At 39.0% G+C, this 131,990-nt stretch overlaps 3 long non-coding RNA genes across 5 annotated transcripts; all 3 read left to right on the top strand.

Moving 5' to 3' along the window:
- Nucleotides 1–11,844: 11,844 nt before the first annotated feature.
- Nucleotides 11,845–66,437, top strand: LOC108493401. Of its 3 annotated transcripts, XR_001873461.1 has the most exons (5): nt 11,845–12,068; nt 12,146–12,311; nt 34,222–34,462; nt 54,830–55,007; nt 56,444–56,631. It is a non-coding gene; the product is annotated as an uncharacterized LOC108493401 (long non-coding RNA). The 3 variants fall into 3 exon arrangements; XR_001873462.1 differs by lacking the exons at nt 11,845–12,068; nt 54,830–55,007; nt 56,444–56,631 and adding exons at nt 64,942–65,155; nt 66,062–66,437 and having other exon boundaries at nt 12,075–12,311; XR_001873460.1 differs by lacking the exon at nt 11,845–12,068 and having other exon boundaries at nt 12,075–12,311.
- A 2,198-nt stretch (nt 66,438–68,635) lies between these two features.
- LOC108493403 lies at nt 68,636–81,683 on the top strand. The gene is made up of 3 exons (XR_001873464.1): nt 68,636–68,649; nt 70,507–70,512; nt 81,592–81,683. It is a non-coding gene; the product is annotated as an uncharacterized LOC108493403 (long non-coding RNA).
- A 30,792-nt stretch (nt 81,684–112,475) lies between these two features.
- Nucleotides 112,476–117,107, top strand: LOC108493402. The gene is made up of 3 exons (XR_001873463.1): nt 112,476–112,691; nt 114,387–114,576; nt 116,985–117,107. It is a non-coding gene; the product is annotated as an uncharacterized LOC108493402 (long non-coding RNA).
- Nucleotides 117,108–131,990: the final 14,883 nt, after the last annotated feature.

Raw genomic sequence — 131,990 nt, 5'->3', positions numbered from 1 at the left:
CTGCTTGCGAAATGCTCACAATGCATGGGTGGCTACAAATTAAGTCTTCTGATTTTTCATTACGGTATTTCACAACAAATGTATATTATGTCCTGGGGCAAATTCTGATTTATGAGATCTTAGAGATTTAAATTTTGAGATTCTTTTAGCTTACCAGAGCAGAATATAAATTTTTAGCATATTCGAGAAACAGGGACAGAAATTTAAACTTTGCTGATACGTACTTGATCATCATTGAGAAGACTGTCAGTCTATATTATTTAAAAGCAAAACTGCTGTAAAAATTACCAGTGATCCACCGTTTCATATTGTTTCAATTAAAAGTGAATATAAACAATGTAGCATTTTTGTTAAACATTTTAAAGTTCTTTACAAAGAGGCTAAGATAATAATAATAGATATTGAGGAAGATCAAGAAACTAAGAAAACAATGACTTTCACAGTGTTACTAGGTAGGTAACACAAGCAGTACATGCTCCCACTATGGGGCACAAAGGGACAGAGATGGATAGCTGTGTTGGTCTTGTCTTACAGCCCAGTGCAATGCTAAAAACTGGACAATGTAACTTTCTCCCGTGGAGGAGTGAAGCAACATGTGCACTACCCCTTTCTTCCCCTCTCATCTCAGGATGAAAACCTGGAAAAGGTGCTCTGTATGTGTTTTTTAAAGGCATGGTCTAGTCCTTAGTGTATGGTCTGAAATGAAAATACCTTGCTGAAGCTAATATTAGCTTCTCAGTTAAAGTTAGTTTACTACTTTTTCCACATCTTAACACCCCCCCGCCCCCAAATTCTTAATGTTAAATATACAGCCATTATTTACTATTAAGATTCCTGTATGCTTGAAATGGTAGTAATTTTTTAACACTTTTATGAATCTTTATTTTCACAAATTAACTGTTTTCACTATATCCTAATTTGTTCTAGATTCTCATTGCCTTAGCAGTTGTACTTTGGCTCTGATTCTGAAAAAAATGAGGAGAGCAAAGACAATTGTTTGCAAGGCAGAACTAGACAGAAGTTTTATCAGAGTAAGATGTTCGGGATTTGACCCTCTGAGTAGATTTTGTTTTCAAAGCAATTTCCCAGAAGCCATACAGAAAAAGGAAACAAAGCTAAATTGGGACAAGGTCAACTGGATATAGAAGTGACTGTAACAAACCTCAAATAGTTCTGTTATTTTTGTTTCAGCTAAAGTTCACAGAATTTTTATTAGGAATCTAACCTAGATATTTACACAGGAATCAGAAAGAACAGCTTTCTAATGACTACCCAGTGGGAAGGTTGTATTCATAACTGGTGTTAACTTCATATTTGATGCTGACAGATATTGGTTTAGATATTCAAAGACTGAGAAGTCTTTCTCTACCAAGGGTATAACATATTAGAAAGTAAAAGACTTGGAGAAATCTTTTGAGCCTATTTTGTAATTACTTCTTTCTTGGAAATATGTGTATATACATGTAAAATATACTCATGTAAATACAGAGACACACAGGTATTTTATCAGAATAACACGTGATTATTTTTCATTTTAAGGGTTTTACAACCAATGCGAGTAGGAGAAGAATCAGAAGAATCAGTTTAAATCTTATTTAAACAAAATACAAATACAGTGCAGAAATTCATGGATTCAAATCAAGTGGTAGGGCTAGTTTATCTCAATTAAAAAGAAGGACACTCTTTTAATTTTAGACACTTCTAAAAGAAACTTACTGTATTATAGGTGGAGCAAATATTTGCATACCCATGGTCTCTTCCTGTGAGAATTCACCCCATCCCCCCAAAAACTGCTGAGAAACATTAGGTATCAGATAACGTAAGGCACAGAGGTACTCAGAATTTCGTCTGTTGCTAAGAATAGAAATTACTAAGAAGGTGTCTGCAAATCAGAATTCATTTTCTGTCCAAACTAAAATAGGTTAAATTAATTGTTCTCCTACAAGGCATGTTACTTTAAAATGAGAAATGTTGCATAGCCTGAGTTGTCCTTTATTTGGAAATTTTAGATCTGGGAATATTTAATTTAGGTTATTGCTACATTTTGCTGCTGGTGTGAACATATAAAGAAAATTCTATCATTCTACTTCCATTTCTGTGATGATTTTTTATAGTCTATTTTCATTGTTGCAACATGCAGATATTGTTTTCTTTTATGTGCAATTAAGTAAATATTAAGCAAATATATAAAACATAAACAGCATATTGGGAAGATAGGTATACTCTGTATGCTTGTAGTGAAGGCTGTTGTTCATGATTCTGAAAGATGACCCTTCACAATTCATGTGACATGGAAAATACAGAGGTTTAAAAAGGGATACAGCTAAAATGCAAAACTCAGCCAAGGCCAACAATATCCCTTGCAAACTGTTTTTAATAGTCACAAACTGCCAAATCTTTTAACAACAGAATTAAGTTTAACTGATATATGAAGAAAAGTGCACCTGATATTTAGAGATAAACATGCATCATTTTCAGTGTCATAAAAAGGTAGGCTAGATCTAACCTTCAGCCTGGATTCAGAATGTCATGATACAAAGGGAAATAAAGTTTCTTTTTGTTCTATCTTGATCATTATCATGCTGACTAAGTCAGGAGCTATCTCTAAGTCTTTCTTAAAAATGGGAGCAAAAATGCAATTTAATAGCAAAAAGGAAATCTGATTGCAAAAATACTACAGTAGTCTTTACACTTTGTGACTAGTCCTAATGACCCTGAAAAGATAGGCCACATAGGGACCGTCTCAGTGGGACTACTGTTATTCTTAAAATTATGATTCTGTTAAATTTAACAAATTATGCTTCTAATTGTATAATTAGTGAAATCTCTTGATCCTCATTGCATAAAATCCCAGTAATGAGCAAAGGTGGGAAAGAAGAGATTAGTTATTTTTTTCCTGTTTTATAAAGGATAAACTTAGGTGCAAGAAGATGGAGAGTCCTGCCCAATGCTGGGCAGGGAACCCTTGGCCAAGCCCTGAACTCTAAAGTTCCACCTGAGTACATTAAACTCACAGCTGTAATTTTAGTTGAAATGAAAAAGCTGTTTATTTACTAATTTGATGTAATGACAGTTGACTGAAGGATAATCTTCAGGTAATTTGAAAAGAGAGGATTTTTCTGCTGTCCACCTTAAAAGAGCATGAGTAAATTAAACAATTAGAACTGGTTACAAAGGTAAGCTAAAAGCTAAACATAATAAGACACCGTTTTCAGCATTTCAAAAGAACCAAATACAACACATCAGCAGCTTCAAAATCCTTTTGAATAAGTGCACTCAGAAACAACTAACTAGCAAACAAAGCTATTATGAAAATGACAGTGTGGTCAGTGAACTTTTGGCATGTCAACTCTATAAAATGTAGGCCCCTAGAAATATTCCTCACATTTGAGTAAGTAGAAAAGAGCCAAATTTAGCAACAGATACTGTGGATGGAGTATGATGATTTGCTGTTTTTTGCAAAGTTTGACAGACAAGAATTTCTTTAAAAAGAGAAGTGTATTTTTTATATATTGTCGAAAGGATGTAATTTTTCTTAAGTTTTAAAGGATTGAGCATAACGAGGTGACCAGAATCTCGGAGACCAAAGAGATAATTTTATCAGATTACTTTATATTTAGATGAACACTTAGTCTTTTCAAGTAATACAGGCACTGCTTAAACAACATCCTGTATCATAGGATAGCTATTCTATATCCTACCATATATCATAAGTTCTAGGTAATAGAGCTAATTCTATTGATAGATAGATCATTTTACTCTAATAGAGTGGGTCAATTATTACAGAATCACAGAATATTCTGAGTTGGAAGAGATCCACTTGGATTGTCAAAGTCCAGCTCCTGGGCCTGCACAGGATAGCCCCAAGAATCATATCATAGGCATTACATGAAAATGAATGTCCTCTGAAAATAAAAAGTCTTCTTTTTATGTCCTCTGAAAATAAAAGTCTTCTGAAGGTTTATAGGAGGAAGAACTACTTCAACCTCAGTAATAACTAAAATTATAAGAAATAAGAAGGTATCTGTATGTCATTTTCTTTAATGAATGTCAGAGCAGAATCAGCATAGTTTCAGTAAACATATTGCTGGGGCGTTTCCTTTCCCATATCTTTCAGAAGGGCTATTTTATACACTCTCAGTAGAAAATCTTCACATTTAATGTAGGATTGTGAAACTGCTAGATGAGAATATCAATTATTAAAAAGAATAAAAGCATCAAGGTGGATTGTTTCTACTAATATGATTAAAACTACTCTGCCAACAGAATCTATTATAAATTGCACTAACAAAGTCGATTTTCTAGGTTTTAATTCAAGAAAGTGATCAAGCACATGCTTAAAGTTAACTCTCCTGAACAGGAGGCCTTTAAGGATTAATATGGGCCTCTGGAAATGGGAGCTAAGCTCCCAGATAAAATGGGGCAGAAATTATGAGCTGATGTCTAACAGTCTCTTTTGTACCGCCAGAACCGCTAAAAGAATCACAACAGCAAAGTCAAAGCCAGAGCTGCATCAATGCCTCGTTTCAGCTCATGACAAGTATGATCTTGCCTTTTTGGTTTTGGTCTTTAATAGTTCTTATTCTGCACAGAATTCGAAACAATGTTTCTTGTAGTGTCTGAATATATTAATTGTTTTAATAAATTTTGTTGTAAGTTTGAATTGTTTCAGCACTTCTATTTTAGTTTGTCTTTATAATTACATAGTTTAGAGGTACATACTCTATTTGTTTGATTTCTGAACATCTTTTTTTAGACATTGCATGGATTCCTAAAATAGGGAAGATATTATGTACACTTGTATCATTAGAACAGACCTGTTCAGCATATTGTTTTATTAAGAGTGGATATGTTGCACAATTTTTGGGGCAATTACTGCAATGGAAGCCCTTGTTTACTTTTCTCAAGTATTTTTTTGCCACTTGATTTCCTATATCTAAATTTAGATAGCTTATTTTATGATGTCATGGTTCTCCTGAAACCTTCACAGGGTTAAGATATGTTGATATGAAAGATACCATGTGATATAAAATCAAAATGAAAACTATAGGTAACATACTTTAGATCCCAACAGTTAAAAATAGAAATGTAGCAGTAAATGTGGGGAAAAGGTGGAGGAAAAGGAATTAAGATTAGAGAGCAAATCAAGGCTGATAAAATATGTTTAAAAGGACAATGCTTTTCCTCACTGGCATTTATGAATGTAACTAAAATAAGCTCAGTGTCATTTTGCTGGAGATAAACATTTAATTCAAATGACAAATGTTTTTTTTTTCTTGAGATTTATCCATAACAGATAACAGCGCCCTCCCCAAATTATCCACAATGGGATGCATGCAATGCATTTTTAAATGCTCTTTTAATTTGCTCAGGTATCATTATTAGATATCTAAACTATGACCTGGTTTGCTTAATTGAGTAAGCATAATAAATAACACATTATTCATGTTACATATTGGATAAGCATGCAAGCAGGTATTAATAAAATAATCAATGGTCTAAAGTCTATTTCTGCGAGTTCAAGCTTGCACTTTTTAAGTTCAGCAAACTTGAATGTCAGTAAATTTCAATTGCTAAATATTCCCATAGAATATGTGCTGGAGCTGTATTTATTTATTTATTTATTTATTTATTTATTTAACACGTGTGATAGAATAATTGCAGAGTTTTTGCAACAATATCCTGCCAAGCTTTTATTTGCTATATAATAGGGATTTTTTTTTCGTTGTCTTGTTTTTGTTTTTTTTGTTTCTTTTGCCTGATCACTATATTAGGCACAAGCTCCAAGTTATTTATGGGGAAAAACACCGATGATGAAACAAAAGCTAGAACACAGATGACATGAACAACTTCTGGAATTTTTCATGATACTTTGGAAAAACAAAACATATTGAATTGTTCAGACTAAGATACTGTATTTTTCTAAATCTGCAAATAAAAAAAGGACAGAGAAATTCCTCAAAAGTGAAAATTTGCTACAGCTTTGAATTCCCAGCAATCTGAAATATGTAATTAATATAAAATAAATCTGCATTTCTGTGGAATGCAAGGGCTGAAATGAATGAAAAATGTGAAAGAAAATCTGTGGTAATTTTTTTTCCTATGAAAAACGGTAATTCATGGAATATGACATTTTTCTTATCTTTTTATATAGACATTTCCTTTACTGTAAAACTATTGAAGAACAGAGAGAAATGCACAAAGCCTGGAAAACCTAGAGACTCCTAATCATCATTCAGAGCACCTACCTTTGACACCAGCTTTCACTCCCTGGTATCACTCTTTTAAAGTTGATCTAATACTGTTGCCCTGATCTAATACTGTCTTTCCCCTCTCCATCCCACCCAGAATGGATCATTTCTGCCCTCTCTATGACATCAGCTGTAGTGACCTTTTCAGGCATGGGAAGATCAGGTCAATCCACTGATGTTGCTTAAAACTTGTGATGTTCTTCCAGGGTTAACTTTAAATTTGTTTACTTTAGTAATAGAAAAGAAGCAGCTGAAATGTGTTGAAAGCTGGACCACGCATCTCGGCATCAGATTGCTTTTAGATCAGCTTAAATTCATCATGAAGCTGAACTTAACCAAGATGCCTAAAAAGGTTGAATAGACAGCCTTTGGTTTCCTCACTTCAATAGAAAATGCTGATAATGTGAAATTTCTTAGCCAACTCTGACTGGGGTTTTTATTCACTTTTCTTGCTTAATAATTTTTAATGACAAGGGATATATAGAATATTTTTTCGCTGTAGTTTCTGCTACATCTGTTGAACATAAGTTCCAGAATCATATTTACCTCCTCTTACTTCCTCAGCTATTGTCCCTGTTTTCAATCACTCACTTTACCACGGTGCTGTCTATCATTGGTAGATATTACTGTCAAGACTTATATTGATACATATATTTCCTATTTATAACAGAAATAGTAGTTCAAAGCTTAACAGAAAAGGAGATTCCACTTATCATACTCCCAAAAAAACTCTTAAAACCTTCTCATATTCAGGCTCAGATGTAATCCTCCATCCTTATCCAGAATGTTTTTCCTTTACAAGAAGTAACACCATTTTCTTCAACATCACATGTTCCTCTGATATTACTCAGGCTTCTCTGGAGCTGTGCTGTAGTGCTGTGCTTAAATCCCACAATTTTTTCCATTATAGAATCTGCAATATGCAGTTTCTTTCTACCTTGTGAAATGCCTGCTATATCTCAAAACTATGTCTTTTTTCCTCTCCAAACTTGACAAAAGGAAGGAGATTCATTGAAAATTCTGCTGGAAAGACTGATTTTCTCATTCTTGTCTTTGACAGACTCATCCCTTTCTGTGCATCAACACATGGTCTCCCTGTTCTTCAACTCCTACAGGGCAGTGTCCTGCTCTTCCCACTCAGGCTTCCTTCCACATTGTTTCTCCCACTCATCTCTGTGGATCAGGTTTAAGATCTTGCCTCCGCTTCCTGTAGCACTGAGATTCTAGCATCTATCATCCACCTGTTAGCATTTTGGAATATGGCTTTCCATGTCTGCTTTTCACATAGTGAGAAGGCCCTAGGTTCTATCTGTGAACTTATGCAAAGTTACCATACCATCTGCCTGTAAACCCTTCCTTAAAATTCTCCTGTGCAAAATTTTCTGCAAATCTCTTGAGAGCAGCTAGATTCTCTCAGTGTCTGTCAATCCATCATGTTGATCAAACTAGCTTTACTGTTTCTTGAACTTCTCAGTTTGTAACCCCTCTACTACAAGGGACTTGCTGTATGTACCCTTAAATTTAAAGGATTTGGGGTTTTTTTTCTTCCTTTTTTTCCACAGTACAGTTCTTAGTACAGCGAAATCTTAACCTATGTAAGAGTTTGCAACTGCTATGGTAAGAAGAATCAATCACTATAATAGAATAGTAATTATTAATTTAAGAGTATAAAAAATAATATACCATAACCAAACTCAAATTCTTTTATTATTATCAAATCATTACATTTACAACCAGACAACTTTTAGTGTTTTATCAAATTAAAAATCTCTTTATCTATATAAAAATCTTTTTATTCTTTCAATAAAAATATTACAACAGTACTAAAATCTCGGCAGAGTTTCTGTACTTGAATATTGCAAACAGTGGAGAATACACATTGGTATAAATGTCACTGGATGGGACATGAAGAAGACATGCTTCCTTCCACTTCCTTTGGTACAGGCCTTGGTCAGAGAAAAAGGCCATGAATGGCTATGGAAGTTGCTGCTGGTGTTATTATGGTAGGCATTCTAAAAGCATTTTACATTTATGCAAAGGAGAGATCAAGTTATCTAATCATCTAAGAATAAAGATATAACTAATTGTGAATTTTAAGTGGATGTATAAATAGAGAAGAAACACTGTTTTTCCAGATTAGACTCATGGCGAGGCTTCGCGAACGAAGATTTGGGAAGGCTCTATCCACATTTGCTACAGGCACGCTGGTGGCTTATGAGGCCAATATGAGACAGACATATCCGATTGCAAAAGGCACAGCAGAAAGACTCCTTAGGAGGTGTATTCTGCAATTTATGGTTCTTTCTGCGCTGCCTTTTTTCCTCGAGAGTGATCTTACGTGTGTTCTCGAAGGAGACAGCTGCGTTATAGATGGTGTGTCTCCAGGCCTCCCGATTTGAGGCCAGAGTAGACCAGCTGTGTTGATCAATATGGCCAAGGCTGAGATGTTGTTTCAGGGAGTCCTTGTATCTTTTCTTCGGGGCTCCTCTCATGCGGCAGCCAGTGGCAAGTTCACCATAAAGTAGTATCTTAGGGAGGCGGTGGTCCTTCATCCTTGAGACATGCCCTGCCCATCGCAGCTGTGTTCTCAGTAACATGGCCTCAATACTTGTGATTGCTGCTCGCTCTAGTACAGATGTATTGGTCACATAATCTGACCAGTGGATGTTTAAGATTGAGCGGAGGCAGCGTTGATGGAAGCGTTCTAGGAGACGCAGGTGGTGGCGGTAGATGACCCATGTTTTGGAACCATATAGGAGAGTAGACAACACTATGGCTTTGTAAACACTGATCTTGGTGCTCTTCTTCAAGTGTTTATTACGCCATACCCTTTTGTGGAGTTTTCCAAAAGCACTGTATGCCTTTGCTAACCTGTTGTCTATCTCTCCGTCGATCTTACCATCTGAGGAGATGAGGCTACCGAGGTAATTAAACTGTTGGACTGATTTGAGCTCTGACTGGCCAATGGTGATGTGGGGATGATGGGGGACTTCCTGAGGTGCAGGTTGATGGAGGACCTCTGTCTTCTTTAAGCTGACTTCCAGTCCAAAGAGCTCAGCAGCATCTGCAAAGCAGGATGTTAAACGCTGCAGGGCTGCTTCTGTGTGGGCCACAAGGGCGGCGTCATCAGCATAGAGCAGCTCCCGGACAAGATGGTTTAAGGTCTTGGTGTGGGCCTTCAGACGCCTTAGATTGAATAGGCTTCCATCAGTACGGTATCGTATGTAGATACCGTCCTGATCATCGAGGTCTACTGAGGCCCTTTGGAGCATCATGCTAAAGAAGACGGTGAATAGGGTAGGAGCGAGAACGCAGCCTTGTTTCACTCCATTCTTAATTAGAAAGGGCTCAGAAAGAGTGTTGTCATATCTGACTTGGCCGTGCTGATCCTCATGAAGTGAGATGATCATTTTAAGGAACTTGGGGGGACAACCTAAACGTTCCAAAATCTGCCACAGACCTTTTCTGCTCACAGTATCAAAAGCCTTGGTGAGGTCGACAAAGGCTCTTTAAGTTGTGCAACCCTCTGGGTCCATATAGATATTAGGCTGATGCTTTGTGTAGAAGCCCCCTTGCTCAACCTCCACCTTCCAGGATAATCTAGACACAGCAGCAGCAGTCTAACAGGATGTTCCTTCATCAGTGGTGCTGTCAGAAAGAGCCGCTGTGTGACCTCAACATTTGGGCAAAATGCCCCCATAAATAGAGTAAACAATAAAATAATTTGTGATTAATTTACTACAGTTCTAATGCTTCGCCAGTTCAGGTCAGAAATGGTGATGACTCCTCAGAGAAAGCAAACAAGGTCTGGGGAAGATGCAGACATCCCATATCTTCATTAGCCTCATTTTAGCAGATCAAAAAGATTCTGAATCTAGAGAGCAGATGAGCTAGATCTAGTAGTAATCCATGAGGACAGTCCTTATTCAGAGTAATCTAAGTTTTTAAGGTCCTTGGGCTTTTCAGTGTCATTTTAGAGGCTGGAGAAGAGACACACCGCTTTAGGGAACCTGTTCAGAGTTTCCTCAGGGCTCCAGTCCCTTCATGCTGCTCAGGTCAGGTATGGCCTATGGCAGAGCTAGGGGATGAAATGGTCAACACTTATGACTTTATATATTGAAGGGAAGCATGAAGGAATAATTTAACAGATGTATTTGTGCCTGCAGAAATTTATGGGCATGTTGATATTCTGTGCCAGGACTTTTGAGCTGCTGGCTTATATCCTTGCCAAAAGTCATGGAGCTCAGATTTACACGGAGTATATTTGTCATTAGGGTTGGTATTCATCAAATGTAACCTTGGTATCTTGTATTACTAAATGTCTCAATGCGAGTTGTTTTAATTTTTTCCAGAGATAACTCTGGAATTATCTTTAAAGCACTCAACATTCAATCCCCCTCTCCTGTTTTGCCTTTGCTCAACTCCCAGCTGTGTTGAGTGTGATTGGTGACATTTCTAAAGAAAGGAATCATGACAGAAAGTTGCCTCACTGTCGGTGTCCATACTGTTATGGTATGGAGGTGATTTTTTTTTTTTTCATTTGAAATATCACAAATGTTTTGTCTTCATCTCACACCACTATGCGATGCCTGCAACTTGAGGGGCTGGCCTCTACGAGCCCCTGGCATATGGGTTTTATGCATTACAGTCTGTAAAGGAGATACCACTTGCAAAGATTTACAGTGTGCCAGGACTGTGTGCCAGATGGTAAAAGCCATATGAGTTGCAGAGCTCTTATGAGATTTTTTTTTAGTTTGTTTTTGTTTATCATAGAGAATACACTTCTGGGTTCATAAAGTTTCAGCATGTTCTGCCTACTGCGTCATGGAGAAAAATATTAACTCCATCTCGAATCCATGCCACCGGGTGTTATAAAAATAGTATTTAAAAAAGGAGGTAGGCTGGCCATTTCCTGGGACAGAAAAAACAGTTGGTTTAAAATACATTCTTGCTATTTTGATACTAAAATGGATTGTTACTGCTGTTATTCTCTGAAATGATTTATTCAGAAGATTAACCATAGTTCTTTGAAAGAAGTATATTTAAACACTCTGCTTATCCTGATCACCCAGAACGGCGATTTTCTTGCTATAAAGAATTACTCACATTTGGGTTGGAGCGTAAGTTCACACAGTATCACGGAGGGGCTTCCCCTGTCACAAAGACAAACAACCGGTGTAATTTAGAAAAGCCCCCGCGGTTTGAGGTTGCAGGCCAGGGGGAAGCCAGTGTAACTCATGGGACGCTCCGGACTAGCAAGAACTCCCAAGAGCTCAAGACAGATCTATCGCAGTAACAAGGACACAGCTCCGAGGCGTTTAACCGGCCCCGGGGCTCGGTGGGCGCGGGCTCGGGCAGGTGCCGCGGCAGCGCCCCGAGGTGCCGCCAGGTGTCGCCCGCTCGGGCGGGCGGGGCACAGCGGCGGCGGGGGGCGCCGGGCAGCGCTGGGGCTGGGGCGGGGGCAGAGCCAGAGCCGCCGCCGCCGCCGTGTCTTCCTGTTTATTGTACTTCAAATAGCTGACCTTGGGACAGACGCGGCCCCGCTCCGAGCGGCAGCGCTCCCGGCCCGCCGCGGCGTTATCAGCCGTTTGTTTAGCTGGGTGGGAAGCCGAGCCCCGCCTGCCCGGGCCGGGATTTTTCCATCAGCCCCGCTGGATTTTTCTAGGCGCTTCGTAGCAAAGTCTCTTGACGCGCGGGGTATGCCCTGGTTATAGAATTTATATCCCCAGGGCTCCGTTAGGGAGCGCGGTGCCACGAACGCGATCGGAGCTGGCTCCGAACTACACCCAGAATGCCGCAAGTTTATATGAAAATGAGGTAATCGCAGGTTCAGCATAAACATCTATATTAAAACCCTCACTTTATGCTCTGAATCTGACTAAAAGTCTCTTCAGCTAGACTACAGCTACTGTTGACATACAGGCTATGGACGCGATCCAGGAAAACGAGATATTTTGAGACCGGTGGAGGGCATCTAAAGTTTGTGTTGCTTACTGGTAAAATTATTCATTTTTGTTGAAACCTGCAATTCTTGGCTGAACCGTGCTGTGATAAATAGAGGTAAAACATGGTTGGCTTGACTATTGATAGTAAGCTGCATACTGCTTTGTGTGAGTGAGAGATCAGTGCTGCTTGTGGAGGCGTCCCAATCTAATCCCTGCCGTAGACGAAATTGACAGCACAGCCACATGGCGTGCACGGCAGATGAGCTGCATGAATGCTTCAGATTTATACGAGTAAATTCGAAGTGTAAATCGGTAGCAGGAATTCTGTTGTAAGCACCAAAAATAACCACCCCTTGTGCCAGTTCTCTTCCATGTTTCCTGATACATCTTCGTTTTCTTTCCCTTTATGTCTGCTGCAAAACATGGAAGCTTTTAGTCAGTCTCTCAGCTGCTTCAGGGATTTTTTTTTTATTTTTTTTTTGCTAATCGAGCTGACCCAGTCTTGTTTCCAGGCATCTGGGCCTAAGACAGTTCAATGGACGTGGCCATTTATGCTCAGAATGCAGTGACAAGCCTCATTTATTTGGAACCAGTTTGCTAACTTAAATGTGCCATTTTACATACTTTAGTGATTTTTTTTCCCCCTACTTTAGTGATTTTTTTTTCCCCTTTTTCTATTCCTTTTCTATGCAGTAGTTAAAAAATTTACTTCAAACAACAAATATTACACAGGCCAAAATATTAAGTGTTGAGGAGCTTCCAGTCAGACCCAAACTTGCAGCTGCTGATAGAAAGTGTGAAGCCAATTTTTTATACAGCTCTGCATGCAGTTCGCATGTGGGACAGGCATATATGTGAATGAATTATCACACAGAAGCCCTTTACAACCAAGCAAGCAGATGTATTCCAGAAGGGAACAGATCCATAAACAGAGAAAGCAAGTTTATAGAGAATAGTCCTTACCAAACAGATCAGGTTGGGGTTTTTTTTAATAGAAAAAACTTTGGAGCTGTTTTTCAGAAGTTTGTGCAGCTGTTAGTTTAGTTGGATAAAAGGAGGTTTTGGCTTTCAGTGTAAGGTAAATATTTTCAGGGATCAAAGAGGTGGAAAATGGGGGCAAGGGGGTGTGTATGTTAAGAGCTCAGCTCTACGCAGCTCTGAGTGGGCTGTTATCTAAACAGGTATTGTGTCTATGTTTGTGTCTACCACACAACTAATACCCTACCAATGAATGAAAATATATATTAATTTATGTTTTGGATGACGTGAATAAAACATATCCAGAAAGCAAACCTTAGAAGTTTTTGTTTTCATGGTCTCCTTTCTCCCTCATGACTTCAAGAGGTATGGTGTCCAGCCTGATGCCTTGGCACACTCTTATCCACTGACAGAAATGCTTTGAACTTCATTTGGAGGGATTCTGGTTAACCACTAGGTAGAGGTTGAGAAATTCTCTATTCATGTGGAGATGAACCCTCAGTTGCACTCAGAGATTTGTCTGAAAAGCAGATAGAAGGATCTGTTGGGTGTTTTAGCTGTCTTCAGTTTTGAGAAGAGGATTTTGGGATCTAGCCACAAACATTCATAAAACAGAGACACCTCTCAAGCAACAGCCAGAAGCAAGTGCCTAAACCTGAATGCATCTTGCGAGGTGAGGGATGGAGGCCCCCATGGAGGCCTCTCACAGCTCTTTCCCAACTCTGGCCCGAAGTGACACCGCTTCACCATACTGTAGCTGTCCTTGGGTACAGGCAGCCAAGTTTCCAAGAATGGAATAGGAGGGAAGTTGTAGAACCCCTAAGTGCGTTCAGGCCCTGATCGACTTCAGCTGTCATGTCTTTACTGAACGCAAGAATCAAAATAACTGCTCTGAGATTTTTACACTGTTCCTTGATGTTCTCCTTACACACAGCTAGGAGAATGAGATGTAACTTGTCCCTGGCACAGAAGAGGAATAAAGCATGACACTCTCATGTAGACCACAAAGGCCTCACACAGCTTTAAGCCTGAAATCGATGGTACATTGACAATCAGATTGCAAGGACCGTCTCAGCTTCCTGCTTGAACTAAACACTTTGTCTGCATCCCCATGCTTTTTGTCCTTACTTTCATGAGTCCTTGAGAGTTCTTGGTTCTTCTGTCAGTCCTTGTGGCAGCCACCTTCTCTCCACCAAGAGCTTTCATTTGTTAGTCTCTGATACAGATGTCACTAAGCTTCGTCTTGTGCTGCTCTGTATTTATGGAAACCCTCTCTTGAAATTATTTGGAGAGCCACTCATGCTCTTCTCCTTCAGATCTTCTGCCTTAAGATTCCTCCTAAGGAGGATGCATTTCGAAAATCGTCCAATTACTCTAATGATGGCTAACCTGAGGGGAAGATAGGAAGAAGGTGGGGCTTTTTTAGGTATTGTAATATTTAAACGATAATTATGTGTTTCTAAAATGGTTTAAACTTTAGATTCTATTTTTTTCACCAATAACTCCATTTCATAATTTGTATTAGTTCTTTATGTGCAATCTCCATTTAATTTGGTCTTATAATAATTTTCCTTCACTAAATAAAAGAGCTGATTAAGAACATCGTACTGATGCCTCTGATTCAGAAAAATAGACAAATATGTCTTAAAAATCTTTGTTGAACTGGAACCAAAATTACTAGTGCTACTTGTAGTATAATTTTTGCTTGTATGATTTTGTTACCTTTTTCTTAATTGCAGAAGATTATTTCTTTCTCTGCCAGGGATTTGAGCAATGACGGTATATGACCCATCAGGCTAAGCTATGAGACAGTCTTTTTGCACTTTCATGGAAATTTTATTTTTCCTGTTTGCCTTAATTTAAACATCATCACTGATTTTTCATGAGGAAGAAAAAAGGTCACTGACAAAGATGACAATAGTTAGTAGGTTCTACCTAATGTTAAGACGTCCAACCTGCCAGCAGCCTAGTATTTCTTTAAACAAATATGCCAGAGGTCTTACATCCAGAACTGGAAAACTTCAAGTACTCCTAAAGAATGGATGAGAGGGCAATGAAAGAGTGTCACAGGTTAATGCGCAGAATTACTTTGAATAAGTAGGCTTTTGAAAGAGCAGTCTCAGAAAATATGCTGCTTCCTGAGAATGCAGTTTGAAGCTTTAATAATTACTCTGGGTGGAAAAGTGACGGAAAATGAATAGGATTGAAATTCTTCACGTTGTCACAGGACACATAAATGAGACAGAGACTACGTCTGGATTTTGCAGAGATTAACATTCAGTCATATACTTATCTATAGCTGGTACTTGTGCCAGCACATAGCTTTGTTGACTGGCCAGAATATCAAAAACTCATGGAATTTATTGGTTGTTTGTGGATTATCTGAAGAAACTGTTTGATAACAGTCCGCAATTGTTTTGAAACAATTTCAGACACATTCACTAAAGCATGTTAGAACTACTGCTTATCTCCTAGTATCAAATAGATAAACAAGGCTTTTGTGTATACATTTGAAAAATACTGGAGAAAATGAAGCAGAATTTTATTTGCAAATACGAACTCTGTATCAAAGTCCGCCATACTGGTAGCTTTATATGAAGTCTTTTTAGACTTTATGATTTTTTACAGATATGATTTATTTTGCACAGGAACTAGGTAAATATGGTAGAGGAAATAGAATCTGTAATATATGCCTCCCAGGCATTCTGTATCTGTCAGTAGCATGTGCCTAAAATTACAAAGGATAAAACAATTAGGACAAAGGTATTGTCAAGAAGGTATATTACTGGGAGCATGGCATAGCCGTTTTTGGGAAAAGGGGCATAATGAAGAAATATACTGACCAGCTGTTACCAGACAAAAAGGTTTAGGAAGAGCAAAGTGTGCTGAAATTAAAGCTGATGTCCATGCAGTTACTAGGGAGGAAAATGATTATGCTTTTTATTGGCCTGAAGGGGTTGTAAATGAAAATGTTACAGTAGAATGTGAATGTTTTAATACAGATGAAGGGCTGAGAAAGAACAAATGCCAATTCCCCTCCTAACAAGCTACCTTCAGCCATAGGGCAAATACAGAATCAAAGTTATGTATAAACATGTCGTGGGAACCATGTTGGGTGTATGTTACATGTGGCTCTCTTATTTGTGAATCCGTTACAATACAATGAACAATGATTAATACATATATATTATGTATGAATATATAAAACAAACTCCTGATTTAAGAAGACTTTTGGTTATGCTTAATCAAAGCATGTATTTAATTCCCACTGAAGTAAGCTGTGCTTGAATCCTTGCTTGATGTGGAACTTAGGCAGTTACTTTCCTTTTCTGGGCATCTTAACATTTCTTGAAACTCACATTTTGCAAGAAATGTTACAGAACAGTATTTTCTCATGAAGACTTTGTTATTGTTCCCATTTTCTTTCATCTAAAATAAAAATAACTCATGCTGAAAATGCAGTCTGTGTATACTGGCAATTAAAAACAAATCAGGAAATCACTCTGCTATATTAAATCACACATGCCTAGTTACAATTTAACATGCTGGGGAATGAAACCAAATTCCACCCTGAAGTATCAAGCACGGCTTTTGTAAACACTAGGTTTCTCATTCAGAGTAACTTTTTTTGTCCCCCATGCTTATACCATTAATGTATGCATCCCAAAATTCCTGTGGAGAGTGAAATTATTGGGTTGCCTACCAGTAAATACATGTGGTTCCTGTTTAAAACGATGTTCCAGGTAACTTAAAATGAGAAATCTTGGAGAGTGGCCAGTTTTGCTTTTTCACATGAAAGCAAGGTATCTTGCAATTGGCTATGCTTCTTTAGTAAAAAGGTGTCAAGAGGAGACATTAAAAAGAGAGGAAGCAGGAGAGAGAAAGAGTTTGTGGGAACCTAACACAGCACACTAGGTCCAAGTTCTGCTGAAGCAACCCTACTGAAATAACCACTGCTGGAAATAAACCTTGGTTTATAAAGATATTCAGTAAACAAAAAATAACTGATGTCACAGTACCTCAAAGTGGAGGGGATGCACCAAAGATGCTGATGTAGGACATTCAGCCAAGCTTTTTAGTTGTTCTCATCAAAACAAGTTAATTCTCTTGTTTTTCACAGATCTATTTCAACTGCTGTTTCTCTTTCTACGCAGTGAGAGAGTATACGGAGTTTATGTAAAATGTTTTCTATGAATAAACACAGAGTCATGAGGCTATAATCTAAAGAACATGTAGGCAGTTGATGAAGTCTGTTATGGAGAATTAATATTGAAAAGGATAACGATTATTATTAATACTGACTTCTGAGGGAATATTGAAACAGGCCTAAATGTAGGTAGCAAATTCATATGACTGCAATACAATATGGCAGTAAAAAAAGGACAGTGTAATTTGATGCTGCACACAGAGAAGCAGTATCAGAGAGGAAGGAGAGAGCTGCAGTAAGGTGCCAGTGTAAACAGTACCTGGAATTCCCTTTTTAGATTGCTGACCAGGATGCACTGCCAGATAGGTGACACCCAAAGAGCAGCAAAATAGCAGGGAAATGTTGAAGATAAAACTACAGTCTTGAGAACGCATTGTTTTGCTGAGGATGGCTGAAGAGAAACATGTTTTGAATACCAAAGAAATGCAAGGATAACAATTAAAGAACATGTGGAGCTTCTTAGTATGAGAATAAGAGCCTGGTGTCAGGGGCACTCAGTGACTTTGTTGATCGTACATACATTTTTCTCTGCCTCTATCATTTAGACTAGCTGCTAGATAGGATGGGACCGCAGTGAACTATCTCAGGACACTTGTCATTTGTGATACTTGCAATTAGTCCCCTCAAAATATTAGAACTATAGCCTGTGGAGGATATGCCTGCAGGCAGAGGGGAGTTACAACAGGCACCATTGGAGTCTGTCTCAGCCAGGGAAGCTGGCAAGGCAGCTTGTGAGCTGGCGCACCCTTGTTCTTTGGGTGTATCATTCAAGACAGATAGGGCCAAATTGCTGCTCAGGCAGAGTAGGCAGTAGCCAGCAGTAGCAGAGCCAACAGCTTTGCCTATGCCAAAGGGCACGAGGGCTGTTTGTAAGAGGAGAACACGCTGCATAAACAACAAATTCCTGCCTCCTTCTTCTTGTCCTCCTCTGCTCTGTGGCTGAGAAAGGGGTGAGAGTTTGCCAGAAGACAAGCAGCACTAATCCCTGTTTCACAGACACCTGAAGAGAGGTTCACTGCTCCATCTCAGTTTGACCGTCATCCCCGAGGGTCTCTCCAAATTCTCCCGACCCCACCATCTGCCCCAGTGTCTGCTAGCTGTCTTTAAGTCCTTTCACCCACTGGTGTGCTGAGCCATCTTAGTCTTTTCCCACCAACAGCTTCCTTTCAGCGCATTCCCAAACATGTATCGGTTCTCCCTGTATAGTTAAGTTGCTTTGAGGGATTTAGTTTTACCACCCAAGAGAGAGATGTTTACTCACATGAGGTTAATTTTTACTTCCCCCGAAGGGACATCCTAATTTAGGATAGATGAGTTGATATAGTAACTTTCATATGTTGATTGTGAGCCCCAGACTAGCTATTCTGCATCAGCCAGCAGAATAGCTCAGGGTGAGCAAGTCTGTAGGCCAAAGCAGTTGGAAGTCCCTCCTGTACGTGCTTCATGCATTTTGGGAGTTTGTACTAGATTTCTTCTGATACAGTCTGGAGTTTAAATAAACAGTAGCATTTGAAGTGTCACAGGTCTGCTTTAGGCCTGCATCTTCTGATTTAGCTCTGTCTAAAAGGAAACCTTTTTGTGTATTCTGAGGCAGCTCCACAATGCAACCCAAACCACATACAGTGGGGGTGAAATTAAAACACTGATGTGGATGCACTTTCAAATGATTTCCAAATATTCCTAAGAGCCACTTCTAGGAGATTTGGTTTTTAAAAGTCTTTGCAAATAACAAATTATTGTATTCATCAGTTTGTTTTTATCTATCATTGTATGAATTCTTTCTAAGAATTTTAATAGGATATAGAGACATGTTTACTATTACAGAAGCAGAATTGTTTTGTTCTTATCATTTTATATTAATCTGTGGTGTTTTTCAACTCTCTATTCAATAGTATTCTCAGCTGGTTTTTTTTGCACTGAAATAAGACCATAAACAGAGCCCACAAACATACTGTGTAAAGCATCTCATTTCAACCTATCATGAGTGGAGATTGTTTTATAAGTAGAATTTTGTGAAAGATCTCTGCGAGATTTTTCTGCCATTCAGATGTTTGTACCAGTTGGAACAGAGAACATGTTGATGAATAGATGGTGAGTAAAATCTTCCCATTCAATGAGACTAGGAGATCAGATATTAGATCAGACATCATGTCTGGAAGATTATCTTAGAGGCCTTTCTTGGTCTAAGTGTAAGGGTCTGCTGCTGAGAAATGTAATGTTTGCATGTCTCTTGTATAGGCTGAAACTAGGGAGGGAGAAGTGTCCTAGGAACTGTACTGTGAGAAAAGAAAGATCAAAATTCTGAGCAAGGACTTCTCTTGAATCTTAGGTTCACACATTCTGATCAGCTTTGCAGCTTGTTATTTTTCACCCTTTCTTTGACTCCTAGTGATCATGTTCAGGTAAACAATGCTGCTTCTCAGAAAGTTGAGAGTTCCCAGGATATCCCTTTTCAGCAGCAAGAAGCAAGGCCTTTCGGTGTGTGCATGAAAACTGCAGGTCTATGAACTCGTGCTGGGGCAGTGAATTGCCTGTCTGCCCCACTGCAGTGTGGTACCCTGACTGTAGAACAGCACAAAAGCATCTGGAAAAATGGAAATTTCAATATAAAAGAAGTTATAATTGTGAACATGAGAATAATAGGGGGAAAAAAATCTTGTCCTTTCCATATAGCGATGCTGTGCACTACAACGAAGGAGCATTGGTACTGAGTTAAATCTGAACTACTGAGCTCTCAGTAGATGTGCAGGAAAAGATAGCACACAATACTCCAGAGAAAGAAACGCAGTTAATTCAATAGCACCTTCTTACACATGCATTTTTCATGGGGACAGCTAATGAATTTTGATTTTTTTAGGTCTGGTGCAGCCAAATTGTGAAAGAAATTGGCATCATTCATACTTTCTCTCTATCAACAGAATTGTTCATCTGATAGGATATGATCTCTGTCATCTACGGTGCATGAGGGAATCTCTTGAGTAATGTTTTAAAAAATATTAGTGAAAGCATGAAGACAACTGGAAAAATTGCAAAGAGAAAGTGCCAAAACAAATAAAGTGACTTTCTTTAGAGGAATTCTGAAGCAAGGCTTCAAGTGCAATTTAGGACATCACATAGAGGAAAGAAGATACAGGACAGAAAATCTTTCTTCTGGAGCTTGAAATGAAATTGTGAATCAGCAAGGTACAGAAAAATACAGTGCAGATATTTCAGATAGGAGATGCTTCAACTAAGTCCCTATGACTATTATATAGCTAATTACTTTTATGTTTTCTGGATGAACCTAAGTTTAGGTCTTTTTTAATAGATTCACAAATAATCTTCTGGTGGCAGTATTAGTGGTTTAAAACATGTTCCATTATTAAAATTAGGAATCAATTGCTGCTTACCCAACAAGTTTTGATTTCTGAAAGGCATACCTTATTTATTTATAAAATTCTGTCTTAATTAGGATTTGATGTGGTATTTTTTTCTCAGACAAAAATGTCAGACAAGAAAAGGTAAAATAGAGATTTTTTTTTTTCTGAAGCAAAAGCCTTTGATATTTATGAGAGGTACAGGTCTGTGAGGATGCAGAATATCTCAGGTCAGAGAAGAGGCTGGAACAACGATGAAATTGGGGATTGATTGGAGGGCATTGATAAAATGTAACCAAATTCCAGGACATGGGTTTCAAATGACTTTATATTACTGATTGTTTGAAACAGGAAATATAGACAAACTAAGAAGGTGATAGAGAATGCAAACACAATAAGGCTTGCCAAAACCAAAGCAAGGTCTCACTGAATTATTCTGTTAATTTCTCAGCCTATGAAAAATATATCAGGCTTCTGGTAATACTCTTTCCAAAATACTCTATTGTCATTCTGAGAAAAACAACTCCAAACAACCTTGGAATGTCTAAAACAGTTTGAAATTATTCAGCTAGCATTCACATTTTTGAACAGTTCACAGAAATGTTGACAAGCACTGAATTCTTCTAGCAAGTTTCTGATTTGACGTAGATTGAAGCCTGTTTCTCTTTTTGCAGCAATCCAAATTGGCTGTTGCAATTGTCCCTGAAGCTCTCACATTTACAGGGAGAAGGGTACAAAATAAAAGACAGTGAATTGAGGAAAATTCAGACCAGGTACCTTCTATAGGCTGCAGAGGAGGCATCCATAGCCTGATAGCCTAAGTGTGAGTCTATTGTAATAATTCAGGCGTTATCAATACTGTGTAGAAGAATAGTTAAAATAAGATGCATGCTGTTGTGAAATGTCAATAGAGCTTTTAATAACTTGCTTTGTAGCCTGCACCAAGATAGGAGCTGAATGGCATGGTGTGCAGCAACCAGAGACTCGTGCTCAGAGTGTGTGTTTGCACCCTTCTGGGATGCTTCTTCACCATGTGCAGGCGAGGCATTAGTGGATTGTAGGGTGGATTGCAGGGGTCCTCATGATATGACAGCATCCACATCTCCCTCTGGAGGTGTCTGCAAGTATCTGGGCTCCCAGGAGAAGAGAGCTTGTAACCCCCACTTCATGTGTGTGTGCATGAATATGTACCTAGCTGTATCTATGGGGCAATAGTCCTTCCTGGGATTTCTAATATAAGGGAGTTTAGAAACTTTTGGGTATGTATGAGCATTTCATAGGTATATAATATTGTGGTTTATCTGTTTTACTATCGACATTGGTCACGAATGTATGGATTCACTCACTGCCAGTTAATTACGTCATTAAAAATGACGTACAACATTTTGATTGCAGTTTGGTTAGGCTATGTTCAATGAGCAGATTTTCCCTGTGACAGGACGAGAGAGGAAAAATCTTTTCTCTTTCAGGAATTGGAAAGGATGCAGGTTACTGAAGAGGATCAGATAGGCAGCCCTACGTTAACAATGCAAATGGAGGGGCAGAGGTGGATTCATGGGCTACACAGAAGAAAAAAATTTAACCGATATAGATCATGTTTATGGTAGGAAAATGAAGTTGAAGAGCAAGGCCTGGAGAATTTTAGGACAAGCCCTGCAGAAGTGCTTTCTCACATGTATTGAGTGGAGGTCTGAGTAACAGAAGTAAAGAAGAAAACAGACACTTTCCTGGACCAGGGAGACAGTATTAGTTGCATTTGAAGGCATTGGGAAGATGTCTTGAAGATCCTGACAAGTTTTGTGGAACAACTAAAGTTGCCAGCTGAGGTGATGAATAGATAAAAAGAACCAAGTCCTGTTCAGTAAGGAAGGGACTAAGGAAAGATGCCCTGATAAATGATAGGAAGGGCAGAGATGGAAAGGCTCATCTCAGGAGTGGAGGTGAATCTACTCTTGTTTCACATGGATTTGGAGAGAACAAATACCCCAAGTGTAGACCTAAGCAGTAAAAAGACCTAAGCTAGGTTGCTCTGAAAAGAAGGAGCATGACTGCTCCGTGTCCTTTGACATGGATCGCTGTATCTGTATCACTGCTGCAGCCTTTGTCTTTGCATGCAGACAGCAACTTATTCCAGGCAACTTGTTGCATCTCTGCCAACAAGACTAGAAACTGAACCTTGAAAGAATTTCAACAGCATGGTAATTTTTGGGAAAATTATTGAATGAGTGGTATCACTAGGATTATACCAATAAAAGAAATCCTGCCACTTTTTACAGCCATATAATATATGGAATTCTATAATATTTATGTGATGATATTGTTTATTATGCTTACACTGTAGCTACTTTGTCTTCAAAATCTCTCATTTTTAATAACTACACAGATTCTTGGCTACACTGAAATGTTACATTCTTGGGTATTTTTTAGATTTATCCATTCTTCCAGTGACAGGTAGTCTTTTTCTTTAAGTTGATGGTTTGCAATCAGAGACTAATGATTTTTCTGACCAAAAATAATTTGAAGAATATTTAGTTTTTCAGTATAAAAGTAATTGAAAATTATTTTATACATGCTGATTTGGAAGTATGAAATACTCCAAAGTATGAGACTCTCAGTGCTATTTCTTAGTATGATAGGATAAATATAATTAATAATTCTTAATCATTTTCAAGTCATTCAATAAAAGGCAAAGCCCCATTTCTTGTAGTTTAACTGATAAAGTTTTGGAGTACGAAAACATAAGCTTGAATATTGAAATTATTTCCCACCAGAATGTTGGAGGATATATAGTTTTAAGTCGTGGGGAAATTTATGTAGAAAACTTTTGAAGAAAAATATAATATTGTGATATTTTTACATAAAATGTAATTTGGAAAGTTATGATTTGATAGGTAAAATAACAAACCTTATTAAGTAAGTGGGCTCTTGCCTTCACATATTCTTAAAAATCTAATGTCAAACTGGCATAGTATTGTTAGAAGTTGGTTCAGCATGACTTTGGTACCTTTTGTCCCTTGTCTGATATTTTCTTAAGTTGAACACTTTTTTCCTTTACCAGTTTTATGAATAGTTTGTTAGCTTTTATAGCTCTTCACTTCCTACCATAAATTAGAGGGCTTAGGGAGGAGTTGCTCCCTCGAGTCACTTCTAAAGTACCGAAGGTTTTGGCAGAGGCAACTTCTTAATGCTCAATAACTTTCTAAAGAATACGAGCTTTCTGAGAGACATGCAACAGCTTCATCCTGTAACTTTGGGATTGCATTTACTGTTCCAGGGAGGAGTTGCCTTTCAATTTGGCACAAGGACAATGTGGTCTGATCAGTGTTGTTGAATGTTTGCTGCTCGCAAGTTATTGGAATGAGGAGGTAGCCAAGAAAAGTTGCTATGGTAAAGAATTGTTTTGATTTAAAAAAAAATAGGGACGAAGGCAGCACAGACCTACCACTAAGAATGACTCTGTTGTGGTGATATATTATGAATCAAAATAACATAAATAATGTGTTAGTAAACTGGCAGTTCTGAAGGCAGAGATGATGTACAGGTGAAAAAAGATTAAGGTAGAAAGAAGTGAAAGGAATTGGCTTGGGAATTAAAAATGTGATGGATGATTTTTAGATCAGAACTTTAATTAATCTTCCATTGATAGAGAGTAAGCTGTATTGTATGAATGGTAGTAGTTTAAAAGGGAGACCAAACTGAGGAAAAATCTAATGAAACTATGACTGATTATTACATAGGTTTTGAGCCCACAAAGTATTTTCTATGGGAGTTTCAAGGCCTTATCTGAGGAGAATCACCCAAGCGATTGGGGAAGATTTAAGGCCTGGAGGGACTTGTATGGGGCCTGAAAAGCCTATTAATCCATGGACTTTCATGTTATTCCCCAGTTTATTACTGGTTTTATACTATGTTCAATGTACCCCCATGTTCATTTTATGGTTCAGGACTTGTCTGGACTTGCCCTCATGTTTTCCCGCCAAAAGTTGTTTACTCCCTTGTTCTTCCCTGATTTTCCCACTCATGTCTCACTGATTGGCTGATGGATACCACAGTGCAGAGTGAGCTCACATTGGTCCTTTCCCCTGGATACTCCTAAGTTCCACCCAACTTTTCCTTGTTCCCCAATTCTGTTTCATCGTAAATTATCAATCCCGTGCTCCACCCCAGTTATTGAACCTCCCCTTACCCAAACCTTATATAAGTCCTCGTTTTCCCTAATAAACTGGCCACTGCACCCTGACCTTCTACTGTGTCAGAACCCCTTTTGTGCAGTGTCGCGTCCCTATTCCCTTTACCCTTGGGCCATGGCACTTATCCTGTGTATTATTTAAATTTGATTTTCAAATAAAACAGATTGGCTTCATCCTAAAATTGCAGGTTTTTTCACATAGTTAATGAAGCAGTCATCTTTGGGATGGCTGGTCCCTCCTTCCCCAGTCAAACTTACATAACAATGGTCAGATATACAAACCATCCTGTCATTCCCTTTAATTCAGTGATGCTTGTGAACTTTACTGCAGAGTGTTCCTTCTTTTGAAAATCTTTACTCATGGGGTGGGGAACCAAGTCTGATACAGTGACTGCTTGGACATCTGTGGAAACCAGCGTTCATCCAGTTTGCTGTCAGTGGCTTGTAGTCATACACATCCTTATCAGATGCTGTGCTTCCAGACAAGACAATACATTGATGCTTTGCTATTTTATTTTTTTGTTTTAATTTTTTTTTTTAATGCCTGGGACAAGAACATAGTTTTCCCAAATGCCAGTCTGCAACTTTGCACATGAGAGACCCTGCCTTTCTATATGTGCCTGTTCTTTGAAAAGGAGTGCTGATTTCCTGGTACTAAGAATCTGTCTCTTAATATTTCAGGATAAATAATAAAAATTCCTGCTAACCTAAGAGCTAGGATAGGCAGATTTCATGCCTGAGCATACAATTAAACTAACCATCTTCACAGTTTTTAAGAACTTGACAACAAAAGAGAAATATTGCCTTTTCATTCTGTGTATCCACGTGACTCTCTAACAACATCTGTAGAGGATCAGTGATAGCCTGTGATCTGTCATCTCACCTTTGCAGATGATTTACTGTTCTGGTTTTTTTTCCTGAATTGTTTTACTGGTGATACAGGGTTGTTGCCTTCAGTAAATTATTACTGGTGGTGTTGCAGGCTCAAAAACCTAAACCCATTCTCTTTCAATTGAACAGCAATGTTTGTGACTAACAAGTAGGTTTCAGCCTTTATTTTTCCAGCTGACTAAAACCACATCCACAAAGGCCATTCCTTCTGAAGAAGTGATTCAAAATACCTCTGGCTATATCTCCGGCCATAGAGAGTAGTATAACCTGAATTACTATGGAGCTATGCACCAAGGCAACCAAAAATAAAAGAGCTATGTAAAATTTGCAATGAAACATTCCTGCAGTCATCCTTCTGGCAGAAATTATGTGCAAGAAAGGGGCAGTTGATGTTAATAATTCATCCAACTCTAGAAAGCAATTACTACGTTTTCCTTGATTTAAATGATAGCTAAATGATGTCTGTCCAAGACTTTGTGTGCCCAGTGGGGAAGATGTAGCCTTAATCTGCATAGAACCTCTAGTAAATCCATGACTGCCTTAACACATCATTAACAGAACAGTTTAATACTTACAGTATTAAAATGATCAGATCTTTTGAAAGTCAGCCAAACAACATAGAAACTCATTTCCAGAACTGACTTCTACCTCTTTATAGTTACCCTCCTAGTCCTCTCCAAAAACTCTTGTATGTATTTGCTATATAGTGAAAGTCTCAAATTCTTACTTTTTTTTCCTGAAATCAGGAGCAAATTCCCAAGTTACTCTGCATGTCTTAATTTTAAGCTGATATAATCTGTTCTTTTTTTCTCTAGTCTAGGTGTAGTTTAGGCACATTTACACTCCTATCTATCTCGTATTGGCCTTTTTAGCCACCAACGCGCTTGTAACAAACGTAGGTAGTGCCCTTCCCAAATCCTCGTTCGCGAAGCCTGGCCATGATGATGATGACATTCCTTGTCACATATGCAGTCCAAGGTGTGGAGAAAATTCTTGCACTCTTGGGCTCTGCCTCCACTGTCATGTTTTGAGCTCTCCTTGGTCACAGGACTGATCAGTTGTTGAATATAGCACAGGGCTGAAAACGGGGAGGCCTGGAGGAAATATTCCCCAGAAGCCCTTCGTAACATGGGCATGTGGGGCATAGCCTCCTGGGGCAAGGAGAAGCACAGGTGCTGTCAGTGATGAGTTTGGGGAGCAATCCCACCGTTAGGTTTGCCAGTGATGTGGATGGATTATTGCTGCCCCAAGGGTGCTGATGGCCAGTGCTAGGCCAGGGATGGTGCTTCTGGAGCCTTCTCTCCTTCAGCATGCCTGATTCCTGCAGTCTCTTACACAGTGTCTGTAATCAACTGTGCCAACATGCATGAAGCCAGACAGGGAAGGGTCTGAATGGCACTGGTAGCAGCAGCTTCGATGGGAATAAATTATGCCTGTATGAGATGCCTGTGAGTTGCTGTCACATCAGTGGTTCTGTTTTCCTTGTCTGTCTTCATTTTGCAAAATGGTAGGTGAGGACCTGAACTGAAAAGCTATTAAGAATTGGGTTCTTTAAGCTTTTTGGCCACACATTTAGAGAGAGAGAAAACTATTTACTGAGGAATTTAATCTGAAACCTGGAAAACTGCTTGCCAAAACACAAGTGGGAAGAAAAATTGAAATGAGCACTCTATATTACAATCTTTAGGAAACACTGCATTTAGTTTTATTTTAGAAGCCACTGGTTATTGCTGTATGGTGACAAGGTAGAGAGTGGCAGTGGAGGGGTCACCCTTCCAGAGAGCCGCTTACCAATTTCTGATCTAAAGACAATCTTTAAAAATAAATGAAAAGTAAATGCAGTCTGTGTGAATTTGGAGATGACCTAGCACACATTTTAGAGCTGCTTAAAAGAGGAGAATTCAGTGTGTGTGTGTGGGATGCTGGAGAGTTGCCCTGTGTTTGGATATGCAAAATAAAGATCTGTTTTGTAAAGGAGCTGAGCACCTGGAACTTTCTTCTGGCATTAGCCTACTAGTCAGATAAAACAGATAAATGCTAATCTAATCAATCTATTAAATAATTATTTTTCAATTAAATAGAGACTAAAAAATGTCTTAGTAACAAAGCTCTCCAGTCAATACCTTTGCATAAGTAGTGTATGAGTACAGAATGCTAAATAGAGGCTACACTGATATTTGCATATATACAGAATATACACACACATATGCCTTCTCCCACTTATATCTATACTAGAAAAGACAGGATAGCTGATGTATGAGCCAAGAAAAACATTTATTTTGGATGATACATTTTTAGAACTGACTTCTCTGCAGAATTCAAAAAATGTGTTTGAAATTAGAGAGGACTGTTTATAGAGGATATAAAAAAGTAGATGGAAGAAGAAATCACTTAGAGAAATGCTAAACCCCTCCTCCACAAACTGCCCTTTGCTATGACCCTGACCTTTACTTCTGTCAGTTGAAAAGATCCTTAAATATTTGTTGTGATATTTTGGGAATAGACAGGTACAGATAAAGCTATATGCTGGCTACTCTGACTCATTCCCTCCCTATAGATGAAGGTGTAAGGAAAAATATATCTAAACATGCCTAAAGACACATTATTCCTCATGCTCTAGGGCATTAATGTTTAAATTAAAACAGTCCCTCAAAGTTATTAATTTTTATTAGTGCAATACTGAGCTCTGAAACATGAAATAAATAAGCAGTGATTTCAGTAATCATCGTACTTGCATGTTTTCTTACTGCGTAATTACTTTACTTCGATACTGTATGTGGTCACATGGATGCACACTTTGCTGAGCCCATTTGTTCTGTAACAACCTGCAGTCATCCATGCTGTAGATGTCCGGTTTGTCCACACTAAACATGATATGTTTCACACGTGGAACTGTGAGACACACAACTGTGAAAGCGATTTCTACTTTTATTAATGCTAACTGTTACCATGCCTGCAACTGCCAAGTGCTGTGTGGCACTTACAGCGAGCTACTTAATATAGTGGCCAGTGAGAGAGGGGGAAACTCTTTCTCTCTTAGGGACATAGTCAAATGCAACAGCTGTTTTAGAGATAAAAACATGAACACAGCTGGCTTCTGGGCAGTTGCTTTTGTTCCCTAAAACACTCACGTGCAGTACCATACATAAGCAAAGCATGGATTTCACATTCTTGGCATTATAGTTGAAGATCTCTTGTTGATTTTTGGAGAGCGAGTTTCTATCATGCACTCCAAGTTTTTATTATATGAACATCAAACAATGTATTGCTGATTATGATTCTTAAGCTCATAAGTTTCTGAAAGCCTTTGGAATCTGTCCCTCTTTTCTCTGTGATAATCTCAGGATGTAACCAAAACTCTTTTGAAAAAGAAAATAACTTGGAAAGGGTATATTGACCTAGTCCAATGCATACTGGCTGCTACCCCTTTGCAAATAAGGCTCCTTTCAGATGTGTTGCTGTTTGTGCACCTGAAACTGCTGCTTATCTGTGCAAAAGTAAGCCACTTTGTTTAAATGAATGACAGAAAACAAAATTAATTGGATATCCTGTACAGAACACTCTGGGGTTTTTTAGTGTTATCGAGTTTACGTCATATCAGTAATTTGAAATTACTGGTGAACCAATAACACTTATTTTAGGAAGAAAGAGCCCTACACCATTCTGTGATAATTTTTGATATTATTATTTGGTTTACTGTACAAGCACATATACTTTCTTTAACTGGTTCCTTCTTTGAGTTCAATGTTAGATTGCAGTATTTCATACCTGCTTTGTATGACCATAAATGACCCGTCACACATGTGACACGTGATAAAACAACCAAAAGCCAAGCTCATACTTACCATTTTATAAACTCTTAAGAAATCGTCATGGCCTCCTCTGCTTATTTTTTGTGTTTCTGCAGTTAAAAATCTTACTTATTATAACTAAAAGATAGCTTTCATAAGCTAATTTAAAGCTGAAGTGTGACTTGTTTTCTGCATGTCACACAGAGGAATGTGCTATCTCTTAAAAATTAATTTATCTTGCTTCTTGGAATTGCTTTGCAGCTATGCTGCAGAGATAACATAACAGTGTCAAACACACTTCTATCTCCAAAAGAAAACAAGGAAACAGCTGGGAGTGATTCCCAAAACCGTCATTCATTGTGCAATGTTCAGAAAGTCACAAGTAGAGATGCTAATACATCTCTTGCATCCAGGATTGCCCTACATATGTAGGACAATTGACTTCCTTACAATAGCAATTGGAAAACTGGAGCTTCTGCAGTTGTGTGCTTATTTGTAACCAGTTAGTGTAATACCACAATCTCAGAACAAGCCCAATAGCAAACAAATACAGCAAAAATGTGGATTTATGATGTGCATTACCAGTTTTTGTCTTTTTTCACACAGAAAATCCCTCCTTTTCCTCCATCTCTATATTCTCCTCAAGCCAAGCTGATTAACAAACAGCCTGTGCTAATATCTTGGAACACACACATACTCTCTCCCCCCTCAGGTGATAAGATCTTGGTTGGAGAGATTGACTGTTAATTAATTAGTGCTCTTGAGGTCTCATCTTTAAAGGACAAATGTTGATATTTTGAACATTTCTTGAGTAGATTCTGGTGTTTTATAAAAGCAGCTGACAATTTAAAAGTCTGAGATTCAGTAACATAAAATATTATGAAAAATCCACATACTGCAATTTTACCAGGAGTGAAAACTTCCTTTTACTCTAGAGAATACAGAGACTTCTAACAGATCAAATAATAGAAAAAAGAAAAGTGCTTTACTGGCATTTTTAGGTCATGTTTCAATACATACTGAAATATTCTCTTTTATTCCAGAGTTGTTCCAGATTGAATTATTTTCATATTTCTTCCAGCAAATTTTTTAACAGAGTTTTGAACTCTCATTAGAGTGATGATTTATTTTCTCCTTTTGGTTGTGTAAAGCCGCTGAAGCTGTGTGGCTATATTGGGAGCTAACTGGGTGACACATGTACAGAGGTATAATTAATACAAACCAAATGCACATCCAGTGCAAGAATTATATTTGCACTTAATCCAATATGTATTCATAGCAAGAGTGAGGGGATGACTTCTTACTCTTTCAACTTCAGAGTTTAAAGTAATAAAATTAACTATGCAGGAAAACGACAAAAGTGAACATAGAATGCAGTAACATAAATGAAGGAGAATCTGCTTTCTTTTCTGCATGTAAAATGTTGGGATATTTTTTCAAAAAAAAGAAGGCCAGTATTACAAGTGCTGCTGTGTGTGGCTGTAGCAGCTTTCCAAGTGAGTCATCAGCTGTGTTTGGATCCAGTCTTTCAGTTCCACTGCACAGACACCTGTGACTTGAAGGAAAGGATTTCCTACATTAGCTGGCACAAGCAGTAGGTTTTTATAGTCTAAGGATCATCTACTTGAGAAAAAGAACTAACAGTGAGTTGCAACTTTAGAAATTGCTTCACAGCTACCTTTGACAGACCCTTTCCTGAGGCGTTGTGGCTGCTTCGTCCGAGGGAGAAAGGGACGGATTGGTGTCGCCTCTCACTCTGCAGAAGGGGCAACTTATGGCTCCCCATTGCTCCTCAGTAATAAATGCTGCAAAGTGCACAGTGTCACTGCAGGGACAATATACCTCAAACAATACCTCAAACAATACAGGATCCCCTGAATCAGGTCCAGTATCAAATGCTACCTGGGCATGAAATATGGATTAAAAGGATCATTCCCCTATCTATAGAAACTATGTATCTGGATGTCATTGGATGTGTCATTAGATGCCTACCTGCATTTTCCGACATCTTTTATTTTAATGAAATCGTTATTTCAACATCTGTTTTGTCTGTGAAGAGAATCTGAAATAAAGATAAACCAAGTCTAACCATTACAGAAGAAATTTATTACTTCCGTACAGATCCTGAAAGAGAGGAAAATTTGGTTACAAGTTTCTCATGACAATTATTTTAAAGGATGATCTTTATTTAGTTAAAAAGTATTATAAAACCTGTTTCAAAAAAGAAATCTATGTGGGTTCTGGCAAGCCATTTTTTTAATTTTAATTTATACTAATTTTTGTGTGAACAATTTTCTTTACTCTATGAAAACTTAAAATGGAAAAAAAGATTGACATAAGTGAAGAATTTCAGTCTTTTCATATGAAATGTCACATGGCAAAAAAGTCCCAAGACACTTTCTGAACAATTTTAATGAGCTTGAAACTATTCTGTTAATCTCAGTGGAGGTTTAGTAATTTCATGTTAATTTTGTTCATTTTTTTTTCTCCTGTAAGAAAGGGGAGGATTGAAGATCTGCACTATTTGTTGTGATTGATATCTCATTTTGGCTGTCAGTCACCAGCAGGCTTTTGTTCCTGGTGCAGGTCAGCTGTGAGAAGGGAGAATGCCCAAGGGTACACCCTCATCCTGGGCAGAGCTCGGCTGTCATTTCCAAGCCCACAGGCACTCGAGTGTCTCCTTAGATAGCTCTAATGAAGTCTAATCCCACATATCCAGTAGATGGACTCTTAAAATGAATCATAGCAGCCAATTACATTTTGTTTTGTTCATTGGTCCTAGTTATATTCCTTGCTGATAGCCAGTGTCAATACATGTGCTCTTGCAATGGACTATGCAAACATAAAATTACAGTTAAGTAGTCGAAAGTCAGGGTGTGCAAGCAGAGCCATACCTTCACTCAAATACCATTACCCCAGAGTTTTAGCCATTTTTCCATGGTTCTTAATCATACTTGGCTCTGATTGATTAAAGCCTTAAAGGCACATTTCCCTTTGCACGGCAGTCTCATTGAGCTTCCTGTAAAACAGGCTGATTGATCTCATTTAATTTATGCCTATTTCATCTGGGGACACATATTGGTCTGTAGGAGGGGAGAGTCCATCTCTGCCTACAGGGATCAGTCGTTTGGGTGCAATTAGTTTATAATAGTTCATAGCCTCAGACCAGTTCTCTACTGCTGCTTTTCACAGCTGCCCCTGACTTGCTTGTATGAATTCAGAGTTACACAAGTTACTAAAAATTTCCTTGCAAAATATGGGTTTTAACTGCTGGACAGAAGTAAGTGTATATATGTCAGTTTCTGGTGATATTCCTCCTAAAAGGTTTGAGTGGTGACAAGAACATTTTTTCTTAACTGCAAATGCAATTGTCTTTTTAAGTACAATGCTTTTATAATCCTGGGCTAGGAACAAATTTATCAAAAAGCTAGAATTATTTTCAATTCTTATTATTACCATCTTACACATTGTAACTATGTTGATTTTTCTTTTCTTTTGAGAATCTGAAAAAATAACAAAAAGCTCACTCTTCATTTCTTAATATTTGAATGGATAGATGCTTCAGACTTTAACTGTGCTATTATTGTCATGCATCACAGACTATTTTTATTCAAAGTAAAACATTACTTACGCAAGCAGAATTTTCCCACACTATCACAGCTTTAGAAGGTGATTTGATGAATTTAAAGGGACCATTTCACACTACTAGGATAGATGAATCTGTGGTCTGACAGAGTCTGGTTATTTTGATGTCCAGTTTTAAACAACTGAAGTGACTAGGGGCACAACCTTAAAATACAGACTGTTTTCATACTCCAGACTGAAAAGTGTCAGATCTGTGGTATCAAAACACGCTGATTTATTCGCTGCATGTTCCACTCTATGTTGTCAACATACTCCGTACTGGGGAAATTACAATGTATACTAGTCCACATGTTCTGTACAATGCCCATTTACACCAGATGCTTCAAGCTTGAAGCATCTTTAATTTCTTGCATTGCAATAGATGTATTCCATGTGAGCTTGTTTTCAGAAAAAAATAAGCCATATGTCAGGCACTGATAAGAATTTCCCACATGGTTATAAATGAAAGTGCTGTTCTGCTTTCTTGTTACAGAATTTAATTACCTTACATGTCTGTGTCCATAGCACCAGATTGGCCATTCAGTCAGTTGGTCACTAGTTCAAAACCTGCTCAGAGGCTTGCAACCCAATGTAGTCTTGCTGTAAGTCAGTATCTCTACTGTGCAGAGAATCCAAGTTGTTTGAAAAAAAAATTTTTTTTCAACAAAAAAGTATCTTGCTGAGGTGAAACACTCAAAGTTATACACACCATGCAGCAATTTTATTGGAAAAAGTTCTTAGATGAGCATCATGTGGTCTGCGTGTGCTTACAAAGGGGTATGTTAATGGAAAATATATTGGCAATGCAAGCAAAATATCTGCAAACAAAATTAACGCTCAGTGGGAAAAAATAGGAAAATAAAAAAACGGAACACATCTAAAAAATTGAAGATGTCTCTTGGTGCTTCTTCGAAATAGTGAAAGAAAATTATTAAGAGAAATATAGGAAGGGTTTTTTACTGTTGTTATTATTTTTTCTTTATCAATAGGCTTCAGGAAACTGATAAACATAGGAAAAATATCCAGCTGTAGCCCTGAGTTATCCAAGACCTAAGACAAGCCAGGTGTGGGGACATTAGTGACGATGAGAAATAAGGGGCAACAGGGCTGTTGCTCCTTTGGAACCCCACTCAAGGGCTGCAAGTGAGTGTGAGATCATCTCCTCGGCTGCTCCTCCCCAAGAGAGTAGAAGTCATGGGGCTGAGAACCTCAATCTTTTTTTCAACAGAGGTAATTTTTCTTTGGCCTTTTTGTATAATGAATCAGTTATTTGAATTAATCAATAACATTCTGAAGTATCACTGGAGTGGCAAAAATTTCTTTGATTGACTTTCCTTTTGTTTTTCTCTTGAACTGCTGTCCTTTTTTGTCTCTAGAAGGCTGTGTTGGGTTACTCCTGCAAAGGGATAGAGGCTGCAACAAAGTGCTGAGGAGCATCAGTGAAAATAAATGGTGGGAAGTAAACTTTTCAGTGCGTTTTCCCTCTGCTCAGGACTTCTGGGAGGTGAGGTCCACCTCACTCCCAGCCTGGAGTGACTTCCTGTACTCTGCTTCCATTGGTGTAAAACCAATTACTCCTGGTTGCTTATATTTCTGCACGTTTGGTGCAAGATATATCGGGTCCTGAGTATTTTAAATTCAGAACAGAATATTTTACATGTCTGCAGTGAGAGATTTTCATTCATCCATATAATAGCTATATGCTTTGTCCATATAAAGATAGTTTATGATTTTTACCATTTGACAGTATTGCCACTGGGCTATGCAATTCTTAAAATGTGGTCCTTCCACAATTCCATAAAGCAGCAATTAGCTAAAAAGGAAAATAGTTATTTGTGTTTAAGCATAAAGAGGAAGAAAATATACCTGCCAAAATTGAGTATTTTAACTTCCGAGAAGTCGGAGGTTTAGAAGGGTGTTCTGGTCTTGAGGTTTAAAATCTAAAATATTGGGAAAGCATAAAAATATTATTTTGACAAAATAGTCTGCCTTTCCTATTTTCTCCCAACTATGTATTTTTACCTATTTTTAACTGAAATCTTAATTATGAAACTCATTCTATCTAACAATAGTTTTAGCAAGTAGGTCAGTCCTTTTTCACATTTTATTGCTTTCTACCATATTCTAGGCAATTGTGTAGATATTTTAGTGTGTCCAACTGGAGATAAATTATCCTAGAGGACATTCATGGTTGTTTTGGGGTATGCACTGGAGCCAAAGCAGTATTGCTATGGAAAATCATCGTGATGCCTCAAACTAGTAAGTCTCCATAGCAACTTAAAAAAATAATGACAGCTGTACCAAGAATTTTGCTAATAGAAGCCCTTAACACATTTGTCTAGACTCAGTCATACTTCATACTCATTATAACCAGTAGACGGATTGTAAGACAATAAAACAGAGAGAAATAAACAGGGAATATCTGCTTTTCCTGGTATTTCCCACTGACTTCAGTTAAGTTATCTGACCTTGTCTGTGGCCAATACAACCATAAAAGTGAAATGTAAGAATATTTAATAACAGATTAATTGCAAAATATTTGATTCTAATATGTACAGCATTTCATTTATTATATGCGATATACAAAGTGGAAATTTCTCATTAATTAGCGTAAAGATAGGTGTTCTGAAAACAAATAGGAAAATTCCCATACTGATAATGTTAAAATTATTGGCTGTAACAGTCTATGTTGAAAAGATTGAATGAAAAATGCAGCAGTATGAGAGACATCCTGTTCTAAAATGGCCTCGCTCAAGTTCAAATTACAGGCCACTGATATATAGAGAAGGATTCTGTACAATCAAATCACAAGAGAGATTGCTAGCTGTGGCCTGCTGGAAATGTGCAAACAGACTAGAGAATAAGACAATTAGCTGTGCAACTGTTGAGCTACAATATATAGCAAGAACAAAAATTTTTATGGGTTGGTATCAGTTCAAAAGAGATGTGAAAAATCAGGTTGTTGTTTTTAAGGCACCCTTTGAATTTTCTATATAAACAAAAATTGTATCTAATGGAGCAGAACTCTATATAAGACCTTAAAAAATAAAGAGTTAATCACAGAACTGAAAAAATAGTTGAAACTGATTTTATCTGATTACATTTTTATTGTGAGTTCTGCCAAGAATACATGTTCTTGGGGGGGGTTGAAAAGGACAATTTAATAAAGCTGAAAATAATTTTGAGACAATCAGCTGAAGAAAATGTAAACAGAAAGATGAGAAAGATAATTGTCCATTGTTGAATAACATTTTACTAGATTCCGAAATTGCATTTTCAGAATGATGTTGTTGCAGTGATTTAAAGAAAGAACAGTACGGGTCAAAGTAAAATGAAAAGCATCTCTAAATCATAGTGAAACACAGAAAAAGAAAGCTGGAACAGTCATAATAACAATTGTCTTGGATTTTAGAAAGTAGATAGTGGAAGCAAAATGTTAAAGACAAAAAATCTATGGTTAGCAGATCTAAAAAGGAAAAGGTAGAGAAAGGAGTTCCTGGCTGTACTGGGAATCCTGATAATATTGTTGTTCTGTGGTTGTATGATGATAGCAGAATTCATGAAAAGCAGAATCTCAGTCACTTGGTGTCTGCATTTGGGGAAAGCCAGATGGTAGTTATATGACATGATGATGCAGTCCTTTTAATTTTAACCAGTTACACAGCAGTTTGTTTAATTTAGACATTTAAAGTTTGCATGTGTACTTAACTTGCATCTGATAGTTTTAAAAGAACTAGCAAAAGACCCCCATGGGCATTTTGCTTTGGTGATTACAGTGTTGAAACATGGGAATTTTCAAGTTGGGAAAAATCTAATGTGTGCCAATATTTAAAGATGATAACAGAACTAACTCAGGAAATTAGAGGCCTATCAAGTTGAGATTGCTCAAACACAATTAATGTCCATCAACATTAGCTTCACAAAAATAATTTTTGTCAGACTAATTTGATCCCATCCTTTGATGAGATTACAAGTTCTTTTCAATCAAGATAATATTGTTGATGTCATAAACTTTTTGAAAGGACATGTATTCACACTAGAAGACATTTTGTTAAGAAAATAAAGCAACAGAAAACCCACCTAACATCTATGAATTTAATTAAAAATAAATAGGTCCTATAACCATAAATGAAGAACCATCATAGTGAGAATTTGTTCCTTGTGAGATTCATCCCCCCACACATTATCTTTCTTAATGAGATAAGAAAACATGACATTTTGTTGATGAAGTTTTCCTATACCACTAAAACTGGTAGAGGATTAAATGATAAATAAGGCTGGTGAATGACAGAGAGCAATCTGAATTTCTTTACAAAATGGAACAAGTTATTTTTTTGGAAGTCTGTGCAGAGAGAACAGTGTGAGCTACACTTGTTGGATGGAAAAGACTCCATGCTGGGAAATAGGGACTGAAAAGGATTTGATTTTATGATGGATAATCAGATACACGTGGAGCTCCAGCGGTGCGCCACGGCCAAAGTGCTAAAATGATCATTGGCGTATAATGAGGAGAATATGAATAAAAGCAGGGAGCTTGCATTATTCAGGCAAAGATTTACTGTGAGGGAGAAGGGAAAGTGCTACACAGACAGTAGCTCCTTGGCGAGGTCTGGCCTGGTGCTTCGTGCCTCTGATAGAGGAGAAAGTGGGGCACTGCACAACTCCTCCCTTGTGCCTGTGCTGGGGTTCAGCAGCCAGCCACCATGTTTCATCCCTGCTGACCTTACCCTGTAGGAAAGCATTTTGGTCTTCTTCCTTGTGTTTTTTTTTTGTTGTTTTTTTTTTTGTTTTTTGTTTTTGTTTTGTTTTGTTTTGTTTGTTTGTTTGTTTAACATTCTTATTTATTTGGTTTTCTTTAAAAAGAAGGGTTTGATAGGAACTCTGGATGAGTTAAAGGACTGCAAAATATGCTGAAAATGAGAGACTAAATTTCAAACTCTTGATTTACTAAAGAACGGAAAAGTGGTACAAAGGCATTCTTAATTTCTCTGGAAAAGATTAGCAAAATCCATTGCCTGGAATTAGAGAAATTTAAGCTTAAAGTAACTTACCACAGAGAAGCGAATTGACCACAGGAAAAACTTACTGAGGCCTGCAGTGGACTTTCTCTGAACAGAAAATTCGAAACCATGATCAGTTTTCAGTCTATCTTAGCTGCATTATCAGTCTTAATACAGAAATTCACTTAGAGGAGTCCTGTAGATGTGTAATGACAGAAGTCACATTAAATAATCAATAGATCCCTTCTAATATTAATATATTTTAGTCAAAAATACAAAATGCTCATGTTGTTCTGTTGAGATGATCTGCACAAGGTCTTAGTGACGTTCTTTAAAAATGTGCTTCGCAAATAATTTTAATTTGTAAGCCAAATATCAGGCATATAAGCTGTGAAATGTTCAAATTCTTTGCTATGGAATAAAAGATTGATTTTTCTGGTTGATGTAAAAAACAGAAATTCACCTAGATTACAAAATCTAGTCTTTCATCTCCAATTAAGCATGTTCAGAATTGCTTATTTCTGTCCATGTAGGAAAGGGAAAGCATAATGCACTGCAGCTGCAGAGATTAACTCTTGAAGTCAGGAGGCTCTGTCCTCCTGTGGGAATACAACTGACAGCCCAGCCTGCCTGTGGGCCCACCCTTGTCCCCTTGCATGGGGTCATGCAGGAGCTGTGTTGGAGCTGGGCTGGGGGACAAGGGAAGGAGGTGATGGAGGGGCTGGAGTAAGGGCATAGATAGAGACTCCTGCCACTACTATGATAGAAAATATTCTTCTTTATGCTTTCAGATGGGTTTATTTGCTCAACATTTTTTGTTTGTTTGTTCGTTTTGTTCAGTTCTAGTTAAAAGTACATATTAACTCAAGCCATTTGTTTCTCCTTTCTCACTGCACCTGCTGGCACCTGTTTCACCTTGTTATACCTGCTGGCATAATGTCACTTGCCACTGAGTCATAGCTCTTAGAGCTAATTCAGCCATCCATTCCTCTGCTACCCTGCCCTTCCTGCTTGGAGTGATTCAGAGCCTGGTCTTCACATGCAGCCTTTACCAAGAAGTTTACATAAAAAAGAAGAAAAAACCCCGCACCAATAAACCCTGCTGCTTGCATGGTTGGTCATTTGGCCCATGTTACAGACATGCTATCTGCACTATCAGTGAAATGAAAAAAACAGTGCCTTTTTGTATGTCATTTGCTGCCAAAAAAATTCCAAGATGATCTGTACAGTTTGTGAACACCACCTCTGCTAAAAGAAAGAAAAGCTGAACTGATGGGAGAACAGCATGGAGCGGATATCAGTGGGCTGGGAAGAGGTTCCATGGTCCTTGTGAGAGAGCACTGCTTCAAGTTGCCCCTAGAAAGACCAAACATCCCAAAAGACAAGCATTCTGTAGAGGTAAACAGAGAAGGGCAGGCTTCCTATGGCTTCTTCAGCCATTTGATAGCATTCACAGCAACCTGAAGAGCCAGGTCCCTTCAGAAGTTGCCTCTGAAAACGTACCATATCTTTGCTTAATTCTCTAGGTTTTAATTTTTTTCCCCCTTTTTTTTTTTTAATGTTAGTACCCACCGGTTCTCTGAAATATGTGTAGAGTTCTTTTGGGTTACACTCTGCCTCAGATAAATGTCTTTAAATGTGCAGCCTCAGCATTACTTTGCTTATACGTATACTTGAGCGTGTGTATGTACTATCTGCATCTGGAATGAGGGGCTGTATTAAAAATAAAATAATTATAAAAATAAAATGAAATGGCCTCACATGGAAAGCATTTGGAAAGGAAAATACCGGAGTAAAAATGGAAAAATAAGTACGTGTCAGGCCAGCTGCAGGTTAGGAGCAGCTCTCTGGGAAGCCAATGGGATTTGCTGGTGCCCTTCATGGGAAGGCAGAGACGAAGCAAGTACAGCTGCCCTGCAGCACTCCAGTGACCAGGGCTTTAGTCATGCTGCAGGAGGACTTTCAGCTGTAACCTTGCTGGCCTCAGGAGTATTTCTCAGAAGCTAAAGAGGTCAACTTCAGCAAGACTGTGCCCATAGATAGTAATGACCAAAAGGGAGATCCCTGGGGCAGGCAGCACGAAGCTTTTGAAGGTGCTTGTGCCAGCAGATATCTGAGGCATGGGGCATAAGAAAGGGAAGTTCCCCTAACAGCCAAATACATGTGTTAAAGCCTTCTCAATTTATTCGTGCACAAAGGGTAAAGAGACCCTAGGCTGCAAACAAAGACATCATACACCGAGTTATTTGTCAGCCTCTAAATTAAGAAAGGATTTTAATACCTTCCTTTAAGGGATTTACTCACATGATTAAAGTTAGGCATGATTTTAGGAGCCCCAGAAAATCAGTCACCTGATAAACTCTCTGCTTCAGGTTAAAACAAATTACATTTAAAAAGCATGTTTCATAGAAAACAACACAAAGAAGAGATATTATAGCAACAAAAATTTTTCTTAAAAATTATTAAATTATTTGGTCTTTTAATAATTGAAAAGGCTTCATTACCATGCAAACAAATAACAGGTTGGCTATTCACCTTTTGGAAGATGGCATTTGCATTCCTATAATAGGAGAGAAGAACCTTAGAAAACTAATGAAGGAGCATAAAAATGCAAATTACTGCAGCTAATTGGCTGTGCCTTCTTATACCTTCTGAATTATTAATTTATGACCGAATAAATCTGCCCCTTTTAAATAAAATAATAAAGAACAACATTGTGCTCTATGCTGTTGAGTGGATAGTGTTTGTTCCCTTTATTTTATGGTGAGTTGCTCTTATTTGCACTAGCAAGATGCTTACAGTGTTCTGTAAAACTCGGCAGGTCCAGCACTCCTCTCATGCTGACTGACATTATATTTCCTTTTTCTAAAAAAACAAGACAAAAGATGATACCGTTATTACAATAATGCTAATTACATCTTTAGTGCCATTGGCAGTAAAGTTTAATTGTGAAGCAGGCTCAGAATCCTGCAGCCACCTATTTACATGCCGATATGTGAGTACTTCCATCCACTTTGTTGAGATAACTTACGTTCATCAGTGGTTGCTGCCCAGCAGGTTGACGAAATCAAAATAAAATATTTGATAACAGGGTTGATATATGTGCATTTTCCCCTGAATATTATTTTTTCTCCCATAGAAAATTTGGGAAGCTTCTGAGGAACTGCTTATTATACCTGGAATTTCCATCCCTGTGACACAGCCCTTTGGTGTACATGAGCACAATTTTACAAGTGCTAGATATTCTGTCTGGCAGACCTGTACATTCACTGTTTACACACATTCACGGGGAGGCCCTCATATTCCCTGTGAACACTCCCTGAGACTGTGCAGCACATAAACAGCGTGTCCAGTACTTTCTGCACTTGCCTTATATTGCTAAAATGCTCCACAGTTATCTGAAAAATTCTGGGTTCATGTGTTTAAGTAATTCTGTGGGACAAGGGCTTAGAAATTAGGCTCAGCTTGCATAATTTGCTTTTTCCCGGATGGCTTCTCATATATAGCTGTAGCATGCTTAAATTAACAATTTTTCATTAGAAAAAGATACATTCCATCACTGGGCACTATTTTGTAGGTGATGCCTGCATGACCAAGATTGCAGAATTTGGCCTGTGGGATGGATTTTTGCTTTAGAGGACACGGGCACCACTTTCTGTAAGGCAGAGTGGTTGTTATTACAAAAATCATCTCTTCAAGATGGAGTTTCTCATTCTCCATTTTAGTCACCAAATGATTTCTTTTTAAAATATAGCCAAAACAGGTTAAAAGCTTTGTTGCGTTGATTATATGTTGCTTAGTGCGTGGTACTCCAAAACAGAAAAAAATCCACGTGCCAAGGAATTTGTTTGTTTGTCCCAGCCACCACTGGGGCTGGGGTGCCTAAACCAGCTGCCACACTGAGGCAGCTCATGTGCGGCTTTGCTTGAGTTTGAGTTATCTGGCCAGCTCAAGGCTTCAGTTATGAAGACAACACAAGGGAGTAGCTGTGAGTCCAGGGAATTTCTAGTGTTGAAAGTAGGTAAACAGAAGCTGAAGAATATTAAATCTTATTTGTTTTGTTTATCTTTTAGCAGTTCTATAATTTGATTGCACACAAGCTTTGCCTAGCTCTTCTTCTATAGCATCCAAATATTTCACTAGTATCAATGCATTTCCCAGGTGGGAAACGAACCTTATCTTCAGTTTATAGAAGTGAAATTGGGAGATGCAGGGTAGGTAAAATAGCTGCCCAAGGCTGCCTATGAAAACTTGGGCTGGAACTTGGAGTTTCATCCCGCTTGCTGCACAAACTACTGAGCCATCTTTTTTTGCAGTCTGGATTTTCAGAATATTTTTTAAACGAAAGAACACAAACTTTCCTCTAGGATGACAAAGAGACATTGTCTTCTTAGGCACCAGAAATTTGGTGGCCATAGCATGCCAGTTTTTGTTGAGCAAATTTCCATATATATATACACATATACATATACATATATGCACATATACATACACATATACATATATATATATCTCAATCACTGAGCAGCATTCTGTAAAGGATCTGTGGAATATTATATTTTAGGATCAAGACCAAACCTATTACCATTTGAAAGGGTCATATTGAGCATTAGATTATAGTATGTGTTACTTAAAATATTAATGAAGCATGTAATAGCTGTTAAACTAAAGCCAACAGGAGCAGTGAAGAAGGTACCCTGATATATTACCAAGAAGATCAAGGAGGAAAACATCTCAGGAATAGGTATTTCAGTAAGAACCTATAGGTGGTAATTAAAATCACTTAGGCATAAAAGAATTTAATCCAAATAGATGTGTGAGGAATGTAGCATTTACCTGCAACTTGCTGATAGTGTCTGCTTCAACCACCTCTTTAAACCTGGAATCTTCTCTCTTAACTAGAAAGAAGATTAGCAGATGTGTTTATGCTCTAGAAGGTATCGAAGAAACAGAAGAAAGACATGGAAGAGATAATTATCCATAGATTCAAACAGAGAACGAAGAGGATCACAGGGACTAGTCATTTTCATTTGTCAACAGGCCAAAAACTAAGGGGATTAGCCTGCAGCAAATTAGATTAAATATCAAGGAAAAATATGAATTAGTCATGGAGGGAGTATTTTAGAATCAACATCATGAGACTATTTAAGGCTAAACTTCCTAAAGCACAGCTGGAGATAGTTTAAGGTTGATTTAAGTCTCCCATCACAAAAAGGATAGTGAAGCTCACTAGGAACAGGCTCCTCTTGTGTTCCAGCTGTGGGCAGTCTTCTGAACTTCAGTGGGGGTTTTCTTCTCCCTTTTGGAAAGTGACAACCTGGTAGACTAGCTCTTTTCCCTCCTTCGTGCTTTAGCCCATTAGCTGTACACTTCTTAAACAGCTTTCTCATTTGCACCTGAGGAAAGGCAGACCTCTGGAAGTCTGCTGTTCTCTCTGCTTTGCTAGGGAGGAGGTGGAGATGTTCTTTCATGAAGGCATGGCATTTTCTGCAAGATGTATGAGTAGTCGCAAACCGAGCTTCTTTAAGAACAGGCTTTTGGAGAAAAAGCCAAAGTAACACTTATTACCCCATGAGGAAAGAAACCCAGCACAGTGACTGAGAAGTGCTACACATTCCTTTGGGAAGAGCCACATCACTTCTTCCCAAGCTTTATTTAACACTTAGGGTGACTATTATTTATCTCTGCTGACAAAGTTGCAAAATCACCTGGTCAGGTCCTCACTGGCAGCATAACACCCTCCGCTCCCCCTTCCTTGGGCTGAGCGTAGAGAGTGCGTTGCTTTCATCATGCCAAGGGTTTCCTGGTGGGAAATACGTGATGGGCACTCAGCCTGTCCCAAGGCGGCAGAGCCTCCAACACCCCAGGGAGCACCGAGCAGTGCTTCCTAATCCCGGAGTGCCCTCTAGTGCTGACAGCACGGTGCGGCTCCCGCCCTGCCGAGGGGAGCGGGTCCCAAACATGGCACCCCCTTGGGCTTGGCCTGAGCCAGGCTTGCCCCGGTGGAATGGGAATGAAAGCAAGATAACACGTGGGGCTTCACATCTGCCTTGCAAGGTGGCTCATTAGGTACCCACCCCTGTGCAAATAAGTACTGGCCATAAGTACTCTTACTTTTGCCGTAGGGCATTCCTATTTTACATAATTTTCCATAAAGCAGTTAAATATGGAAGATACAAAGTGATGGGCAACCCACACTTGCAATATTTTTGAAGAATAACCCCCAAATCCTTTTAATTTATGGACACAATATTATGTAAACTCATTAGAATCTGAAGACATATTCACTAAATTTGAACAGGGCAGCTTGCTCTTCATAAGGGTGTCACTGTGTTGCTCAGCAACTTGTGTACCTGGGACTGTTTGACCTAAAAGACAACGACTTGGATATATGTGATGCAAACAGACTAAAAAAAAAAAAGGAAAAGGTTTTTAGTTCTTCTCTACCTCCACTTCCCTTGTATTATAATTTAACTTCCCAGCTGATGGGAATTTTACTTTTAAATGACAAATGTGAGGGAGCTTTATAATATCGGTCATTACCAGATGACTTTCTAATATGTAGGTCTCCTAAATTCCTAGTAAAATTAAGACAAGATTATGTACTTTGCATTAAGTCTTCTGCTGGAGAAATATTGACAAACCAGTAAGTCTATCAGGGACAGCAGGGCACAGAAATCCGTGTGACATGCTACCTGTGGAACATGCCACATCTGCTGCTGGAAAGTCTCTGTGTGTTTGAGTTCTCTTTTTAAAAAAGATACTATTACCAATTATGACCATTGTGGAAATAGACTCGGGCTATAGGTGCAGATCCTATTGTGGTTTTACAGATAGGAAGATGGAGTTATAAATAGGCTCGAGTGGCTCAAGGAAGTTAGTGACAGGCCTGTCTGTCTGTCTGTACATTGGTGGAGAGCCTGAATGGGATCTTCAGAGAAGAGCCTAGGTGATCTCCTTTGAGAAGAGTTTTATATCCTGTCTCAAAAGATTTGCCAACACTGAATGCACTGGTCTTTTAATGACTGAGGATATTATTGACAACATGTCTTCAAGTACTTCTCTGGTAGGAATTTCCATTTTGTGTTATCTTCAGAGTGAGTCAATCCACATCATTCCATTTGTTTCTTTACTCGCTGTTGTGAGTGAGGTCTGCTACTGCAGATGGGAAACAAGGAACCAAGAAATGGTTATTTAACAGGGCAGATCATCAGAGGGAATAAATCATTTAGGAGTAGATGAAGACATGATATTTACCCTCACTGAGAACTTACTCTCATCTGTGTATTCGGTACCAAAATGTACTGGAAGGTTTTTATGGTCTTGTTAGGAAACACTTTCTGGTATTTGAACTAGTATTAAAAAAATAAGTAAATTGATTTTGATATAGTAAATATTTTCAAACACGACATCTACCACATATTAAATCTTTTTAGCAGCAGAAGTTAGTTGTCTCAAGAAGGTAAGAGCCTCTTGGGGAAGAAGGCCATCAAAACTGGTAATAATAATGATGAACATTAATATGTTATTGTTGATTTAAAATGGATATTCTTTTTCCTGTATTTGAAATAAGTGCCTCACATTAGATTACTATCTAATCTGTTGCTTGAAATAACAGAGGGAAACTACAGCTTTAGTGCTGATGTGTGACAGCACTTCTCTTTGCTGGCGGAGCTGTAATTAACCAAGTAATTTATTAAGGGAAGGGCTTTACATCACGTGAGACTTGAATTACATCATGTGAAACTCTGAAGCAGTTTCTTAAAATATTTTTCTTTGACTTACTCTAGAATTTCTTGAAGAAATAAAAGTTTTTTTAAGTGTGAAGAAGTCCACTGGCTTTTGAAATTTGTGGNAAAAGTGACAGCTAGGTTGAAGTGATTCAGAACTGAGTTCAGAGATTCCTATTGAACCTAAAGTTTAATCTATTTAAAATAAAAAATTTTGCTTTGATTTTGGTTATTTTAAAAACAAAACAAAACGTACTGTTTTACTTTGACCTTTTTTTTTTTTATTTCTTCTGAATCTTTTGTTTATCTTCTGACATAAAGACAAAGAAAGTCAATTAGAGCTCCAGACTAACTAATTTGGTGTGGCAGAATAATGCCCTTTACAGTTGCTTTGCAAATACTCTTCTTGCAACCATCTTGTTTATGGGAAATTCTGGAAAAATAGCTAAATAAGAAACCAAGAAACTTTGTTCAAGCATTTATTTTTTATTGAGTGAATAACTTCATTAACTGAAGTCAAGTTGATGAAGTTGACTTCAGTTGATGAAGTTATTGACATACTTCTGCAGAAAGTATGTCAATCTATACATAGCTATAGAAAAGAAAGGCTCAGGTCACTAAATAATTTCTGTGGGCTTTGGGTATGTTCTGTTGATGGCAGTACTGTGAAAATGTTGGTAATTAATATTATGTACAAAGGAAGAGATTTAAATTGCTCTATTATCTTTAGCAATTAGTGTCCTCAGATTTCAGCTCATAAAGTTTTTGTTTATGAGTTGGCCCTAAAGCATGTACAGAGCAGACCTGCTTTCTCTAAGATTTCTAAAATGTTGCAGACATAGTTTTGTGGATGTTTTTTGCTTGTTTTGGGCATCTGGAATGCAATGTAAAGTTTGTTTCCTCTCTCTGAAATGACATGGTTCAAGATTTTAAAAATAAGCGATATGCAAAATTTTACTTCCAAATATAATGATTTAAAAATGCTGAGCAGTTCCATTTGGTGCCAGAGAGCTCAGTGCTTCAGAAAAAAAAATTACTTATTTTTCAACCTAAATTTAGACACCTTCATTAAAACCCTCTGATAAACGTTCCAAAGGAATAAGTTAATAGTTAATTATCACCCTTACACTTTGGTTTAAAAAGAAATATTTTGTGTAATGACAAATCTGGGAAAAAAAATTCCTACAGATATAGCTACTTTAAAATGTGAAAATTATTAGAAACCAGTGTGAAGGCCACCTGGAAGCATTTCTTAACAGAGATAGATACAACAAAAAGCAGAATGGTAAGAGCAAAGGCAAGGCTCAAGTTGTTTATTCCTAAGCAAACAGGAATTCTTCAACAAATGGCAGTTTTGACAAACTGAATGAAATAAAAAGGAGAGAAAGATGAGAATTTAGAGATGTGGGAAACCTATGAAACAAATAACCAGAGATATGGAAGACCAAATAAAGCTTAAGTCATCAATAAAGTGAAATCAGAAAACCTGCATGAAAATCTGTAAATTTGCTGAACTATAGTTAAGGATGGTGAGTACTACAGTATGGTGAAAGATTTGTCTCAGTCTTCACCATATGAATTAATGGTGAATATATTTTTCTGTAACTTATTCTTTCTAAGGAACAAAAATAAAGGATGTTACAAGGTCAGGGTGCTGATACCTGGAGATACTGAAATAATATTCAGATATTTTTAATCCAGATCATGTTTCATTTGATAAATCATAACTTCTCTTTAAAAAAAATATCCACGAACAAGTTAACAAAAATGTAGTGAAGAACAGGATGACATTTAAATTGAATTTTCTTTTCAGAAAATGCTTCATGCCTCATGAGAGGTATGACTGAGGAGAATATGACTGAGAGGTATGACTGCAAGAGAAGAAAACCTCACCAAAGTAAGATTAAATGGTTAAGTCTTAGTATGGGCAAAGGTGAATACTGTAGTACCTCAGTCTCCCTCTCTAAATACGTGTGTTTATATGCATATTTTTCTTGAAAAGTAGGTGAACACTAAATGAAAAATATGCAGTAGACAAAGTGATCCAGGTTAGCTTGGATGAGAGATGACTGAGGAACTTGGAGGGACAAAAGCATACTAAAGCATGGTAGAGTGAAAGCTGAAAAATATTACTGAGTAATGCAAGACAAAGAACACAGAAAAATAATTTAAAAAAATAGCCTCAACTACTCAGGAAAGAGATAAAACAAGGTGTTATTGCTATTTTAAGTGGAGATCAAAGTAAAAAGAAATATGTTAGAAATCAAAATAAAAAAAAAAGCCTTAGGATAGACCAATTCAACGAGTTAAAAACAGCTCTCAGTCTCAGTTACGGGTGAAATTTTAGTGCTAGAGAAGTAAGTGGAAGAAAATATCCTGCTGACAACTTTAGTGCTAGGAATTCACTCATTTCATTTATAGTTATGCTTTACTCACAAGAATGTTAAAGATGAAGGCCAAGTTCATCATGCAGCTGCATTAGCACTGTGGCTGTTACAAATTTCACCCAGTGAACCACTGGTCTAGTCCAGCATTATTAATCTTCTGGGAAAGTAAGCATTTGCTAAAACTCAGTTTAAAAAAAAGGGAACTTATGCAAACATGTCACAATTAGAAATGCTCAGTGAATATTTATGATAAATGTATTGAAATGTGTGGAAAACTTTATTAATCTGTCACTCAGTTTTCATGACAGGATGACATTTGCATTCATTATTTATCTATTTTTGAACTTAAATGCATGGGTCTAGTTGCATTTACCCTATCTCTATTATTTTATAAAACTGCCATGTTTATTAATAATTGTGTAGTTTAATATTTGTAGTGTGAGTTTTACAGAAACATAGCACCCCAGTAGCTGCCACTCATATTACCTTATAAAGCTGAAAGTATAAAGTACTTTATTTTATTTTTAATGTAATGACCAGGAGGCAGTAGGTGCGGAGCTGAATGCAAAGTACGTGAGTCATTTCAGTTCCCCAGTGATTTGTATCATCTCTCTGCTCAATACTGATCCCTAGCCAGGCTGTTGGCTTTACTTCACAATATGTGGCACGGCACACACAGCTCATAACAGAGCTCTTAGTGACTCAACTTCTACCAGGGGAAAAAACGGACACAGTTTTAGCCTTGATCTTGCCAATATCACTGCTGCAGCGTGTAAATGTAGGCACTACCTGGCTTTCTTCTAAGGCAGCCTTCTGAACAGAAGGAGCATAGCTACCAGAGAGCAAAAATGGCTACTGCATTTCAGCCAAAGCAACAGAGAGATCACACCTTCCTCTTTCTTTTGGGGTTGCGAGAATAAGAGTTGTGAGATAAAAAAGGGAAAAAGTAAGTATATGGTGACGCTATAAGACTTCAGGAAAGCCGGCAGTGCTCTCTAGAGAACCAGTTCCCCTTGGTCCCTTTTGACCCTGCAGGACAGCAGCCTCTGGTGCCTATCAGCAGAAAAATGATGCTGCTCTGCTTCTTCACCAGGTGAGAGCAGTGCTCTGGGGGGGGTGGTGAAGCTCCGCAGAAGAGGGGCTTGTTTATCTTAACATGCATTTCAGGCTGTGAGTTCACCAGCATAATGGCGTCCGCTGGTTCCTGTAAAGTTTGTAAGAGCTCCTAATGTGCATTTTTTGAACTGATTTCAATTAATGGGAAGCTCACTGTGTGGGAAGCCCAACTCCTGGTGAAGTTGGACAATGCCACTTGCAGAAGTCATGCTTTTTTGCCTATAAAATTTTCAGCTTCCACTTAATGTAATATCTAGCACAGTACAAAGGCTTTTATTCTAAGACTTAGAGGATAGTCTGTGGGGTATAATGTACTCTTAGCTACCAAAACAAACCACCTCACTGGTTCTGAGGAGAGGCTTGTAATAGCACCATTTGTTCAAATACTGGAATAAAAATAAAGCAGTTAATCTAAGGAGTACTGACAGACAAAAAGCAGTAGCAATAAAAGCTAATTGTCTGTTAGCTCCAGGTATATTTTTATTGAGTGTTTCAATCGTAGCCTAAAAGCATATATTAAGAAAAGGCTCTGCTATCTTCACAAATCAAGCAGTAACTGGAGCAGGCTGCAGTCTCATTTCTCTATATACTTTCCTTCCCAGTCCAACCCTCCTTCAGCTGTCTGCCTCCATTTTGAGGATCTTCTAAAAGCTTTGTGTAGGTTCCACTGAAGCTGTTCTCAGTAGCCAACAACCTACAGTAACAAGGTGATTTCCTGATGTCCCCACTTATATCTAAGGAAGTATAGGTTTAAGGAGGAGGTCACTGTAGTTCGTGTGTAGAAAGAAGAGGCAGCTCATCTTCACATGAGTTTGATTTTTTTCAGTGACAGAAACCATATTTTTCACAAGGTAAGTAGCAAAATCAAGGCTTTCATTAATTATTTGATGTGCTTTATGTATGGCACATGTTAGACATTTGCTTAATAGGCAGAGGACCTGCAGATTTTCTGATATGCTCTTGTGTCTAATTTAGTTTGATGCAGCCTGTCTGCCTGATCCCCAAGAAATTAGTTTTTTAAGATGAGATTTCCCAAGTCATCTCCTATCATCTGGGACCCCAGCCCAGGAGCTCTGGGTTTCTCTTATTGGAGCCCTCTCAGGTTTTCCAATAATTTGTTTATTCAACCAACAACAAAGCCACCGGCTTCAGTGATTTTAAGCTTCAACCCCTACTTTGAAATAACAGGGCTTTGTTTTTTCTGGTATATATTTATATTGATTATTAATAATAAATACATTATTTGGTTTTATCCTCCACTAATGGGTCATGAGCAGCAAGAGTGCGGAGATGAAAGAAAAGTTATTTCCTATTTCAAGTAACTTTTATGAATCGGCTAACCCTTAGTAAACCAAAGATGGGAAATCTGACTCTTTGTCATAACCCACATTGATCAGCACTGTTGTGACCATACTGTATTTAGCTATTTTTATCTAACACCTGGCAGCAACTTTTGTATCACTACTGAAACCATCAATGGAACTATTAAGAAGGAGGACGCATTTAATAACCCCTGCAGTTCTCATCACAGCAGGCCTAAGCCTAACAGGGATGTTCTTACCATCAGCACTGAATTTCAGTGCTTTTTATTACATTGGCCTTGTTTCATTAGAATTCAGCCTTCTTCAGGCTTCTTACAAAACATATACTTTGTACTTTGCAGACTCTGTTGGCTGTCAGGGGCGAACTTGTGTGGCCAGAAGACCAAGTGACAGTGTTCACAGAAGAGAGGGAAAAGTCAATTTAACTTTAAAATATAAGCACTTACTGAGGCTAGAGATGAAATAATGGAGGCAGGCTCGTCTGCCTAGTGTGACAGTGGGATCTGAAAGCAGAATAAGATACAGAGGAAAAACAGGGTAAGCAGCTGGAGTGAAATGCCATGTTTGTTAGGCAGGAAATCAATAATCTTTGATGGTCAAGTCTTATATAAACCTTTATTCTGGGCCTGCTATGTTTGGAAATTACAACAAAAGAAACAAAAGCTAGTTACTTGGAAAAATCCAACCTCAGGTTGTTTACTAAGCTGAAGGAGTGCCTGGAATCGCTCTTTTGTAGAGGAAAAACAAGTGAAAAGGATTTTGCTGCTGAAGGCTGAATATGTACTCCTCTGGGAACAGAAAACACATGGATTTGATCACACCTCTTTCTCCTGCTTCCAGATATCCGTGCTTGCCTAAAGAACTGCACTCTCTCTGGGATAGCTCAGAAAACCAACATGGTCATTAACTTTTCCAAAGATAGCAGTGGAGAAGCAGCAGCTGAGGCAATGCAGTGACTCAATATGTGACCCTCTGGAGTCCCTGGTGCATCTTAGAAGGTCGTTTCAGGAGATGCATTCTGGTGGGACCAGTGGGAAGTGGACCCTAGGGAACAGCTGGACTGGAGGATGATGTGTTCCAACCTGAGTGCTCAGATTGCAGCACTGCCAATCCCAGATGTTCACAAACCACGAGGAAAGTCTGAGAAAGGCCTGAGATTGAGTAAAAACTTAAAATTGAGATTTTAAAAAGAAAATAAGTTTAGGGTGTGGTTTATTGCCTTCAGGTTTCTTAGCCTTTAGGGTGCACTTGAGTCATGTTTTTAAGTTTCTCTTTGCTACCATGAGGTCTAGGAAACTTACTTAAAACCGTAAGCCAAGATTCTCACCTAATCATTTGGTTGTGGGAGCTGAAAAATACAAAATTATGAGAGGTGCAGCACTGACTGGTGGGGCCAGGCATATGGCAAGTAGTTGGGAAAGGCCTCTTGGAGAGGAAGGGGAGGCAGCCTGTGAATGGGGTGCAGCAAAGAGGCCCGTGAAGTCAGTGGGGAGAGACAGGTAGGAGAAGAGGATCAGCACTTGAAGAAAGTGAAGTTGGACATACCAGGAGACGGGAAAATGTTTCCTGCAATAATCTCCATCAGTTAACCCCTACGAGTCCTTGGTGGAACAAAATGAACTGTTTATCAGGTAAATTTGCTTTCCCACAGAGACTGAGATGATTTCATTGATTTACAGAGAGAACATGCCAACATAAGTATGTCAGCAGGCCAAGAAAAGTGATACTGCCCCTCTACTTAGCCCTTGTGAGGCTGCATCTGGAGTGCTATGTCCGGTTCTGGGCTCCTCAGTACAAGAGATACAGGGAACCCCTGGAGTGGGTCCAACAGAGGGCTAAAAAAATGATTAAGGGACTGGAGCACCTCTCTTATGAGGAAAGGCTGAGGAATTTGGGCCCATTCAGCCTCAAGAAGAGATGACTGAGAGGGGACCTCTTCGATGTTTATACATATTTGAAGGGAAGGTGCCAAGAGGATGAAGCCAGGCTCTTTTCAGTGATGCCAAGCAATAGAACAAGAGGCAATGGGCAGAAAGTTCCACCTGAATATGAGGAAGAACTTCTTTACTGTGCAGGTGACCGCACACTGGAACAGATTGCCCAGAGAGGTTGTGGAGTCTCCCTCACTGGAGATATTCAAGAACTGTCTGTACACAAACCTGTGCAATGTGCTCTAGGCTGGCCCTGCTTGAGCAGAGAGGTTCAACTAAATGACCCACAGTGGTCCCTTCCAACCTTACCCATTCTGGGATTCTGTGGTTCTGTAATTGTTACTCAGAGAAGTGGATGCTTGGTCTGAGCAGAGTGAACTGAGGATGATGAGTGGAAAGTCCAGATTAAAACTAACTGATAAAAAGATAATCTGTGGCAGCCCTAACTTAGCTTTTCAGCACAGTAATAGAGTAAAAATCTTTAGAGCCTGCAGAAAGCCAAAGAGCAACTGGACTGAAAAGATGAAACAGTCTTAAGGCCATGAACATTTACATTTTGCAATTTCCATCTTTAAAAAATCACGTTGAGACAGAAGTGGATGAGAGTGTTGAGAGCTGTGAAAGGCCTTAGCTTTGAATTAGCCTTCCTTTAGCTGTGAGATACTTCCAAATGCAGTGCAGAAGTGTAGATAAGACTGCCTCACAGTTCAAACACAGGGTGAAGATGTAAAAATTGCAGTTGTCCTGTCAACTCAGCCACCAATGGTGGGATGAGTGTACTCAGTGTGATCGATTTTATAGGTGAATGTAGGGAGCTATGTATGCAGACCTTAATAATTCCTCCATGTCCTTCACTGTGAAGCAAAGAAGTGGCACAAAACACTCTATGATGTGTTTTACTCACAGTTCAGCAATGCCTCCCCTCAGAAAACCCTCAGCAGAATGCAGAAATTGCAAAGACTCTGTGGAGTCTTTGCCCAACCCAGTGTTAGGCATGTAATTTAAAGGACTGGTCTCTGTCAGGCAGAAAAAATAAATTCTTGCAGGTGGTGAATGAGAGCACAGCCTTCTGTGTCCTCTTGCAGTGCTAGTGGCACAAGTGCTCTAGCTGGACCCTCAGCTGCACACATCTGTGTGTGCAAATACCCCTTTTCTCTGTCCAGAAGCATCCTTGGATGACTCACAGTATTCAAGGATGGAAGTTCTGTTCTGTCTTAGACATTAGAAAAAAATTGCTCTCAAGAAAAAAAAAAAAAGGAAAAAAAAAAAAGGAAAAAAAGGAAATAAAGTTGGCTTCGTTTTCTTTTTGCCACACAAATACATACTCCATTGGATGATGGTTTTATTATGCTTACTGCTGTACTGAGCAAACTCCTTGCTGCACTGAGAGCTAGTTGGTGTTTTGGGTTGACTAGCTCATACTTAACCATGTCTTCAAAGACTCTGCAGTGATGCTGCATACTGAAAAAAAATTGTGCAGATTAGGCACTTTTGAAAATCCCATTTGAAGGATCAGTTCAATACATTTTGTTAAGAAACTTGAACTAAAATAGAACCGTGAAATCAAAGCCTAGCTAGCATTAATATTCCACGAAAGTAAAAGTGGAGCATTATGGACATCAAATCAAAATCAAGTCAACAAATTGACTGCAGCACTGGATCAAAATGAAACCAAATTGCCAACCTGATGAAAACCCACAGTGTTTATGATCTCTGAGGATCTATGAAAGCACGTCTGTTTAGCTAGAAATTTCAAAAAGCACATTTTTCCAGAGCCAGACAGAAACATAGCACCGAGGGTTATTCAGTGGTGAAACCACCATTTCAGAGCCAATTATCTAGCTTCCTTCTTTGGATCCTCTTCCTCAGTAATGAGTAAATCCTAATCCCACCTCCTGAGTGCCATCATATGTAGCACAGTCTCAGAAAAGAACACTCCTGATAAGCAGAAGTTTGTCAGAAGTTATTTACCAGAAATTGCAGATGACAATTTCAGGTCTTTTAGGATCAAACAGAGGCCCCAGAAAATATATTAAAGAGCAATTTTATGCAGTGTTATATATAACTTCTAAGCCTCAGGAACTTTCCTTCCCTCCTCTTCTCTTTTTCAGAGACATTTGTGCACATCTGGAAATATAAAGCTACATTTAAACACTAGGAAACTGAATAGTATAAAAAGACCTGGATGTCTGCTACCTAACAAAATAGGAAAAGAAAAAGAGATGACTAAGACAAAGGAATGTAACTGCTTCTTTAACTCTCTTACTCCTTCACACTTGCAGAAGAGAGGTAAGGACTACAGCTGAGGAGTGAAATGGCAGCAGTCACAACTCTCTTTGAGATTAAGGCTTTCCTGGTTTTGGGAAAGACGTGTGGAATACTGATGCTGCTGGTTGGTGCCATAATTCCAAATAGAAAGACTCTTGGAATACTAATGCTCCTGGTTGGTTCCATAATTTCAAATAGCTAGAGATTTTAGAGTCTGAAATTTCAGTACTTTTCCAGCAATACAGGTTGCTGTCCTGAAGTTAAAACTTGTTTGAATTTTCAGATGTCCCTCAGTCAGATTTGCAGTGCTTTCCTCAAAGGATGAGCTTGCAATTTGGTACAACAGGGCTCGAATGCACTCTTACACAACAACTATAATAAAAAAAAAGCTGTTTAAATCACAAGAATATTGCACTTTGAATGCCACAGAAATAGATACCTTAATAGACTCAAATGCATCATTCAGATGAATACACAACACTAAGTAATGGGAGCACATCTTACTGCTTTTGAGGGAGCTGTTACTATTTTTGGTGAGGCAGAGGTCCCAGGATGACACCATGCCATTATTCTATGGAGTGTTCAACACTTAAAAGAGTTTTTTTAAAAGAAGCTGTTTGGAAAAATAAACTCCAGAACAACTTGGCAACGAGCGGTGTCAAGACTGTCAGCAAAATAAAGAATAAAAATGTACTGTGCGTCTCATCAACTCAGCTGCATTTCAGAAGTTCTTGCTTTCTGTTTTGGAAATGAACTATAAGTCAGTTTCTCAGCAGGAATCTTTGTCTTCGTATGCTTTATACAACAATATGTATCAATATAAAATTTGTGGCCAAATCTTACATTTTGTATGCAGTCAACATATAAGCTATTTTTTCCAAACTGTATTTTAATCCTATATTTTCATACTACCATTTTTGAACTTGTTATCATTGTTGATCCTCTTGATTTTGATTGCCAGAGTCACTGCTATATGTTAAAATTCCAAAGAGATCAACGCATGACCTAAAGGGCAGTATAGTTCCTGCTGGAAAGCTGGTGATTTGATATCATGTGTGCCCAATTTTGAAATGCAAAATTTTGTTGGAGTTTGTTTTTTTTTTTTTTTGCTATGTTTTTCCTATTGTTTGGTATGGTAGACCACGTTGTGTCAACACTGTGGAAAAAATTGTGCAACTCCAGTTCTCACCCTTCTTATAAGGTATGCACACAGACTTTCTTCTCCCTTTGAACAGGCTACTACACCATGGTTTTTGTCTGTGTAACTAGGGTGGCAATACAGATTTTATCTCATAAGAACTACTGCTTTTATATTTGAGATTTAAGGCATTGTGTATTTCCCATTTTATTAAGGACAGAATAAATGTTTAGATTTTCAGGATTTTTTTCCAGTGGACATATAAATGTATATATACACACACACACACATATATATATATTTTTTTTTTTTTTTTCAGAACTGTGCAGAACAACAAAGAGAGGGTGACTGGAGAACTGAAAGGAGAATTTTTGCCTAAACAAGAGTAGTTGAGGGAAAAAACCTTTGAATCAGTAATTTTTATTCTGATAAAGTTCCTTCAGAGTTAGTAAATTGTGAGGTTTACTTTTTTGACTGATGTTTTAAGTGAAATCTCAGGATTAAAATCAGCCAGTAAAAGAGAAACCTGCCTTTATGAATCTTTATGAAAAATTATATCAACCTTTTCACTTCTACACTGAAACTCTTAAACTGAGTTTACAATTGAATGTAATTTAGAATGCACTGTAATATTAAGAAATCTTAAATATAAAATCATCTCCAAATCAGAAATCCCACAATCTGGAATTGTTTTGAGGGCAAAAGGACAAAAATCTGAGATTTTTGGAAGTCTAGGATTGCCTCCAACTCCAGAACTCCATTTTTTTATTTTAATAAAACTTGGAAAATAGAGTTGATCTCTTGCTTTGTAGATATCAGCTGAAAAAAACCCACCAAAAACCAAATCACAAAACTGTGCCCAGATCGAGTCTGCAAGTTAAAAACATGATGCTGTTATTTCTCCTGCACAAAGTTTTGCATAGGAAATTGCAGTTATGTATAAAGTACTAGTTCAAAAATAGTTTTCCATAAGGGAACATACCTAAGCATAAATACAGAGGAGCGAGTTAAATTGGAACTTTCAGGTCAGCTTTTTTGGACTGAATTTCCTCTCTGGCAGAGAGAGGCAGCTAAAATGAATGATAAAGTGACTGGGTAAAAGCTCTTTTCCCAGTCTGTGATCCCAGCTATCACAAACTAAAAAAATGTGTTCATATTTATAAGCCATCAGAGCTTTTCCCTAAAAATGCCATTATATTAGGTATTTTTTAATAAATACATAATCACTATAATTGGTACCTCTAATGAATGCAAAGGCTAATTCCAGTGCTTTCTTCCTATCAGAAAATATTTCCTGCCATTTTAATGGCAGAATTCACTGGGTATTTACATCAGGTAATGCTAGTGACAAATTCCACTTTGGCTGCAGTGAGGACTGGGACTGATTTTTCTTATGTTTAAGACTTGTCTTTTTATCCCATTCAGTGTAAGGAGCAGAGATGAGCTTTCTTTTTGATGAGAGAGTTGTGAGTCTCTCCCAGAATGAAACCTCAGGTCCGGATGTCTCTTGCCTCCCTGTACCCCCACCTGTGTAGCTATTGCTCACCTCCTGCTTCTGATCAGAAAAACAGTGCTTGCAGTAGCTATTCCAGTTTTAAAATATTTCCTTAAGAGAGTTCTATACTACAGATTCACAAACACTTCTTTAGTTTGGAAGAGGGATGTCAATCAGCAGCACTGCCACTTTATGAACTGCTCCTATTTCCAAAATCACCTCTGTTGTTACAGTCCAACAAACTACTGAAAGAGTTCAAAAAATTGCTGGCTGCAGGGGCTAATTCAGCTCCTTTTTGAGGTGCTTCATTCTTTCCTCCTGCCATGATTACTGCCCTATTTTTTTCCCTGGTGGTTGTTAAATCACTAACTAATTATGTATTATCAAAGCTGCACATAACAGTGGAGTTTGTCTCGTGTTTGATGTATATAAAAACAAGCCGAGTGAGTGAGTCAGTCAGGGTACAGATGGCTGTACCGCTCCACCTGGTGCCTGTGTTAGCACTTATTCATGCCTTCCCTTTGTTCTTCTGGGCTCCTTTTGCTTTTTACTGCACAGCTAGAATAGGTACTGACTGCTGCATTATGTGTCCTTTAATGTTTTTTTTATTATTACTATGGGAGAACAAAAACGCTCATAAAAGGTGTGTTTTCTTTCTGGGAAAATTTCTCAGTAATGCAGTAGCTCCTGTGTTGGGGAACTTGAACCTTAAAGGATGTGACAATGATTACTAGATGCCCACTTAGTTTCTCTGGTAGTTACTCAGGCAGTTATTTGGAAGAAATGAAAAATCCCTGAGCCTTCTTCCATGCTGATACGAGTTCAACAGTCTGCAAATATCAACATAGAAATTTACATGCTTATCCCTTGAGAAGTCTGTGCACATATGGTATTCTTTTTCAAATTATTTAATTAAAGCTCAAAAAACATGTGAAATCTGGAATGCTCACTTCCAAGAACACCTACCACATTAAATCAAACTCCCCAGGTTGACACATGGAGGCGTTTTCTAAAACGTAATTTAATTTTCCCTTCTGTATTCTTCACCCCCCTCCCTCCCCCAATTCCCTCACCTTAAGGAACAGTGAGAGACCTACATTCTCTTTGGCAATTTACTCAATTGCAGAAGTGAACCTGGGCACAGATGAACTCATGCAATGCTGAAATGTGGAGGTTGCTACCTTACATGTAAACTCTTTTTTTTTATATAGAGGTATAAGTAAGGGTTTTTATTGTCTGCAGAGTCTTGTTCATGTTGATCAGTAGAAATTCTAAACTTTCAGGTCTCAAATGTAACCCAACAACATTCCTTCTTCTATATTTGTTTAATACTTGGCAGTTGAGGAAATATATAGCAAGGAAAGACAGAGATTACCCACTTTGAGGTAGGAGGTTGGGAATTACCTCCTATATTCAGCTGCCACTGCTTGGAAAGAGATACTGTGCTTGGCAAAGCACACTGCCTGTAATTATTAAGCCTGTCAGTTTGATTTCTGCTTTAAACAAATTGGAAAAAGAGGACGAATTCAAAGAAAAAGCTCCAACCCTTGCTAAAGAGATCATAACTATTTTTCAGACCATATGCTGTTTCATTTGGCAAGATGTTTACCTTGGTACCTGAGAACATGAGGAACAAATTCTGGATTTTTGCTAGACTGTTCTCAAAGGAGCATACAATGGCATGTGGAGCCATTTCTGGCTATGAACACCCACAGCCTTCTGCGAGAAGGTTGTTCAACCAAACTGCTGGTCAGAGGGGATCAACGTTTTTCAGCTCCAGCATTTATAACTTGGTGTTTTTTAATAGAGAAAAAATGGCACTGTGTAGCCATATCTGCACTCTTGCCAAAGCTGCTCCAAATGTTCATATGGACATGCCCAACCTGCCTTGAAACAGCCCACAGCCAAGGCCTTGCCAAGCATTTGACTTCCCAAGCAGTTGCAGAACTTGCTGCCATGGCTGCCTGCCTTGCAGTGCTGGAAATAGGTACCTGAAAACTGCCTCCTTTATGGTACACGTAAGCTTTTGTCACGAGCAGTAACAAAAGCTCTAACTGCATATGTAGGGTTATACTGATAAGTACAAGAAAAAGCAAATTATTGAAAACTCCCATTTCCACAGGATACTTCATTTGCCCCGTCTTGCTTCCCTCCCAAAGTGTCCCTCTGGAAAACATGCATCTAATTGTAGCTTGTCAAATTACCGGGGAACTTCAGATAGCTTAGGCAATCAGCAGAAGTTTCATTTTGATTACTTCTTGTGCAAGTTTTGTACAGAAATGATGCTCTGAAGACTCATTTTAGGGAGAACACTATTATATTGATGTAGGTGGCAATTTCTCTCTGATACAGTAACTTCTGGGTTCAGTGAGGACAGCACCGTGTCTGCCTCTTCCAGCAGTGAGAGCTGATGCCTCTTAAAATGTGGGACCCTTAAAACAGGAATGTGAGAACTAAATGATCACCTTCAGTTATAGACAGTGCTAATTGCAGAAGTGAAGGAATCATTATAAGCTGTAAACAGAGGGTTCTGCTACTTCTTTCTGGTTCTGTGTGCCGTAGCCAGATGGACATATTTGGTTGGGGGACCCGGCAGTGAAAAATGCTGAGAGTGAAAAACATCTGAAAGTGACAGCCCAGGGAAAAATAGGCTTGAACTTGCATGGATAGTTCTTGGATTATTTTCATGTGAATGGCAGAATGAAATAATTTGTGATTGTAGATAATGTATGAAGCAATTACCAGAAATATGGTATTTTGGCCCAAGGAAATTCATGTTCAGGCAATAATTTCAAATGTTTTAAATTCTACACTTCTGTACTAGGTGACACAAAATCCTTTTTTGGTAATGGTTATATCACTAAGTCTGTCCTTGCATGCCCTTCCTTGTTAGCTGTTCAAGCATTAAAAAGATTTATTAACCTTGTCTTAGTTTTAGTAGCCTCTTTTTTCTGCTTTTTTAGTTTGCAGTATTTGACATGCAAAATGTTATGTTTTTTTAAACCAAGTGCTCCAAGTAGGAAACTACTGCACTGAAGAATAAATAGGCAACTTTAGCTCTGCTCACTTGGACCTGGGAAAGGCTGTACAGTTACAGAAATCCCAGCATTTATATTCCTGGTTATCCTAGTCCAGCCAGTAACAGTGAAGATGATAATATTAGATATTCCAGAGGTATAAGCAAGATATTTCAAGATGAACAGTACAGAACTAAGTATAAAGTGTTAATTTGTATTATTAATTACTTTTAAACCTATCCAATGACTTTATGAAAATTTGACAATCTAAATCAATAAATATACTTTCACCAAATCTTGAAAGAAGTTCTAGTCCACAGGACTAGTATCTTTTTTCCTTTATTGTATGGAAAAAGGATGTATTGAATTACTTTCTCTCAAAGTCCTTTATATACTGACTGCATATCATCTCTTATTCATTTTTCTCTTTAAATCTTTACAGTATGTCTTCTTATGGATAATATTCCAGTTTCTTTATCCTTTCAAAGTATATTTTCAGAATCCTTCCTATATGTACTTTTTTTTTTAATAACATAAGACATACAGCATTCCATATACAACACTGCAAAGAAATAGAATAAAAGTGTCACTATTTTTGCTCATTCTTTGTGCTCTCTGCATTTTGCATCCTTTCGTATCTTCTGGGTTACACAGGTGACTCCCAGATCTTTTTTTTTCTGAATAGTGATACTTAATTTATGTGCATAATATTTGAGGAAACTAGAATCAAAATGAATCCAGAGCAGAAATTGAAATCTAAGGAAGAAATAAACTGAGCTGCAATAAATGACCAGAGAAAATAAATAAGAGATCAGCCAACAAACCCCAGGTCTCTCTATTATTTATACCTCCTGGAATAAAAATAAATTGGCTTTGAGGAGACATGCATCAAATTTTTTAGCTGGTGTAAATCTTTGAGGCATTACGTCCATTGGGAGTGGGGGACCTGTGCAGTGACGTGTGCTGGAAGCAGCCATTTCATCAGTTTTTCCATCTGGGCACAGTCTGAAGAATGACACACCTGAAAAAGAGAAGCAAGCTGCAGTTTCCCAGTTTGCAGGGAGAGGAAAGTCAGGGGTGGCCTTCACCTCTGCCAGTTTTTTACATGACTGGACGTGGCAGTGGTCTCTAGCAGCTGGTGGCAAGATGCCAATGGGGAGCCTGGCTGGCTTGGGCTCTCCTTCTCTACCACCATAGGCAGCTTTGGCACACACTCAAATGTAGCTTAGGTACAATTGCGATGTTTACTCTTGAGGGGAGTTAGTGACAATTCCCATGCCTGATGTTGTGGAGGTCTAATCAGTGCCTGAGAAGAGCACAGCCCTGGGCTGTGTCCCCACCACCATCATACCAGTGGTCACGGCTGTGGGCTCCTTACCTTGGGGCATGGGTGGACCATGCCCACAGCTGTGGTCCAGTGCATTTTGGTATATGTCTGCATCATAGGGCACTCCTGAGGTACCTACCCAGAGAGTGAGCCTGTAAGTGTAACCTTTCAACAGTGTCTGGAGTGCTTCCCTCCCTGGAAGTGTGGGCAACCCCACACCCTGTGGTGCGCCTGGTAGCCCCTACTTTGCACAGTTCTGTGTTAATGAGCTGTGGAGCACACTGTTATCTGGACTGCTCCTGCAGTTGGCCTTCATCGGGAAAGAAACTTGGTTTGGGGTAAAAAATGTGAGGCCACTTATTTCAGTCTCAGCATCAGCCTCAGAGAAATGCAGTGAGCTCACAGGCAGGAAACACAGGGGGAACTTCTGCAGAGCATCCCACAGGGCCTGGTGCTTTCCTGCTGCCTTGGGAGAGCATGTCAGAGTGTTGGGGGAGCTCCAGCAGTGCCAGGCCTTCTTTCCCTGTACTGTGTGGGGCAAGGCTGGCCCTGTGGCGTGTAGGAGAAGCTCTGGTCCCTGAGGCAGGTAGCTCCCTTCAGCCAAGAGAGGGGTAGGTACAACACACTCCTACTGTCCCTGCAGCACATAGGAAAAGAAATTTGGGAAATCACACATAGAATCTTAGCATATCCTGAGCTGGAAGGGACTCACAAGGATCATCGAGTCCAACTCCTGGCCCTGAACAGAACAACCCCAAGAATCACACCACGTGTCTGAGAACATTGTCTGAGCACTTCTAGAACTCTGACGGGTTTGGTGCCATGACCACTTCCCTGGGGAGCCTGTTTCAGTGCCCAGCCATCCTCTGGCTGAAGAACCTCTTTCTAATATCTAACTTAAATCTCCCCTGACACAGCTTCATGCCATTCCCTTGGGTCCTATCACTGGTCACCAGAGAGAAGAAATCAGTGCCTGTCCCGCCATTTCCCCTTGTGAGCAAGCTGTAGACCATGATGAGGTCTTCCCCCAGTCTCCTCTTCTCTAGACTGGATAAACCAAGCAACCTCAGCCACTCCTTATACACCTTCTCCTCTAGGCCCTTCACCATCTTTGTTGCCTTCCTTTGGATGCTCTCTAGTAGTTTAATATCCTTCTTATATTGTGGCGCCAAAACTGCACACAATATTCAAGGTGAGGCCAAGAGCAGAGCAGGTGGCAATGCTTTGCCTGATGGTCCCCAGGACAAAGTTGGCCCTCCTGGCTGCCAGGGCACTGCTGACTCATATTCAACTTGCCATTGACCAGAATCCTCAGGTCCCTTTCTGTGGGGTTGCTCTCCAACCTCTTGTTTCCCGCTCCGTACATACATCCAGAGTTGTCCTGTAAGACACTAAGGATGCTCCTCTTACCCTAAATGGGACACTAATATGCACTATAACAACACATGCTATAATACAGCTGTCTGCCTCAAGTGTATGTGGCATGCCTGGGTAGATGTTATTTTGTTATGACCTGACATCCTCTGTAAATTTCTTTGGATAAGAGAGTCATGGAGCCATTCTCCCAGCTGTGGATGAGAAAAGAGCTTAAAATATGTGCATATATTGCTTAAGTGCTGTAGATGTGTTAATGTGCTTTTTTTACCTCCCAGGAGTGATGTAGCATGACAGGGTGGGGATGTGATCAGTCACTGGTGTTACTGTTAGCTTTACAATAATGTTCTTTTGATATTTGCTCTTAAACTCTGTCACATATTTTTATTCCATCTTCAACAGGTGTTAATCTCTTTGCAGAAACAGCTGAGCACTTAACTTTGCTCAGCTGTTTCTAATCAGAGCCAAAGGCAGTCCTGAAGCAATTGTAGTATTTCTCTTTTTAAATTGTCTATGCATATTTAAAAGGAAATACTGCACTTCTTGAGCCCCGAATAAAAGCGCATCTTCCCCTGCCTCCATAATACCTGCCTAGAATAATGCAGAACCAGCTGGAGGCTGGTTGCTCAGTTTTGCTTTTTCAGTACACACTGAAACATCCAGGGGATAGACAAAAAAGAGAGGAAGAGCCAGCAAGTGAGCCTGCCCTTCATTCTGAATTACTGCAGGGACCCAGTGCTCTGCAAGGTGGGGATGGATGGGCAAAGTCCCTGCAGGATAGGATCATCCACACAGTGGTGGTGGGGGCATGCACAAAGCAGGCAGCATCACTAGCTGTAATAACTGGAGGTTAACATGCAGCAAAACACCTCTAATATCCTTGAAAACTAGTTACCTGGAGAGCAAAGATATTGCATATTTGCCACGGAAACGCACTGCAAGCAGAAGCTCATATGATGTCTGTGCCCTGCTGAGCTTGCAACTGACTTCAGGGGTGCCACTCTCTCCTCTCCCTGACTGATGGGTTCATCAAAGAGAAGATCCCTGTGGGACCCTTCTGGAGTGGCCTTTTGGGATTTGGCCACAAGACAAAATTTTATCAGGCTGCACCAAATGTTTATTGTCAGTATATTGTGAGTTTTGGCTCTTGGTGTAACTAACAACTAGTGTTTTTTATAAGTCCCATCAGACTTTCAGGTCCACCATGGTTGAAATTAACTGATTCACCATACAAAATCTGTGCATTTGAGCACCATGTTGTTGCAACAACAACACTACCTGGCTCTACTAGAGGGTTATTTGACTATCTGTAAACATCAAATTGTTTTACAGAGGAAATTCCAGAACATAAATCCAGGAAATTCACAGTAAATATCAAATCTGGAAGAAATCCAAACACATATTGGTATTAAAGTTCACATACCTGAGAAATGTTATTAATTTAGTTTGCAAAGCAGAGCATGCTGGTAAGTCAGTTAGGCATTCACTCCTATTGATCAGGAAGCATCCCTATGGAAAAATACTTGGAGCAAGTTTACCTCACTGAAACAGTTTGTGGTTCTGTGGTAACCCAAATCCTCATTTCTGTCTCTTTCCCTCTGCAGCTGCTCTGTCCTTGCCATCTGAAATGCCTTCATTGCTTTCCTTAATTGTTTTAACCCAGAGCCAGTCTTGGTGGCTACAGAGTCCTGGAGCTGTCCACAAGGAACTGGGAAGAAGGAGGAGGCAGTGACCAGGGTGCAGGAGATCTTCTGGCACTGCTGGATCACTGCCTGTCCTGAGGCTGAGAGAAATTTCCCTGTTATTCCCCCTTACCAGGTGTCCTACATATAACAAGTTACATCCAGGAAATCACAATAGTAAAATTTGTTGTATTTGTGTTGCTTCTCAGTGTGACAGTAGTCCCTCAGGGTGTGTGAAGACAGGGTGACTTACAGCAGCCCTGAAAATGTCCTAATGAGTACAACTGTTTCTCCACATCTGGTTTTTGTAATACCAAATAGATATGAATATAGTCAAAGCCCCCATTCTAAACAATTTTTATTTGACATATTTTAGAAGTATCTCTATAATCTTTGTGTTCTATATTAAATTGTGTTTCAAATCTACAGTATTATTGAAGAAGTCTATTTTAATTTTTATGACATTCTGTGACACAGGGAAAATCATATGCCAGGGCTATCTGTTGTTGTTTCATGTGAGGTGCAAGAAGGGGGCAGGGGGAGTAGAATACCATCAGAAAGCTCTGAGAGGCAAGCTAGGTGTCATGTCAAAAAATCTTGTAAATCTTACAATTAGAGTAGCAAATGTGGTGGGCTGTGCTAGAAGGGTTGCTCAAGAGTTAGAGAATCAGTGCATTTGATATCAATACTGAAGGAGAGTGAGCTAATGCAGAACAAACTTGTAGTTTGCTGCAAAATGACAGGCTCTGTGTGGCCGTGTGGGAATTACAGACCTTTGGTCAGGGTTTGTTTGCCCTTGACTGTGAAACCTGCTCTCTTCTACTCTCCATGCATCCTCATTTACTCATGAGGATCCTGCTTACTAAGTCATTAAGTAAGGTCTTGAAAGTGCAGGGAGAGAAAGAAAATTGTACGCTATTGACAAATGCAGCAAATAAAGAAGCACAACTGGGAAAGCATTAAAGAAGTAAAAATTATTTGCTTGTTTTATTCTTTCAAAATTAAACTGCCCAGTCTAATATTTTGCTTTATCACTTTGTAGTTATTAAGCAAATAAGCAAGAAATGACAATGTGCCTCTCCAATCAAGACTTTTTCAGCAGTATTAAAACTAAAGTTACTTCTCATCAAGCGCCAGAAGAAACGTTGCTCACTGTATACTGTGAGAAAGAGAATTTTCCAATTCCTATTTCTGCTCAGATGTTGTACTTGCATATGCTACACAAAGAAATTAAAATTGAAGATGGAGAACACATAGGGTTACTTTTCTACAATAGGCAGACCACTGGACAAATCAATATCTGAGTTTCTATTTGCTTTTTCCTACTCCCTAGATCAAATAAAGCTATTAATTGGTGTTATTCGTGGTGCTGTTGCCCTTTGCAAAATATACTCATTAAAAATGCTTCTTGGTTCAAATGGTTCTTCATAAATCGTTCTCAACCACAGTTTACAAATGAGATAGAGTGTTAAGAAAAAATACATAATGTCCAAGAGGCAATGAGAAAACAATAAATAGAAAGAGATTTATCTGCAGAGCACATGTAGCACAGTAACATTATTATACTTCAAGCCTAAAGAATAAAATGAAGAAAATCATTAGGTACCTATTAGGATTACCCAGAGCAGCTCTAGAGAGTTGGATGCCTTATTAAAAAAAAGCAGCATTATAAAATCACACCAAATTCCCTGCCTCAGACTGAAGTTCGTCATGGGCTTTATTGCACACAGTCATCTGCAAGTTAAAAAGAGATCTTACTACCCAGCTCTTTGTGCTGGAGAGTGCTGGTCGTGCAACACCTCAAAAATGGGGCTGGGGTCCTGAAATCTGTTTCTTTACTGCTTGAGCAGCTGTCTCAGGATGGCCAGGCACAATGAAATGCTATACATAATTATTTTATCCATGGCTGAATGATAGCCAGCTTTGCTGGAAAGCCGACAGCTGTTTAAAGGTGTATAGTCACATGCTGTACCAGTCTATTGATGGAAGGGATAAATACATAATACAGCTGATGTTTTAGGTCATAGTTACGTATCTCAGTCTGGGAATAATTCAGGACAAAGGGTGCATCATGATGGGTTCAATTTTATTATTGAGCTCTTGGTAGCATCAGGGATGCCCAGATGATGCCCTTCACCCAGGTGGTGCCTGAGGAGTGTAATATCTCAGAGTGATACTGTGCTGAGTACTTGGCACAAGGCTGTTTAACAACTGTGACACTCCTCTGAGTATCCTTTTGAGACTCAAACGCTTCACACATAATGTTTGAGAGGCTCTGTCTGTATCCTTAGCAAGGCTCCTTGCTCCATGTTTTCAAGGTAAAATATGTGTTCCCCAAATCTGGTCAGTGCTTGGTTCTACTGAGGACACGAGGATTAAGGTAATTTAATGTTTATTAAACATTACCCAGTTGGTCTTCCCAGCTGGTGGAGACATCTGCAGTGACCACAGCCCTGGAAGGGATGTGGTGAGTCACATCTACAGTCTTTGTGCAGGCTGGTCTCTGTGAAGGACCCCAGAGGGGAGAGGGGCTGAACCTCTCCCCCAGATGCACCTTCTCCCAGAGGGAGGATGGAGATGATGAGTAGGGCTGTCTGTCGACCCATGGCTGCCATGGCTGTGGGGCTGTATGCTCCCCTGTCCCCTGAGCAATGGGCCAGTGCTGGGGACAGATGCTTGCATGCCCTGCAGCCCAACATGGAGCTTAGGATGGCAGCTACCTCTTTGGAGGCCTATTTTGTCCTCATAATACCATTTTTTGCCTTTGCTAAATTCAGTGTTGTATTCATTCATATATCAAATCCTAGTCTTATAAATAGTAGCATAAATCAAGTACAGGTAAAGCCGCAGTCCTCTCTCCAAGAACTTCTTCAGCTTATGGCAGCTGGTGTCAAATGCTGCTGTCCTCCTCCTTTCCTTCTCCTGGTCTTGCACTTGGTTGTCAAAGTAAAGTATAGAAGGTCCAGCCAGGTGTTGAACCCTTTTAGCAATGCAATGGATCCTACTTCTAATAAAACTTTGTCAGTAGAGCCTAAAGGAAGAAAAAACCTGACTTCTGTCTTCTTTTTTGTTGCTACCTGTCCTATCTCAAATTTCCGCCTAGTGGTTTTTGATTGTACTCCTGTCCTTCTGTGCCAGAGTGCTGCCTTCTAGGAAGGAGACTAGTTTGCTAGAACCTGTAAACTTGTTTCATTGACAAGGTGCAATGAGCAGCCCCAGTTGGTGGTTCATGCTGTCAGACAGGGTGGAGTCCTTAACCTGACAAAGGAGTAGGGCAAAAGTAGGCTGCTTGAAGCTTATTAATTGACCTTCAACAAAAGAATCTTTCAGAATCCAAAAAACCTCTACTATTTGTACAGTAAGAACCATACACCAAGAAAGTAATCAAAAGTCACCTTTCAAAGTCACCATGGAACTGTGTGTAATACCTTGTAATACAGAGAGAGACTGTGTTTCTCATAAATTAGTTTTTATATTGGAACTATGAAACATGTTATATTAAAGCAACTTTAATGCTAATCTAAAGTCCAGACTCATCTGTTCTCAGGAATATCTTTGAAAAATAATGGCATCTTGATAATCCCCCTTATGTTTACGATCAGCTAAGACTGTTATATCAGAGTTCTATCAGTGTGAATAGAATGTCTTTCCTTCAAGAGAAAGGATTTCAAAACTGTGATTGGTGGTTCAATGTGACAAACAATGGGGAAAAAAATCTTCAGCACTGTGATTAAAGAAAAAAAATCACAGCATTAAAAGAATAAGCTATTCTCCAAGGAAAAATGTTAGGACAAACGAACAAATAGCCCTTATTTTGCAAAAGGAACATTAGAGGTCTTTCGGTGTTTTAATTAGTTGTCAAGAATACTTCAAAATAATTTAGCCTCTCTCATAGTATTCTGTTGTGTGGGGTACTTTCTAGCTCTGTACTCCTGGTCTAGGATCCTGTTTGAGAGGAAATGTTAAAATACAGGTTGTGTTTATCAGCAAACAAAATTAAGAAATTTTTCACCTGAGCAATGAATTAACTAAAAAGAATTGAACAAGAAAATGTAGGACACAGCAAATGTGCATGCTGCTGTAGAGCTTTATGTCAATTGAAGTATTGGTCTGCTTTTAATTGGATGCTGTATTTCTATGAAGATCTCTTGCAGACAGATCTTGTGTTAAGATTGTACTCCTTTACATTAGCATAAAAATGAATGACTTTTGATCGCTTTGGTGCAGTGTACAGAAATATTTTCACAAAACCCAGGGTCTAGTCATTGAATCACAGTAGCAAATAATTAGAAATGGAAATGCTCTTCTGGGTTATTCAATTCTCTCCTCTTAAAATGCAAATGTATTTCCAGTGATACATATTTTCTTTTTGTGAAGTTTACTCTTGAATCATGTTTCATGGCCATTTCATCATTTTCCTGTGCATATCATCCCACAGATTCAACTATTAAGTGCTTCACTTATGTCTCATTAATCCTAGTTTCATCTCTTTACTGTATCCTTGTTATCATGTTCTCTAAGAATTAAGGAGAGCTGTGGGAAAATCTGTTTGCATGAAATGACATTTAGATTTCTCCAAAACTGCAAATGTAACATTTTTGAGGTGCAAATATGTTTTGCTAACCTTTCATGTTTATTCATCCTTTGATTTTTTTCATTTCTGATCAGGACAAGAATCTGAAATAGAAAATAAATCAAGAAAATTATTCTTATGGTATTTGGGGAAAGAAGGAAAATTAGCATCTCATAAAACTTCCCATTCTGTCTAGGTACATTTTGAGAACCAGAAGGAAAATTAATTAATTTTGCATTTTTCTGAATACCCATGGAATTATCCCAATAAGTGTTTCATTTGGTGGGCTGTTTCCCATATGGTGGACATTAAATATGACCTATTCTTTAGAACAAGCCTGAAAAATAGAAATAAGAAATATACATCATTAATCACAGACATTAAGAGCAATCAAAATAAACTTTATCCTCTAAGTTTGGAGATTTTCATTTGACGTAGCATTCTTGGAACATAAAGATCTACTAATAGTCCTGGGTACAGTTAAGGGCGTAAGCTAGAAAATTACTGGTGCAGTTGATGGTTTAGTCAAGTATTTTAATGATTTCTCTATGTAAAATAGCTGTAGCCCTAATAAGTCTAAATAAGTTACCTTAATAGGTGAGGGTCACTGTGCCATGGCTTGGGAAGTCACTGAGGTGGAACTGGCACAGGAGTCACCACCTGGATCTGAGAGGAAGTTCAGAAGCACCTTGCCATGGATATCTGGTCCTGTGGAACCCAGGAAAATTTTGTGGCTGCTCACCAAACCACATGATTAGTAAGAGTCAGTAGAAGCAAGTGTCTGCCCTGGAAGAGGATTGCCCATGGAGAACAAAAGAGGACTGTTGCTGGCTGCTTCATACACATTATGAAAAATATGACTTTATTTAGAGATCTCACAGCTCTTCTGTAGGCAAAACAGCTGTTCATTTCAGGTCTGAGTAGCAACTCCAAATTCAGGTCCTGTCTCTGAATTATTCATCAATGGTAGCTTTATTTCTCCAGCTCCCTGGGAATATTTTTTGATCCTGGAAACAAGGGATTTGATATGCCAGAGTCCTACCTAGCCCTCAGTGCAGAGGGCTGCCTTTCATCTCCTCTTGTCCTGAATGCAGCAGCTCACCAAGGAACTGTTGGGACACCAATTCTTGTCCTTTTGTCCAGCCACACTTGATATTGAATCAGATAAAATTTAATGGAGATGATAATTGCTTTTTCTAGTCACTGTATTTTTCTTTTTAATTTCATTGTTGGCTAATGATCTGTCTATTCTTTCATCTTGCATGTCTGCAGGGCTGAAGAATAGCTCCTCAAATTGCTCCCAGGTGAATACATCAGCAAGTGGCTACTTAGGCATTTTATGATACTCCATAACTAATTAAATCTATTTCAGGAGATGTAAATCAGGAACAATTTTTCTTATCAAGTACTTTACAACTGCATATCTGAAAACTTTCTACAAACAGAAGGGAATACCTTTATTCCTTTATGAGCACTTATGAAGCTTCTTTTTTATGATTTCATTTGTACCTCAGGTGTGTGCCTTGTAGGCCAGATAGACGTTGCTGTTCTTGGCCTTGCTTACAGTCTTTATCCATGTTTTGGACACTTCTGGGCTGTGGACAGTCTCTGCAAGAAACATAGGTTGCCATTATTATATATCATTTACAGCTGGGGACACAGAGCTATTGCATGACACAGAAAATCTGCTGGACAGCTTGGAGTCCTGACTCAGGCTGAGCTTGACCATGACAGCTTTACTCTTTGGTCTGAGCCTTGTACAGGCATAGAAAACGTATAAAGCCATAATAATTCACAGATGAAGAGCAATACTTTTGCATTTATAGAAAATGCACTTATATTTGCAGGTTTCAGGAGGACAAAGTGCTCTCCAGTACTGGTTTCGACCGTTTTTCATAAAGAAAACTGGTTGTTATAAGGTACTGCTTTCTTTTTTCAGGGTTATCCTACCTGAGCGCAGGGAAATGGCAAACTGAAAACAACACATGACAGAAAAGTGTTCAGAGGTGGCAAAACAGACTACAGAAGTTCTGGAAAATCAAAAAAGGGGTTTTGGAAAGTTCTGGAGAACAAATAGACCCTACGTGCTTTTGTAGGGTCAATCCAATGGTGCTTCATTATTTAAAAGGAAGGCAGAGCTCATATCTTGAGAAAATTATTCCTACCTTTCCTGTTTCCTGTCTTCCCTGTCTTTTAATGAACAAGATGCCATGCCACTCATTCATCAGCTAGAGTACCTCAGTAAGGTAGCATATCCCCATGTGGCATTTACAAAATCTGGAAGGTTTATATAAATGTTGAAAAGCCAAAGTTTTCCAAATTGGTTTTAGCCCACTGTCTCAACATGAAGCTGCCTGTCTTCCATACAATATTTGACATTCATGTGCAGATACAGTCCCGTTTTGAAAATTGATCACTTCAAGTACGGGCGCCTAAATGAACGTACCCATGAGATGATGAATGGTTTTGTATGTTTGCAGCAGCACAGTGGAGGGCTGCTTTCTTTTCCTGGTCAATCTTCTGAAGACAGAGAAGCAGAATGCAAATTATTTCTTACATATTTTTGTATTTTTATGTCCAAAAAAGTATTTGTTTGAGAATTTACTTTGATAATGAACTATGAACAAAATTTTCTGGCCATCACAAATTGAGGAAGCTTGGGATATGAGAGGTAGAGAGACTAGACAATGGCAGCCTGATTAGGGAACAAAAAGGGCCGATGTTAAACACGGAAAATTTCCTTTGCCCTCTAACTTAGCCAAGGGGAACCTTGTTCATTAGTATTTGCAATGTAGCAAGTCCATTATGCAAATAGCTTATATGGGTTTATTGCTGTTTTCTTCCAATTCCTTCTGTTCTCCCGGTATATAAGCACAAGGTTGAAAGTCCTGGAGTTATCAAAACTATAATTTGTTTTAAACCCTTTTCTGTGGGGAAAAGACATTTTCTTTCTTCCCAGATTAATTATGACATTTAACATCCCCTTATTTCTGACAGTGCAAATCTTAGGGGAATCATGCTGAAGAGTGGATCAATGAGATGAGAAGTCAGCAAGGGCAAGACCATGTTGGGCCTATTCCGTTGATCCCTAAATGAGGATTATTATTTCAGCAGAATCACCCCAAATGAAGATATTAGTGCTAAGGGGGAAGAAGGGCTTTAATTATGAGACTATCCAGGAATACAATGAGGGAACAGTTTAAGTGGAGATGACTGTGAAGAGTTGGTAAGTTTTCTTCAGAAGATGCAGAAAACAGAAGAGAGGATCCTGTATTTTTATTAAAGCCTATCCAGTAGGCCATGAGTGCCAGGGAGGGAGGAAAGGGTGGAGCTTCAGACTCCTGGGGTAAGAAGGAAAAAAAGCAGTGAAACAGAGACCATGAGTGGGCGGAAAGATGGATTCAGCTACATCAGAGGCCATCTTGCTGAGGTCCCTCAGGAAGCAAATCTGGGTAAAAGGAGCTGAAATGAATTGATTATCGCTGACAGAAACAGTATGAAGAGCACAGCTGAAAATCGTCCCTGTGTTAGGATTGTGAGGAAGGGTAGCTAGAGACCCACTGGCTGAATCACAGCCATTCACTTACCCAAGCCCAAGAAGGATTTGTACAGAAATTGGAAACTAGGCTTACTTACTGAGTATAAAAAGTTATTACAGACAAAATAAGAAGCCTCTATTATATGGTCTGAAGGTTACAAAAACGGCTTTGAAAATGAGCAAAAATAGCATGTGTATAAACCACACCAGAAGGAAAAAAAGATTGTACTTGCCTCACCCTGTCCCTTGATTACTCCCCTTCTGTTGCTCTGGAATATTTACTGAACTTATTTTTTTACCTTCTCACATCCCTGCCCTTTTTTTTAAAAAGGAACATTTCCTGTCATATTACTATATTAGTTTGGGAGCAATGGGACAGACTTTGGTACAATGAAGAGGGAAAAAGAATGCAGAAATGAGAAAAACAGTGAGAAACCCCAGAATTCTTAATTTAAAATCCCCGAGGAAGGTGGGTTATTTAAATTAAGAACCACTTGCAAAAGGAGGGTTTCTTTATAACGTACCTTCTGTGGGGGTGAAATGTGCAATGTTGACCTCTTGTAAAATTTCCAAATTCCCCAGACCAAATCAAGCATCTGACATGCAGACATATTTGAATAGCTTAAAACTGCCCGCTGTAGCAAAAACCTGGAGCAGACAAAGCCCCCATTTAAATGTGTTCCTGAGGTAAACACATGAGAGAAAGGATGGGAAAAGGTGTGCTACAAGAGACTTCAGTAGCACCATTGACCATTGAGCAAACATTAATTTCTTGGTCACATTGCCCAACCATTTGAGTGGCCAGTCCCATCACTTGGCCTGTAAAGCGAATTCAATTGAGTCTGAGTTTAATCTTTACAAAAAGCAGCTCTTGGTCTTCCCACCTGTTATCTGTGACCTCCTTTGTAGTTTTCATCTACTCTCTAGTTACCTTACTTTTGCTCAACCCTCTGTTGCACCCTTTTCTCTCCTGACTTGTCATTGTCCCTTCCTCACTGTAATGACTGTCTCCGTGGCATATCTGCTTATCTCATTGTCTTTGAGTTGCCTGGATTGGTCTCTCCTAGATGCCTCTTTTCTTAGAATCATATATTTTCTTCTCTCATCTTTCACCTTAGGTACAGCTTACTCTACATAGGTAATAAGCAGGTAAAGTTCAGTAGTAAAAGTTCACATCCTGTGAAGGGAGGATTGATTCTTTCCTGGTATGGCTATGCAATCAGCATTTAAGCTCCAGTTAGTGGCAGAGTTTCAGCTGGTTTCTTATATCTGTCATTGTTCAGTAACAAGGCAGGTTCTGAACCTCAGGCACGTACTTTTATTCGAAGTCTACGTGGAATCTTACATCCTAGACATTAATGATGATTAAAAAATCTTTCCTGCTAGCTCCATTACCAGGCCACTTGGTTTTTTTTCTGTGTTCTGAGTGGAATGTGCATTCTATGGAATTTTTAGTAATTTCTTAGTGGTTGTGTAAAATATTCTATTTATGCCATTTATTTTAAGAATTTGGGGACTGAGAAAGTATTTTAAATGATTGTCACATCAGCGACAATGAAACTGAAGCAGAACCTGTGATCAGCGGTCTTTACCCTGTTTTTTTGTGCTGGTTTTTATTTTAACAAGTGAATAGAAAAATGCCTGCAAGTGCAAGCTGAATGTTACAATGGAACCCTCCTTTCTTAAGCTTTCAGAGCTTCTGATTATGTCTCTCTAGCAGTACATGTTAAAACCCTGTCATTTATTTCTTGATCACTGTTCAACCTACTTGAGGAGGGGAAGAAAAATCTCATCAGATGAGTCACACACTCTGAAAACATAACAGTAGTTTGAGTTAGGGCAAAAGCTTCTTTTAAATGAACCCTTGCCTGCTCCTTCTAACACCTCATTGCTTGCTCATTATTAGATGTCTGCATGCATGTGGATATATGTATGTGTATTTAAATAAAGCACGGAGGATTTGTGGAGACCTGCATTCTGTCATACATTCATTTACACAAATATGATGGTGGTATCCTTATAGCAGCCCTTCAGTACCTAAAGGGTGTATACAAGAAAGCCAGAGGGGGAATTTTTGCAGGGGCATGTAGTGATAGGACAAGAAGAATGGTTTCACACTGAGAGTAGGTTTAGATTAGATATTAAGAAAAAAATCTTTACTGTTAGGGTAGTGAGGCACTGGAACAGGTTGCCAGAGAAGCTATGGATGCCTGGAAGTGTTCAAGGCCAGGTTGGGTGGGGCTCTGAATAACCTGGTCTAGTGGAAGGTGTCCCTACCTCTGGCAAGGGGGGTTGGAGCTCGATGATCCCAGCCCAAACCATTCTGTGACACCGTGATGATACTATTCACATCATTCTTGGCTGCGATAATAAAGCTGTCTGAAAAAAAACTAGAGGGGAGAAAAGTGAACTGTGAGAATGCTACCTGATGACCCACTGGCCACCTGATTGCTGTTCTTGGCTAAAATCAGAAGCTGTTGTTTCACTTGTTAGGGGCTACATACCAGGAGGTTGCCACAAAATGGAAGCAAGCCCAGACCCAGGCACGAAAAGGTAATTAGGAAGTGGATGGAAAACTTTAATAATGGAAATTGAAACTGCTACAAAACCCAGGTTCTCAAGAGACTGTCTTGCAACATTTTTACGTTATTATAAGTTTGAGGAATAAAAACAATTCAAAGTAAAACAAATACAAATTTAGTAATTTACAGTGTTATTTCAGTTCATGCTTGTATTAAAACGACATGACTGTTGCTTGAAGGACTGTTGTCACATGACTTCTTACAACACATATATTCCTCTGGAAATGTTTAATGAAGTTATGAAACTCTTTTAAAATATATATTTAAAGGGAAAATTAGGACAGTCAGTTTGGATTTCCATTCCTGATCTTTTTTTTTTTTTCATTTTATACATTCTTTTATTCCTTCTTGAAATATCTTTGGATATTGATCAGAGTATATTTTCTTGTTTTGTCTAAGCCTTTATCAATATTAAAGAAACAAATGACCTACACATTGCTCTAATAAGAAGAAGAGTAAACTGCTCCATCTCAGGCAGGGCCCTGCTTGTTTTACCAGCGCCCTCCATCAGATGAAAGAACACAGTTTACATTAGGCAGGCAGTGCAGGTGAGGGAAATTGCAGAAACTCTGCATTGCAACTGATACTCCTACCTCAAAGCCTTGTGGCTCACTACTAGGCCATTTAGCACTCAGGATGGCAAAACCCTGCCAAAATCTCTGGGATTGATGGCAAAATCACACCTTGCAATAATCTCATTTTCCTGCCTTACTTGGTCTTGCTCTAAAACTGTTACTCTTCCTTAAATGTATCTCCAATGTATCTTCTTTCTCACTCTCGTACAGCAATCAGATATATTTTCTCTATGCCTCACATGGTCTAATGGATTCTACTTTTTGTGCCTGTCTCCATTGTCTCCCTTTTTACCTCTTGACTGCTTCCTACTTTCCTCTGCCCTACTGCTGGTTGGGACAGGGTGCTTTTGGCAGCATCTCTGTGCTGTCTCCTCATGTAATAACCCATTCCCCAAAGCCTCTAACTTCCAGCACCTCTAGTAACCTTTCCTGACAAGGCTGACTTCCTGTACCTATCCTCCATGAAATGCCTCTTATGGACGGAATGGATGGGGACATTTATTTCTCTCTGCTGTCAAGCCTGTTGCTACCTCTCTGAGACCTTGGAGATTGAAAAGGCAGAATCATCCCTGTCCTCTATGGGGTCACTATCTCTCCCTCATATTCTTTCAGTTTATACATGATCTTTATTCCTTAGATCCTCCAAACATTAAAGTGATTTGCAGTTTTTCTTCGGACATCCCAGGATATTTTCCTAAGACTGGAAATATTAAAGCTTTGGCATAAAACTTATTGAAGACCCCAAGAGATTCCTTCTGTTCTTTGAAAGCACTCAAGATCTAGCCCCACATTTTCCAAATATTTGGGATTAAGTTGTTTGCAATGCTATGCCGTATCCTCTGGAATGCATGTCTTCAAAAATGTGGCCCATACTGTTTAAGATAGAGAAAAAAGTCTAATGAAAGGAGTTTCAGTCAGGTTTGTGTGCAATGGGGAATTGCTACCAGATTTTTTGGAAGTCAGCCTAGAGTGAAGATAATTTCCACATTTTTGTTAATTGTCTTTGCCTTTTCTACACACTTTGCTAATTTCTTAGGCATGCTTTTTCTCCCCAGCATTCATAATTTACTCAAAACTTGGTCAAATGACAATAATTGCATGGGCAATTTAACCACATTATTTTTCATGAAATTAGAATTTACTGTCTAGCCTAATGCTGTGGTAAGAGAAAAAAGACATATTTGAGCATCCTGTTAGTAATGGCTAAATTAATTTCAGCTCAGCTGCAGAAACATTTTGAAGAATCTTTTTTTCTTTCATGGGATTTGCAACGTGGAAAATCACAATCTAGATTCACTTTCTTAAAAGTGAGTCTAGTGGAGTAATTCAGAAACTATCTGGTGTAGCTGAGAGAAGAATCTGATCCTTGTATTTCTGCTGAATTGTGCCCTGGCAAAGAAGAATGGAAATAAATGATAAAAACAGGCTCAATTTACTAACAATCTGCACGACACAATTTCCATAAATTGTGCTAATAGAGCAATTTATAAAAATTGTGGTAGTATGTTAAGGAGAGCAATTTACAAAATCCATTTAGAATAATAAGTTAAGCATTGTTGGTAATGCAACTGTATTTTCCAAAAGTGTTTATGTGTAAAACAAATTGACTGTCTATTCTCATTCACTCTATTTTATGTTAATACTAAATATAGACAAGTGCAAATAGTGAAATACTCAGATTTTTTTTATCTACGTGTTGCATTGATGGTTGACACATATTTCTGAGGAACTACACTTTTCTATGAGGAAAAAAAAAATTCAGCTGGACCATTGCTGAGGTTTTCTGGTTTGTGAGAATTACTGAAAAATGGTTTTCTGAAACTATTTATTTTGTCGCTCTGACGTAAAGCTCAGAATATGAGATGAATACATTAGAACTGCAGTAAGCCACTCTCACCTAAGTAAAATGCTTCAAAATCTGTTTGGAGCTTAGTTGTTCCTCCCCACATATCAGTGAAGACTTAACGGGAGATGCTACAGTGAAGTTTTACATGACTGACATTGTGTAAGGATTTAATACAAAGCCTTAACAAAAAAAGTAAATGAAAAGACTGAAAGGTGTGCTGCTTTATCCCTGATTATGGAGGGATAAATCTTGCCCTGTATTTGCTCAGCTGCTGGGGTTGGGCTCCTGTGTAGAATGATTGCAGTGTCTCAGGCTGTTTGGAGAAATAGGATGATATGGAGTAGTCCTGAAGGCAACTGAGTTTTCACCCAAAATGCAGGAGACTTCCCTTGGCTGAGCACAGAGCCACTTAAAGAGATGGCTCCACATTTCCAACCCTCTCCTGTCTCTACTCTCTCTCTTCTCCTGTAGCACCTTGCTACAGTGTGTGGTGCCCCTTGGCTAAGCAGAATGAGATGAAACCTCTTGCTAAAATTGGCCAGATGGTACTGCAAAGCCCTGTGCATATCCAGCTGCAGATTTGGCTGATGAAGCCAAGATGAGATGGTGATGGGAACAAATCCGTCTGCTACTTTCAAAGCACCAGTGTACATTGAATGATCCCCCAGTGCTTGTGTATAAGGTTTCACCCTCGCTGAGCTCCTGAGTGCCAGAACTCATCCCAAGCAAGCACTACACCATGGCTTGGGTGAGTTAGGAATTGAAGACAGGCTTAGGCTTGTTTAAAAGTAAAATGTAGGGGCAGCTATGGGATTTTCTTTCATTTTGTTTTAGCCGGCAAAGATAGAGAGCAGTGCAGAAGAGCAAAAGTAGGAATTGAGGTGGGTCAGTGTGTGCACATAAGGATATTAAAAATATGATGATGTACTCCAGGGGTGGGGGTGATGGTTTACTACTTCCCATCCCTGACGCATCAGGGTCGTGGAAATAAGTTTGAAGCTGCAAAAAGGCTCCCAGGAAGTGCCTTGCACTTTTCTTTGCACGGAAACAACCTGTATAGACTCTCACTGCTTATGTGTACAGTCTAACTTGTTTTTTGACATCCCCTCCTGGAGGGGAATGCACAGCTCTTCCCCCAGTCCACAAGTTCTGCTACCGCAAGACAAATAGTTTAGTTAGAGCCCTGGGGCAATGAGCAGAGTTTCACTGTATGATTTAGTTGCTTTGTGATGACTTACCTTTAAGGAACCCTAAATTTGCTTAAAAGTCTGTAACAGATTTTTTTTTAATAATAGGATACCACTGAACTACTGTGAGAGTAGTCTCCATTCTTGCACTATTCTAAAGAGCTCTATATCCAGCTCCAACAATATCACACACCTCAATTTTCAGCAGAAAATTTAATTTAATTCTTTTTAGAAAGTATTGTCAGTTTACTTGAAGTAAGTGAAAGAATAGACGATTAGACCCTGAGAATTCAGAATAGTGAAGACAAGTATATTTGCATATTCTTCTAAAACACTGCTGAGAGTGAACTTTTCAAGATAATATTTTAAATATTTTTAGAATAATTTGTAAGAGAGTATATACGCCTGAAAGAAACCCTACTAGACAGCGACATGAAGAAACACATAAAGGAAGATTTTTCAATACATAATATTTGATTGTGTAGTTCACAAAACTTTGAAAGAATGTCTTTGAACACTGAATAATGCCAGTTTATCAATTAATTATTTCCATGCCTACAAACACATGGCATTCCTGCAACATCTATTTTTGTGCAAATAAAGTATCCATATACTTTTAAAAGCAGTCTTTGCTCTTTCATGTCTGCAACCCTATTTTATTTTGATTATTTTCTTCTCTTGCACTTCAGTGTTTAAGAGATTTCTGGGCTGTTAGTTTTCCTACTGTCACCACCAGCTCCTGACAATGACTGATAAGTTCACGTCCCTCCAGTCACTGCTTTCTTCATGTTGTGGTGCATGATGGGGAAGTAGAAATTAGAGCACACGCACGCTGTGCACACAGTGAAATGTCCTCCAGCAAGAAGGCATACTGCAGCCACAAGGCCCGACAAAGAATGTGAAGATGGAGATGGAATGGGATTTTCTTATTAATTAAATGCAAGCTGTTATCTGAACATAACTTTACAGAAAACATAAATATATGGCTGAAAAACAGAGTTTTCAAAAAAAAAAAAATAGGACTTGCTCTGTCTTTGTCAAAAGAAGAAAAATCGTGTGCATTACATGTTCAGTCAGCATATTCATTTGAGAAAATATATTGTACTGGTACAGTTAAGAGCTAAATTTACTCTGTGGTGTGAGTTACAGAATGGTGTGACTATTATGGAAGTATCTGATACAGGAAGATGCATTCCTCCTAATCACAAAGCTTTTTCAGGTAGTTAATGAGCAAAAGTATCTGAACACCCTAAGAAGCTTGGGCACTATAAATTAGGGAAACTAAAATTAGTAATCTGTGTGTCTGTGTGTCTGATTACTGTAAATTCTGAAGTTGTCTTAAAGTTCATATCAAAGTACTCATCTGAAACAAGCAGTGGCCATGGGCAGTTGTCTTAGCAAGTCCACAGGTTACAGAAGTAACCTGAGGATCCTTTCTCTATAATTGTTTGGAAGAAAGGATGGGTATAAGAACCTGAGTTCTTGGCTTTGTGTGAAAATGAATATGGGCTGAAAAAATTCAAGAAAAAGAGTATTAACGAGGACTAAAGTATTAACATTTCAGGTCCACTGCTTTGGTTCATAACCTTTGAAGGGGTTGAGGTGCTTGAGATCAATCTCTCTTTGTGCTTGGTGGTATTTAGTAGAAGCCTTTGTGATACAGTTCTTGTACCTACAAACCAAATAGCAGATAAAGGTACATCTTTGCACATATCTTAGAAGATTAATCAGACGGTACTTGAAGATTTATTTTGATGATGCAATTTGGATAGACAACAGAGTATTAAGCAGAGGGCACTCGGACTGAAGGCAAAGTGCTTATTTCCTATGGATCACCTAAACTGAAGGAATAATTTGCCACTTCTGGGTTGAACACAGCCTGTTATTTCAGTTAGAGATAGATTTTGGTCTCAAATTGTCCTCAAAGCACTAGATGAAGAGGCAGATTCTTTTAGTGGCATAGCACTGCAGTAGCCAGAGCAGTCACATTTTCTGACTAGGTAGCAGGACGTATGTGTCAGCTCAGAATCTCATATTTACTGTAAAAACATCTCAAGAATTTGTTGGCCCTTGTTATATGAAGTATTTACTCTTGAGAGAGGACTGGAAATCAGGCAACCACAAGATATTAACCATACCAAGAGCTATTAATTATTTCAAGTAGCTCAGGTGGGATTTCCCACTTTTAGTGGGGCTATGGACACTTTTTTATAATATCTTTTAAGAAAAATATTTGATTCAGATTAATTAATTTTAGTAGGTGAGATGGAGTGAACTGGTAGATGATGTGGCAGGGAGCAGTTTTAGGGAGAGTAACTCACCTTGTGGAAGCATGACGAGATATATGAGAAATGCAACCTTCAGTCTGAGTGTACAGGGAGCAGGTTAATGTTACAAGTGGACAGAGAGTATCAAATGCTATTTCCACACCATAACTTAGAAATCAGAGAGCTTGCACACATGTGATCATAACTGCTTTCAAATCTCTCTAACCTTCTTATTGCAGAAGGCATGAACTCTATGGTGAGGCAGTAGTTTCCTTTAACTAATGCTGTAGGGATGCTTTGGAAAAGGGATTGTGGATTGATAAACTGTTTTGTTTTCCAGTGAAGGCATGATTTCTCCTGATTTTTTCCTACTAAAATAATAATTTAATGGATATGATGGTAATTGTTGCTGGCTTTTTGTTTATAAATAGTCTAAAACATGGGCAAAGTATTTGTAGGAACCTTCATCTTATAGAGAAAAAGGAAGGACTGCTTTCTGTAAAGTCTAATAGAATTGACTGCAGGGGATGGGTGACAGTAAATGTAGTGGTTTAGGTGGAAGGAATATGAATCCAACCATAAAGCTTGCAGCATGGTGTTGCCAGATCAGAGACAAACCCCCCTTGACCCTGTCCATTTTTTCTTAAAAGAAGGAAACACATTCACAGAGTGTGTATATCACTAGTTTAGATACAATAAAAAAAAGGAAATGCAGAAAATCTTCTCTCAGTTCTCAGACACTTCCTGAAATACCTCAGGGAATGCTTTTTTCTGAAGTACGTAGAAAACAGAAATCTGAGACAGGAAAGTGTCAGGAACTTCTTATCAGATAGAGTGACCAAGGGAAGAACAACTAGGAAACTTCTGCCAGATCCTTCAACTCATTACAGGAGCCAATGACATCAATTATATCTCTGTAAACAGGCTGAAATAATGACCACACCAAAACAGGATGGGATTAAAGTGGAAGGGTGGTAAGCCTTCAGAGTAAGTATACACACCCAGCTACCGATGGGGCCTTTGTAGCAGGTGACAAGAGACAGAAAGGCATAAGGCTGAGCTGAAAACAGCAGGGTCTGAATGAACATGATATCCTGAAAGCAATACGAGGTTCAGCACTGAGAAAGGAGGAAATCACTACAATAATCTGCAAAGCCTCTCGAGGGATTGCTGGCACATGTGATATCTCCTGGATACCCTGTATTCTTAAACCTGCTCCTTTTCACTGAAGCTCCATTTGTAGATTTCCTGCATCTGTTTCTGGAATGGGAACTCTTGTGTTCTTCACTAGGGGCTCTCCTGCCAAGCTGTGCCATGGGCTGGTGGTGACTTTTCAGTGCAGCCCTAGTGGTGTGTTCTGTGCTGAGGAAGATGAGGGCATCTCTGATGCTGTGAGCTATGTGTGCAGTCCTGGGAGCTGTGATCATTCATCTCAGCTATATCTGGCTAGTGTTGGCTTGTGTTTCCTATTAATGCAAAGTAATAAAAATATTATTATTACAAAAGTCAGGCTCAATGACAGCATGAAATAATGAGAGAAAATTCTTGGCTGCCTAACAAAGTCCTCTTCTGAGTAGCATAAAAGCAATTTTATTTTTGTTACTGTTTCATTCTGGATAAAAGATGTTCCCTGGAAGTAGAGGGAATGTGTTGTTTTGCAGTGTTTCAGTAACACATTAGCTCAGGAATTCTTTTTAATTTGTAGAAGAAAAATTTCAGTTCAGGATTAGAGAAAAACAAATTGAGAGAAACAACATCAGCAGAACCACTTTGAAATATCACACAGTCACCTTTGGGATTTCTATGCTGTTTTTGTTGAGGAGTGAGCATCTTGTATTTAACTAATCATCAACAATGTCCTGTCTTTTCCTTCAGCTATATGTATTCAGTGTGACTTACCGAGAAAAGTTTTGGCCTTTTTTGGTTTTTTTCCTTCTCTTTTCCCCACACTAAACAGCACTGAAAGTCTACACCAGAATCAGAGGTGTTGGGTGGGTGCTGCTGTGGCTGGAGGGAGAGCAGACACTGCTGGTGGAGAGCTTCCACAGGACATCCTGTTTTTTATGCTGTTGCTCAAGATGGTCTTGGCTAGGGCCACATTAGGTGTAGAGGATAGTTGGATTATTGTCAGCTCAGACATGATGCTCTGAAGCAGAAATAACTCCATTGACTTCAAACCCATTTTGGCCATGCTGCTCTGAAGAAGGATGTGCAAGGTACAGGGTGAGACTACAGAAGGACAGCTGGCATCTGAAGGGGCATTTTCCTCACAATTGCAGCTGAAAATAAGTAACTACTTCAGGGCTGTCAATGAAGGAAACCTGAGAGTGAGGTTCAAGTCAGCGTGCCAACACACTGACCCGATCTGTATGAATGGGAACAGGGCAAAATCATCATTACCCAGTTCTCCCATGTGCTGAACACAGATTAATGAACTGACCTCTTCCACCTTGGGAATGGAGGAAAAGGAGTTAAACAAAACATTGTGAAGTGGAGGAAAGACAGAGGCAAACTTCCCTTTCTGTGGCAAATCTCCCAATGTCCCTTCCCATTAAGGCTAAGTTTCTTGGAGAATGGAAAGCTGTGGAAGTTCTTCAATGAACTTAAAGCATGATTTTCAGATAATTAACAAAATCAATAAAAATTAACATTAATAATCAGTGGATTTCTAAGTTATTTCTGGTTATTCTTGGATGTTGAAATTTTGGGCAGAATTCAGAGCAGGTCTGAGGCAAAACTCAGGGAATAAAGATATGAAATGAAGCCAAATTGCAACAGTTCTGAAAAGTGTAACAGGCTAAATTAATTAATTTTCCCCCTATCTTACAGGTGCAATTCATGCAATAGTTGTTCAGATACCGGCATTCCTTCTGATCTGTCTACATGGGTCAGAAAAAAAGGATGAGAAGTCTTAGATAGACCAATCCAGACATGATGACCAAAATAAACACAGATAATTATCTCTTTCATTCATACATTTTTGCAATAAAAAAAAATAAGGGACTAATTGCAAACACATGTTATTGGAACTATTGTTCACCAGCAGCATTGAAGTCCTTATGTTCACACAAATCTGTCCTTGTAGCTCAGAGCTGACCACTCGATGCTGGGCAGATCTGTATGAAGCTTTATGTCAAGAGATGACTTTCCCAAATATAAAAAGAAAATGTATTCATACTGCCAGTGTTAAAATTCAACCCTGTTCACCAGTGTACTTGAGTAATTCACTGAGAATCTTACCATCACAAAAGTAATTAATGTGAAGTTTATCAGTGTGTTTGCTTAGAAAGGATTTTGTGCCTTAAATCTCCAAACAGGACTTAGAAAAATGGGAAGTTCATCTCTGGAACGGATTGCGGAGCACAGGAGGAAGTATAATATCAAGAAAAAAAAAGAAAATAAGAGAATAAAATTTGCTTCTCAGAATTTATTTTAAATTAAAGCTTAAAACCTTGGGAATTACACTCTCAAAGAAATCTGCCAGAGGACCTGATTAGCATCTTCTGAAGGATAAAAAAATAAATCAATTTCTTAGATAATACAGTCAACACATTGTAATTAATGCGTTTAAATATGTGCATTCCTTAAGGGCACACACCATGTTAGCAATTAGGGTTTTAGTAATTTTTGCAAAAGAAGCCGCATCTCATTATATAATCTTTTAGACCCATGTTATTCTTTCATAAAGGAGCCAGTTATCTTGTTTATGGATTCTTGGGAGTGCAGAGCTGAAAGTATTAAGTATTAATGCAAACGCCTGAAAGTACACCACTGGAAATTCAAGCTCTTTCTTTTCCCTTCAATATTATTTCCTTTTTTTTGAAACTGTTTTTGTTACAAACAGAATGTTACATATGTCTGTGAAAAAACAAGCCAACTTCTCATTTACAGAAGTTAGAGACTGAGCCAAACATTGTACTTCTTACTCAGGCAAAACGCCTGACTAATCTTTCTCTCTCAGGTTCCATAATAAGTAAATTTCAATAATAAAAAAAAGAAATCAAATCATTGATATAAAACAAAATTAACTCTTCGAATACTAATGATGAGAAAGAGTGCCTCATGTTACAGTATTAAATTTGTGTTTAGTGTCTCCTGGAAGTTCACAGAACAGAACTGAAGATGATTAACTCTGTTCTTAAATAATTTAATATGTTTTTTCTGTTACTTTCATCAGAAGTAGAATTAAAATAAAAGGAAGAGGCTTTTACCTGTCTCTCTTGGTGCTCAGTCTGAGAATCATATTAGATACATTGCTGACAACTTAGAATTACATCTGAAATGTTGCAAGTAGAAAATGCAGGGGTGGTGAAGGCTGTTTATACAGAACAGACACTTTGCAAATTTACACGACAGTGAGTTTTATACACTCAGTCTTTGGATCGAGTTCATGAAATGGTCATGCCCTTAAGTGATTGCTGCTACGTGTGCCCTTCTTTGCCCTGTACTGGCCACAGTCATACCATTTGTTGCCCATCAATCCAATCTACCAGACAGTATTGCTGGGGAATACTGAAAACACAGAATTGTCCACAGGTAGAGACAAGTAGGACATTCCCCTGGCACAGGGTAAGGGCACAACTCTACAACTGCTTGAGATTTCCACAGTTGCTGTGACAGGTCCTGGCTGAGGAGCTTATGTGTGGAGCTTGCATGAGACAGCATAGCGTGTTTTCTCCTGTGTAAAATGAGAGCACTATATTTTCTGACTTAGTTTATGGCAATTCGGGTCTTACATTTAATGCCTTTTAGTTAATTTAAATAAACACTCACTTCCCTGTCCATCTCCTGAGATCTGTGTAACCCTGAAGATGCACACTGGGGCACTCAGGGTTTCCTGTAAAGAAATTAGAGACTTCTTTACTTCTCTGGTTTTTCTGAAATTTTCCTCATCATGAGTACAAGTGCAGGTACTGAAAATTTCCATGTCCTGATTCACACTTGCGCCATGGTGCTACCTTGTTGAGAGTAGAAAAAACCCAACAAATACCTTTGGGAGCCAGAGGTTCCAGTTCCTCTTATTAAACTTTAGATGTCCTTAAAGTCAAGGTGGTGAGACCTGGCTGTACAGGTCGGTTCCTGAGTCCGGGAACACCCAAGCAGCAGCCCCGCAACCTGCAAGCCCTCAGCAGCCAACTGGACAAGGAGGGGGGCAGTGCTGGGAGTGACCAAGGGAAATTTAAATGGCTCCAGGGAGCAGTGAACACGAGTGTGGCATGCCAGCGAGGCCACGGCATGGCAGTTCGCATAGCAGGGCAAGCAGGAAGGGCTCCTCTCTGACCATCTGTGAACAGCCAATAGAGGCAACAAAGAGACTCATTAGCTGGTAAGGAAAGCAAAGAGATCCTTTCAGCCCCAGTCTTATTAACATACTAGTTTAAGATCCTTCAGTTACGGTGTTGATGCATCATAAATCTCAATCCCTTGTAGCTACTGGAGTCACTTTTTTTTATTTTGCAGAAGGTGTGCCATGGTTGAAGAGCTGAGTCACCAGGTGAAGGAGCTGCAGGAAGAAGTGAACAGGCTTTGTAGTACTCGAGCAAATGAGCAAGAGAGAGATCGATTATTTTCAGAGACACTACAGTCTCAAGACTCTTGGGAGTCTCAAACGTGTGTTTTAGTGGAGAAGCAGGGGGACTCAGAACCCTGCCGTGTAATTATTCAAAGGACTGTTACTTCAGGGTCTGTTAAAGATGAAGGGTGGAAGCGGGGCACTGCATGTACCAGGAAGAAGGTTCCTTCTCCCTCTCAGCTCTTGACAGGCGGGACCAACACCTTCTACAACAGGTATAAGGCTCTGGATCTAGAAGGCCAGACAACTGATGAGGTAGGCAAAGGTCCTTCTGGGGCAGTGGGGCCTCCTAAAACAACACCACATCAAGACCTCCTCTGTTAAGAGGAAAAGAAGGGTAGCTGTAATAGGAGACTCCCACGACCTAACTCACGGGGAGGTCTGCTGTCTCCCAGGGGCTTGGATAGGAGACGTTACTGGAAAACTCTTCAGTCTAGTAAGGCCATCTGATTACTATCCACTATTGGTTGTTCAAACTGGCAGTGATGAAATAAGGAGAAGTCCAAGGACAATTGAAAGAGGCTTCAGAGACCTGGGACGATTGGTAGAAGGATCAGGAGCACAGGTAGTGATTTCGTTGACTCTTCTGGTAACGAGGACAATATTGATAAGAGTAGGCAGATCCATCAGGTCAATGAGTGGCTCTGAGGTAGGAGTAATCAGAAAAAATTTTGGGTTTTTTGACCATGGGATGATCTACTCATCACCTGGTCTATTGATACCTGATGACATCCACCTATCTCAGAGGAGAAAAAGAGTTCTAGCACAAGAGCTAGTGGGGCTTGTTGGTAGAGCTTTAAACAAGCTTGGAAGGTGGAAAGGGGCAAAACCAGGCTCAGCAGTGATGAGCGATGAGATGGTGTACCAAAACTTGAGAAAACCAGCACTCATGGGATCCCTCAATCTGCCTCATGAGGTGTTGGCTACAATGTACCACACCTGAAATGTTTCTCTACCAATGTATGCAGCATGAGGAACAAACAAGAGAAGCTTGAAGCTTTGGCCCAGTCCCAGAGATTTGACATCACTGGCATAAGGGAAACCTGGTGGGATGAGTCCTGTGACTGGAGTGCTCTGCTGATGGTTGCAGGCTCTTCAGGAGGGATAGGCAGGGCAGAGGAGGCTGAGGGCACTGTATGTAGCAGAAAGGTTAGAATATATGGAGATCACAGCTGGCAATGGCACAGTTGAGAGCCTCTGGATAAGAATTAAGGGGCAAACAAATAATGGAGATGTCATTGTGGGAGTCTACTACAGACCTCCCAGCCAGGACAATGACTCTGACAAATTATTCTTTGAGGAACTAAGGCACACTTCCAAATCAACTGCCCTTGTCATGGGGGACTTCAACTGGCCAGAAGGAGCAACACACAACTGGTACAACCCAGGCTACAAGATTCCTATAAAACCTGGATGACAACTTTATGGAACAGGTCCTAAGGGAGCTGACTTGGAAAAATGTCCTTCTTAATCTGCTGCCTGTCAACAGTGAGGCTCAGCAGGGAGACCTTGACAAATTAGAGGTCTGTACAATCACTAACCATATGAAGTTCAAGAAGGGAAAGTGCAGGATTCTACAGCTGGGATGGGGCAACCCTGGATGTACAGACAGACTGGGGGATGAGATGCTGAAAAGAAGTGCCAGGAAAGGGCCCTGGGGGTTGTGGTTGATGGCAAGCTGAATATGAGTCAGCAGTGCCCTGGCAGCCAAGAGGAACTACCATGTCTTCGGGGAGTATCAGGCAAAGAATCACCAGCTGGTCAAGAGAGGGGTTTGTCCCGCTCTGCTCTGCACTGGTGTGGCCTCACCTTGAATATTGTGTGCAGTTTTGGGCACCACAATACAAGAAATATGTTAAGCTATTAGAGAGTGTCCAGAGGAGGGCAACAAAGATGGTGAAGAGCCTTGAGGGGAAGATGTAGGAGGAATGGCTGAGGTCACTTGGTCTGTTGAGCCTGGAGAGGAGGAGACTGAGACCTCATTGCAGTCTACAACTTCCTTGTGAGGGGAAGAGGAGGGGCAGGCACTGATCTCTTCTCTGTGGTGACCAGTGACAGGACCTGAGGGAATGGCCTGAAGTTGTGTCAAGGGGAGATTTAGGTTGGATATTAGAATGAGGTTCTTCACCTGAAGGGTGTTTGGGTGCTGGAACAGGCTCCCCGGGAAAGTGGTCACAGCACCAAGCCTGACAGAGTTCAAGAAGTGTTCTGACAGTATTCTCAGGTACTTGGTGTGACTCATGGGGATGGCCCTGTGCAGGGCTGGGAGTTGGACTTGATGATCCTTGTAGGTCACTTCCAACTCAGCATATTCTGTGTTTCTGTGGTTCTGTGAAAGTCATCTGAGCCATGCTATGATCACTTTATAATTAATGGAAAGAAAGAGGAGCTCCAGGAGGGAGATTTATTCCATCCTGATGTAGAAGTCAAAAGCTGGTCAGATGGGACACACCCAAAAGGATCTATTTTCTTGCACTGACTATAAAGACAAAGATTTGGCTGAGGTGTAGATATCTTTGCTTTAACTGTCTGAGGTTAAAAAAGGGGGATACCATCTCAAGTGACTTAAATGGACATTGGATCAGGTCTGCTATGTGTGGTAAGAATGTGCATTTGAAACCAGTATCACTTGTTCAGATTCGCCCTTTGAATACTATTGTGTAGCTTTAATGCTCAGCAACCTTTTGGAAGGAGTGCAATATAACTGTGACTGTTTCATTGATGAAACTGCAGAGCAGACTTGGTTTAACCGAAAGGTCAGGAGGGCAGAATGTAATTCACTGTTTTCTACTTCACAGTCTGCAGGTTAAAAGGTTTCAGGGAGGGAGGAATAATGCATAATATCATTTGCAATGTCCAGTGACCCTCCCAAAAATTATGAGTCCAAATAAAAATTTTTGATAATCACCCAAAGATTAAAAAGTGTTTTATTCTAATTACTTGGTAAATCCTCATGTTCAGATCAAAGTCCTGTTATACGTAAATTCTGGGACTATTTGAGAGCAAGCACAAATCAGAAATGTTTAAACATCAGTAAATTTGCTTGTGGGCAGGAGAGAAAATGTTTGCAGGATCAGATTTTTAATTAGAAAAATAATACTATATCTAAAGAAAAAAATAAAGCATTTCTACTGATAACATTATTCTCTGGTTCACTGTGATGTAAATTACATTTTATTTACTCAACAACTGCACAACGGTTTTCCAAGATAGCCATCATAGATCAAAACATCTCTAGATAAATACATAAATGAGAGTTTATCTTATTTACAGTACAACTTTTATCCTGTATATAATATAATTTTCTTGCATTCTGTGTCTGTAATTGCCTTTTCTCTTTTATAGTATGTAATCAATTACTTGTTATAGTCAGTTACTTTAAGTGAATTGAAGCTTTATCATTATGTTGCAAGACTTTTCTACAGGTGAGAGTAATTTCTGGCCTTTCTCATGAGAGGTTGAAAGCTGATGTTTATTGATTTAGGTGTTTCCCTGAATTTAGCCCTGCTTGCATACATCCAAATATTTTTATTTAACCTCTTCCTTTGTACTCACAAGCAGTAGTATTTCACTTTTGGCAGCTGAGTCAGCTCTGGGTCCTCTGTTGTATGGCAGCATCATGCACCAGATGTCAAACATGATTTGTTTTAAATATGGTGCTGTTAAAGTAGCAGAGTTTGTTGTTGATGGACTAAATTCCCCTACCAGTCTGGGAGTATATATTATGCTGTAAAGGTAATCTAATACTGCAGCTGTGTGAGTGTATATACACACATATGTGTTCCTACAGTGTTTTTGAGGGTATGGAAAAGCATCCTTTTAAAGACCAGATTGGTGTGTATATATATATATATATATATATACACACACACACAGAAATCTGTTATGGAGTCTCCCGTGAAGATGTATTAGTTGGAAGTTCATGCTCTTTTCTGTTATCCCACTTTGCTCCAAAGAGGAAAGGAGAGATGTTCTCCTGCTATGATTTCTTCTCTACCTGGAGTGAAGCTGTTTCATAGCACCTGTTGCAGGTGAGGAGACAAGGATTTATGGACAGAAAGAGAAGGAAAGGGGAGTCAAAAGTGTTGCAGCTCACCCACCAGCCCTTTGGCGGTGCATGTACCCAGACATGTGCCATGGTTGTGTTTTCTGAATCTGCTTGTCTATATTATGGTTGTGTCTTCCCACACAGGATGTCCATGTTATAAATTAGCATAATCTTACATGTCAAAGCTCGTTACGGGTCTAGAGACTATCTGGTTGCTCTTGGACTTTGCATTTGAAGTTAACTGTTGCAGTAAGTTAATGCTCCAGAAACTATTGAAAGGCTGTTTTTTTGTTGATTATCCTTTGAATATTCATCAGGAATGAAAAATTGGGTGCTTTTGCTAGTGATCTTCATAAATTTGTGGAACACAGACTCTGTTCTTGAAACTGAGGATTGCTTCAGTTATAAACATAGAGTTTACTACCTCAGCACAGGAAGATGGGTAAAACCTGCGTGGAGGTTATAGACTGAGACATAAGCGCCGATAATGCTCTCCTTTTTTGTCAGAAAAACAAGGTCCTAACCTGACATTTCTGTTCAATACTGTCTTTATGAGGAATGAAGATATCTGCATCCTGTAGTGCTGTCTTGTTCCAGTCTTACTCAAATATTCCTTTACCTGCAAAATAGAAATGTGAAACTAGGGTGTGATTATAACACTCTCTTCTGGCCTTAGAAACCTATGAATCTGCTTAACCATGGTGATAGACCAACAGGTTAACCAGCTCTCTTGGGAGTCTTGATAACGTGCTGCACTCACTGGGCAGTGAGTGTCACAGCACTGCCTATAGCAAAGAAATCCCACCATGGTGAAGCAACCTGTACTGTCCCAGGCAGGCACACAGTCATATGAAAATGCTAACAAAACATCTACAGGAAGTCCCCATTGGGAACAGTATTGTATGAGAGGACATAGTTCATGTTTGCATTGGAAGGGAAAGGATTGTGATTACTTAAGTTTCCTTTAGTCAAATCCAGCTTAAATCTTACCTACATAGTCTACTGTATCCATTTGTCTTTTTCTAGAGGGTAGGAGTTAAAAAGTAAAATCTATTTGAAGGATTACAAACCAAGTTGGACATGGAATCTGTTTATGCGTTTGAGAGACTTGCATGGTTTCTTTTTAAAACCAGTATTGGCCAAAAAAAGAATTTTTTTAAAAGATAGGAAGGCAATGAACTGATGCCAGGCTTCGAGACACACTGTGTGCCCTGTGGGAGTTTCTTTAAGAAGACCCCATTTGAAATTTATACTTCCATTCAAAGATCAATAATCACCTAAATACAGAACTGAGGACCTCTATATTTGGAAAAAATAATGGAAGGCTCCTTCTCCTGTTCTTGGACTTTCATGTAGTTTTCCTAGAACTATTATTTTTTTTATATTTGTCGGCCAAATAATTTTAAACAAGCCTTCTCTGGTTTGTGGAAATTCATAAATTTGCATGCAGCAAGTCTGAAATTCAGTAGTTTCTTTTAACCTAGCTTGTGGTCTAAATCATAGGGTGGAAGTTTCTTTTCCTAATCAGATGTCCAGATTCAATGAACCGAACAACTGATTAAGCAAATAATTGCAGGTTTTTCAAGCAGAGTGAAAACTGCTTGAGATATTCAGTGAAAGGTACAGCTTGCCTAGGGAACCACAGATGTAGATTTCCTTTATAAATCTTTCTCATACCTCATTGTAAACTGAAATATTTTTCATAATATTTACGGGTTTCAACCGTAAGTGCCCGAGCTTGACCCTTGTGGCCATTGACCCTGAAAGTTGCTTTCCAGTTGGACACCCCATCACCTAGTCTGGGTTGCTCCTGTCTGCCCCTCTCAGTGGGGTGCATGGAGCTGGTGTGTGTGTATGTGTCTGTGTGTGTGATAAACTCTTAAGCCTTTTAGGTATTTGATGAATATTTTGGTATATCCACTTAAAAATACCTGCACTCTACTTGAGACAGAGAAAATTCACAGTCAGTGCCTATCTACCTGAGTTTAGATCTTGTTTTATTTTATCACTGTCACACTATTGTAGTAAATAATAATTTACTATGGTTATATTAGGGGATTATCTAACATTTAACTTGTTCCACATTTATATACCAGGACTCTGGCCGCTGGAAATAGGAACCTGATGTGTATTGTCTGTAAATCAAACACATCTACCACATATGCGGCTCCAAAAATCCAGGTGACTATTTAATGTCACGTTCTTATCCAAGACTTTCACTTTGTTGTGCAGTTTATAAAAGGTCTCTCAAGACACTGCTGTGTATTTTCCACTGATTTAAGTGCAATGGGTATGGGTGAGCCAGCAAGATTTTTGACAGTGTTATTTGCTAGAGGATGTGTTAGAAACGGATTTTAAAAAGAATGCTAGATGGTTTACGACCAATTCAACAGACAAAATTGAGAATGTTTCAAATAATTATGTAAGGTAGATTTTACTCAAAAATAAAATGTTTGAAAACTCCTTGAAAACTCTCAGCTGCATGTGCAGCTCTTCCTGCTGCCAGGTGAGAGTGGTGAAACAGGAGCTTGTCCAGGAGAGATATGGCTGTGTCTCATTCCTATTTTTTCCAGCAGCTAGCCCTTGGCCCTACTTTTGCAAAACCTGTATATTAACACAGATTCAAAGTGTTGCTCCAAATAATGTTACTAAACATATCGTTTTCTGGGATCATTAACTACTGCTGTAAAGTACAGAAAAAAAATGCAGCCTGGTTGCAATTTATCTTGTGTGTCTTCAGAGAATGAAAGGAAATTGTGATCCTTATGCTGACCCTTTCATTTGCCTCATCAATCACAACTGGAGATGAAAACGTCACAACTAGCTCTTAATAGTGCCAGAGATACATCACCTTCTTTTGTCTTCCATCATCTTTCCCTCTCTGCAGTCTCTGGGTGATGCCTGTGGGCAGGACCAAAGCTGTCAGGAGCAGGATTTCATATCTTCTCGGTTTATCACCAGGTTTTTGCAAACTGTAGACCAGACTAAAGCAGTATCTATTTTGTATGGCTCACTGCCATGTTAAAGGTAATCACATCTGGGATCATACAACCCCGTGAGCTCTGGTAGCCTTTAGCTATAGTTTGTCTGTGGTTCTTTAACATCTCTGCACATGTGCCAACAAAACCTTCCAGGGGGGATGCTGGGCTCTTTATCAAGGGCACACAAGAGACTATGCTATTAGGTAAATATATACAGCCATGACCACCAAGAGACACAATGAAATATGAAAGCACAGGAGAGAGAGCAGAAAGAGTAGACATGCAGGCCGATTTACTGCCAGATTTGAGTGACTTCTGGCTCTCCTGGTGTCTGTGAGCTTTTGGAAAAGGTCAGAAGGTTCCTCCTATTTAGAAACTCGAACCCAACACTCAGTAAAGAGCTTCTCATAAAGACTGATGTACAGAGAGCAAGGAAGGATTTTAGTGAGGAGGTGAGGATGTGGGAGACAGTGGGTATGGTTTTAGCTGCTAACAGTAAAAAATGTTCCATAGTGTCAAAGGGGGCCAGCAACTCTTGTGTGTGTCTTACTTCAAGGCATGGACTGAGCAATGTAACTAGTGGAATACCTAGGGTGAGCCTTGAAGCCAAAAAACCAAAGAGATACTTTTCAAAGGCAATGTATGCATAGAATTGAGGGGTGGGCAGTTCCCATTATATTGATAAAAGTCGTTCAAGAAATGCAAGTATAAAACCAGATTTGCCACAGATTTTTCAGCTGTGTCTTTTTATTGTTTTTGGTTTGGTGGCACCAGAAACAAACTCTAACCTGAAGACATTCAGATGATAGTGAAAATATATTAATAAGTTCAGTTATTGTAGCAATAGGTACAAATTCTTCAAACAAGATCATGTCTGTTGTATGACTCAATATGCTGTGCTGAAAATAAATCTGGTTTGTGGGAAATTCTTGATCTGAGCAAATATTTTAGGTGATGGGAGACTAACAGCATTTCTTACAGCAAGCCAAGTTGAGAGTTAACCGGGAAATGTTTGAGTAAGCTTTGATACTTACCTTGGATATGATCTATTTTTCTGAAAACACACCTGTGTAAACTTTATACCATTGCTGGTACTATGAGATCTTTCTTTTTATATATCAATAACATAAAAAAATTAAACTGAAAAAACCAAGTTTTTGGGAGGTTTTTCATCATTAGTTGGTGTAAATTTTTATTGCTTGGTTTTACTATCTGTATGCAGATGTTTTGAATACTCTCATAAACAAAAAAAAATGTTCTAGGTAGTCTCTTTATAAATTTAATGCAAACACTAGGCACGGTTCTTTCATTATTTGGCTGCTATTCAAGTTCTAATCTTTTTTTGTGAAGAAGTGGAGTTGAGGAAGGAGGAAAAGGAACTGGTTGAATATTCCATCAGCTCTATACTGGTTTAGGAAGGGACACTTTTTGATAAAGGCTAGGAAGAGAGCATATAACACATTATTGTAATGGTAGCAGAAAGAGTAAGAGAAATAATAGTAATAGCGTTGCCACCCCAACTGAAGTCCTACCCTAGTTGTATTTGTTGTGCATAATAGCAGAGAAATTTTATTCTGGTGCACACAGTCTTCGATCAGAAACTTTCGGAAAAGAAGGCAGAGACAATAATTATAGAGCTTGGGCACATCATCTGTAACATATGGAATTGTTATCTGAACTTGAAGAAAAGAGTGTAACTTTTTGCATCTGCTCCCTGTGGAAATATTAGCTTTAATTAACCAAAAAAAAAGTGATTTTCTAGAAGAATTTTCATTATTTGCCTCATTTTAAGGGTAAATTTTATGCATACACAAGTAAAAGCACTATGGTAATGGTTCAAGTGAATGAAAGAAACAGCAAAAGAAAAAAATAAATCACACTTTCTATATAAAAAATAAAGAAAAGCAAAAGTTGCAACATGAAGTACTGTACTTTGTAAAAGTAATTCATTTAAGTAATATAAAAAGAACAAAATAAATACTAACATGTATCTGTAAAAACATGATCCTAAGCATTTAATGAATGGAAACCCTTCATAAAACCATCAGAACACTCCTTTTTAAAGGCTCTTTATGGTTTGTTAATGGGATTTGTTAAAAATTAAAAAAAAAAATAAAAAAACCTCTACTGATATTAAAAAATATCCAAACAGTTAAGCACATACTGATCTTTCAGCACACAGGACAACCATTCATATTTGGTAAAGCATTTCAGCATGTGTTTACTTTCACATATGTGATATATCAGCTATATCTGTCATATGGGGATATATTTTGAGTTTAAATTTAAAAAATGCCTTGAAAGTTAATCATGTGCTTAATGTTTTGCGGAAGTGAGGCCAGTTCACAAGAGAAGCTTTGTCTGCTGTAATATTAAAATGCTTTTGTTGGATATAAGAAGAAAGAAAAGATATTGGAAAAGACCCCTCACTTGCTGAGAGCTTTTGGAAAGTTTTTGAATGGGTGGAGTGGAATAACCACTTGCTGTTTAGATGATATAAACTTCGACAAGGGCATGCATAAATTCTGAAGATTCAAGGTACGGTGAGATATATTTCAGAAGGATTTCCTTTGTGTTAAAGCCAAGGATTTGCTTTATTATTTGCTATCCTAAATGAAACTTCCACATAAATGCTTAAGTAAAATGAAAACACTGTAGCTGAAAAATAACTGTCAGTGGGCATAAAATACCTGAATATGCAGAGACATAATTGTATTTCTAGCAAAACCAATTATCTTCCCAAATTTAGTATATTTATGCAGACTGTTTGGATAGTTCTGTAGATTTAACATGTGACAGAGTAAGCATGAAGTACCAGAAATTTCTATTTCACAGTCTCTTAAAAATTGCACGGAAATGAAATTTCATTTAAACAAACAAACTTTCTAAAACCCACATCACAGTGACATAAAACTGTATATTTAACTGTAAACTACCTTTAAAGTTAGGTAAAACTATATATGCTTTTTTATACACTGTTCAGGGACAGAGGATCACTAAAAACTTTTTATCTCACATAACTATAACTTACCTTTTGGAAACAACTGTTCAAATTTACTTTGTTTTTAGAAATATTTCCTATAGTGTTGTCTCAGTCTTTCCAAACCACTAAAATTTTCCATATGAAAGTGATTTACTAGAAAAAATAACCAAATTTTACCTCCATGGTGCATCAGCTACTGTTACTAAACCAGCTAAATAAAAGTTAAAGAAAATGAAAAAATTCTAATTGTCTTGATCAAAATAGAAATCTGACCAATAACAATAATAATCATAATAATCATAGTAAGTAGCATTCTTGCCTGATATCTATAAATATGCAAGTAATATTTATGGTGAATATTATAATGAATATCACTGGTTTTAAGGAGTGTGAGACAATCTAAATCTGGTTCAATATTAGAGATTTGATCACCCGTGGTGACAAAGTGCAGCCTGTTCCCTAATATACCATGTGCATATTCAACCATTTCAGTTTCTAAGGTTGTTTGAGTCTAACTCTGTATCCTAACATCCAAATTTTCATCTTCTTTAGGCATGTGGGAGATGGTAGAAGGCTACAAAACAGAGCATCTTAGAATCATAGGATCATTTAGACTGGAAAAGACATTTAAGATCTTTGAGTCCAACCATTAGCCCAGCACTGCCCAAGTCCATCACTAAACCATGTCCATAATTGCCACATCTACTTGTCTCATAATTGCCTCCAGAGATACTGACTCAGCCACTTCCCAGGGCTGCCTGTTCCAGTGCTTTACAACCTTTCCTATGAGGAAATTTTCCTAATATCCAATCTAAACCTCCCCTGAAACAACTTGAGGCGGATCTCCTGTCTCGGGTGGTGGTGCCTGTGTGCAACCTCTCCCCTTGCACACTGCAGCAGCTTCGGCTCAGAGAGCTTTGAGCTCCTTTGGTAGGCATGCCTCAACAACACGCCTATACTTCATGTACATTTAGGGAGATACATAGAGAGGATTTTCTACTTGTTTTCTGATGAACTGAGAGGCTGACAAAAGCCAGTGTCGGATGTTGTATGAGCTGGCTGCATAAGGCTTTCTGCAATGCCAGACTCCAGTGACTTCTCATAGAAATTGTTGTGCTCCAAGCACATATATTTCTTTTTACATGGACACGGCACTCCCTTCCTGTGTTCGAAAAAGGTTTCCAAAAGACAATTAACAGATTCTTTCCTGTGCTGTGGTGTTCCCAAGAACATTCCCAGCTATTCCTCTGCTGGTACATGGAGTCCTGCAGGAAGGTAAAGGCAGGAGTTTTCCATGCCCAACATCACACAAAAGAGTTGTTTGCTGTGCGGTGAAATTTTTAAACCCGTTTCATTCAGTGAACTTTAAAAGACAGATAAGATAATTAAGATAATAAGATTAGCCCCCTTTTTTATTTCCATGTGCCTATCCACAGCTACTGATTTTTGTGTCCTTTTCTAATTTTGCGTGCAGATCGATTTACGCACAGATTGTGAGTAACCACCTGCTACGTAGACTATTACCTTTCAGCATAACATCTGCCTAAGTGTATGAACCTGATCAAAGAGCAGAAATCAAGTAATATCACAAGTGGCCAAAGATGTGTGTCAGTGTTATACAGAAGGTACATACTGTAATGTCCAGATTATGTCTTCTCTGGTCACAGTGGAGGAAGAAGGAAGAGAAGCTGTCTTGATGATACATTTACATATGGAAGGAAGTGCCCAGATTCTAGTTTCTAAATAGCATTGTTGAAAGTCACGCATTGTACTTGTTTTGGTCAGACAAACAAAGGTAAGCCAAGTGCAAAGTGTTTTTACTAGATGACTTCTAGATCTCCTGGCAATGTTGGCCTCTCCTGAGGGAAATGGTGGGTGTTGGCAGGACCAAAACATCATCCCTTCTTTATCTGAATCATTAGAAAATGCATCCTGTTCCTGTTGCCTTGGCAGCAGATGTTGGGTGTGTGTCTGCATCCCAGGATATCTCATCTTTTTTTTGTCTACCGTGCAAATAGGTCGGGCAAGGGGAGGGCCATGTCTGAGGGCAGTTCTGAAATAGTTATTGGCAAGGATGGGGTGAATAAAGTGGAGGAATATTAATGCCTCCAGAAGACACATTCTGAAATGGAGGTCTGCCCTTCTGCAGAGCACTTTCCATAGCAAACTGCAAAAGCTTAAATGCTTTTAACTAAATTTAACAAAAAAACCGTGTGTACACTGTTGGGGTTAATTTTAAACTGTCACAGCTGTGAACAAGATGACCTAGCTGGTATTAGCTCTATGTGGATATTGAACTCTGGAATGTTGTAGATAGCTAAACTCTATACTGTAGTATTTGAAACTAACTTCTGCCATCCTTACTTCTATTTGGTACTGACTTGCAGTGAGCAAACATGGAATAATTAGCTTCTTGGTGAATAACACCACTGATCAAAAGCTCTTTTTAAAGTTTGCATCAAACAGGAAAATAAAAAGAAAAATACTATAGTTTTTCTTTTGTCACTTCTTCGTATAAAAAACACCCCCAGTATTTGTGCATGGAGAAGTGGGATAAAATGATACAGAATTTAATTTACTTAGTTGAGGATACAGTGTCACATAATATAAAGATTTCCAAAGGGCAAGCGTTAAAAGCGCTAAAGTAGCAGAAATAATTGTAACCCATTGCATTTAAAAAATTGTTGATTTTACATGCCAATTAAAAGCAGGCATTAAGCTTCACACATCAGGATACACAGGGAATATGCAAACTTCATTTATCTGTTAATACTGTTGAAATGGGAAACTAAAACTGTCAAAGACACTTACAATTAAGGTAACAAAAGAACAACTTAATCAAATAGCAACATACCAGCTTAGCTCTTCCAGACAATTCAGTGTTAGATATTCACTACTGGGACTGATTCCATTTGTGAGCATGGCTAACAGGACACTAGTGAGCCTCTGAAATTTCCATGGTGAAGTACAGGTAACAAAAAGATGACTCTGCTAATAAGATTAAACAACACCTTAGCTTTCAGTTGGTACTCAGAAAATAATCTCTGTTTCAGCTGAAATTAAAGTGGGTCACATAATTAAGAAGGAAAAAAACAACAATCATGTCCCCTCAGACCTGTATATGCTGTCTATATTGCTAAAAACAACAGTGGGAAGAAGTACGGCAAACAGTAGGCTATTAGTTTCTTTTGTTGGTTAATAGAGTACAATGTATTTAGAATGCAATCAACAAGTTTTGAAGAGAAGACAATGTAATTTCCACTTTGAGAGGCTTCAAATAATAATTTAAAATAACTGTTGAAATTAAAATGCATTAATCTTAAAAATATAATCTAGGCTACCTGAAAACAGCAAGTTGATATTACACTGAGTATTGGTGGTCTGTGTTCTGTTGCAGGAGACTTGGGGAGGGGAGGTTTAGCCAGAAGTGCTGCCTTGCCTGCTGCCCAAGTGGTGGGCTGGTGGCAGAGGCAAGCTTTCCTTGTGATGAGCTCCGTGGCCTCTCCAGGGCCATCTGTGCCAGGATGTCCCACATCTTCATCTGTACTGCTTGTCAGTCTAGTCTTGAATCTAACTTCAGAATGAACTTGGTGGATAATCCTTGGAGTCAATCTTGTCCCTGGCAAAATGGCAATATTTTGTTTTAGAATAACATGGATGTTCTTCAAATAGTCTGATAAGGAAAGAAATGGCTTTCCCTTAAGTTCCTGCAGAAATTGGAAGGACAGAGCTGACTAGGAGGACAGAACAGGAGGGAGACTGATTGAGGTATCCCAAACTAAGGTTTAATCAACACCTAGCTTCCCTCTGGCTTTCCTGTGAGGTGGAAATTTACCTCAGGAGCTGTGATTTTTGGCATCATTCTCACTGAGCAACAATTAGAACAATTCAGTTCTCTATAAAAAATTTACTCCTAAGCTAGGGACACACTTGCCAAGATTTAGCCTGATGTGAATAAAAACGGCTACATTATAAAACACTCAAATAAGCAGGTTTTAAAAACAATGTTGAAAGACCCTATGACCATTCAGTGGAACTGCCCAGCTGGGTGCCACTCTCTTAAACAGTGACAGAAAACAAGCCTTTGGAAAAAAAGCATCTTTATAAAAAAGTTAAAGACACATAATGTAACATAAGTGCCTTTGGAACACAGAAAGTCAGATTTCGTTTTCTTTTCAGGGACTTTAAGAAAGGTACCTGAGAGATGGAATTGAACAGAGCTCTCTGGGGGTTAAAATAAACAGCACAACTATTATATTGAGACCTAGGTTATACACTTGCACTGCTTATGACTTTAAAGGAAAGTAAGCTCAATTGTGTGTTATTGTGAAAATGTTCAATTTCCAATTGAGGAGAGTAGTGAGATATCGGTCAGCTGTATCTTTCAAAGTAGCACACTTACAATTGAGGGGCCTCTGGTGGTCTAGTGGTTAGGGTGCAGGACTCTCACCGCTGCGACCCGGGTTCGATTCCCAGCCTCCCGGGCAGATGGAGCTCGTCAGCCTTGTAAGGCAATCCATCTAAGAGAAGGTCACTCTAAACAAACCTACGTTCTGAGGTTCAGAATCTACGTTCTGAGGACCTCACTGCCACTGTCCAAGTTTGCTTGGCCCCGGCAGATGAACCTCAGGATTAAAGGGTGGGCTCAGTTCAGCGCACGCTGTGTCTCACCTAAAAAATCCACTGCGCAGGCTCGAAGGGTTAATGACCTTTCCCCAATCTTCGCTCGCGAAGACTGGCCATTAAATTAATTTAACTTACAATTGAAATAAAGGTTTCTTTGTTTTACTTTGGTAATTAAAATAAAGATTTGTGCATTCCTTGCCTGATCAGTGACAGCCACATTTTTAACATAAAGGCAAATGCAAATACTCTACCACTTTCCTGTGAAAAACGTTCCATTGGAACACAAAATTTATGTAGGAAGACTCACTGTAAGATAGTATCTGAAAAATAAAGTGTTTCAATTCTATTTGAAAAATTTTTATTTCTCAAAGTGCAAACTTCCATTGGACTAACACTGGTATAAATGGAATTTACATTCTTCTACAATAATTAATTATTTTGGCAACCTTATGTATAGTTTATAGTTATATGAAGTCTTAGCATAAAATGTTGAAAATACACAAAGATTTCAGCTAGACTTTGCTTAGACTAATAAATTATTAAGACTGATTCATCTGTGCAGATCATACTTTGTTTTCTTGGCTTCCACCCAAATGTATATTTTTGAGGACATGAGCAGAAATGTTTTAATCTGGCTAAGGAAAATCAAATATGTCATTGTCCAGTGCTCAGCAAAGAAACAAATTCCACAAACCACCAAATCATTTTAGAACAAAATCCCTAGTTAAATACTTTGCAACAGGTAACTTGTCTGGTATCATATAGATAATGCAGTGTGTATTACTTGGAAAAATGAGGTATGCATGGCTAAAAAAGAAACTGTTTGGGTCACTGTTGATTTTGAGATGGGTTGCAAGAAAAATTCTACCGGGGGGGTACTGTAAGAGGTTTGTAGACCTCAAAGTCATATCTGAGCATGGAAAATGTAATTTTGGGTGTCCTTAACATGAAAGTTAAGAAAACGGGAAAAAAGATGCTACTAACTGTGGCTCAGATGCTCACAGGTGTAATAACCAACAGCTTTTCACTAAATAATCACTGAAACAAAAAGAGGCAATATTTCATTAGACTTGATTTAGGTAAGCAGTGTGTGAAGTTGTAGAAGAAATGACATTATAGAAAATAACTGTGGACCAAGTGAACATGAACTAATCCCATTTGAGACACAAATAGGACAGCTAAGACTAATAAATTGAAAAGCTTAACTTTGATAAAATGTGGCAGATAATTTTCATGAGACTGGACTGGAGAACATAAGGCCTGAATGCAGAGGAGGCTCACAAATCTGTTTGTATCATTAGGAGTTTGTATCGGAAGTGACATGGAAAGATTTTTGAAAAGAAGCACTGGATGTAAACAGATAAATAACCACCATAAGGATATTGAGCCTAAGCAGGCAGACAGAAAGCCTCTAAGAAACAGAAAAATTTTGTAGTGGGTGAAGAGAGCTGTGTGTTATAAGTGAAAAATTGTAGTGCTGAGGTGAGAATTGCTAAGTCAAGCTGACTCATAACTCAGAAAGAACACTGTAAAAAAACATGAAGTTCTTTAGCTGCATATTTTTAAAAAAATAGTGCAAGAGAAGGTGAGGTGGATACAGATTCAGAATAGGCACATATTACTCAAAACTCAAATCAATATTGCAACTTTGTTTCAGTAGGTAAAATGAGGCTGCATATGGAGATAAAAACAACACTGATGGCAGGAATACATCTAGCAATGGATACTGGAGGCAGAAGTAAAACTGCAAGAGGTTCATGTAGTCAACGAAGGATAAATGCTTTCCCACAATTTCGGCAGAATATATGCATGAATTTGCTAGTCCAACTGTATATTTCTCCAGGAAAACTATAAAAATGAATGTAATATCATAAAGTTGGATATTAGTAAAGATAATACTCTATTTAAGAAGAGGGAGGAAAAAAGGAAAGATGTCGGTAAACCAGTTTTTGTCTCCACAGATGAGACCTTTTGTGGAAACATTTACTCTTGCTGGTGCCTTTCAGCTCTGCTGGGTAGAGTCAAAGGGAATTCACCTTTGCTGTCTCCCAAGAGCAAGATGCATGGAGGTACTAAAGTATGCCATCTCTTCCCAAAAAATAAGCACTCTACAAGATAAAATTTAATAGTGCTTTATTAAATGTTGAGGACTTAATGGCAATCAATAATAGTTTAACAAAAATGTATGGTATAGGTGACTGCAATAAAAGCCAGGATATCCACAGGGTATAACTAAGAGAAGGATTGGCTAACTTTCTCAGAGTTGGAAGAAAGTTCTCGGAAGACTCATTAAGTACAAAAAATTATTGCTCTGGAAAACAGGCCAAGAATAAAAAAACTTTCATTTTCCCAAAGGAGATCAGAGAGGGTTAATCCCTTTGAGTGTCTTTGACTCCTTCATTTGTATATATTCCTCATGTAGGAATTAAATTTTACATGAATGATGAGATCATCCAAAGTAAAGCTAATATTGGTAATAAAAGGATCCCAAAGGCCTAAAATTTTTTGTTTAAGAGGAAGAGGAAATCTCTCATCTGGGAGCAAGGAAGAAGACTTCCTCTTTGCAGACATGGGTCATTTCAAGGGGGCCTCTTTCACTGTTTTCTACAGCAAACAGCCTTGACTTCTCTTGAGTAGGAAACGTTGAGGTTGGAGGGTTGTGTGGTGACTTGGAGTGCCCACGGTTGTATACCAGTTTGCTCCTGACTCTGTGCCTGCTCTATGCACCATTTACAAGGCCACATTTGTCACCACATCACATCAATCCCAAAGACCAGAACAGGAGATAAGGAAAGATTTTGTCATTCTATCCAAGCATTAAGTATGGGAAACTTAGATTTTGGACTCCTTTTGTGATTTCTGGAGTAATTATTTTATTTCTTTGTGTCTTAATGACACCTGTGCAAGAAAAGGGGCAATAATTCCTGCTTTGTCTTCCATAGGTAAATTGTAAACTTTCAGAGGCAAGGACTTTTATTTTTCTGTGTAAAGAGTACCTGGAAAAAAGCAATGTTGTGATCTCAGCTGGAACCTCTTCATGTTACTGTAATACAAATAAATCCTACATGCATATTTGCCTTTAGACATCCAGGAAAAGAAGGCCTCTCTGTGAGAGACCTCCTGCTGTCTATGCTAAGATGACGATGAAATTCAAAGAGGTGTGTGCATGTGCTCTTCAGGCCAATTCACCGAAGTCCAGAGGTTGTTTATGATGATCATCAGTTGCTACAACACTTTCTTTTCCTCAGAGGAACTCGGGAGGATGTGGAAAAATTAAAAATACCCCAAAGTAAGGGGATTAGATGAGACCAAAGGCTGACATTTCTCTTGGCTGTTGAGTAAAGATGTAGTTTCCTAAATGATATCCCATCTATGCAGAGGCTTTAGGTCATACTAACAGTTGCCTTTACACAGTCCTCACTGTAAAGTCTCCTTTTCTTATGTGTTTTCCTCTTCCTGTTCTATTTCTTTTTAACTGCTTCAATTCTAACCATCACATGAACAGCTCTTCCCTTCTTTTTTCATATTAAGAGTGAGAGGCAGGAAGACAAACTTAGTGAACAACATCAATGTAAAAATCTCAGAGCAAGAGGCTTTTCCTGAATATTTCCTTACCTTCAGGGTTGTCCATTTCTGAGCTCCATGACCTGCCTGAATAGCATAATTTTCTCCAGGTCACAGCCAGTGGGGCTGCAGTCCAGCAGAGAGCAGTAGGGATTTAGGAACTTGCCCATATTGAATACAAAAGATTCTGCTATTGTGCTAAGGAGGAGAGGCTGAGGTTGAAGAGAGGCTTGACTGTATTCATGGGGACATAAGCATAGCAAAATTCACAGCCCATGTGCCATTCTTCATAGTATACATCCAGTCATCATCATTTGTTGGGTTGTAATGGAGCTTTTCAATATGTTGGGTGTCATGAAAAAGAATTTGATGCAATTTTTATACTAATTTAGTTATCTTTTAGAAAAAAAATCTACTGGTAACAAAGATACCTGAATTAACTCTTGCCAAGTAATTCTTCTGTGGCACTTTGCTAATAATATTTGCCAATGGTTAAGTTACCTTGCACTTGGAAAACATGATTTCTTTTGCTTACTGGGCTTCCAAAGAACAACACATCCTTAAATATGTTACTTTTTATCCTCTACTTGAAGTTTTGAGATCTTGGTCATAAAAGACCTGGTTTGACAGTGAAGCTGGAACAAAAATATCTTTTGTGAAATTTTGCTGTTTTCTTATAAAAAGCCCCTGTGGCATGGCAGTAACTAAACTTGTAGAAATGAGGGAGAAATTTGATGAAAATTGTATGAAAACATACTTGGCAGAGTTAAAATGCAGCAGCAATCTGGTCCCCCTTTAGGGAAAAGATCAGGGAGAAGAGAAAGATTAAACAGCTTAGCTCACTATGAGCTTCAATGAAAGTAAATTTCTGGGCCAACCTGACATAACCAAGCCACCTTTCCATGTAAAACTAAGGATGACTTTAAAGAAATATTTTCCCCCAGGACAAAAAATAATCCTTAAGATTTCTCACAGACTCCTATGTTGAATGTGTTTCTGATTTTACCCACTTTCCCCACAGGTCTTCCCCTCCCTCTCAGCTTTTCTATTGAGAAGATTGAAATGTGAAGGGATAAGAGGGTAAGAAAAAATCAATTTGCTAAATACTTACAAAAGCCCATGACTTGTAATAGGAAAAAAACCATAAATAACAGGAATTCTACTGCACTTCTCTTGAAAAATTCCCTTTCACATCTTCTGTTAGATGAGGAGGCAGCCAGCTACGATCTGATGCTTCGCGGATGCCCAGACTGCAGCATAAACTGAGGGCAAAAGACAGAATTGGAAGAAAACCTCCATCCTTTTGACAGCGATCTGAATCAAGTGGGCTCACCTCCCATTACGCTGGAGTCAAACCTTAACTGGGCCCTGCTTTGGCCCAAAGTTCTGCAAAAAGTCCTAGCCTTTTGCCTGGTGGGTCTTTTCCTTCTGATCAATAGAAACGCCTTCATGGACAGATACCCTAATGAAACCCCTGCAATCCACCAAAGCTTCAGATGCCCAGGTTTTTGCGTGGGGCCTCTGCCAGGGTGTGAGGTGGATCATAATGAGAAGGTGGGTGTGCTATGCTCCAATTGCTCAACTGCAGATGGAGAACCAGTTGAGGTAAATTAGATGATGTGTGCATTTTCTGCATGTTTTCCTACTGCTTTCTTGGTTCTGTAAGCATTACAGATGGCATGTCCTGAGAGTTTAATTTCACTTGGATATGTTGCTCATCAGATGATGACTTTAAGCAAGACACTGGTTGTCAGTTCTTGAGCATGGTTATGTAGGAGGCCCTTCAGGAAGCCCACCTGGTATCACTTCAATTCCCCCCCTCCCTGTTAATACTTATGCGCTTTCAAATGCCACGCACATTTCATTATTGGCCTTTTAAAAGCTACCTTTTAGTCTAGAAGTGCTTGCTGAAGAGTGAAGATGAATTGCCACTTCGGTAGCCAGTTTTTGGTGTATGCATCTGCATAGTCTGAATAGTCAGCAGTTTGTGAATGGTAGTCATCTTCTTGGAGAAGATGGTAAGGAAGGGGTCTAAATACAGGTGAATTGCAGCATTTCCCCGTCACTGTTATCTGTTACTGCCAGGGTCCTACTGGATCCTCTGGACTACTTCTGAGTTTGGTGTCAGGTATTTCAGATGCCTTGGGATATCAGCTATCTTTATGTGTATTCACAGACAAAAACTGACTCACTGGTAGCTGCCTGCTGCTGAAGGTTTATGGGAAGAGACAGCAGGCAGTATTTTTAAAGTTTCTAAGTTTCTCTCTGGCTAAGATTAATTCACACTTTTTATCTGCCTTTCCTTCTGGGTCTGTTTAAAGTTTCCCATATTTCCTTAGCACACAGATTATTCTTGGGCTTTTTTATTTATTATTATTATTACAATTTTAGTTTCTGGTACTCAAGGTAAAACTAGAGATGGCAGCTAATCCTTTGATTAATAATACCACCACTAAATTAACCTTTGTTTTTCCAACCCAATAAATTGTCCTTAAGCTCACATCTTAACATCTCTAAGATTAGAAAAGGTAATTTTATAGAGACATCAAACCCACCAACATACGTGTCAAGGAGCTAAGCAAAGGAGTCTGCTTATCTACTGAAGGAATTTAATAACTCAGAAATCTACATAACTGGCATTGGTTGTAGTTGTTATTAAATTGCATTCCAAAATTGAGCAAATAATTCCTCTCCAAGTCTCAGTTATCTCTGAAGTGGACAGGGGAGTGATCACTAAGTACTCAAATGAAATGTACAGGCTCCAACATTTCTCATGAGGGAGATGGAAGAGGTCGCTCTTGGCTGCTGGCCCCACTTCTCTGCCAGAGCTACTGACCCAGTGCAGTGGCCAGAGAGCATCCCATGGACCTGTCCCTCTGCTATGGAAGTTTGCTGTTCACTGCATCAGGTTGGGCCATTATTTAGATTTACACAAAGTATGTAGAAGCCCATGGACAGTAGTTCTAATTATTATTTTTTGAAATGGAGGAGAAAAAATTTTACACAGGAAGTTAGAACAAGGTCCTGATTTTACTGACTTGGATAAGTATTGATCTGTTGGAATCCTCAGTGGTACAGCTCTTGTGTTGGAGGTCATTCAGCTGCCCAAGTGAAGGACCAGTGTGCCACAATGTGCCAGAGAATAAGCACATGAACAGTTACAACGTTATGTTTCATGTATTGTTCATCTACTTAATAAAATGACAAAAGGATTTCCCCAAACTGAGACAAAAAGCCTTATATTAATTAATACTTCTGAGGACTAAAAGGAGTATATGAGCTTCACCAGCACATTAGTGGAAGTGGCAGAGGTGATTCCTGTAAATGTCTTCAAACAAGGGTTGCTTTACTAAATAAAGAATAACATGAAGAGTGACAGAGGTGAAATAGTGGTCTATCAAAAGATAATGAGGCTGGAATCTGACAGCAACGATGAAATAAATGCAAGGATGACAAGCTGATGTGACAAAGCAATGTGTGGCATACATATGAACAAAATGGCACTGGATATGTTTGGACAGGATGTTAAGAAGGAAAAATAATCAAGGATTCTGTTAGTAGAGCAAGGTATTTGTAATAAATCAAAATGGAAAGAGTAGTGCCATGCTGCGTTTACCTGGAGATTTATTAGGAGGTTAAACTATTAATGAACGTGTGAGGAGGCAAGAGATTTACAGTCTCTCTTGATATCAATTTTGATGTAAAATTAAAGGATATATTAAAGACCTGCCTCTCTAAAATTCTCCTTAATCTAACAGCAGTTCTTTTCCTGTGGAGCACAAATCTGTCTTTGGTCCATATCCATACAGGTTTCTGAACAGCAGCCCTTGACAGAGGTGTTGCCAATATCTTTACCGTCTATGTGACAGGCAGTGGCTACAAAGCAGTTTTGCACAATCTTGTTGTGAAACTTCTTGACTGCCACTGGCTAAAAGACATTCACTCTTTCTCCCTGAGTTTCATTCCTAGGAGAAATCGCCTCATAACATACCAGTGAATGATGCAAGTGATATAAGAGAAGATAGACAGAGAAATGCATTCAGAGAAACATGCATTTGCATGGTGAGAAAGAACAGTGCCCCAGCCTGAGCCCTGGCTTTTAGCCTGTGCTGGGCTTCAATTGCAGAACTGTGCAAACATATAGGAGTTTTGCCCAGACACATTTTAGCCTAATAGTTGTTATTTAGGAATGGAAGAAAAATATTTGGCTGCCAGCTGTAACTCGAAAATTATAATCAGTAATCAAATAACTACCACACCCTTTCCCCTAAAGTTAAGCAAGTATTAATAATTAGCTTTAATACAAGGGTGTAATTCATTGCAATGAAAAATTATTTGTAAATGTCTATAAAATTTTACCATAGCAATTAATTATTCTGGTTTTACTTATCTGGAATTCTTACACAACAACCATGAAATTGTAAAATATAATTATTGACAACATTAATAGCTGGCTTAAGCCACTACACTTTTGAGGGCAGGTTTCAGAAAGATACAATTTATTAAGTTCTATATTAGTAGCTTACCATCCAAGTAAAAGAAATATATACTCAGGACAAAAATATAAATATGGATATTATTTTTTCCTTTCAGGAAAAATTATGAATTGTGATTCTTCAGAAAACAACAAAATTAGTTCTTTGAAAGAAAAACAAACAGACTGTTTTGTCTGTATGCAATTCAGACATCAACTCAACAGTGACCAAACCACTCCCTCACATGTTGAACTGATTAATTCTTTGCCATGAGGGATCATGACAAAACTGGTTTAAAAAGGCCTTTTAAAACTTCATTCACCTACAAAGCCTACTGCAGTTCGTTTGGTCAGCCAGAAGCCTGATATCTATTCTCTAGTAAATACTAGAGAAAAAAAGCTGCATGCTTTATTACAATATGTGATCCAGGTCTGATTTGTTCCTCCTGCTCATGTTTCCTATCTTATGTGTATTTGTTCTTCTCAGCTATAAGATAGATAGCAAAGAGGAACAGGTTTTATGGCACAGAGTGGGTGAAAAGGAACACCTGGGATGTGAAAACAAACTGAGCTAAGTACAGGTCTGCTCATTCAGGTGTCTCAGACCCTGTGCTCATATCTCTGAGAAACTGGGGAAATAAAAACATAGTGTGAGTACTTCAAATAAAACTAGTGAATGTATTAAGAACTTTCTCCTTGGGCCAAGTAATTCAGATTTTCATGTGTGTCATCTTTATTTGTAGGTATTTCTCACATAATTCCCACACTGGACTAATTTCTTCTGGGGAAAATTTCACAAGAACCTAAGCAAACCATGAGTTCAAGTCCAGTTTTTAAGTTTGTAGTGGATTTCTGTGGCTGGGTTTTAGTAGTGGGGGGGGAGGGGCTACAGGGGTGGCTTCTGTCGCTAGAAGCTTCCCCTCTCCCGTGGAACCAATGCCAGCCGGCTTTAGGACGGACTTCCTGTCTCTGGCCAAGGCCGAACCAACTAGATGTAATAGTAACACCTCTGTGATAACATATTTAAGAATAAAAGATTGTTGTGCAGAAGAAATTGCAGCCAGGGAAGAGCGGAGTGAGAACATGGGAATAACAATGTAGACCCCAAGGTCAGTGCAGAAGGAGGGGGAGCACTCCTCCCCCTCTGCCGGAGCTGAGGCCCCTGCGGCCGTGGTGCAGACCATGGTGAAGCAGGCTGACCCCCTGCAGCCCATGGAGGAGCCCATGCTGGAGCAGGTGGATGCAGGAAGGAGGCTGTGACCTCATGGGAGGCCCAAGATGGAGCAGGGTCCTGCCATAGACCTGCGGCCCATGGAGAGGGAAACCCATGCTGGAGCAGGTTTTTCCCAGGTAGGACTTGTGGCCCCTGTGGGGGACCCATGTTGGTACAGCTCATTTGTGAAGCACTGCACCCCGTGGAGGAGTGACCCACGGGACAGCAGTTTGGGAAGAACTGCTGCCTGAGGGATGGACTCACGCTGGAGAGGTGCATCAAGGACTGTCTCCTTTGGGAGGGACCCCCCGGGAGCAGGGGAAGGACTCCTCTCTCTGAGCAGCGGCAGAAACAACTGACTGCAACCCCCATTCCCGTCCCCCTGCACTGCTGTGGCTGAGAAGGGAAAACATGGAAGGAAGAAGAGGTGGGGGAAGGTGATTTAAGACTGTTTTATTTGTCACTCTTTGGCTCTTCTCCTGTTAGTAATTGTTATTGTTTACCTTGGCTGAACACCAGGTATCCACTGGGCCTGTGCTCAGCCTCCCCCCTGAGGAGAGGGAAGGAGGAAAGAGGGAAAAGGAAAAAAACCCAAAAACTGCGAAACTGAACCTGCTAAGAAAGGCGGTTTAATATTTACATAGAGAGGAAAAAAACCTATAAACACTAAACACACAGAGAAGAACTAACAATAAACTTCCCCACGAGAACGCTCTCCTCCTCTGAAGAAACGGCCCGACTATTCTGCGCAGCTACCCGGAAGAGGAGAGACTTTGCTTCCTTCTCGTCTCTTTTATATCTGAGCTGACGTAACGTGGTATGGAATACCTTATTGGCACAATATGAATCAGGTGATCTATCTGGTTCCTTTTCCCTCCCAGGGAGGTTAAAAAACTCATTACAGTAATAAATATAAGTATTATCCCCACTTTGAGTCTTGTTTTGCCTGTGAAGGTAATCGGTCACTGACCTCTCCCAGCTCTTAACTCTACTCATGAATTCTTAGCTGTTTTTTTTTTCTCTCTCCTCTGTCCAGTTGCAGAGGGGAGGGTGAGAGAGCGGTTTTAGTGGGTACCTGGTATCTGGTCAACCCACTACAAGTTTGACTATCAATTGTACATGGAATCTGAAATGCCTAAGGATAGTGACATTAAAAGCAATTTTGCATTGCAAAAAGGATCTTACTGGAAAATGGAAACATAATACTCATTGATGTTTAATGGTCTTTAATGTTCAGTGCACAGACACCATTAATGTGATGCAGATGCCTAAGAGGGGCTGTGTGACCGGCACCTGAGTAGCTGCTGCACTGCCTGCGGTGGAATGGTTTGCCTGGCTTTCTACTCTGTGCTGTCACAGAGACAGGATCTGACACCTCCTCGGTCCTTTCTGTGACATTCCACTCACTGAGATTGGGCTGAAGCATATTTAAACTGTTTTGAAACTACCTGTGCTAGCTTGTACAGTAGCCCCCTGCAGTCTTGCCTCACAACCTCCTCACTGTCCCCCAAGTGCACAGATGTCTTATGGTGAAGATGGCTGTGTGCCTATCAGCTGTTGGGATTTTTTTTGTCTGTTGCTTGTAGTGTGCTATAACACTTCTCTCTTCTGAGTAAATGAAGAAAACTCTTCTGCAAAACAAGGTAATGAATGCTTGGTAGGAATATTTTGTGGAATATTTGCAAGGATATTCAGAGTGCAGGCTAGACATCTGAATGCTCCTTGAATATTGAGTATCATGAAGCTACAAATTAGGATAGCCTGTGGTTTTCATATGAAGAAGAAAAATTAAAATGAGTTCTTAAAATTTTTATCCAACTTTAGTTACAAGAGTGATAAACCAGAAACAGACTAAGCTAAATGGAAAAACTGTATCCCCTCATGCGAACATAACGTCTGAGCCCCAGTGCACATGACTGTAACACCAATGCTTTAATTTGGGGCTGTATTTTAAGTTTCACATCCTATTTTTAGGTCAACATTTTCTCACTACATTGGACTCCCAGCTATTACCTAGAACTTTTTCAAAAATACACAGAGCACATGCAAAGGGGAAAAATAATGAGTCTGCTCCCAGATGCCTTTTATCAGCCTGTTTTTCCTGACACATTGGATGTGATGAACAGCCAGCTTCTCTAAGGGCAGGCTGAGAGCTCCCACACTTGATAATAATTTCACAACTCTTGGGCAAAGTCCTAACATTACTATACTCAATTCCCTGTTTATTTCCATAAAGCCAAGATTTCACCTTCAGAATATGTTATTTCAGTTCACTTGCAAAACAAAAGTTTTTTCTGATGAAGCATGTACAAATTTAAGGCTCATTGTGAAGGAAAATCTGTATTTACAGATCTTATTGCTTCATTATGATCATAAAAGCTAAGAGTCCTTAAACACTGTTAATTTTCTCTGTCACAATCACAAAAGAGAATTTGCACTTGCTTATTTCAGACTAGGTTTTGAGAAGGCTTAAGGACCTTCTAGAGGGGCTGATTGCAGAAAATTACCTTGCATTGTATGAGCAGGAGTTGATTAAGTTTAAAATAAATAGAGTAATTTCAGGAGGGCAAAGTTTGAGAAATTGAAGGAAGTGGTTAGTAAAGTCAACTGGACTGAAGTGTGCAGGGATTTGAATGTGGAGTAGGCTTGAAATCTCCTTTAATCAAAATTACAAAACCTAGAAGGAATTTGCCAAACAAGCAGAGGGAGAAAGTTGTAAGAAGAGATTCCCAAAGCTATTTGAGTCAACAACTACCTCTGAATGATGGTAGGAGTGAATGCCCAGCAAACAAAAAGTTATTACAGGGACACATCAGCAAAGAAGTAGGTTCATACAGATCAGAAAACACAGCACACAGTAAAAAGCACAAAATATTAGGATGAAATAAGCCTTCTAAAGAAAATGTTAAAACATATTAAGAAAATTATTTAATCTTTAAGTGACAAGCTTGAAAAAAGTAATAGAAGTGGGACAGATGGGACAGATGTTCAAGTTGTCTGAAAGTAGCTCAAATACAAAAGTACTCTTTTATCAAAAAAGAGAAGGAAAGTGGCTCCTGGGAATCAGTATTGGCAGCAGGAGGTATGACAAGAGAGGTGGAAACCAGATGGGAATAAGAATTTTTTCTGGAATTCTGAAATATCTCTGAAATAGAAAATCCTTGCATATCACATGTAAGAAATAGCAAACATAGTATGTAGTATGAAGAAACCAAACAGCTCATATGGGTGCTTGCTGGGAATCCAGAGAGCAAATCAAAAGATGGTCTTTTCATCTGTCCATACTTGTCCAAAGCTGCTGACTGCTGAGACCTCGCTGACCACGTCTGCTCCTCTAGGTGTGGAGGGAGCAGAGCGTGTGTTCATGAACTCTTTGGGATGGCCTAGTTGAGCAGATGGAACATCAACCTTGGAACCTTCAATCTCAGACGCTTTCCCAGACCCTGTAGTATCAAGGACAAATCACCTGTGGAGCTGCTCTGTACTCCTGTTTGCAGCAGCAGCAGAGACCCCTGGTCCTGTAACTAGGTAAGGTGAGAGGGAGAGATGGAGTTTGTGCACTTACCAGCCCTAGATCAGCATTAGGGTTCTCAATGTAGGGCACTGGTTTCTGCACAGAGACAGAGTACAAGGGCCGAGTGATGCAGCCAAGGCTGAGGGAGAGGGTGCAATACAAAGACTGAACACACACCACAGGCAAGAACAAAGGATATGGCACAGGAGAGTCCTAGAGGATGGTCTTGGAGTTTCTTTTGCTCTCTCAACATACCCTGTGGTTTCTCTATGGAAAAGCAGCACCAGAGAGAAAAATACAGAAATTGAAATTTACCAGTTAAAAAACATTTTTTAGTCTCACTCAGTAGAAATTAAGAAAGTAGCTGTGCTGAATTTTAACTATGTTCATTTAGGGTGTAGCCTACCTAATCTTCTGAGCATAAAATTATGGCACCACAGATGAATGTCTAGCTTCTCAAGCTAATGGCTTACTTAGTAGCCTGCCATAAACAAAACTTAAGGACAACTTAGTGCAGGAGAAAAGGATTTTGAAAGAAATAATAATGAAAAAGAGAAGTGAATGGAACAGAAGACAAAATTGAACAAAGCCTTTCAAAGAGCAGTTCACACGAAACAAATCCTATATTTAAATATTGATAAGGCTACTGATTCTTGAAGGAAGCGAAAAGTAGTACCCATACAAGATCATAGAGTGAGATCCAGAATATGCACAGATAACATGATACCCAATTATTAAACTTGGAATTGAATTAAGTTTCAGCTGTCAGACTCTTAACCTCTTATTCTGTGTTTGCATAGTGAAGTGATACTATAGACATTTATGACCATTTATACAGTTGTATAGCTAAGAAGAAAATTGGTAGAAGCCATGATATTCATTGGGGGAACACAAAAAACTAACTAGTAGAAGGTAGTACAGTTGTGTTTGAAATGCTATTTCTTGCCTCATTTTAGTACATCTGTAAACTGGGCTTCGTGGTATAAACCCTTTCTCGAGGGTTATGAACTTGAACAGGTTTTTTTGAAACCAGGTAAAGGAACAATACTCTTTTGGGGTAGTTTTCCAGAAAGAAAACCTCTGTGTCATTTAGGAAGTGTTGCATTTTCTGTTCCCCCCATCATCTGGCAGGATTTCTTCCTGGACAAGGCAGTTCTCTATAGTTTTCTTATGCCCCTTTTGCAAGTTTTCATTCCCAGGCACAGGCTCTTCCTTTCCCTCTCATTGGCACTTGTCACAGGATAGGGGAGGATGAGGCAGCCTGTAAGCATGAAGGAGAATATAGTCTTCCATCCAGGAAGAACTTTCTCATCCCATTCGCACTCTCCTAAATGAGTTTCTAAATTAGGCTACTCCTGCAGCAGGTTTTTCCTCCTGGAAAACTGCAGGATTCTCCTAGTCAAAGTCTCGCAGGCAGAGATGTACCAATCTATAATGGCTGGGAGAAACAATCATCAAAATTAGTATCTGGTCCTCTGTTTCAACACCTCTTGAAAACACAAAGTCAAAACCAGCATTTACCCAGCCAGTAAAACAACCACGGAAACAATCTGTCCCAGTTCCTTCTGAGGACTGCCTCATCTGTTCAGTGGCAGTTTACTAGAGAAAGAGCATCCTGCTTTCCAATTCATCTCTGAAGACCCTCTGGCTGCAGTGGTTAAAGCTCATCCTCTTGATATCTTAAATTTGAAATTACTCAGATTAGAAAGAAGGACAGGTGATCAGAGAGGAGAGAGAGCGGAGGGCAGTAAGGCAAGGATTTGAATAAGCTCTCAGCCACAGGTCAAAGCTGTGACCAGCTCTTGCAGCCTGTTCTCTATTCTTGTAAACAGGAGGACGGTCCACACCAGAGGCCCCATTTACAAGTTTGTTAGTAACACCAGAATATCTTCAGCTGATTCTCTGTGCAAAGAACCCGTGGTATGCTGGGGCCACATTACTGACCAGTGCTCTTGAGGTGCAGTGAAGCATCTCAGAGGGATGCTAAATAAAGAGCTGTGGTCTATAGCTGCTGATCCATCCTCTCAGGACTGGGTATCTTGCATACCTCAGCTGGTTTTCTTGCAAGACCACCTCAAAATCTGGACATTAGATGCACCTGGGTACCAGTTACTATCTCCTCATGTTCCCAAGGAGTGGCAATATAACAGAACCAGATTCACTGATCTTCCTAATCCTTTTGTGAATTTAACACCCACAATAGAAGTTTCTCATGTGGAAAATGCTGGAACTAATTGCTTCTTCAAGTCCATTTTTTCTTTAATTTTCTCATAAACACAACCAAACCTCAATTTTAGAAAGGCTTTTAGCTATTTTAAAACTGTATGTCTGGTGGTTAAATATTTTGCTGATAAACGTCCTATGCAATCTCTCTGTGACTGTGAAAGTGTGACTGTTGATGGTAGTGTTTTATTTGCTCTAGGTTGATGAAATTGTCTGGTATTCTTCATCTGATAGCCCATCTGCCATGTTTCCTTTGCCTTCTGCCTTCCTTATCTGTAAAAATTGTGCTGTTTGTTTTTCTTCCTCAAAAGAGACCAGGATACAACAGGTAAATGGTGGAAATTATTTGGGCACTGGCAATATAATCATACATGTATTTGTCAACTAACATATTGTTTCAAAAAGGCATTTTTCAAAGTGCCTCAGTGATCTTTGCTTCCTACCTCACCCCAGCTGCTATAAGGGATTTCATTCCTTGTCAGCATCACAGGCTTGATTCAGGGAATGTGTGCAAAGGGATCAGTGAGGGAAATTCGCCTGAAGCTTTACAGATATACCAGCAAGAAAGAGAGAAATATGCATTCAAGACTGACAAAACTAGAGCAGGAGAGCCAGGAGTTATGTGACAGGAGATATGACAGATGTAACTATTATGGTAATGCTGCTTTGGTCTGCTACAAGAAAATTTACAGATGTACATATTTTTATAACCCATTTGCTTTACCTCAAGTTTTTCAGATATGCCTTGATGTAGGGTAGGATGTTCTGCATAGCGATACTGAGAAATTTTGTTTGCCTGCAGCTTTCCGAAGCTGCTTGTAGATAATTTCTTAATCCATTACCGGGATGGATATTTGACATATTCACTTGCATTAATTAAGCAGATGTAGGAATAAACAGGTCATTTTTCAACAACCCTTCAGGACTTTTTGAAGAATCTGATTGAACAGTTTTGGATTTTTTTCCTTAGGATATAAAAAGAAATGAATGTTGCATAATTATTTACATATTTAGCTAGTTGTCCATTTAAAAGCATTTACTCACAACTGTTTTTTCTTATTATTTGTGCTGATCATAACATCAGTGGTAAAAAAAATGCCATTTTGAAGGGAGAAAGTCCATACTAAAGGCAAATACTTTTTTTGTTATAATGAAATTATTATTAATGTATTATTTAAGTTTTCTAATATTTTGCAAATGGTTTATCAAAGTTCTTTTCTAACATCATGACAGAAACCCTACATTTCCTGAAAATGGTTTCTTTATTTAGAAATTAAGCCTTCCTTTCTTGCATATTCTGAAAAGAGTTTTATTTTATTGAGCAGTATTTTCTAAACTGTGCAATGCAAATGACTGTGACACTCCTGTGCTATAGTCTCAAAATCATGACAGTGTAGCATAGATCCAATGCTCATGTTAATATGGATTTGAATACAAATGTAGTTAAGGTCCCAGGGCTAATTTATACTGAGATGTTCAGGACTCCTCTGATAATGCCTTTGTTTATAGTGCTACTTACTTCCAGGAGAACTTCAGGAGGTACAAGTCTTTCTATACACCCTTCTTTCAGTTGCCCCCAAAGAAAACCTCCATCTTGAAAAATACCACCCCCCCCCCTTGCTTTTATCAGTAACATTTGCTATTTAAAAACTGTTTATCAAATTGTGCTGCAAAATACTCTTCTTATATATGCATATAAATCTGGAGCATTTCATGTTTCCCAAATGCAATACTGGCTCTGCCACGAGGAAGTGTAAGGTATCTAAGTTCACAATGAACCATGAAGAAAACAAACCTAGTCTACTTGTTGAATTTACTTTAATTTGAGAACACGTTCATGTTATGATCACTGGATCAGAATTTCCTGTAGATATCTGCTACCATAATCTCTTTTTCTGTGCTCTAAAAGATTTTTTTGATTTTTTTTTTTTTTTTTATTCCACTGTAGATGCTTTCAAAGAAAGAAAACCCCCCTGAACCTACAAGTTACAAACTCTCATGTGACAATATATACTAAGGAGAAGTTCTTTACTATGTCCAGCCAGATTCACAAATTCATGCTATGGGGTATGAGCAAATTTTGATCCTCTCCTGCTTGGCAATGTTTTTTAAATAGACCCCTTCCTTTTATATGTCATTTACTAACATGGGACAGTATACTGAGATTTTTTTTTCAGCATTTGGCCTTTTGCAGTATTTTCCAAGGTCTTGCCCCACATTAATGAACACCTTTCCAAGTCTGAAGACCTTAGAGTATCTATTTGAAGAAACCCCTAACTAGTACTTTTCCATATTTTTTTCTCTTAACAGGAGGAGTTTGTAAACAAATTAAGTAAATGAAATTACTTATCTTGGCCTCATCTTTTTGGAGATTTTTCCCATATGAGAGTAGGTAAAAAGCAGGTAAATATTTTAGAATTTGTTTGCTTTACTCTCCATGAAGGTGCGGGGTCCTCTTCAGGGCCGTGTCTGCGTTCTGGGAGAGCTCCTTTTACACGGAGGCATGGTAGGATATATTGACCAATCATTACAGTCACGTTATAACATGTGCTTTGTGTCTTTTGGTCTCATTCTATTTTGTTACTAGTGGACAGTTTATTGGATGGGATTGAAGAGGCAGATGCAGAAGGACAGTTTGGTTTGCACTATTTAGGAGCTCATTTTGGCTTTTAACAGCTGGCCTGCATTTGAGGGACCTCCCAGCTGCACTGATGTAAACAAAGCCCTTGGCGGTTTTTGGCTGGAGGAAGGAGAGCCTCCCCCACAGCTGCAGACCGCGGGGACAATAAGCACCCTGCACAATGTAGGAAACAGCAGCTTCAATTTTTGTGGCAACAGATGGGTCTATTGGCTGGTCAAGAGAATATGAGACCCTGGTCCAGCTTACTCTTCGCTCCCTTCCTTGCTGTGACTGCATGGCAGTGCAGGAAGGAGAGCTATTTTGTAAATTTTTTTTTTTTGTAATTTGTAAAGGGGTAAATCTGCATTATTTTGGGAGCCAGCTTTGCCTGGCAGGCACGTGTGATGCTGAAGTGAGACCCAGGAGCTGGTGGGAGGAGAAGGCTGTGCTCCAGGCATGCTGCCTCCTGCTCTTCAGCAGCTCTGCAGAGGAAATTTTTTATATCTTCTCCCCTTCTCCTTGCATGCTCATGTGATGGCCAGAAACAAACAATCTAGCCATTATTGTATTACCCAACAGAGCAAAAAAACACCCCAGCTAATCTTGTTTTGTGTCAAGGGAAAATAAAGTTGTTTTTGTTTTTTTAAAACCCAAATGAAATCATGGTGCTTTATGGATATTTGTGTCATCCTAGGAGAATGATTCCATTAAGACTAAAACAAAGGCTTCTTTTTGCTAATAACCTTTGAAATGAAATTTGTTTTCTCAAGAGTCCTTGTTTTAAGTAGGAGTCTTTCTCTTAAGTCCGAGGAAGAAAAACTGCTATTGTTTTACATAATTAATCAACAGAAATGTGTATTACAGTAAATATGTGGCTAAGTTTCTCACAATGAACAATGACTAACATTACTTACCTGAGAGATACATGCTTTAAAGTTAATCAACAGTTTGCCTTTAAAAGCTTAAGAAAAGATTGTTATTTAAAGTTAGAACTATTACCCTAAATGCACTATAGCTAAGTAGCATCAATGTGTTGAATTCTACATAATCTTAGATAAAAATGGTAAATTGTTTCTTTGAGCTCAGTAAAGAAAATAATTCCTATATGCAGCAAACGTGGTTGTACATGAAATTAAAAGTCACAGCAGAAACTTTGAAATTTGCTTACTAAATAGCTTATAGACACAAAGATGTAAGGAATATAAGAGCTGTGTAGCTTTTAATCATCCCAACTTGTGCTGTTGTCGGTATAGATATTTGCACTGGGAGCATCTCTTTAAGGGACTCAGTACTACAGATTACTTCCTGGAAAATTTGGCACAGGATGGTTTAGAGGGAAGCTTGCAGATTTTGGTTTTGTTCTGGCAAGTGGGAAAGAAAGAGAAAACAAAGTATGTAGTAAGGGAAACAAAAGCACAGACAACTTACACATCCCTTGCCAGCTTTTAGGGGAATGAAAGCACTTGAGATTTTGCAGTATCTTACCGGAATAATTAGAACTATATAATATTTGAAATACTCAAGCCCAAGAAAAACTTGGGAAGATTAAAAGGGTGATGTTAAATCCCCTGTGAAGGCAGGAAGTGCCTGACCAGGCTTTGAAAGGATGCACACAAGGGAAGTTCTCTGGTCTGTGCTGGATGCGCTGCCTCACTGCAAACAAATGCACACAGATGTGAGAAATACAGCATGAATGAAAGCTAAAAGAAGATCCATCTGGTGGAAAACATTTAAAGGAAAATAAAGTGATGCATTTATTTATTTTTCCAGCTTCCTATAGGTCTGGTGAAGCAGGCTTCCCAGCTTCCACTTTTGTCAAAACAATTTTATCACCTGAAGCTGTACAGTGTCAAATAAGGACAGTGTGTTGGCATTTATAGGGGAAGTTGTTTGTAGTTTCCTCCTTGTCTGGTCCTGCTGCCAAAGGGTCAGTGGCTGTTTAATGACAGGAACTCTCATTTTGAAAAGCAATATGACAGGTGTGATGCCAGGCCAGTTTCTGATAGGTTTATTGTATGCTGTGGGACTATTCACAAACTGTGATCGTATCTTTATGTACTACACACCCCATGAATAGTAGCAGAAACTAGACGGCTGGAAAATAGTCAGATCCATGGTGGTAACGGTATGAGCGACCCCATTGTCTTAATCCCTAAGCAAAAAGATGGGGATAGAAGGACTGTCAGTACTGACACCCAGCTCAGGAACAAACCCACATAAGAAGGATTACATTCCAGATTAGACAGGCACTTTTTTGTCTTTGATCTTGGTTTAACAGATGACAGCAGGTTGCTAAAATCTTTGAGGCTTAAGAGAACAGAAAGGGTATTTCATAACAGGTGGGAGCCACACTGCGTAAAATGCAGAAAGGATGAATGAGGTGACCGCTGGTGGTTTTCAGCTGGCTGGTATGGACTGGCACAGCGAGTCGAACGTGGTGAGGGCTGTGCTCAAATACTGCTTAGATTTCAGCATCCATTCTTTCTTATGACTGGATGAAACTGAATTCTGCTTCCTAGAAAGAAACTGTGGATTAGAGAGAGGTGTAACTCCAGCATGGTGTGGACCCAAAAGGCCCTGGTCTTTTCTTTCATCCAGAGTACGTGCCTTAATTTGTGGAAAATCTGTCTCTCTTCTTACGTTGTCATCAACAGTTGCACAGGTATCAAGCGGAAACATGAGATGCTGATGGAAAACTGACCTCTATATCTGCAGGCATGGACCGTGCTCTCACCAAGCAGACCCAGACCAAAATCTGTGATCTGAGTAAGAGAGAGCAAGGATCAAGATTATCCTCATATCACTGTGGGGACAAACAAAGGAGGTGACTCCTCTGTCTGTCTCTTAACTTAGAAACATTTTTTGGACTTAAGTGTCAGGTTTTTTCTGAATTCATATTTTCCAGTCAAGAAAATAGCCAGAAAATCCCCAGCCAGTCCCACTAACAGTGTCAAGTCCTGTTTGCCAACATTTAACTGAGACTAGAAAATGTTTACTTTAGCCTTAGCAGTCTTAGCAAGACTTAAGTGAAGCAACAGAGGTTGATGGAGGAAATGCTCTAACACCAATTACCAACTGTCATCTTCGTTTGCAGAGAAATGGTTTTCAGTGGCATCCTTCTTTCTTTTGATGAGGGAAGTATACCTATGTTTGACCTACCAATATTCATTTTTGCATCACTAGGACACATTCACACTGAATGTCTTGTCCTGTTTCATGCGAAAACCCAATTGGACCACTGGAAATATAAGCCATACTTTTCTATTTAACTGAAGAGAGAGTTAACTCCCTCTCCCAGTTTCCTAGATTGGACAGTGAGACATGAACAAATTCTTTAGTGCTCCCACAGAAGATAATAAACTTAATTTCCCTCCTTTTCTACTCCACTGTGCTGTTGGATGCAAACCTTTTCCTCTCAAACTGCCCTACACTGCCCTGCAGACCTGTTTCCTTCACCACAAAAGCTTCGTCTGAGAGCTTCAGTGCTCCACTCTGTCAGTGATCAGAACTAGGAGACACCTTTTTGCTCTTGCTCTCTGTTTGGGCTGGTGTCTTCCCTGTGACACATGTTGAACATGTGCTGGGTGAGCATTTTCTCTTCTAAAATAAGTCACATTCCTGGTACTGCCGCATCAGCAAGCAAGGAAGGAAACGGCGAATGCATCTGAAAAATCACTGACAGCCAGGCAGCTCAAGGACATGACATATAAACTTTTCAGAAAATGCTTTAAGGGGCAGACATTCACTTAACCCCATCTGGAGCATGTAGAAAGCTGTTTGCCTTTGTTCGTTCTTTTGGAGAATTCTAGTGACGACAGCACTGGATACTATTTTTATGAAGACTACCACGTGACGAGCACCTGCATGAGTAATGCATTTTGTCTTACATGCTCTTTTAGTCTCAGTTTCTGTGCTGAGTTGAACAGTTTTTCCTTTTAAAAAATGCAGGACATGTAAAAACCAGCTAAAATATATCAAAACATTTGAGTGCTGAGAGTAATGGATTCTTGCAAAATGTCAGATGAAAATGACTCCGATGCTGACAAATTCATTATGTTGTCCTCCTGTAATTGCAAAGACATGGGAAGGAATGGGGAAAAGCTGTGATGAGCATAGAAAATATTTGTTATTTGCCACGAAAGAGGTTAAAATGTGCTAATCAGTTATCAGGTACAAAGAGGGGATATTGTGCCAGGTGCACAGATTGATGGGTTATAAAATGATTTGAAAACTGAAGGTCATATAGATGGCATACTGCAAATTAGACATTTAAGCAGATGGCATGGGTATTCACTAGTCCACCTGGCTGGAAGAGGGAATTTTCCAATGCTGTACAAAAATGTCAACAGATAAATAATAAAAACCAATTCAGATAAGTTGGCTAAACTGTGCTAATTACCTACTTGTTGTTTCCTGCATTTCTAATACTGGTCATTTTTCACTTGTAACAGTTTGTTTTCCTGTAACATAACCACCAGCCTAGTCACAGCCAAAAACACAGGAGGGGAAATTCTGAGAGAAATTTCATGTCCAATTAATATGGTAACTACCTTTGCAATTTTTCCTCTGGGAGTGCAAAAGTAATTAGAGTTAGAAGGAAAGGAAATTTAGATAGCCACTCTTGTACCTTGTCACTGACATAAGTGGCAGAGAGGGGGACACGGAAAAGTGAACAGGAAGAGGAAAATAAGTCCTGTGAGAAGGTCAGGATGAGCAAGAGACAAAGTAATGAGATAGAACATGTGACTCTCTAACTGCAAGCCCTCCCAAAACTCCCTGTGTAGGAACATCTTGTGGTTGACTTAGCACAAGGGCAGCATCATACCAACTGTTCGGAAAGGGGAAATAACTGTAATTTTGGTTTTGAGGCAGAGATAGGAAATTTCTGGCACCTAGTCCACCCAATAGACCACATGTAGGACCCATCACTTGTCCGTGTCACGTATGACTCTCTAGCTGAGAGAAAGCCATCTTCCTTCCACTGTCAGTTCTTGAAACAGAGATGGCTGTAATGCAGAGGGAGAGAGCTTTCATTAGCATCACTAAACAGTGGCTTATATCCTTTCTGGGATGTGATTAATTGGCATTAAAATTCAATGACAAAGAGACACAGGAGAGATGCATAGCTTGGTGGGAATGGTTTATATTCTCCTACTCTTTTGTTTTGAGTGAATATTTTTTTTTGATATCAAAAAAGGGCCCCAGAGGAAGTGAATGCTGAAGACAGACACTACAGTGTCAGAGGGCTATGCTGTCACCAAGGAACACATTATTTAAGCAAAAACAGAGCCTCCTTTTCTGCTCCTTGAATAGTCTGAGTCAAATCTTGATAGTGGAAAGGTCAGAATAATTAGGTAGAAGCACTCAGCTTCCCATTCAGTGGTGAGAGAAGGGAATTTCAAGAGTGTTGCTTTGTGCATTGCTATCTGTTCTTGTTCAGCACAGTTCAAAGTAAATCTCAGCTACAGAAGAACATGTCATGGCCTCAGGATATCTTTTCTCTGTTGAAAGAGTATGCAGCTATGTCAGAGATGAAGGCTTTACCTAGAAATTGAGGGGTCCTGCTGCATAAGGGGCATGGCAGTCCATAGCAGTATGTTATAAAGCTGTTTTCCTTCACGCCCTTCTGCTCAAGAGAGAGGTATCATTGCAATGTTTATTTTTTTCCCCAGTTGACATTGTATTGATACAAGAAGTATTCTCAGACCAGCAAATGAGATGGCAATGGTCATATTTTGAGGACAAGCACTGAATTGCATGGGAAAAAACAAAAAGCTGTATTTTAAGGATTGTGCTGAATATTGAAGGCAAAGGCTCAGAACCTCAATATTTTGTGTTTGTTTCTAAGAAAAGTTTTCATGCAAAAATGCATTGACATTCATGAATTTAATTGATTAACTGCCTGCCAGCTAGTATAATGACCTTGTTTCTAATCAGCAATCCGACTGAATATGCAACAGTCTTACCTGAGGTTAGATGGGATTCACATGATTCTGAGATGTTCGTTGTTAGCTATCAGGGTAAAATTTGTCCTCTGCCTTCCCACCATGGTGGAATGTTAGAAGGAAAAGAAAAAAAAGCTTGGTTGTCCTGGGGCAGGCTAACAGATTAGCTAGTCCAATGTCCAAATTCCTAGAGGAGTATTGTCCTTGCATTTGATGTCCCCTATTGAGTTGAATGCCATAGTGCAACACCATATGAGGGAAAAACTTCCGCTTTTGGCATCAAACTGCCTGCAGGCAAGATAAATGGGAGAAGGTAGGAACAGAGGGAGCATCTCCTCTCAATTACACATCAAGGAAGCTGAACCTTTGCTGACACTCCAATGCTCAAAATCTGCATGCACTGACTTTCTGCAAAGCCTGTGGGTTTCATGCAGTACCAGGGATGCCCTGAATAGTAAAGGCAAAATCTTTCAGTCAACCCTAGAGGACATTCATGGGGTTGGGCGGCTTCAGAAGCATGTGAGGAAACCTGGTCATGCATGGCTGCTCACCACACACATGGCTCTTGGGGCAAGTCCTTGCCCTAAAACTCTACAGCTCAGCTCTGCATCCATAGGATCTGTGCCCGTCAGGCACCATAAAGACGTACCTCAGTAAAAGACTGCATTGAATGTGTCTTTTGAGCTTTGTGCTTATTTTTAAAAGGAATATCTGCCACCAAGTGGAAAATGTTATCACTTCACCAATATTCATAGATTATTACAAGTAATAATCTTAGCATTAATCTTGCTTGTTACTCTGAAAGAGTTCAAAACAACCAGAAAGGTAGAAAAATGTGGTGCTGAAACATAGCATCAGTTGGCTTGCTGGTTCCATTACAGCACAAATTAGAGACCTTGCTGAGGTACAGCCTGCTGTGTGCTTAAATGCGGAAAAATGACAGAGGGGCTGTGGTGTGGAGACAGCCTTTCGTTCTTTGGCTCTGTAGCTGGATCTCTTGACATCAAAGACAATTCTTCTGAAACAGAGGAACAGCAGAAATTCACATTCAAATTTGAAACTCCTGGAGCCTTGGTTTCTAATTCTTGTGCCAAATGTCATCTGTTGCCTTGACTTAAGCCTTTTTCTACTAACCCTAGCTACCCAACAATAAATGCGTTTAGTTGCAGAAATATTAGAATTAGTGCCCTGATGTATCAGTGACTGATGAGGACAATCAAGTGTCTTTTTTTCCTTTCCCATTCATTATACTTTCTAGAAGAGCTTCAGCAGGGACCAGTGCTCTGAGAAACCAAAGAAAAGTGAATCCCTTGGCCTATGGATGTGTTGTCAACTGCTTCTGGCTGCTCAATTAACCTCAAATGGCTGAATGTCAGCCTTACATTTCTAGCTCTACTTCAGGCTCTTAACATATTTCCAAACACAGCAGAAGTGACATAAGGGAAAGAAGCATGGCACAGTGGCAAAGAAAGAATACAGCAGAAGAGAAAGAAAAACTAAAAGAAAAAAAATAAAATCAGCAATGTTATTTGGGTTTGATTCTCCAAACAGGGCGAGTACTCTGTTGTGTTTGCTGGGATGCCCAGGTACTACACAAGTTGGTCCCAGTGCCCCAGACCAAACCGAAGAACAGATCAGAGATGGAGAAGATAGACATGGGGAAAGTCTGGTGCTGGTGGACACCTGACACATAAGGGCCAAAACACATGAGGCCAAAAGAAGTCTGTGTAAGTGCTGATTGTGCCTGTACTCAGGGAGCAGCACATGGGTGGAGATAGTGGGCAGCTCTTGGGACTTTGATCGGTTGAACACAACCAGAACAATCAGCTCCCATCATCTCAGCCTATGCAGAGCTCCCAAATGAAGCTGGGGTCCCAAGCAGTCACCTAGTGCTTCCCCTAAGAGGTTGGACTGGCATTCTGGCAGGCTTCTTCCATGAGTGAGAAGTAATTTTATTGAAGCTTCGGCACCTAAACAAACACAAGATGTTAAAAGAGGTTTTATATGCTACTAGTGAGGCAGGAATGAGCAAGATGCAGTGACATTTTCTTTTGCCACTGGCTAGACCAGCAGTTCTGCAAAATGACTTTTTTCCACTTGGGAAGTCAGGCAAAATGTGTAGGTACTTAATGACCTTTTAATAATGTCTAGATAAGACACATTTTAATCAGCTATGGGAGCTATAAGACAGGTTAGATGTCCCTGCCCATAGAAAAGTGCCACAAAATGCAGAAAAATTAACTAGGTAGTAGGGAATGTTTACAAGATGGCTTTTGCATAAAACAGCATCACTTTTTGTGTTTGCTTGCAGGCAATGCAAGCTGTGTTCTGATGGGCTCAAGGCTGTATATTAAGTCTTTTCAGGGAGGAGGGGATGGATTTTTAAAGGAAATGCTTTTATTAAGTTTTGTTTTCTAATCTGATCATCTCTCTAGCATGGAGGACAGTAATCCACTTTTTAGATAGAGGCTGTATAGTAAGACTCTAGTTCATTGAGACATTGCTGTTCTTCTCCAAGGAGCAAGTTCACACTTGCTAACTTACATGGGTATGAAGTAACCTTTGATTCATACTCTAAACTCATCCTGGAGTAGCAGTGGTGGCTCTTAGCATGAATGTTTGGGCTTTTGAATAATAAATCCTGGATCAGGTGTCAACTGAGCAATGGAGGAAGAAGAAAACAAGCAAAATGATAATACTGGAAATACTTTACCTCAATTAGAGAAAACCAAGACTGGGTATGTTCAATTCTGTACCAATTGAAATTGGGATGTAGGAAAAATTATATGCATGGTAAATAGATATTAATTTTATTCTGTTGTTTATTCTGTTTATCCTGGTTGACATAAGTTTATTTATTTGTAATTCATAGTGGAATGTCCTTATGAACTATTGAAACTGTATGTCTCTGTGTTAGGTGCCTTTACCTATGCAGCTTTGATAATTATTGGCACAAATACCTCTCTGTGGCCCATTTGTTTGCTAATGAAAACTCAGTCCACCTTGACTTTCATTAGTTTTGCAAAATTTTAGTCTATAATAGTAGCAGCTGTAGGAAAGATTCTAAGTAAACAATTTATATTTTTGCATTCTGGTGTATTATGTTAGCAAACTCAACTTCACAGCCTACAGGAGAAACAGAACTCCTGATTTCTAACACAAAACTCTTTCTTGTGCTTTCCTCCCTCAAGGGAGCATGTAGTCTCCACCTCTTCCATACCTTCCTCCCCTCTGCTGGTCACCAAACAGAGCCAGACCATCTTTGGTTTCTGTGCTAGGATCCCATTTCCCTCTGCCAGAAGTCAGCTGAAACTGTCCCCTGCCTTGCTGCTGTGAGCTCCCTGTCCCTCCAATCTTGGATTCCAAGTGTGTCCACCTGTGTGAAATGCACTGATTTGCAAACAGTTAACCAGTATGTCAGTCTCAACTGTGACAATGCTCTCAGTTTGTGTTCCCTGTGGCAGGAATGCAGTTTGGTGCCTGCCTTGGCTACAGGCAGGGGTCTGGCAGCCTGCACAGAACTGCTTTGCAGATTACTGTGAAACTGTCCCAAGACATGTTTCCTTGCTGTGTTCTTTCATTTCTCTAGCACTTCTAGGGTTCCTCAGGGCTGCCCGCACATGCAGCTTTAATTGCTTTGCTGCAGCCTGAGCACTCACTGTGGGACAGTTTTACTTCAGTTCATCCTTTTCCAGAAGTGTCAGCCAAACTTAAATCCCAGTATTAAAATCAGAGTTCTATGGATAAGAAAGACTGGAACCAAATTAAAGAGGAGAAAAATGCAGTTTTACTTAAACTCAGCCAACAGGTACCTTATTGTGTTCTGTAATTTATCCAGTCAAAGGATATCCTGGCTACCAGGTGTGAGTCCTGGGCTTCCCTGCTCCAGTCAGCATCCTCAAACTGGAGGATGTAATCCTGGAATTTGCAATGACAACCTTTTTTGGACAGTCTCACCTGAGGTTTATACACGTATCCTGAGGACTGATGGCTCTATCTGGAACTGGACATTAATTGGCTGCTTAAGAGTGACAATTTCCTCCTTGCCTTGGCTAGGAGATGCCATGAGAGTCCCACCTGAATGGGTTTCTGAAACATTAAAGATAATTTTTTATCTTTTGTATGTCCTATTGTGTGAATTATGTAAACTATCATACTCATGTCTCATAACCAAGTTACTAATAGCATTTATTAAGGTTTATACCAGAAACAGGCTTTATACACCAGGAAGCCTGCAATCTCTGGTACGTTGTTAGTTCTATTTGGAGAGCACACATGGCTTGTTTCTAATATATGACAGATTTCATTAGAAGTTGCTCTGTTGGACATTTCTGATGGAATAAGCTTTTATTGAACTTAGAAGTCACGTCACACCACTCTCTCCTTCTTCTGGTTTCCTTCTCAGGTTCTCCTTACTTCTTAGCTTCAAGATATGGTTCCTCCATATTATGGGAGAGGAGGCTTAAAACACCCATCCAGGTTCAACTCAGTCTGGCCATATATAACAACTATAGGAATGCCATTAAGAATGACAGTAAGAATGAGAAACGATGAAGAGCTGAAGAAATAGGAAGGGATGGAGGGAGAAGTGGAAACCACTTCAATGTAGTCAGATATCTAAACTCTCAAATTTAGTTTAGCAGATCTAGATAATCTGAGGCAGTTTGGGTAACAGTGTGGTTTGGTTTGTGAGTTGACTGGGATGTTATTTAGTTTATTCTAATTGGTCCTATAGTAGTCTTCCCTTCTTCAGGCTGTTGATGAAAATGATGCTTCCGTTTGTCACAGTGTAGATGACATACTAAAAAGGGTGTTTGGTTGAATGTACATTAAAAATTAGGATGATTTGAGTGAGTAAAATACAGAGGTTACAAGGTGGATTTATCTGCCTCAGAAAAAAATTACCAACTGAAAAAATTCAGTTGAGGAAAACTGATTTCAAAAATTTAAATTCAACTCATCAGTCCCACATTTATTTAAAAAATTGCAAACAAATAATTCATTACTTGCATCAGAATATTTTAATGTTTCAAAAGGCCTTTGAAAATTACCTTTCTATGACATATTTATGATGAATTATTCATTGAGTTTATGGATAGACATTGTTTACAACATATTTTCTGCCAATTTGTTTTTCTCTGAATATTTAAAAACTTTAGGGAGCTCTATATTGTATATACTAATGTGCAATGGGTAACTTTAAAAACAAAGCATTTTTTTTGCTGCATTTTATGCAGAACTGCACATCAGTTTATTCAACACAAGTTGGCAAATGCTTTTAAAGATTATGTCATAATTCCTACGTTCTCATGAGCAACCTGGAATTGCCATACTAAATAGTGCTCGGAATGATGCAGATCTACAGGAAAAAAAGATAAGAAAGTGTTGCCATGCCAACTGCATGTGATCAGTGATGGCAGCCTACTGTCAATGATTCTTAGCCCTATGGTCTTTCTTCATTTGTGGTAGCTATATACAGGTATTGTCTCAAAGGGACCTCCATTCTCTCTTCCTCGGGATCAGTGTCTTGTAAAATAAAAACCTAAAAATGTCTTTAGGAGTACTTGGTTTGTTGTGTCTCATTATTTTAACTTCTGTATTGAGGATCTGAGCTCTCATTAATGTAGAAATTTCCGGTACAGCGACTGGAGAAGTTCTAATCATCTTCCTGTGACCCACGGGGCTATAAGGTGCTTGCCAGAGCTGGAGGTTTGAACAAGGTCCCTTATGCCAACAAAGAGTGTGAAGCCTTCAGAAAATGCATTCTAGTTTGTGGGTTTTATTCGGGGGATCTTTATGGTTGTTTCTGTTTTTGAAGCCCAGCAGAGCAGATTCTAACATTGCTGGGAAAACCATAACTAAGCAGCTGGGTGATTTTTTTCTCATTGTTACAGGTTGGCAGTTGGGTGACCTGGAGGCCATCTCAGGCTGGCTGGAGTAAAAAAATAGTAGCTTTCAGGTAAGAATACAGTGACAAGGAATTTTCTCTAAATTTCTACAAAATACTTCTTGCTTTCATCTTCTAAAAAAGGAAGCCAAGAAATTGTGTTATGCTGTGGTTTAAATTGTGACAGTGCATGATGATCAAAATGCTAGTATAAATATAGATATAAGTTGCAATGAATTTGTTGACATTGGCTTTGTAAAAGGCAGCAGTAACGAAATGAGAAGATAGAAGTAGGTGATAGAGAGGACTTGCTTTTGCTTTAATTGATTTTTATCTTGCTGCCATCTTCTGTGATCAGTTGATGTCTGAGTTTTGTGTATCCTTCTATATGCCAAATCTGTACATAGCAGGAATAGATTGTATCTGTGTCACAGATTTTGATAGCATCTCTGTATTCTCACTGCTCTGAATTCAAATTAGTATTCATTGTAGGAATAATTCACTTATGTATCATTATTCTTTACAAAGAGGATTTTGATATGCTTTTATTGCACTGAGTTAATATTACTTAAAGAATACCTTCTTAAGACAAAGAATTTCAGGGGATTGAGCAGAAGAAGCTTTTCATTTGTCTCATAGAAACTTGTCTGTTTATGTGTGCCAACAAAATATTTACCCTTTTTGCAATAATATGAGATTCCCGACTCACAATCAACTTTTAATCATCTATCAAACAGAGTTCCTTTCCTGCAG

Source organism: Lepidothrix coronata, unplaced genomic scaffold (genome assembly GCF_001604755.1).
Source record: "Lepidothrix coronata isolate B3197 unplaced genomic scaffold, Lepidothrix_coronata-1.0 Scaffold16, whole genome shotgun sequence".
NCBI lineage: Eukaryota > Metazoa > Chordata > Aves > Passeriformes > Pipridae > Lepidothrix > Lepidothrix coronata.
This window is presented reverse-complemented; position numbering and strand designations above follow the sequence as displayed.